Raw genomic sequence first — 142212 nt, 5'->3', positions numbered from 1 at the left:
CCAGCGCTCATCAAGTCAACGCCTGCAGCCCAGCCGGGCGCCCGGCTTTCCCTCTCTCTGCTGGAAACCCGGGGCTGAACCTGCGCTGGCAGTCACTCTCACACACAACACACAGCGGCACACACTCTCATTTAATCATTAATGGCTCCTGGAGTGGAGCGAACCTTATCAGCAGCCACACGGGGGTAAATACGAAGATAAGTTCCTCCAGTCAGTCATCAACACAAATCAATTATCAGTTTAATTAAACGCTGACATCTTAAATAAACAGCTTTATCTGTGCTCTGGAGACATTCTGTCTGATTTATGATCCGTGTGACACTCTTTACACACTTTCACTCGAAACTCTTCATGACTTTCCCGAGATCCAGTATTCCTCAGTTTAGCTGAAGTCCAAAAATTCTGCTGTCTGATCCTCATACTGAGGAATGTGACTCTTTCAGTGGACACCATGAAGTCCACACGACTCATGAGATCCTGAAATCACAGCTGGAGACGTTAAAAACTCCCGACGAGGATCTTCCTGCTCTGCAACACAATTAGTGCTGCAACAAAGCTAAAGCGGGTTTACTGGACAACGATTCTGAGGCCAGTTCAGTCTCCTTTCCTCAATCAACCAGTCAGTGTCCATTTAAAAGGAAATTATCTTAAAAATAAGCTTTTCTGAAATAAAAACTCCAAAACGATGGATTTTCACTTGGAATGTTGAGTAAACAGAACCTGTACGAGTGTGAAGCACTTCTTCAACTGGAAGGACTTTTCCATTGGTCACAGTCTTCTGCTGAAACAACCAAATGTGATGTTGAGTTAAAACCAGCTGTAACTGCAGGGCTCTGTGTGATCCTGCTCCCTAAGAGGATTTGATCCAGAAGAGAATCAGCTGACTTCAGGGACTCTCCGTTCTGGATGAAGTTCCCACAACATTAATTCTTCACTCTGAGCTCCTGACTGGTCGTCCGGCTACACTGGAAGTCCGGAGCGGTACCTCGGAGCGTCGTCCGTCAGTGCTCAGCCGCAGTGAAAGGTTCCCATCGTCTCCCACGCTGCCACCAGATTGCCTCCAGACCTCAGCTGTACGGAGTCGTTTCGGAGTTTAATTATAGTCTGATCAGCTCCCACCCAAAAGCGCCGGACTGAGTTTTGATTATTTTGGTATCAGATGTCTGAGCAGCGACATCATGCTGCTGCGGTGTGGGAGAAACTCTCTCTGCAGCCTATAAAACCTGCTGAGGAACTCGCCTCGCCCTGTTTTGCAATCATAACTGTAGACATTTTTTGCCAGTATGACTTTCAGGGGAGTGTTTAAACGACCTTAATGGTCGGAGCCGTGTTCCGCTGGTGTTTTCACCCAGACAAGAGGAGCCTCCAGTGCGTGCGTGTGTGTGTGTGTGTGTGTTGAAGTGTGTGGTCACTGTTGGCTTTTTTTGCTGAAAGCTAAAGCTCTCCCAAAGCCACAGACAAAGCCCCAGCAGGTGGATGGGTAGCAGGGTGTGGGGAAGGGCGGTGGGGGCGGGGGGGTTTACGGGGGGCTCAATGCCTCTCCTCATCACGGCCCTCGACTCCGAAGAAAAGGCCGATTAATGGGAGCCTAATAGGACGGAGGGGGCCACGCTGAGGCCGGACGGGCCTGCGGGACGCCGACCGGCTGACGGCGCAGACCAGAGACCAGCTCCGCCAGATGTGGGACCAGCTCTCAGTCATTAGTTTCCACCTTCTGGAAGTAGATTACCTCAACAGAGCGGAGATTATCCTCACAGGCTCCCTCACTTCCAGAAAAGTGCGAATGAGGATGGAGGAGGTTTTCATTCATCAGGCCTTCAGTCGACCGGCAGCCGCTTGAGGTGCTGCTTCGAGTCTCAGCTGTTGCTCCAGTTTCATCAGTTTTACAGCATAAACCTTTATTTCTACTGACAATATTTCTGCTTTTATCTTTCTTACATTAATGCTATGAGGCACTTTGTTCTCATATGAGTCTCATGATCTTTACCTGTGAAAGAGGACAAAAAAACACATTTTATTCAGAGTCGTCTCACATTTTTACCAGTCAGTCTGAGAGACGCCTTCTTCTACTGAGATGGAAAAAACAGAAATCAACTTTAAAGCGATACTTCAACATTTTGGCAAATTGGCCCATCTAGGGCAATTCGGTAGTCATTTAGAACAGCATACTTACTTTTTTTGTGAGGGCGAGCTGTTGTTTATTCAGCGGTGCGTCTGAGGAGAGCTTCACGGCGGACATAATGGAAGTGGACGGTACAGTTGCTTCCCCTCGTCAAACTCATCAAATACACAATCCAACAACCCCAAAACACACTTTGGTGGACACGTTATAATCCGCACATTCACTACGCTGTGAAACACCAACAAATAATATTGTAGCGTTACGACATTGAAGCAAATATTGGGAACTACTTTTTCTTTTGAGATCACTACGCCCAGACGCCATGTTTAGTAAGTAGTTCCGTCTTAGCAATCTTCGCAAAAAAAACGCTCAATCTCGTAATTTTGCATTAATATTTCACAGCGTAGTGAATGTGGGGATTATAACGTGTCCACCAAAGTGTGTTTTGGGGTTGTTGGATTGTGTTGGATTGATGAGTTTGACGAGGGAAGCTACTGTACCATCCACTTCCATTATGTCCGCCGTGAAGCTCTCCTCAGACCCACCGCTGAATAAACAACAGCTCGCCCTCACAAAAAAAGTAAGTATGCTGTTCTAAATGACTACCGAATTGCCCTAGATGGGCCAATTTGCCAAAATGTTGAAGTATCGCTTTAAGGATGTTAAAAGAATGAAGCCATCCATTCATCCAACCATCCAACCATCCATCATCCAGTTATCCTTCCATCCATCCCTCCATCCATCCATCCATCCATCCATCCCTCCATCCATCCATCCATCATCCATCCATCCATCCATCCATCCATCCATCCATCCATCCATCCATCCATCCATCTATCAATCCAGTTATCCTTCCATCCATCCATCCATCCATCCGTCCATCCATCCATCCATCCATCCATCCATCCGTCAATCCAGTTATCCATCCATCCATCCTTCCTTTCATCCATCCATCCATCCCTCCATCCATCCATCCATCCATTCATCCTTCCATCCATCCATTCATCCATCCATCCATCCATCAATCCAGTTATCCATCCATCCATCCATCCATCCATCCATCCACCCCTCCATCCATCCATCCATCCTTCCATCCATCAATCCAGTTATCCATCCATCAATCCAGTTATCCATCCATCCATCCATCCATCCATCCATCCATACATCCGTCAATCCAGTTATCCATCCATCCATCCTTCCTTTCATCCATCCATTCATCCCTCCATCCATCCATCCATCTATCCATCCATCCATTCATCCTTCCATCCATCCATTCATCCATCCATCAATCCAGTTATCCATCCATCCATCCATCCATCCATCCATCCACCCCTCCATCCATCCATCCATCCTTCCATCCATCCATCCATCAATCCAGTTATCCATCCATCAATCCAGTTATCCATCCATCCATCCATCCATCCATCCATCCATCCATCCATCCATCCATCATCCCTCCATTCAGTCCTCCAACCATCCATCTATCCATCATCCACCCATCTGTCTATTCAGCCTTCCATCCATCCATCCATCCATCCATCCATCCATCCATCTATCAATCCAGTTATCCTTCCATCCATCCATCCATCCATCCATCCATCCATCCGTCAATCCAGTTATCCATCCATCCATCCTTCCTTCCATCCATCCATTCATCCCTCCATCCATCCATCCATCCATCCATCCATCCATCCATCCATTCATCCTTCCATCCATCCATTCATCCATCCATCCATCCATCAATCCAGTTATCCATCCATCCATCCATCCATCCATCCATCCACCCCTCCATCCATCCATCCATCAATCCAGTTATCCATCCATCCATCCATCCATCCCTCCATCCATCATCCCTCCATTCAGTCCTCCAACCATCCATCTATCCATCATCCACCCATCTGTCTATTCAGCCTTCCATCCATCCATCCATCCATCTGTCTATTCATCCATCCATTCTTCCATCCATCCTTCCATCCATCCATCCATCAATCCAGTTATCCCTCCATCCATCCATCCATCCTTCCATCCATCCATCATCAATCCAGTTATCCATCCATCCCTCCATCCATCCATCCATCCATCCCTCCATCCATCATCCCTCCATTCAGTCCTCCAACATCCATCTATCCATCATCCACCCATCTGTCTATTCAGCCTTCCATCCATCCATCCATCCATCCCTCCATCCATTGAGGACCAGGTAGACCCTGGACAGGTCCTCTGAGCACACCTCGGTCATGTTGACCATAATCCCAGGTTTTCAGGAGCCTGTCCTCTGTCAGCTGGGCTCTTTGTCCTGGTTGGAGACATCCCAGATGAAGGTCCGCCCTCCGGGGTGGACGACGGCGCCCGTCACAGGGCGTGTGGGTGACCTGCTGACTGCCGGGGTCCCGTGACGCCCGCCAGGCTTTGTGCGTGGACGCCTATCAGGTCCTTTCAAGCAGGCTCAGCCTGGCCCCCCTGGACCCGGACCTCTGAGAGCCCGATGCCGACTGCTCATTGTCTGCAGTGTGTGTGTGTGAGTGTGTGTGTGAGTGTGTGTGTGTCCAGAGGGGTCTTTGAGGCCTCCTGGGGGCCGCTGACTCCTCTTTGTCTCTGCTTGGCCTGCTGTCAGAGTGTCTTTGTTATGACAGTTGGGCTGCTTTTATACGGACTAAATCACCACTCTCAGCTGTTCATTTACCGGCCTAACCCCTGACAGGCCCCGTGACACCTAACACACACACACACACACACACACACACACTGCACATCATCCTCTTCGACTTCATTGCATCTCTTTTACCAGAAAAACTCATCAGCCCGTCGAATGAGCAAAGAGGATGAAGCGGAGAGGAGGATGAGGATGAGGACGATGGGTAACAAAGCCAGGGGAGGGAAAGGAGGAGGCAGGCCAAAGGCCACCTGACCTCTGACCTCCGTGTTATGGCTGAGGCCCCGGGGAGGGGTCAGAGGACACAACAAGCCGGGCTAATCAGTAACTACTGGGCAGATACGACGCACGGACAGAAAGAGCAGCGCTAGAAAATCACCGGCCAATTGAAATCTGATTCATCTGCCTGACAGGAAACGAGCCGGCGTTTTCAAAGCTGTAAAACAGCAATTAGATATCTAACAAAGCAATTAAACACAAACCTCACAGTGAAGAGCGGGAATGTGGCGTTTATGAGGAGTCGCTGTGACTTTTAATGTCAGTCTAACACAACTGAGCGCCATGAAAAACAACTGGAGCGTGGAAATGTCGGGAAAATGACTGGTGGCTCATCGCGGGGCTGAAGAAATGAAACTGAGTTAGAAATCTGGAGGTGTCTCCTTTCTGTTGGTTCTGAGGAAACCTCGGTGTGCAGAGTTTAGGAGCATCATTGATTTCTATTGTCAATATTGAACTTTATTGATCCAACCTGCATTTTAACAGTGAAGACAGGAACTCTCTCTCTTTTTGCGAGCTACATTCAAATGACTCCACAAAGGCAACATGTCTAAATAGATTATTGTACACAATACTATTCGTCTATAAATGACTTACCAGCCATATCTGGTATAGTTAACCAGAGTTCAAAATATCACTTTTACTACTTTTGCAGTTTTTTTTTAATCCATGTTTTTAAGTCTAATCAGTGAATCAGTTGTTGTGACAGAGATGGCCAAACACAGGCTCGTCTCCATCAAACGGTTTGATGCTGCTCACATTTCTTGCCATCCTGCTAATTTATAGGCATAGATTCAAGAAAGTCGTCACAACTTTCTGATCAGATTTAAGTGGAATCTGTAAGGTAATATGGATAATTCAGATATGTGGAAGCTTGCATGTTGGGAAAGTTAGGCGTGCTTTCGTTATTTGACTCCTGCCTCTGAAGATCTCCAGTTTCTGACTCTTTTCAAAAACTTCCCATGTTTAATTTAATTTATCTGTTTAAAGACCCAAACGCTTCACCCCAAGCTTAGTTTTAAACTAAACTGATCATACTTTATTGATCCCCCTGGATCAATAAAGCTACATTACAGCGCTCTGGGGAGCTGATGGGGGTCAGGGGTCACGCTCAGGGACCCATGCTGTAGCCTGCAAGCTGTGGGAATTGAACCTGCAAACTTCCAAAGCTAAATTTGCTTCTCTGACAACTACAACCTCTAAAATTAGAATCTGAAATCCAGCATCATGGATGGAAGTGGGAGGAGTTCAGTCCTCGTGTTGGACGTCGGACGATCGAACTCGTCTTCTGACTCACTCAAACCACCTCACGGTCATCAGAACGTTCGCTTCCTGCTCCTTACGTCTCCTGCCGGTGGTCTTAATGTTATGGCTGACCAGTGTCCCGGCAGCAGAGACTGGAATCCAACATCCAGGACTCCGTCTGAGAGGAAGAGACTCGTCACGACCGTCATAACTCTTCCTGAGGTCACACACGCTGTCTGCCAGTCTGGCTGTGTGTGTGTGTGTGTGTGTGTGTGTGTGTGTGTGTGTGTGTGTGTGTGTGTGTGTGTGTGTGTGTGTGTGTGTGTAGCCGCCAGAGAGTAAATGTTAGAGGACCGGGCGGCATTAGTGTTACCGGGGTGATGGCGCAGGAGTGTGAAGCCCCGGTGCAATATAAAACCTGCGCTTTCCCAGAATGCCTTTGTGCCGGGCATGGGTGCCAGCTCCCGTTGCCACGGTGACAAGGGGGAGGTCGCCAGGGCGACGTATCCTGACTCAGACCTTTTTTCTCCCATGACCCCCCGTTCAACAAGGTCTGTGCATCCGTGTGTGTGTGTGTGTGTGTGTGTGTGTGTGTGTGTGTGTGTGTGTGTGTGTGTGTGTGTGTGTGTGGTTTGTGTGTGTGTGCTGCTCTACCTGTAAACCCCGGAGGTGGTCCTTCCATTCAGTGCATGCTGATAAAGACAGGCACACTGTTTGTTGCTCTTCTCCCTCACAAACACAAACAAGCATTTCTGAGCGGCTGCCAGATCAGATGAAGGCCCGATAGCGATGAAGAGGATGGTATTTCCTGCTCACCGCCCCCCTCTGTTGGCCGGTCGGCTGCAGGTGGCGTCGGGAGGAACCACCCGTCCATCGGCCCCCTCAGATCGTACAGGAGACAGCTCCAGTGTGTGTGTGTGTGTGTGTGTGTGTGTGTGTGTGTGTGTGTGTGTGTGTGTGTGTGTGTGTGTGTGTGTGTGTGTGTGTGTGTGTGGTCACCAGGAGCCTCTCGACACACTGTCGGCTGTAGCATCCCATCGCAACACAGTGTATTCTTAGCTCCCTAAAACCCAGCAAGTGAAATGAGATTACACACATACACACACACACACACACACACACACACACACACACACACACACACACACACACACACACACACACACACACAGCTCTGATGTTCCACATTAACACACATGGCCATTGTCCCTGCTGTTTCATAAATGCACTAATGTAGAAATTAATTTCACTTTATTAAACTTCTTTTTAAAGAATTAATTTCATTTCAGTTGAAACTATTTCTCCTCCTATTTTAATTGTCTTTTGTATTTTAAATGCTTGGATTTTCTTAATGACTTTCTTAATTTGTATGAATATAATAATTCTTAGACATGTCTTTGAATACTCTGGACTGCCTTGAGCGGCCTGATCAGGATCTCACACTAATCTCACATCAACTCTTCTGTTTAGAACTGAATAACTTGAATGTACATTATCTGGAATAATGAGGTACAATTGCTTGAAAATTTAAAAAAATCGTATTTTTTCTCACTTTTCTCCAAAGATATTTCCTGAATTTGATATTTGTTTGAGATTTCCTCTCCTCGTCCTTTAAGATGAATTATTTCATCGTCCTGCTGGAAAAATGCCCCCGATATCAGCCACAGATCGAACACTTCTAAAATAATCTGTTATGAAATGAAGACAAAAGGCTGGATATAGGTGAGAATGTGAAGTCAGTTTTCCCAGAATGCCTCATTCAGGTCAATTCTGAGAAGAAATCGTGATGAACGGATGAATGAGTGGAGTTTAAATCCATACTGGCTTTACTAAAGCAACTTCAGGACTGAATATGAAGCACAGAAAGCGGGATTCCAGCCGGTAACGGGTCTGACGGCTGCTGGCTTTAAAGAGGGAAAAATGGCTGTCAGACATGAGACGTGTGTGTTTCAGGCTTCCATGTTCTGCCTGTGCTTGAGTGGCACCGTGAGCTGGATGAAGCCATAAGATAAATCTTTAACGTGGCAGCATCAAAACCTTTAAATACACATTTTTCATAATCAAATCTAAATGTGTCCTTTTGTTTATTTCAGAAAGGTATTAAAATGTTAAGATAAACTCGTTAAAGATTACAACACATTGAAATGCACAAAGAAAATAAGAATTTCAACAATGTTTAACATTTTAACAATATTCATCATTGATTTATCTGAAATTCAATCGTGAATAAATCAGTTTTGTTTGTTTGTTACTGCTGTTGTTTGAAATATTTATTATCACTGTTGTTTGTATTCTTTTGCAAGTTTCAATTTGAAACCATCAGCTTTAGGATTTTCATTTCAGAAACGTTTCACATTTACACTGAAACAGCAGAAACAGTGGAAACAGTGGAAACAGTGGAAACAGTGGAAACAGTGTGGTTCTCATGTTGGTCCAGGAGTTGGCGCTGTGAGTGTTTTTATAATAAGAAACATTTTTTGTTACAGTAACTTTGCACACTGTGAGATAAAAAAAAAGGATTATTTTATCTTATTTTGATTTACTACAACAAGCTAACAACGTCTTCTGGTGTGAAACAGTGAAATGTGACTGAACCAGGTTCTGGATCAGAGATTTTTTGCAGCTTTCTGGAAACTTTTTGAATCAAACGACCCTTCAGGAGAAATCAGATTCAACTTCCACTGATGCTGATCTCTCAAAATGAGACCGCTTCTGGCCCACGGACCATATGTTTCACCACTTCGGTGCATCAGGACTCTTTCAGTCTAGATCAGCACTCTGCTCTTCTCTGTAATTATTCATAAAACCCACGCGCATTCACTGAAGTGCAAACAGAAGTGTTTCATCCTGAAGATGTTGAAAAGCTTCTGAATGAAGTTCTGTCGTGATTCTGTCTCCTCCGCCTCTCCCCTTCGCTCGTGTGAATAAATATAATCCAAACACACCGAGCTGCATGTATGTCTGTGTTTGTGCATCTTTTTATACCGCTGCTCTCATAACTCAGCCTGACACGCGGGGCGCGTCCAGGGGCATTCTGGGAGAGAGGAGAAGAAACACTGAGTCTGGTATGAAGCCCCGGATGGATTTCCATGATTCCACCAGGTGAGGCGGCTTGCGCGCGCGCGCGCGCGCGCCTCCCCCCTGTTGCCCCCCCGCCGCGCGCTCATCCATCAGGCCGCGCGGCTGACATCCGTCATATTATTGGGATTTGCTGCTTTCGAACGCAGACATTTTGCAGCCAAGCTTTAAATAGCCTGTTGACCGCAGAATATTTGGTTGAGTGTGTGACAGCGAGAGCGAGAGGCGCTGCCAAGACGCGCGCGCGCGCGTGTGTGTGTGTGTGTGTGTGTTGGACGGGATTGCGGGGTGGCTGGGGAGGGCATTAGTGAATGGCTGTGCTATTGCATCCTCCCTGGAGACCTCTAAAACACACACACAGTCCTGTCTGTATACACACACACACACACACACACACACACACACACACACACACACACACACACACACACACACACACTGCACACTAAACCCGCCCTCCTTCAATCCCCCGAAAAGAAAAAAAAACTCCCATTTCGGTGCCATACCTCTGTATCCTCGCGCCGCCCCTCAGCTAAAGCGGCGCACACGCGCTGCGCCCCGTCAGACGCGCGGAGCCCCGGCGTGCGGTGCGGTGCGGGAGCGGAGCGGTGCGTGTTGACGCTCCAGAGTTGGAGAGCGTGCGGAGCGCTGACAGGAGCGGAGCGTCCCGGTGCGTCCCGGTGCGTCCCGCCACGCGCTCAACAAGTTTCCCCTGAGAGGAAGAAAAGCCGCTTGTTTCCTCAGTTTTTTTTTCTTTCTTTTTTTTTTGAAACCGTTTGGCTTGTCCCAGAGACGCCCGGCCTCCCGGGAGAGCGTCCCTCCAGCATCCCTCCTGCCGGGGGAGGGACGGGAGCAGCGCGGCTCCCCTCCGGTGGATGAGCCGCTGGATGCGGGACGATGGATTAACATCCTCCGCCGGACCTGACCCGTGACCGGCAGCACCTCTGCACCCCGGGATTACTTCACCTCGCGTCGCCCTCCCCCCGCTCCCCCCTCTCGAGATGAGCGAGGAGTCCGTCCTGCGGTGCGTCCTGATGCTCTGCTGCGCGCTGCTCTCCGCCAACGCGAGTAACTGGCTGTAAGTTCTCTCCATTCACTAATTCCTCTTTTTTCTCTCTCTCTCTCTTCTTGAATTCACCTGCTGCCCCCCCCCCCCCCCCTCCCCCCCAATCCCCCTCCCTCCCTCCCCTCATCCTCACATCTTCATCCTCTGGCCTCTCTCGGGTTAATTGTTAATCTCACACACTCTCTTAATAACTCACCGACACCCCTCTCCCAACACTGGATCGCTGAGAGGCAAGCCTCGACTCGAACACGATGTGAGCACCGGACCGTGCTAAAGGGTCCTGGGCAGCCATGTTGGCGTGCCGGTGGCCCCGGTGGCCCCGGCGGCCCCGGCGCTCCGCGGTGCCCGGTGGTGTGTGTGCCGGCCCTCTGTGGGAGGCGGTCAGGTGGGTTTCTGCATTCCTCGGCGGGCGCCGCTCCACTTTCTGCTGCTGTCATTCCTCTTCTCAGCGTCGCCTTCAGCAAGGCGACCGGCAGCTCACCGTTTCAGTTGGGGGGGGGCTCTGAGCCCTGGGGGGCCTGCAGGAGGGCTTCTGAGGACCTCAGAGCCGGGTCCTCCGGCCGGGCCTGCCGTGTTCGTTCGGGGCTGAAGGCGTGGTGACGGCACGGCGCAGCGGGCATGTACGGGCAGGCCGCCGCGCCGCAGCACGCCGTCTGAGGCCGGCCCGGCCTCTGGCTGTGGACTGTACCCAGGTCAGAGGTCAGACCGCTCGTCAGGACCGCAGACAGGATGTTTTGATGGACTGAGGTGGTCTACCGTGTTCTCCCAGAGGAAGAGCCGTTCCTCGCCAGACTTCTGATCAATCCCATAATAAGCAAGATGTTTAGGTCAATGCTGCGAAGCACAGTGAAATGTTTCATCCTGCGTGTTTGTCCAGTCGTCCCCCTGACGGCTCGGCTCTGAGGCCGGTCTGACAGGAACCAGGCAGCAGGTCTCAGCTCGGTGGTGTTTTGTCCGCTAACTCTTAAGACTCGGTCAGAATCATTGATTTCAGTCAATCTGCTTGCTGGTTCGGAGCCTCCTGCTCCACGGTTTGGCCCCCGGGCCTTATGTTTAGCACTTCTGGGTTTTACCATTAATTTGTGGCGCAGATGTCAGACAGACACCGGCTGTCAGTGGACAGGAAACACCAGTCGATCCTCAGTGAGTCAGAGGACGAGCAGAAAACACTCGGAGTGTAAATAAACAACCAGCCGTCACCGTTCAGCCTCTACAGCTACTGAGCAGCCAGCTGTGACCGAAAAGAAGAAAGAACTGAGCCAAAATCTAATGGAATAGAGAAAACTTGGTGTTTGAATAAAAGGCCGTCTCTTGATTTGTGTTAAAGTCTCATTCTGGACGTAAGTTGTTGAACTTCAGGTGTCAGGCTGCGTTTATGTGAAAATACACACCGTGCTGCAGTGCATAGTTTTTTCTGCTCATGTTCAGTCGATGGACGATAAGAACAGTGTCTTCCTCCAGAATGTCATGACTCGCAGTCCAGATCCTCCTGGTCCTGGTCCTGGTCCTGTTCCTGGTCCTGGTCCTGGTCCTGGTCCTGGTCCTGGTAGTTTTAGAGTTGACAGTGACGTCAATAATCCAGCTTGCTGGTCTGTCCGTGTTCCTCCACTGTTAACGTTTGTAAGTCGTTGTTCTCTGAGTGAGTTGTTTCATTATAGAACCAAACAACAGCACCTACTAGTGGTCAAACATGAGAAATACACTGTTTTCAGTGTTTCTGCTGTTTCCATGAAAACAGACGTCAATTTGTAGAACAAGCACAAAACTTTCCTGAAGCGAAGCGAGGCTTAAATCAATGGTCAGGACTTATTGTGAGGACGCTGTGTGTCGTTTCCACTGTGAGGACTAATGTCTCACTGTAACGCCTCTGGATTTGGACTAGTCACTGATTACTTTTATGGAATTAGAGCATCTTCCTCCGACTAACACAGTCTAATCCATACGACGACGTCTCAAGTGAAAACGCCACATTTCCTCGTGGCCTCGGTTTGGTATCGGTCGAACTCGAAGGATTACTTCCAGCCAGTCAGATTACTCCTGTGCCACAGTCAGTCAGAAGCAGTCTGTCCCCCGGAAGAAAGACAAGTGCAAAAACATCACGATCAGAGCCAGAAATAGCCGACATAGCTGGGAGTTTTGAGATTTTTGATGTGTGTGTGAGGTAAAGCTTGTATAAGCCCGGTCGCTGTCACTCGGAGTGTGTGTGGTAGCCTCGTCGCCGAGGGCAGGTAGGGACGCGTCCGCACCGCCGCTGCGGTTTGGGGAGAGCGTAACGCGGCAGCGGGCGTAATTTCAGCTGTCAAAGCCGCGGAGAAAGGCTGCTCGTCAAGTTCCGTCGATCCGGCGGCGCCCGTTGTTTTCCCCTCTTGTGCAACAGCGCTTCACTCTGTTTATTGGCTGAAATCAAAGCCGAGTGGAAAGGAGTTGCTGTTATGATGGATGTCACCGTTTTGGGATTAAATGTGTCACAACATGCTGTAACGCTGTGAACAAACTGCCGGTTTAAATCACGGCTGCATTAAAACGTCCGGCAGTAAAGCAGCCGCCTTCAGTCCTCGTTACTGGAATTCTCCTCCGTCCTGTAGAGTTTCTTCCAGAAGGCGGTTAGATTGGAAGTGAAAACAAATACGATGCAGAAATTAACCAACATATCTGTCAGTTAAAATCCAAATGCAATCATTTTAAATTTTCTTGTATTGCCACTAATAAATATCTCATGTGAACATTTGTTCCCTTTCCCTGTTCCGTTTTCAGCAGTTTTTATGGCGTCTCAGTGAGACAGGAAGTTAACTCAGGCCTCGTTTACACGCCAGCGTTTCAAGTGAAAACGGGAAATTTCCGTAGTGTTTTGTGGGCCTGTTCATACGACAGCGGTGCTCAGAGATGCTGACGACTTTTGAAAAAGTGGAACGTTCCGACTCCCACTGTGTGAAAACAGGTGAAAACCTAACTTTTATTAAAGGCTGTGTCATGACTCCTAGTCCAGATCCTCATGGTCCTGGTCCTGGTTAAAGTCCAGATCCTCATGGTCCTGGTCCTGGTTAAAGTCCAGATTGTCCTGGTCCTGGTGGTTTTAGAGTTGACGGTCACCATAGTAACGATCCAGCTCGGTGTTCTGTCCATATGAAAGTGTTTCACATTGTTGAGCGTTCATACGGTCTTGTTCTCTGCAAACAGCAGCGTCTAACGTAGTGGCTCAACATTCAAACTTCACTGTTTATACAGACACACTGAAGTGTCTCCGTATAAACTGGCATTCTTTTATAAACTATTTCCATGTAATCGAAAAATTTTTCTGAAGTGAAAATGCAGACACGATGCGTTTTCACTCCAAAACCTCTCGTTGCCCTGTCAGAATTAGCAAATACCGCCTGAATCAGAAAACCTTAAACTCTGCAGCAAATGATGTGTTCGAATTTATAGAAATAAAGCAACATGAAGCTCCACTGACCACATGGATCGATGGTCTTTAAGAGAGTCGGCAGAGGCTGCAGTGGGACAGACTCCACTGAAGACACCGGGGGTCAGTGTAAAGTCAACTGGCTCCCAGGAGAAGGAGCCATGTCTCCTTTCTGATTGGCTCACAGCTGAAACCTGGAGAGCTCAACGTCTCCTCAGGTGTTCCGCTGTAACAAAGCTGTACGTAGAACCGCCGGCCTGAAGGATGAAGCTGTCTCTGTGTCCGGCTCTGTTCCTCTGAACGTCCTCTATGTGTGAGCGTTAAAGGGTTGGACCCGCCCCTCGGCGGCGGCGCTCCTGGCGTCACGCTGAACCGCAGCCTGAACCGCAGTGTTTGTTTACCTCGGCCTGCCGCGTTCAGCCAGGGTGTGATCGGTTCGCCAGATCCCATGATTAATGTTCTGTCGGCGAGCGGGGATTCCAGCCCGACGTCTCCGTGGTGTGTCCATCAGCACCGCCCGCTTCCACACCTTCTGGTCATTTCTTTTTTCTTCTTCAGTGTTGGCGCTGGCACCCTCCCTCCACAGCCGTACAGGAAGTAACCGTTTGCCCCGGCACACTGGCACATGCCCAGCACAGCACAGCTGCCCCATTTACACCTCGGCAGCTGAACCCGAGGAGGTAAACACGCCGACGGGCTCCGCCTGAAGACACCTGGAGCAGGTGTAAACGCCTCGCGGCGACATATCGTGGCGCCATCCCACCTCATTTGCATATGGACGTCCGAGGAAGAGGATGTTTTTGGTTCTCCTGGTGTGAAAACAGCCACACATCAAACGTCAGCTTTAAGGCTTAGAGTCTGAATCTGTGTTGAGGAATTACAAATCGTTGTGGTTGTGAGAAAGAATTTAACCACTTCCTTAGAAAAAACTAATTCTAACGCTCCGTCCTGATGATCAAAACGCTGAACGGGAGAAATCAGAGCGAATGTGAACTGAACTTCTTCCTGCCCACAGGCAGCGCCGTGCAGAGCTGCACACACCAGCCTCTGTAATGTTTTATAGACTTAGAAGAGCTATAAAAACAATAGTGAAAGGCTTTTCCTTGTACTTCTGCTCCACAACGACCCCCGGCGCTCCGAAGTGACTGGAACGCACCGTGAAGGCAGTTTCAGCCAGCGGACTGGAGCGCCCAGCCTCCCGCTAGCTTCCTGCACAGATTAGCAGAGGTGTGCCAAGTTTGGCGAGTGGCGCTAAAAGTCGGGATGTTTTTCAGTGTGTGCTGTTCTTTCTAGAACGGAACAGGTTCTCCCATAAACAGAGGAGCTGCTCAACACGAGAATAGTAGAATTAATACTGACGTACGAACAGAAACACTCGCTATACTCAGGTTTGTTTTCTTTGTGCTAACAGTGGTAGCATGTTTTTAAAACTCCCTCTCTTGAAGAAATGACAGCAGGTGGATTGAAATGCTGCCACCTAGTGGCTTGAATTGGAAAGTCCGTTGATAAAACTATTTTTCTTTGTCTGAGTTGGAGCTTTGGTTGCAGAAATCTGGTTCCAGTTTGCAACGCTTTGGCTCCTCATTTCTAGGGTCACAGCAGCCGGCCGTGACCCACACCCTCAGTGGGATTCGAACCCTGACCCCATGTTCAGGAGCTCTTGCAGCTCCAAACTCCAGACCACCACGAGGCTTCACCCATCGCTCTGCTGTTGAACAACTCTGTGGTTGATATGTTCAACTTCCAGTGAAAAAACTTTCAGAATCAACTCCAGCAGACTGCAGAGGCTTCACCAAACTACAGCACCACGAATAAAAATGAATAAAATCAAGTCAAATTAACAGTCAAAACTAGAGTGTCAGTGATCATGTTTACGGAAGAGACCTGATTGGATGGACTCCAGATTAAAACACGCCGATGCTCTTTGGAGGATGAATCACTTCTGCCTACGTTTTCACTCTGAGTCCATATTTATACGTTCAATCTCTGGACCTGTCCTGGTTTTAGACACAAAACAAGTTCCAGAGGAGAGAAGGGGTTCAGACCAGATATGAGTGGAGATCCGAGATCTGACAGTTTGGTCCAGTAGTTCACACTCTGTCCTACTCAAGACCTGTCTCAAGACTGTCGTCTCAGGACTACATTTCCTCTTGGTCTTGACTCTGTTTTGGCCCCTCAAGGTCTTCAGATGCTCTGACCCTGGTCTTGACTCAGTCCCAACCCCTTAAAAGGTTTGGTCTTGCTTTGGTCTCGACTTGGAATGAGACTCTTGAAGTCTTAGCCTCGTCCCCCTCTTGGTCTTGGTTTGTTCTGATCTTGGTCTCTTGTCTCGTCCCCTTTAAGTCCTGGTCTTGTTTTGACCCGCTCACACAGATTCACCCTTCATTGGGAAAGTGACCATATTTCATATTTCTTCACTGAACTGTGACACACTGACAGAACGTATGAATAGACAAACCTAGAGATTTCTTTCTATTTCTGTAGGATTTCTATAGATGTATATAATATAGAAAAGGACAAAAGCAGCCGTTTCAGCTCAGTTTCCCGTCAGTCAATTCACCATTCAGCATTTACTGATGTTTGATCACATTGCAAACACAGTTCAAGTCACAATAAGGACGAGGAGCTTCTTCAGTAAGACCACATTGTGTTAAAAGACAGAAGATATATATATATATATATATATATATATATATATATATATATATATATATATATATATATATATATATATATATATATATATATGTATGTATAGAATAAAGGATACGGCAGCAAGAGTGAAGAAGCTTTTCTTAGAAAATGCAGCCTATTTAAAGGTAAAATTAATGAAATATCCATGATTTTTGTCAGTTTTCTACACTTTCTGTTTTTCAGAACTCATATAACTTTTCTTAAAAAATTGTGACACTTTTATATTTCTGCTATCTTTAAAAAGTCGCAAAACTGTTTTTACAAACAGGTTTTAATACCATCATTCAGTTTGCATCAAATGGCATTAACTTTAATGAAATATATGAATGTCATTCTTTATTTAATTCCCTTTCCTCTTGATTTGCTCTCAGAAATAAACGGTTACGATGAGAAGTCAGGAATCCGTCCACAGCGCCGAGTCCACCCCCCGCTGGCGTTTTGGCGCCGGCCGGCTCAATCAGTCGCTCCAGATTTCTCAGATAGCTGCCGAACAGCGCTTTGGGTTGGAAGCAGAGAGTCTCCTCTGGGTTTCTGTGTGTGTGTGTGTGTGTGTGTGTGTGTGTGTGTGTGTGTGTGTGTGTGTGTGTGTGTGTGTGTGTGTGTGTGTGTGTGTGTGTGTGTGTGTGTGTGTGTGTGTGCAGTGCTCATGTCCAGGACAGCCATGGTGAGGTGCTAAAGAGATGGCAGCTGATGGGTAATCAGAGAAAGCCGAGACCTTGGCGTCCGGCCCGTCCCACGTGCACGCTCGCACACGAGCGCGGTGAAGCCGCGGCATGTTATTTCCAGCCCTGCTGTCACCACGCTGTGCTCAATTATCGCGCGGCGGTGGCGGCGGCGCTGGGAGCCGCTCGGCAGGCGAGGAACCACGGGGGCCGACAGATGGCCGGGGGACCGGCTCACCGGGGACCGGGGGACGGTTTGAGGAGACTCCACGGTCCCCCGGAGGCCTTTAGACCGAAACGCCCACTGCATGCTCCTCTGCCAGGTGTGTCGGCTGATTCCACAGACCCAGGAACGAGACTTCAACTAAAACACCCAAACATGACAGATTTCTTTAATATTGTCCTAAAATATTGTGTCAGAATTTGAAATGTTATTCATTGTAAGTTCTGTTGAGCATGAGGAAGTTATTTTGGGGTTTTTCAACAAGCAGGGTGGATGTAAGGGTCAGTATAAACCTGCCGTTGCATTTGTTTGGAAAAACGAGTCTCGTTTAGGAACATTTATTTCTCCGAGTCCAGATGTAGCTGTTGATAATCTCGGTCCAGCAGCTGCTGTTCCTGAACCGTCTGTGAGCGTCTTCCCGAGCTCCGGGCGCCCCGCTTTTTATCTTTCGTTGTTTCCTTCATCACAGAAACAGCTTCCCGCTTTTTTCAGCTTCATTTCTGCTGTAGAGCTTCTTCTTTTTGGAGACATATTTCAGTCAAACGATTGATTGGAGGTTTCTCTGTGCTGCTGTAGCAACTTTCTGCTGTCAGTCAGTGACATCTAGTGGTGACACATGGTATGAACTGGTTTATTTTGAAGTTGCATAAACAGTCAAACTGCTCTAATCAACAACAAAGAACAACTTTAAAGGTTATTATGGCTCTATTTGACCAGTTCAGCCCACTCAGGATGACAGTTTGATCCCTCCAGCCTGGGATCTTTCACCAAGTCACCTGAGCTTCCTTCAGCTTCTCCAGACTTTAAATCTTGCAGGCAGTGGCGTTCCACTGAATCAGGTGGCGTTCCACTGAATCAGGTGGCGTTCCACTGAATCAGGTGGCGTTCCACTGAATCAGGTGGCGTTCCACTGAATGTTGGATGTGGCAGCATCAACGACCAACATTTCCTTTTTTTTTTAATCAAAAAAAAATCCTTAATCTGCTAATATGTCCTGAAATTAACCCACTTTTCTCCTTAACTTTCAAAAATCCATCAAGATTTCAAGATTTATTGTTTTATAAAAGAAATCAAATTCCAGTTGATGCAGAAAAAATATCATTATTATTGAAAGAACAAACTTTGAAGCTCATATCTAACCCTGAAACTTAATGATTCATGATTCGGTAGTTGCCTCTCGGGGAGTTTTTCTCAGACCTGCTTCTTTAGAGCTAATGGTATTTGTCTCTGCTGGCTTTTGATGACCTTGAGGCAGACAGTCGTGAGCTGAAATCTGTTTCTGGCTCACAGGGAGCTCTTTATGCGTGCGACACAGAGGTTACACACACGTGTGTGAACTGTGTAAACAGTGAGGAGGAGCGCTAAATGGTGCGTGTCCCAACCTGCCTGCCAGCACATGAACCGGGAGGCTTATCTCCCCGTCGCCAAAATACAAACATCTGGACGTACGAGTCATTCCCAGCCGGCAATATTCTCTTCTTTTACTGGCGAACAAAGCGACGGCGTGGAAGAGAAACAACGTCAAACCACCCTCTGCGCCCTGGTTGGCGTCCATGAGTTGGTTTCAAACTGAAAGAGTTGAAATTCAGCCTCGGCTGCGCTGGAAGAGGAGCGCGGAGGCGGGACAGCCTGAAAATGACGACGTTTTATAAGTTTAAGTGCAGAAAACACCAGTACATCCTGAAATTCTCAATGAGATTATCAGTAATCGTTATCTATAAGTCTGACAGAATCATCAGGATTAGTCCATCAGAGCCCGTTTATCATTCATTACTGAGGTTTCTCTTCTTCACGTCAGCCTCAGTCTCACATTTTGATCACAGTGTGGATTTTACTGTGGATTTAACCTTTTTGTTATTATTATCATAGTTTTTATTTTTAAGTGGATCCAGATCTTCTGGACTTTGGGTACGGCTGGTACCCTGTCTTGACATCTGACCGTGCCTCCTGCAGGGTGACGTGTTTCCTGACATGTCAGCGCGCAGCCGTGTTCGATGCCGCGGTGCTCCGCCTCTGAACCACTGCGCCTCAGGTACACGACAGGAACCGGCCACCGCCAGGTCCTGCTTTTAGACACGATCAGCTGTTCGCAGCTATTGTTTCCCCGAGTGCTGCCAGTCTGAACACACACACACACACACACACACACACACACACACACACACACACACACACACACTAATTGGCTGCTAGCCTGTTGGGCACTAACGGCACGAACACCAGGCAGGAGGTTAATTTCATGGCTTTTACTGCCTCTTTTCCCAAATATGTGTGAAATGTGTGTGTGTGTGTGTGTGTGTGTGTGTGTGTGTGTGTGTGTGTGTGTGTGTGTGTGTGTGTGTGTGTGTGTGTGTGTGTGTGTGTTCAGGTTGTGGTGTTGGCACAGTGTGTTATTTTTAGGGGGAAATGAGCTCTGGTGGAGCCAGAAGCACATAAATACACACACACACACACACACACACACACACACACACACACACACACACACACACACACGGACCGGTGCAGCTGCAGGACGAGCTGCTGCGGCGTTAATTGAACTGGTCGGATTGTTTCAGCGCTCCGACCTCTTATCGCTCCGCCGCCTCCCTCCTGCTCGTCTGACTCCGCCCCCCGGCGGTTCCCTCTCAGCTTGGTTCCATTTTCTCACATCCTCCCTTCGCTCTTATCTTCCATTCTTTCCACAGAAGGTTCCATCTCTACGCTGGGTTTATTTTCGACTCACAAGGCCGCCGTTATGACAGAATACCAGAAGCCAGTCATGATTAGCGCCAGTGTTCGGTCTGAACGCAGCGGCTGCACCTCCGGAGGACTCCCACCTGCCGGAACAGCTGATTCAGGATTTTCATGTCTTTTATGGATTCCACTGAAAAAAAATCCAACGCATGCTATTTAAACAATCCATGCCAAAAGTTTCATGTTTTCCTCATTGAATAAAACAGACTTGGAACGGCCCGAGGTTTCCCAGAAGGCCTCAGACACCTGTTCCCAGGTCAAACAGACCCCAAACATCATGAACGCAACACAGCCGCCTCATGTCGTTGGGTTGTCTTAGACAACTGTACAAACCAGAGAAAACCCATCCATACACAGGATGCTGTCACTGTGTCTCTATGCTCTTTTCTCCCCAGCCGTTCAGTTTTCAGAAACCCCTCAACCCTCATCAGACTCTCTCTCCTTCAATCGGTGCATGCTGCTGCTGTTAGAGCGAAAAAAACACAAAGAAATTTAATCAAAATCCTCAGTAAACACAACATTCAGCAACTTATCCCGCCCCAAACATGCTGAGGGTCTCTGGAAGCCATCGTTCCCCTTGATTCGTGATGAAGCCGGATGTTAGCGGCTTAAAAAGGACACAGACGTGTCTGCGGAGAGCAGCTGGACCGTGCATGCGCTCCACATGTGCCTCAATAAGGTCCAGACGTCTGGAGGAGGTGCGAGGCGTTCAGTGGGAGGACTGGGAGAACAGTGCCCTCTACAGGCCGGGGGCGGGGAGACACGGAGGGTGAGCTCAGGTCACTGCTCTCCTCCAGCTGCTGAAGCTGCATGTTTCCTCCCGGCAGCAGTGAGATGCGATCAGGTCTGGACCCCCGGCCTCCCGCCGGGTCTCTGCAGACCTTCACGCTCGTCCCTGTCCAGCAAAAGACTGCTGTCTCGCCCCTCGGCTCGGTGCGTTTCCCATCCGAGCTATATTTACCTGTCGCTGTGTGCTCAGCGCTGGAAAGGCAAACAGCGGGTATTTTCACATAAATACACATGAGAGAGGACGGAGGTGGGGGGGGGGAGACTGTCACCAGGTCTTCCTGCTGTCGGTGCTCCTCCGCCCAGCCGCCGCTGTCCGACAAACTTATTGAAGCTTTCAGCTCAGACTGAGACGGCTCAAAAACACAAGTAAAGTTGAGCTAAATAGCAAATCACAGGTAATGGGGGGAAAAAACTGAAATGTCTAGAATTCCTAAAAGTAGAAAATTCATTGTGGTATTAAAAAAGCACGTGGAGCTGGTTAAGAAGCGGTAAAATGGTTAAAACAGCTGATGAAAAAGCTTTAAAAGAGGAGCGAAACAGTTGGAATCAGGTACAAAAATAGGTTAAATGTAGAAAAATTCTATTCTGAACTTCAGTTTAAACTTCATAAATGCATCATAAGATATTGTTGTTGTTTATGCATCAAAACTGTAAATAAAAATAAAAATATTTCCGAATTTCTGAAATTCCTGAGCTGTATTAGCCTCATTTTAAAGGGTAAATGTGCTTTACTGCTCCAGAACAACTTGACTTGGTGGAAACAATAATGGCTCTTTGGGCCATGAAGGTTGCAGAAGGTCCTACACACACGGTCGATGCCGTAGTTTACATTAATCACCAAGGCCGTTGGTGAATGGAGCGTAAATTAGACTTCATGGCAGTCAATAGTCCTCCTACGGTTTCACACTCGTCCTTCAGGTCCAGAAGATCTGAACCTACAGAGACGTCTGAGCTTCTCTCTTCACCAAACTGTCTTTTACTAAGAAATTCCCTCATTAGTCCTGAAATGAAGTCAATTCTCTGGAACATATCCAACGTTTGAGTAACATTAGCATTAGCCACATTAGCCTGTAGCTGCAGTGAATTATCAGCGTTCAGTAACCGTCAGCTCTCCGTTCGAAAGAGCTGTGTGTCGTTTTCTTCTATGTCAGCCGTTAAATCTGAGCTTATGTCTGGATTAGAGAAGAAAATGAATTGATCAAGGTGTTTGGAGATGGAGAACCAAACACGTGAGCCGAGCATTTCTGTCTTTTTAATTCTCTCCACTTCGATGTTGACTGAACGCAGAACCGTTCTTACACCTTATCATTGTTCTGATGATCGAATAATCAGTTTCTCCTCAGAAACTATGAGATAAATACTGTAATAATTTCTGGAAATTGATTGGAAAACAAAGATTTGATGAGATCAGTTTTCCACCTTTAATACAGTTTTTTAATGAGATCTGTGCTTTTATGTGCACTTCTCCAGCAGATGTGGACTGATAATGTCTGAAAGTGACCTCTCGGTGAGTTTCCACTGTATCTGTCGTCTCTTGCTGTGTTTTCTCTGTGAGGGGGGCAGGAAATGGGAGGCATGGGGGGGTTCCACCTGGACCGGGATGCGTCTGCAGACTACAGTGTGTTTGTGTTGCATTACACATCCCAGTCTTCACAACACGGCTGGCTCCAGCGGGCTTAGGACCCGCGGATTTAGACACGCTACCACCACAGACCGGGGGGTGTTTTTATTCTCTTGGTGGGGCTGATAACCTGAGAACGCTCAACATTTGTAGGATCAGACCTTCAAAAACACTGGTGAATCATGTTTTTGGATCAGATTGAGGAAAAGTGAGGAAAATAATGGAAGTCAATGTCCAGAACTCAAAGTGTGCCTGTGTGACCTGGTTTCAGTACACGAAGCCACAGCTCGAGCATCGGCCAACCCTCCAGATCACAGATCATTTATCTGGAAATATAAGAAGTTTGAGGATGTATTTCAGTGCACCGTCCCTTTAAGGCTCAATCTCAGCATCAAACATTTCTTCAACTGGCTCCCCATGACTTTTATATGAGCGCTCTATAATAACATTGAGATGGTTTTATATATTATACATTATATATCTTTATAGTTAAATCCAGTCTTTAGTCTTTGAGTCAGATCATCTTCCATATTGATTTTAAGTTATTGATCTTTTCTAAATCCAGATTAATTTATTGAAATGCTCCAATTTTGCTCCACATTTCTATAGGCTTTCATGTACAAGATTGCGAAGTGTAATTCTGACTTAATCCCTCAAAATACATGAAATCCAGAAGTGGAATATTTTTGTGTGACCTTGAAATTTAACACACTTCAAACAACATCTTAGAAAATAAGTGTGAAAGAAAGTAAAAATGTTTCCTACAAGTGATCCAAAACCGGGTGCAGAGGTAGATTTTATGCAATAGTGTGTGTGTGTGTGTGTGTGTGTGTGTGTGTGTGTGTGTGTGTGTGTGTGTGTGTGTGTGTGCATTGTGGGAACAGTGGAGTGCAGGCCTTGAGCGGGTGTGTGGGAGGGCTGCCTCACTTTATCTGCTGTGTGTTCCAGTTCTTGGTGTCTCTGTATCTTTGTGTCTTTCTGTCTCTATATCTTCAAGTCTTTGAGTCTTTGTGTCTCTATATGTCTGTCTCAGTATCTTTGTGTCGCTATATCTTCGTGTATCTGGATCTTTGTATCTTCATGTCTCTGTATCTACATATCTCTGTATCTTTGATTCTCAGTATCTCTGTCTTTTTGTCTCTATGGCTTTGTATCTTTGAGTCTCTGTGTCTCTGTGTCTTTGAGTCCTCCCTGGTCAGCCCTGCCTCGTGGTCGCCGTTCTCCCAGCTGGACGCCACAGCCTGAACAGAACCCGAGGCTCCGCTGGAGAACAAAGGGGGAGTCGGGGATCAAACGCAGCACATGGCTTTGATGAAACGCTGCAGCGCAGAGACCCGGAGCGGGACCTGGACCCGGTCCAAGCCGGACCTGCAGAATCAGAGGAGAGAAATAAGGTCCAGGCCTCTCCTCCAGAGCTTACATCTGCTGCAGAAAACTTCACCAAACATCGCAGAATTGAATCAAGCCCTCGTCTTGCGGGGCTGACTGACGGTTCTGACCACACTGTTTGTTTGTGGAAGCAGTAACGGCTTCAGCTGTTAGAAGGAGAAATAAAAGTGGGATTATGAAGCAATAACAGTTTCCTGCTCCAACCATACTTGGCCAAATCAGTCCGTTGAACATCTCAGGACCTTCTTTTGGGATTCCTGCAGTTTTGTGTAGGAACTCGTGCTCAGTCACTCTAAGAAGCCCAGAGTAGCTAAAAATACCTTCTATCTACAAAACCCTGGAAGTCCAACGATCATCAGAGATAAATATTCAGACTTGCGCCAAAGCGTTAGAGGGAATCAGTTCAAGACTTTACAGCCTCGCATCAGATTTTTAAAGACATTTATTTGATGTGTTTTTAGTTTGTTGGCTTGTGAGTGAAGTGGTTTTAATCCATATGAGGCACATCGAAGCCGGGTCACACTGACGACAGAAAAAGTGCATGATTTTGGTGTTTCACAGTGAAAATGTGTCTTTTTGGAGAAAGAAGGGTCATGTACAGCATGTCCTGCAGTCTGACATCCCATTTACACCACGGCCCTTTTTTCAGAGAAGTTGGGTTGGCAACACAGATTTGATCACGTGTCGGAGAAGAGCCGTAGCGGCGGATAACAGCTTTATCACAGCGATGAGTGTTTAATATTGACACTGTCTGGATGGGAAGAGCTGGAAAGGCCCATCAAAGAGGAACCGGATGAGGAGGAGGAGAAGTTATCTGCCGTGTGGAGAGGTCACCATGAGAGGGTGAGACAGAGGAGGAGCCGTTTGAACCGAACACACCGAGTGGAAGGAGCTGCCGTTCACACGAAATGAGATCAACAGTCAGAGCGCCGCCAGGCTGTTTTCCCCGGTACGGACCGGCAGCTGCTGAGAAACACGGCTAACGCTGTTGGTGTGTGTCTGAAGCCTCCGCCAGCAGCCTGACGGCAGGCCTCTCTGCAGTCTGGTTGTGTGCCACGGCTTGATTGAGATGGGCAAACGGGGCTTTGCGGAGGTATGTGTGGTCTTGGGAACTCATAACCCGAGACTCATAAAACAAGCTTGAGAAACCTTAAGGAAATACATGTCTGCTCGTCCAGAATAAAAGTCTAAAAGTTAATTCTGCTGGAATTTTCCCTTATTAAGGTTTCTTTTTTCAAAAATTTCAACTTTTTCCACAGCATATACACAGAATAAATCTCAGCATAGTAAAACAGGAGAACTAGTTTGAAATTAGGTGAATAAAAATTAAGTACTGCTGTGTATCGCAATAAAAGACAGCTGAGAAGGAGAAACAGTGAAAGCTGTCTGCAATAAAAAGATCCACCAAGTGGATTTATTTCTAGTAAATTGAATGGAAAATCCCTACCCCCCTTCGAGAACCATGGTTTGAATCCCTCCTTGCTCTCCGTCTGTCCTTTAACCCCAAACCGAACAGCAGAAAGTCTCCTCTGAGTCTGGGTCTACAGAACGTCTCCTGAATCAGAGCGTTGGGGACTAGATACATGGACATTGGTATGTCCAGACCACCAGCGTGGATTGTCATTACGGTGACTGTCAACTCAAAAACTACCAAGTCCAGGAGAACCTGGACTGGGACCAGGAGCAGGATCAGGAGAACCTGGACTGGCAGTCATGACACTGGAGGAGAACACCGATGTTCTCGTTCCTCCACTGTTCAGAAGAGTTATTTACTACGGTCATGCTTTGAATGTAAAGTTGCAGCATTTCAGAAAAGTTGTGTTTTGCCTTATTTTCAAAGAGAAGTAGTTTTCAAATCGTTCCAACTCCTCTAGCCTCAAACCTCAGCCAAGGTTTTGCATTTTTAGTTGAAAAAATGTCGTGAATGGGGCCATAATCTGCTTAAAAATGAGAAAAAAAATCTCCGTAAGTAAAATATCAGACTTTCCAAACTCTTTTCAACGTGTTTTCAAGACTTTTTGTGTAAATGTTTAAAAAAACACCTAGGATCTGTTACGCGCCGTCAGCGGGACTTTACTGTCCGTTAGGAATGATCACAGCTTTTGTTTTGGCAAAACTCAAACCTTCAGACTCAACGTCTGTTTCTTCGTGACGTCTGAAGACACTTGGAGTGCAGACAGTACTATTTCTGTGAGGTGCAGCTGGCACTGGAGAGATGACCCTGAGGTGGAAGTGCTTGGGTCTGATGCCAGTTTCTCACACATCCTCGGCTCTCACGGCGTGTGTGTGTGTGTGTGTGTGTGTGTGTGTGTGTGTGTGTGTGTGTGTGTGTGTGTGTGTGTGTGTGTGTGTGTGTGTGTGTGTCTCCCTGACCTGTCTGGCCTGGAGGTGGGACGAGCGATAAGCCACTTCTCCTCTCAACGTCGTCACGAGCAGATGTTCATCCTGAACATTCCCACCTCGTCAGAGGAGGAAGGACGGCGCTGCGTTCGGCTTCTCAGTGACGCTAATCCAAATCCTGTCTGGAGCTTTATGATGTCTGCAAACTCATGAGAGGAAGAAGGTGTATGTTTAAGTCCCAAGACGTTAGTCTGGGAGATAAACGATACTGGAGGCTTGAAGACTCAAAGGGGAATATTTTAGTTTGATGTCAGTATCAGTATAACCTGAAATAATCAGCTGACTGACACAAAGCGGCGGTAATAAAAGAGCAGAAACTTTTCCTCAGCCTGCTTAGTTTTGCTGTTCCAGTTTTTCCCACTAGGTGGTGTTTTGAGTCAGATAATGGCTGAAACATAGCGGTATTTTTAATCTAACTCACCAGCCAGTAAAGCACCTCATGATGTTCGTCACATTCACACACTATGAGGCAGCTGCCATGCAGGTTTAGGGCTCAGAGTCTTGGTCAAGGACACTTTGACATGTGGACAGAAGGGCGATCGAACTTGCCACTTTATGATTGGTGCACAAACTGGTGCAGGTTCAAACCCGATGGAGCAGCATGACTTCATGTTCCCATGTTTCCCATCCAGACTGAAGCGACGCTCACGCCTCGCCGCGCTGTGCTCTCTGCTTGCAGATACCTGGCCAAGCTGTCGTCAGTAGGGAGCATCCGGGATGAGGAGACGTGCGAGAGGTTACGAGGACTCATCCAGCGACAGGTAAGCCACTCTTCCAACCGCCCTATTGTATCACCCTAACCCTCAGCTGTCATGAGTCGGCGTTAGAAAACCAGGCAGACGTTCTTTAAATCGGCCTCCAGTCGTTGAGTCCCGTAGAAATCCACCTCAAGGCCTGTGTTCCCCTCCGCTCCCCGACTGTCCAGGTCCAGATCTGTAAGCGCAGCGTGGAGGTGATGGACGCCGTGCGTCGTGGAGCTCAGCTGGCGATAGACGAGTGTCAGTTCCAGTTTCGCAACCGCCGGTGGAACTGCTCCACGCTGGAGTCCATGCCTGTGTTCGGCAAAGTGGTCACCCAGGGTAAGGACTGAAGAGAGACGCCGAGCAGTACGCTGTGCCGGGACACTTTCAGACAGTTTCCATAGGGAAACATTGTGCACACACACTGGCTTTTCATTTGCACGGCCAAACAATGTGACACTGTACGCCTGTGATTGTGTGTGTCAGGCACTCGCGAGGCGGCCTTTGTGTACGCCATCTCAGCAGCCAGTGTGGCGTTTGCGGTCACGAGGGCCTGCAGCAGCGGAGAGCTGGAAAAATGTGGCTGCGACCACAATGTGCATGGAGTCAGTCCAGAGGGTAGGTCTCACACTGCACGCACACACACACACACACACACACACACACACACACACACACATACACACAACAGGAGAAAATGCAGGGGCCGGCAGACCCAGTTCAGGCAAAAGAAGAAGAATATTGTAAAATCTTGTAACGTCAGACAGTAGAATCGTGTCTCGGCGGTTCTGAAGGTTTACGTGATGTCTCCAAACGTCTGGGTTCAGGGTACCACTGGTCCGGCTGCAGCGACAACATCGCCTACGGAGTGGCCTTCTCCCAGTCCTTTGTGGATGTGCGGGAGAGAAGTAAAGGCCAGTCGTCCAGCCGGGCTCTCATGAACCTGCACAACAACGAGGCGGGTAGAAAGGTAAGGCACCGCTCTCCAGACGCAATCGAGTCGATTCTAGCCGAGGCGACAACAGTGCTGCTAGCATAAACTTTTCAACTTGCCCAGTCTGAACCAGCAAACTTGAATACTGCATCGACTGCAGTTTGCTTCCCCAGGGAGAAGACCAGGCTCTCAATGATGGTTGAGTTGGGAAATCTTTCAGCATATTACCACTAAGTACTGAACACTGAACGGTTGAGCCTTCGAGGAACAAGGAACAGGAAAGTGACCACAAGTGTGGATGACTGAAGACAGACGCAGCTCGAATCCAGTCCAGTCTGAAATCATCCTGGTTAAGTCCATGTTGGGTTTTCTGTTCGAGCTTTGGTAATTAGTGTTTGAACTTCATAGAAGAGTCAAACCTTTAATTATATACGCCAAAGAGGCAAAACAAGACAAGATCTCAGTCGAGATTTAAGACTTGCAGAAACAATTGAAGTGATTTCAAGAAATCCATAACAAGTCAGAACCAAGAGACAAGTGTGAGTCACATCTCATGTCAGTCAAGCCAAGAAACCGTCAACCCACAGTCTACGAGAGGCAGGCCCAAGACGGACTGGAGGACAATTTATTTCAGGATTAGCTGAGGTCAGGTCTAATGAGAGAAAGTAAAGGTCAAATCTGAAAGCATTACATAAGAGTCAAACAGGCGGTTTATAAGAAAAGTCCAAGTCAAACCTTGTTGTTTTAAGTCCAGTCAAGATGGATATCTCTTGGAGGAGGGTCCGTGTTGAATTGAAGTCCAGATGAAGCCTTGAGATGTTCAGGAGAGATTGGGTGAAACAGGGACTGCTTGTGATTTTCTGCCTGCTGATCAGAGTTCGTCCCTGCAGGCCATCCTGTCCCACATGCGCGTGGAGTGTAAATGCCACGGCGTGTCGGGCTCCTGCGAGGTGAAGACCTGCTGGAAGGCCATGCCGCCCTTCCGCAAAGTCGGCAACGTCATCAAGGAGAAGTTCGACGGCGCCACCGAGGTGGAGCAGCGCAAGGTGGGCACCACCAAAATCCTGGTGCCCCGCAACTCCCAGTTCAAGCCCCACACGGATGAAGACCTGGTCTACCTGGACCCCAGTCCGGACTTCTGCGACCACGACCCGCGCACGCCGGGCATGCTGGGCACGGTGGGCCGGCAGTGCAACAGGACCTCGAAGGCCATCGACGGCTGCGAGCTGATGTGCTGCGGCCGCGGCTTCCAGACGCAGGAGGTGGAGGTGGTGGACAGGTGCAGCTGCAAGTTCCACTGGTGCTGCTACGTCAAGTGCAAACAGTGCCGCAAAATGGTGGAGGTCCACACGTGCCGGTGATGGCGGCGGCGGCACGGAGGGCGCCGCTGATGAACGAATCAAACGCCCCACAGTCCTACTCCGTCAGAGGCAGGAGAGAGCGGGGAGGACTCCCGCCGGCGCCCTCTCCTCCTGCTCGGTACCGCCCCGCCCTCCGACAGACTGAGAGGTCAAAGGTCATCCTGTCCGTGTTATGCCAACTCATCAATACATTAGGCATGGGATTTCCTGTGAAGCCACCGTTTGTTTCTTCTCTAGTAGAGAGCGTCTTTCCTGTCTCCCACCCTCGCGCTCATACCGGGTTTGTCATTGATGCTTCTTATTTTTGTAAAGTTTAACTTATTTGCTGAGACTGAGGGGTTTGACGCAGAAGGAGAGGACACTCGAGCAGATGTCACGGGGGGCAGACTGGCTGGCCGGAGGGGTTGGCGGTGGGGTGAGCTGGAGGGTCGTTTGCCTCCGGTTCTTGCTGCTGCTTCGTGGACTCAGAGAGGCGACGGCGAGTCGTCAGAAGGCAAACGGCAGACTGCGGCGAGTCGCGGACGGACTGTTCTGCGATTTGATTGGACATGGCTGCATTGAGCTGACGTTGGAGATCTTCACCCCCCGCCCCCCCCCCCCCCCCACGATGCCTTGATGCTGCTTCACTCACGCTCACCATCACCGATGATGATGATGAAGATGACGATGACGGACAAAGTTGAAAGCCACTGCCAGCTCCTTCCTGTCTGTTCTTTGGGCCCGTGGCTCTGGCAGGTGACGGGCACCAGACCCAGCAAAACACTGCTCCACAGCAGGCGCCCGGACTCAGCCACGGCTGCTGCATGCAACAGGAAACCACACGTCTGAGGTCGAAGGTCAGGGTGGGAATCACTGAAAGCCTCACATCACCATCAAATACACACAATATTGTGATGTATTGTAATTTAAAAGCTTTTCATTCAAGAAAACAACACATTTGTAGGTTTCTGCTGCTTTCAGCTAGAAAACAAAGTTTAGTCCCAATGCGACCAAAAAAAAATATATGGAGCAGTCATAACATCATGACCACTGTCAGATAAAGAGAGCCAAACTGTTCATTTCTCTCTCGTCGCATCTGTTGGTGGTTTTGATAAACCAAACAGTTCGTGGATATTTTGACCTCAAATTTGAGAAAAAAATGAATAGTTTTAGGATTTCTTCATCAAGGGGAAAGATAATTCAAATAGGGCATCTGAAAAGTCCAGTGTAATGTTTCCACAGCGCAGCAATCAGGATCAGACGTTCAACAAAAAGCAAGAGTAGTGAACAGAGAGCAAATCACGACCATTCAAGGATCTTTAATTCACGAGGGAGAAAAAAAGAAGACCTTAGTGATCCAGTCCAACAGACAAGCTGCTGTAGTTTAGTCAAGATGCACCGATACTGATACCAGAGTCCCATACTGCACCGAGTACGGGAGAGTGTCACACGGCTTCATCCTTTCTGCTGGTGTCGGTACATCTGCATCCCGACGACAGATGCTTTCTGGGTTCATAATTCATATGATGATACATAGAAGTAATGTTAAACATGCACAACATTGCAATATTGAGCTGTACTGATGATTCTCCTCGTTCTGCAAACGGCTCCTGATGCTGACGTTGATCTAGACCTTCCTCCTCCTCCTCTTCCTCCCTCTGATGCTGCATGCTGCCATGTGCCAAGTGCTAGCTGGCTTAATGCAAACAAGAGTGTACACACAGCGGCATGCACGCAACGCAAACACACACACACACACACACACACACACACACATAGGGGTCTGCCAGAGGGTTGCTGAGCATGTTCATCATGCATGATGACTGAAGCACTTTCTCTCCAAGCGCACATACAACCCTCGCCCCGCCGACCGATACAGCTTCCCACCCTGCCTTACTCCAACACACACACACACACACACACACACACACACACACACACACACACACACACACACACACACACACAGTTTCCCATGCCACTGTCTGGACTGTGCTGTCATCTTGTACCACCATCAGTAGAGCCGAGCTTCCCTATAATAACGTCTATCATACTAGAGGCATACTGTAGATCTGTAAAGACTTATACACTGAAGAAGACTATACTGCCTATGAATGTATGTTAATACTGAATATATGCTGTGTCAAAAATGGCTGGTGTTGCTTCTTTCGAGTGTGTGTGTGTGTGTGTGTGTGTGTTCGTGTGTGTGTCTGTGTGAAAGAGAGAGAGAGAAACAGAGAAAGAAAGAAGGCCACAAATAAATATACATAAACATGAACACGGGAAGACAGTGAGATGGAAAGTGAAAGAGTGCAGATCCGATTCCACCACCAAATCCTGGGACACACACACACACACACACACACACACACACACACACGCACACACACTCTGCTGACAGGCATACACGGATTTCAATAAAATCATCCATTTCCCGTGTCTTTCAGCTGCGTTATTGTGCGGCCACGGTTTGCATTGTGCAGCTATTTCTTGAGTGCGTGTGTGTGTGTGTGTGTGTGTGTGTGTGTGTGTGTGTGTGTGTGTGTCACCTATAAGCATCATTTTCCTGCGCATGCACGCGGCCGTCGGGCCGTGTGTCGCTGTGGCTGGCAGCTCGGTGGCGTTGGTCAGATCTTGGGAAGAACCCGAGTGGCTGCTCGGGTTTCGGAGACCGCCTGATTGGACTGGAAGGAGCAGCGGAGGCAGGAACACCGGGCTCGAACCGGGGATTACAGCGAAATGCAGACCACATGGCACAAGGTTTTTCCCTCCTTCTGTCTCCATCAATATCATACCCCCCCCCGCCCCAAACCCTCCTGGCTTTCCCCTGCAATATCTTTGACTTACACTGGTTCCACTCAGCTCTTCCACAGACACACACACACACACACACACACACACACACACACACACACACACACACACACACAAGGTTACACTCCTTTCTCTGCTCGGAGTGTAACTCAAGCCACTCTGGGTTTGTGACAGCAGGGATCTGTCCCTCATTAAGCCACTGTGATGGCCCAGATGAGGTGGACGGTGGCAGCCACACTGATTGGGAATGTCTGTGGGCTTGTGTGTGTGTGTGTGTGTGTGTGTGTGTGTGTGTGTGTGTGTGCTACAGTCTGTCAGACAGCCAGATGTACAGGCAGTCGGGGGAACTCTCATGCTGCCTGTGGTCTGCTGCAGTTGTGGCGGAGACAAGAGGCTGACAACGTGGTTTCACCACTAAGTGTGTATGAGTGTGTGTGGGAGTGTGTTGGAGTGAGGAGGCAGCAGCTCAGGCTCTACTGGAGACCAGGAAAATATGTGGGATTTAATCTGAGCATAGCCGATAGCTCAGGATAACGCACAGAATCAATACTGACAACTTAAAGAATAAAAAAAAACTAATTTCTTTGGATGAACTAGTTTGATGGATGGATGGATGGATGGACGGACAGAAATGTCATGGATTCATCAAGGTGCAGAGAACAGCTCATCGTCTCCACGTCAGGACATCGGAATTCAACTCTGTGCTTCAAGTGACGGACCGATTCAATCTCAACGGTCCGAGATGTTCGAGGAAAACAGGTTTTTTTTCTCACTGCATCGATTCACTGTTTTCAATCAAGCATTGTGATGTGGTGAACAATTAACGGCTCCAGCACTCAACAGTACAAAATACTGATCCAGACGAGAGTTTCACGCCAGAATCTACAGCTCGCTGCTGAGGACCCGTCATGGACGACGCGGTGGTTTCCTTCACAGCTGAAGTGTGTTTGTGAGATTGACTGTCCACACTCGAGCGCCGGTCGATGATTGGAGGACAGCTGGCGTTTAACCCCACTGTGGTCAGAGGGTTTACTGGAAAAGGCTGTTTTTTGAGACAGGATAAAGTGGGAGCCTCAACATATCAGCGAGCACCGGGCCGTTCCAGGACCGAGCCTCGCCTGCTAATCAATGAGATCCAATCAATGGGATCTGAATGAGGTTTTCCTGACTCCTGGACCCGAGCCTGGAACTTCTGGATTTGGAGCCGCAGCATTAGCATGATTGTAACGGAGCGTACTGAGGGTCTGGGGTCGTTGCCAGACAGTGTGGGCTCGCCTGCGCACAGACGTTTTGGACGTGTCTTATCTGGACACCCAAATGAGGGAAAACGTGCAGGTTTCAGTGCTCAGCTCGAACAGCTCCGCTACGGCGAAACACATGAATCCCTTCAGGTTTATCAGCCGACGAGATCAAGTCGGCTGATCGTCACGTGTTATTCTCCTCCTGTGATGAATGCATTCTGAAGATTTGAGCGATAATGAGTGTGAAGCGCTGCCGGTTCTCCCCCCGTCCAGTCGGTCCTCCTCCCAGACCGCAGACCGCTGGCGGGACGCCTCCGGTACCTGTCCATGCCTCCGCCTTCAGGTTCTCTGATGCAGCCTCTGCTTCCCCGCGGTGGGTGTGAAGGGTTAACGGTGCAGGTTGGCTGGATGCTAATGCCACTTCGCTCAGGGAACCCGGCAGAAGGCTGGCTTTAGCCCAGGGCCCGGCCCTCCCAGGCCTCTCGCAAACTCCCAGATCTCTTCAGCATACTTCTCATATTAAAAGAAAACAAGTTACACAAATGAGACAGATGGTTCTTGTTTGTGATGACAGTTGCAATTCTTTCTCCCCGTGCCCCCCCCCCCCCCCCCATCTCCCCTCCAGTGTCTCCACTGGTTTCTGAGGCCAGGTTGTGTAACGTTCGGTTCAGGCCGGCGGGCATCGAGGCGCACAAACCCAGGCTTCACACGTCGCCGTCGTCTCAGACGGCGTCCAGACTGGAGGCATCTTCAAGCATCGCATCTCTTGGAACGGGTTCCACCCATTAGCAATCAAAGCTACCTGTAACCACTTCACCACCATGCCAGGAATGTCTCACGACGCAGCCAATCAAGGCGAAGTTTCCCAAGTACTGACCGAAGAACTGGCTGAAATACTTCATCCTTATTTCCAAGAAATGACTAAGTCGTTCAGCTGTCCCTGGTCTAAGCACCACCAAAACTTACCTGTTGGTCCATTAACTAGCTAACAGCTGTTAGCGGCCTGGGCATCTGGCTCTTTAAGAGAGAGAGAATTGTGGGTAGGGTAGTTTCGCTTCTGAAAAAAAGACGTGGATCGTCGGAGTGTTATGAGAGCCGTACTGTTTTGTTTTTGGCCCGAATTGGCCCACTGATTTAACTCGGCGACGGCGTGGTTTTGTGGTAATAAAGCCCCTTTTGAGCAAGACTTCTGCCTCCTTATTTGACAAGGATAACTGGACAGCAAGTTACCTACACGAGCCATTCTGGGTGCAGAGACCCGTTCTACGAGGGGGTACCCAAAAGTTCCCGGACTCTGGTCATAAAATACTAATAATAATGAGTTTCGACTTCTGGATTCAGATGTGCTGCAGGTAAGCCTCGTGTATATCTGTGAAAAAGCTGAGCTTCCAGAGTTACACTGACGCCTGTCAGGCGCTATTTATAGTAACAGAGTGCAGCAGCGGTCTGCGATTTTTTCCAAAATGGCGACATTGACGGGGAAGCCAGAGCAGCGCAAACATTAAATTCTGCTTTTTGCTGGAAAAACAGCAGCAGAAACACTCAGCTTGTTGCAGCAAGCCTACAAGGATGATGCTCTGGGGAAGACTCAGGTCCATGAGTGGTCCGGGGGTTTGAGAAGGGCCAGATGTCGGTGTGACAGGTCCGCTCAGCAGTGAAAACAATGCTGAGCTGCTTCTTGGCTGTCCAGGGTCTCGTCCACAGCGAGTCTGTCCCTCCAGGTCAAACTGCACATCAAGACTACTACAGGAAGTCCTCAGACGCTCCGTGAGGATGTGTGGAGGAAGCAGAGCATAGTGGCGGAGTGGAGCCGGTTGATCCACCACCACAGAGCGCCAGCCACATTTCTGGCTCAATCCAGAGCCGGGGTGTTCTGTCGGATTTTGCTACCCATCAAAAACTGCTACTTTGCGGCTATGCGCATGCGGTCCACGTCATTAAAATCGCGCCCATAATTCTTTGCTCCCTGTCAGACTTTGGCCCGGTGAGAGCGAGCATCGTGAGCACAGGAGAGCTCTCCAACTGGTAAGTACTTTGTGTTGTAAAGTTGTAAAGTACATATAAAACACATATAAAACACATCAAAACTAGCTGGGGTTAATGACACAAGGCTATTACAATGTCAGATTCACACACACACACACCGGCCATGTGATTACAGCTGTGTGTCTGTCATCAGCCGAACTTTCCCTTCACACCTGGACACTGAACACTGTGTGTGTATGCGGGTGAGAGAGGTGAGAGAGTGTGTGTGTTACATGTATCTATTAGCTAACAGCAGCCGGCCGTGTCAAAACAATCCTCACCGTGACCAGCAGGAGCGCCGCTGCGTGTCCGCCGGCCGGCCGGGCTGTCAGACACACACACACACACACACACACACACACACACACACACACACACACACACACGTACACGCGCGCACATTTCGGCTGACGCACCATCGTTTTGAGGTCGAGGGTTTGATTTGTAAGATCCTTCAAGCCCAAGACAACGGTTTCAAGTGAAAACTTAAACAGTGGTCCTGTTTCAGACCTGGCTCAGTAACGGTGCTCAGAGTCACTGAAAACTTTTAAAAAATGGCTGCCAACGTGGAAGTTTTAGAAAACGCAATCGACGCTGAGTAGATTTCCAGCATCATTTGAAATATTGGGAGATTCCAGCGTCGTCTTCATGGCCACACTCTGCAGACTGAAGCCTGAATACAGACCAGCACCATGTGCTTTGCTGAACGCAGCCAGGAAGCATGGCGTCGCTCTACTGACCCCCGAAGAGCCCAGCGCAGTCAGGAGAGAGCCAACCTGAACGGATCTGAGCCAGGTGTGGAGGTCTGCTCGGTGGCTTTGATCAGAAACATCTGCTGGCGTGACGCGTCCGTCCTCCTGCATCCCAGGAGGTGAGAGACGAACGGCGTCGGGTCAGGGTGAAGAGAAAGACGAATCAATCAGAAGAGCTCACCAGGAGAGTCTCGTCTGAGGAGTTCAAAGAAGCAACGGACAGAATCAGAGCTGCTGCGGTGGAAAACTGGAGAACGAAGGTTCCAAACCGAGCAGCAGACCGCCAAACGCCACGAGCTTCCATCAGGATCTGCTCCGCCCACCTGGAGAGAAGGAAGACTGGACCGAACACCTCTTCACTCCGTGTTAGCGTTAGCTTTGTGCAGTGGAACGGCTAACAGCTCCACGCTAGCAGACGGCCCTCGGATCGAACCCAGCTGAGACGTCTGAGCTGCGATTTACCTTCGAGTAAGCTGTTTGTGTGTGTGTGTGTGTGTGTGTGTGTGTGGGTGTGTGTGTGAAGGGTCATTACGTCCAAAGGTCGGCCTGCAAATGGACGACCAGGGAGGACAAAACATTTCCACTCATTTATCAGACATGATGAGGACCAGGAGAGGCCAGGTGGCGTCTCTGCGATCATGTGTGTCTGTGTGTGTCTGTGTGTGTGTGTGTGTGTGTGTGTGTGTGTGTGTGTGGTGTGTATGCCTACCGATATTTCAGCAGACAGGAATGCCCTTCGTTCAGCCCGTGTGATAATTAATGACTGTCAGCGTCTCTTTAGCAGAAGGAGGTGTGGACAGACGGCACTCCACAAACACAGAGGAGGCCTGAACGCCTGGCAGCGCCGCATGAGGGTGGAGGGGTGGAGGGGGGTGGGGGGGGGCGGCTCCGAGGCGCTACACCCCTCCACCCGTCCGGGCCAGATTATCCAGAACATCACCCTCATGTGAGGACATCTGTGGAGGCTGAGAGACGGAGATAGAGATCAAACCTCCGTCACAGCGGAGCGTCCAGAGACCGGGACAGGTGCTGCGCCCGTGGCTCCGCCCACATCTCATCGTAGGCTGACATGAAAGACTCGTGGAAAGGTGTAAAAACCCACCGTTCACATGAAAACACACAAAACACAGCAGTGACTCCGGTCCAGCTGGAACCGAGTCAACAGTCATGTAGCATGTAGCATGTAGCATGTAGCATGGTTCGGGGTAAGGTCCTCCTGGATTAGACTAATGAGCGCCACCCGGCGGACTCTGCTGGTATTGAACCAGCAATCTTTCTCCTCTTCTTCAGATTTAGTCAGAACAGCTCACAGTCAGCTTCATTCTTGTCATTCTGATGAGTTTTAAAGACTCTCCAAACTGCGGACGCTGCTCGCCCTCTGCTGCACCAGCTGCTGGCGTTCCTCACCGACACTGGGAACATGGCGGGTGGAATCAGGACCTGTAAGAATACGCCACGCAGCTCTGGACCCGAGAACTGAAATCCATATATCCCTATCTGACCGTCATTAGCATGGAGCTCGTGACTGATTCATTGATTGATGGGTGAGAGGTAACACTCATTGTGCTTCTAGTAACTAAAACTTTGTCCTGAAATCTTTTAAAGAAGCCAAATGATTTACAATAAAGTAAGTGATTGTCGAACAGTTAAAATATAGTCAGAACTTTAAAGTTTGACTGGTTTAATGTTGAATTCTGAGACTCACAAGCAAAAACAAGCGACCAATCATTAAATCACACTTCCTTTCCTTTCAGTGTGTGTGCTGCAGAGCACCCTGTGATCTGTGATGTTCAGGCGGACAGCGCCCCCTGCTGGCCGCACAGCAGCTTCCAGTCTCGTGCAGAGCATCACCAACACCACTTCCTAAGTATTCTGAGTCAAAGGAAGGTGAAAACAGCAGGACTGATATCTTAGGTTTCATGAAGTGCAGTTCGCTCCATGTTCCAACTTATTTTTCCCAGAAACATTTCTTGATGGCGGTGAGGTTTTAATATTTTTGGTGATATTGATCACCTTCAGTACCAGAGGCAGTAAAGCAGCCCCACTGCATGATGGTACCTCCGCCATGCTCCAGAAGGCAGACTCCGCTTCTCGTCTTCAAACCCGTGTCAAAGGAAATCCCACTTTTCCCTCAGAGTCCCCGTCTGTGAGAATCATGATCACATTTTTCAGCAATTCAAATTCAGGAGAAAAAGATAACTAAAACTTACATTTTCCATTTTTATTGTGAAAAGCTAAAGTTATGAGGCAACATGCTCTGGCTGTGAGGGCCACTCAAGCAGAGCTGAAGGGCCACATATGGTCCCCGCACCTTATGATGCCCACAAGACTCTCTCGGCTCAATAAGGTAAATAAAATCAAATGGCTAAAATCACATGAAAAAGGTAAAAAACAGCCAGAATGTTTGGCTCAAAAGAGAAAAACTATTATTAACAGCTAAAAGCTGCTTTTAAACAGAACAATTTAAACTACGGCAAAAACTCAGCAGCTGAAATCACGTGTGATACACACAGTAACTACAATCTAAGATAGTCTGTAGAAATTCCCTTCAGGAACCAGGAACCTTCTGAACATGGATTACTCTCAAACCGCATCTTTCCAGCCTTCACAATAAAAACCAACCAGACGACCAGGAGTTAAAGGCAATTAAGGTATAAGTTTAATATTTTTGAAAAGAATGCATATACAAAGAAGAAAGACTTTTAGACAAAGCATTTGGTTTTGCACCAAAACAACAACAGGTTATCGTAATTATACCGACTTTGGCGGGACGTCGACCCAACGCCAAGCCGCCAGTCAAAGGAAAACAAGAACCGACCGACCGACCAATCACGTGTCTGCTCTATCAAACAGTCTCTCTGCCACTGGAGCCAACCGGAGGTGTTCTGGGTACGAACTGGCAGGTCAGAGTTCAGATGAGTTCAGACCCCTACATGGAAAAGGAGTGAAAGTAACCTTTTTTTTAATATATTTATATATTTTTATATATATATAAAATAAAAAAACAGCACAAACAGAAATAATGAAGAAAAAAACAGATTTTGGTAAAACACCCGGAGCCTACATCATCAACATGGTGCGCCAGCTTACATTATAATTACATCTGTTAAACCTACGGTTTGAGCGGAGAGCGGGGCGGAGCGCCGGGCGGCGCCGTGTCCACGCCGCGGCCCGCCCCCGCTCGGCCCCGCCTCTTCTGCTAACACTGTTTAAGTTCCCTGCGTCTAAAAAGGCCAGATCCTGCGCTGGACCGGCCGACCCGCCCGCTGCCGGATGCCTTGCCTTCTGGGAGCCGCGCGGCGGCCTCTAGTGGTTCGATGGGACTGAATCTCTGGGGTGTGGCGAGGGTTTGGAGGAAGAGGAGGAGGAGGAGGAGGAGGAGGAGGGCGCAGGGTTGGCAAACGAAAAGACAAACAACGCTACGGTGTTAGCATCTCTCTGTGGTCGTGTCGAGAAAGGCAGAGTGAGAAAAGCAGGGCGGCTGGAGTACAAAGGAAGTTTTCACTGGTTAGAATCGAGAAGCGGATTCCCACTCTGCCCTTCCCGCAGCAGCCAGGTCGGCTTCGGACGAAGCCTCTCGTTATTGCAGAGGAATTATGGGAAACTGCCGGACGCTTTCCTCGCCGGTCGTCCCTTCACGGAGGACCGACGCCGTCAAGCAGCCTCAGCAGAGAGGGGAGGGGGCGTGGCCGGGGACAGGAGGATGTCTTTAGTGTGTGTGTGTGTGCGTGTGTGTGTGAGTGTGTACATGTACGTGTGTGTGTGTGTGTGTGTGTGTGTGTGTTTGTGTGTGTGTGTGCTCCGGAAACGGTGGGAACATCTCATAGCAGCACACATTTGCGTTTCTTCTTGGGCTCTGGCGGCTCCAGCGCGGCCAATATGGCTTCATCAAACACATTCTTTAGGCCTTTCTGTGGAAACAAACACACACAGACACACACCGTGAGGGAGCGAAGGCCACAACAACACACACTTCCAACAAGGAGTGAAATCAAACTGCAGGAAGGCCAATCAGAAAGCAGAGCAGAAGACAGCGGTGCTGCGGACGGTGAGCATCAGATCAACACATCACATGAGAGAGCAGCTGATCTGAGACCAGAGGCTGGGGAGAGGAGGAAGAGGAGGAGGAGGAGGAAGAGGAGCAGAGCCGGCTGCTGGAACAGGGGGGACCAGGACCGGGGACCAGGACCAGGAGAATCCGGACTGGGAGCCATGACACTCTGGAGGAGAGCACTGTTCTTACTGTCCGCCTGCTGAGCAGGACGGTCTATGAGCCGTGTTCATACAGTCACGGAGAAAATCCCATCATCATTACAGTTAATAAAGATGATTTTTTTTTGGTTTCCAAAAGATTGCATGATTTATCTTCTTTTATTTATTTAATAAATGTAAGAGAAGAGAAGTACCTATAGAAACACCGTTAAAAGTTCCAGATCAAAAACGAGTATTATCGAAAAATTCTTAACAATACCCATCCCGTTATGTCTGCGTCGATTTCAATCTGCTCAAATCAACAACAACTGCAGAGGCTCAAACAATGGCCACATCCTGTGGAACAAACTGCAGCACAGCCCTGGAGCTGCAGCAACACAACGCCAGAGGCCAGAGCCTGATCCAGAACCGAGAACCATCCAGAGAGGACAAGTGGAGGAACTTTAGAGAAATCAACAGCTGCAGGAGTCAGAACAGAGCAGAGCTGCTGTCAGCCGGTTAGCCGGTTAGCCGGTGAGCTGGTGAGCTGGTGAGCTGTCAGCTGGGACTGAGAAGTCATCTGAAGCAGAAGGTGTGAAGGAGGAGGAAGGAGAAAAGGAGAGCAGTGGCACAGAAAACTTCCTCTTTTCTGTGGTCTCTGGAGCCTCGAGGGAAACGAGTAAAACCTTCAACCCTCGATACCGAGAGGGGAGAGGAGGAGGAGCAGGACGACGTCTGGAGGCGTTCAGACGATGACGACAGAAGCTGAGCAGTAGGGGGAAGGAAGGAGGAGGAGGAGGAGGAGGAGGAGGAGGAAGGAGGGGAGCCGGCTGCTCCTCAGCTCCATCAACTCTATTGTTCTCTGAGAGAAGCCGAGCCCAGAGGAAAACTGTCCACAGCAGCAGCGGGACAAACTCAGTCACTTCACATGGAGTTCAGCAGCCAGAGGAGAAACATGAGCCTGAGAGTGAATCTACAGAGTGTGTGTGAGCACCTGTGTGAGGGCCGAGCACTCCACGTATTTCACAGCCTTCAGGTCTCGGGCCAGCTTCTCGGCCGTCTCCGGGGTGATGGGCTTCTGCTTGTTCTTGGCCAGCTTCTCTATAGTGGACGGGTCGTCCCGCAGGTCGATCTGCGTCCCCACCAGGAGGAAGGGCGTCTTTGGACAGTGGTGGGTGATCTCTGGAACCCACTGCACGAGCACACACAACAGTCAGCACACACCGCCACAGAAAACACACACGGCGGGCGAACAGCTGGGGGCGCCGGCGTCACCTTTTCTTTGACGTTTTCAAAGGAGGATGGAGACACGACGGAGAAGCAGACGAGGAAGACGTCCGTCTGTGGGTAACTCAAAGGTCTTAACCGGTCGTAGTCTTCCTGACCTGGACAAACACACACGAGGACATTTACCACGGGCCGGCCGGTGGTGGAGACAGCAGCTGGTGGGACTGCAGTGGCCGGAACACGTACCGGCTGTGTCAAAGAGGCCCAGAGTGTACGGCTCACCGCCGATCATTACAGTTACAGCATAGTTATCAAACACCTGCAACACAGAGCAGAAGCAGTTAGCAGCTCTGATCAGCGATTCTCCACCAGACGGCCCGCTTCACTTCAGCATTTCAACATTCTGTTATGACTTGAAAATGGGTGAGTCGGCATTTAATTCATACAGGTCGTGAAGTGTTTCCACTGGAAGTGTGAGCAGCGGGGGGAGAACACTCACCGTGGGCACATATTCAGAGGGAAACTTGTTGGTGGTGTAGGAGATGAGCAGGCAGGTTTTACCCACAGCACCGTCCCCGACTACGACACACTTTATGGTCTGCATAGCTGTCTTTTACAGTCCTCACTATTCATTCAAGATCTGGAAAACACACAGCAAACAAAACAGGAGAATATTTATTAGATGCTTCCAGGACATCATCACAAGCACCGCTAAAACTGAAAGTTGATATTTAAAGGTTATTACGGCTGTCTGACTGGGCCGCTGTACGAGGCCCCTGAACTAAAAGGTTCGTTTGACACCCCCGTTGTGGAGAATATGACTGCGTGTTATCTGTATTTATCAGAGAAACACAAGGTGAACATTTTGTGCTGAGGATCGGCCGGTTTTCTGGAGGAGACCTTGAAAAGCTCCACAGCAGCTGGCGTTTTCATTATCTGGAGAACTGGAGGCTGACCTGAATCAAATCATCAACAGCAGCCAAGCACGGAGGGAAAAAGTCATTATCTACTGGATGTTCGGGGGCTGATAACGCCGTCCTCGCTGATAGGCAATTGGATCATTGATTGAAGCACCAGGGTGGATTAAAAGCCTCCAGAGGAGGGGTTATAATTTGAGAGATTGCACTGACTCCCAGCTGGAAACTCATTTAAGGAAACAAGTGGGAAATTACACGAGCGCATTTTGTAGCTCAATGAGGAAAACGTGAAAAAAAAGAGCATCAGAAACTCATTGAAGGATATCTGTCTGACAACAATTACATGCAACTGTAGTGTGTCCTCATAATAACCAAACACAGGAGTGAGAGTCAGAGTGCTACAGATCTTAAAAACAAGGGGTAACTTCAAGTTACGATCATTAAACACTTGAACAGAAAGACACATATTAGTCAACTTCAAGCCCCCTTTTGTTCACTGTGTAAGCTACTGAGCACCTCGTCTCTGGCAGGTTCTTACACTTAAATAACTTTGTTGATAACTACAAATTTACAAACGCAGTTTGACCTAGTTATTAAGCATGAAAGGTTTTTAAAACAAAGCGTGTCCTTTGTTCCATTCCCACACTGAAACTGGCCACTCAAACCCATTTCTGACACAAGACGCACTGCAGTTTCTCCCTCCAGCTGCTCGACAACATTCAAGGTCAGAACGTACCCGGTTTCTTCCTCCATACCTGTAACACGCCTGTGTACCGCTACCTCGGAGGGACACAAATAATGGAATCATTGCATGTGGTTTAAATCTCTACGGAAAAAAATCACGTGGTGAATAAATGTCTCCCAGATAAGCGCATTAGAGGTTAATTAAAAACAAAAGAAATGCAATCATGGGATTTATTGGAAATGAGTGGTATCATCTCAGCCTGTCAACACACTCAAGTTATAATTCACAGACAAAAGATGCCAAAACATGGACAAATTCGATCCTGTAATCCTAAACAAGGGCAGAGGAAGTTACAGATGTGAGCAGTGGTTGTAACAATGACTCTGTGAGCTGCAGGTGTAACGCCGACATTCTTTAACCGATGCTGAGACAATAAGCTGACATGAGAGACAGCATTCTGTCTGTAACGTCTTGTTTCTCTTCCAGTGTGGGAGAGAGAAGCCACTGCAGAGCTCTGCAGCACTCGGTGGGGGGTGGGAGGAGGGGGGGGGGGGGGGGTTTCACAGAATGGCAGGCACCAAATGTTACCGAGTGGAAACAGTTCAACAGGCAAACAAGCTGCCAGTAACACGTCATGTGTATAAACCACATATATGAGTGGTGGATTTTTGAAAGATAATCACACAGAGACTGAAGCAGGCATAAAGTTACATGAAATGCTGTAAACTGCTTAAAAATAGGAAAGATGTAAAGATATTCCAAACATCTAGAAGGAAAAGAAACTGCCAAAAAGTCTTTGGGTACGTTTTTGAGATTTCAGCACAGCTTCCAGAATGTAATGTTTCGATATGCCTCTGCCTTAATGTATTCTGAAATATGGAACACGTGCACACCAGGACTAGACACATTCAATGGCTTTAGTCAAATCTCAGGTGAATCAATCCACCTGGAGCTGCTCGTCATTCAGCTCCTTCGACAGAATGTTTGTTGTTTACAGAAGCTACAAGACACTACACACAGAAGATCCAACTAGAAAAAAGCTGCTGTATTTAAAAGACCCTGTACAAATATTAAAAATGTTATACATTCCAAAATAGAATGGCGTCACGGCAACATTATATCGAAACGTGGTGGCCACAGCACAGAGGTCAAAAATGAAAGAAACATGGCCAAAAGTAAGTCAGCATGCTCCAATTTAAGGCCCTGCTTGCAGACGTTTCATTTTGCTTTTTTGGGCAACATTTAGAAAATGATGTCCATCTACATGAAAATTGCAGAAACACTGAAAAAGCTGAAGTTAGCATGCCAGGCCACACGTTGGCGCTGTTGGCTGTTTTTATAATGAAATAACACACACGAAGAAACATTAACAATGGCGACTATACGGACGTCTGTATGGACAGACGATGAAGAGGGCTTGTTATTCTGGTGACTCAGCTCTAAAACTACCAAGTCCCTGCAGAATACGGACCGGGAGTCAGGACACTCCGGAGGCCACCAATGTCACTGTCCATCTACTGAGCATGTGCAGAAGAAAGGCCCATTCACACCTGGCATTACCATGCATTTTAAGTGGTCAGATAGTTATCCCCAAAGGCTTCATACAAACAGTTTGCATCAGGGCTTGGCACTTGTGACCTGGTCACCTGAAACACATGTTAATAACAGGTGTGAACAGGCCCGGAATGCTCACCAGGACCGTGGTGCACGAGTGCAGTACAAGTGTTTCAGAAAATATGAATATGAAATTTTTCCTGTTTCCATCAAGATGGATTATTTTCAAAAAGTTCCACTTTCAGAACCATTTAAAAAGTTCTGTTTTCAGTGAGTCCGGGTAAAACTGTCGTGTAAAATAGACAAAAAAAAAAAAGGGCATCATAATTAAGTGCTTGTGCTGATCACATTACTCTGCATGTTCAGATATCCTGCACCCTGAAGCAAACCCAGAGAACATGAACTACATGATTTTCCAGTATGACAGCCAAAGAACAGAGACTTGACTCAAAAATGTCCATAGGGCATGGAGAAAATACTCACACACTGTCTCAGACTTAAAAAAAAAAAAAAACTAACCTAAAAACAGAGTAAGCCGATGGAAACGTGCAGCAGAGGGGTGGCTGCAGCTGCAACACTCCCAGACTTAATCCACACATTTGTGTTTGTAGGCCAGCAGGCTGTGTGGGGGCAGGCCAGCTTAAAGAGCAGCAGTGAAACCAGCCAAGGACAACAATGAAAACTTTCCCCCCTTTATAAGATCAACTTCAAGATAGTGTAACTTGTACAATTGAGTACAATCCCACAGTAACTGGCTGCAGTTTTCTTTAACTGCACAGTAAAATTTGACTAAATGAAGCACTCCAATACATTGCTGCCTATTCTACGAGACATCAAGCCCTTTCAAACTTACGATTCCTACCAACACTGTCACAAGACCCATCAATATCCTCATGATTTAAAGTTTTGTCCCACCATGCATAAAGACGTTGCAATGCGTTCAGAAAACCAACAACAACACACTAAAACATTCAGAGACAGCCACCACTGGAGTGACTGTTAGTCTGGCTACGCTCACTGAGCTGCTGTATCCAGGTGTTACGAACCGAGTGGCGTCCCAGGTAACTGGTGGAAGACTTCCTTCAGCATCCGAAGTTAAAAAAATCTAACAAATATGGAGCTACCCAGATGAAATTCACAATAAAAATTGTTGTGTTGTCCAGTTTGTGAGTCTGTATTACTGATTGGTGAAGCGAGTCAGGCTGTGATCGTGGACACTATCTGACCACAGCCCCACCCCCTTATGTCACATTTACACAGCAACAGTCTGAAAACGATATCCAGTCACATAAAAAAGGCAGAAGTGCTAAAAACAATGTAGTTTTCATGTTGGGCCACTGGTTGATGCTGTTGGTTGTTTCTATTCAACTCAAACACATGCTGCAGAGAACAACACATTATAAAGATCAAAAATTGGAAGACATGGACAGACATCCATGTAACATTGTCATCTCGGTGGACCCAACTGCATGCACTGCAGCAGTGTTTCCACTGTCAGAACGCAGACAGAGACACATAGAAACAATGTCAATGTTCTAAGAGTTCTACGTTGGAACGCTTTTAGAAACTGTCACGTTTTCATGTAAACAGATCTCCAAAAAAAATAAAAAATTTAAAAAAATTGCATTTTCACTTGAAATATTGCTGTGGGCCAAGTTATTCCCGAGGTGTGAGTCCAGGTCTGTCTCCGTTTGCCCTGGAAAGGACTGGAGACCTGTTCAGGTGTACCCTGAATAGTGTGATTAGCTCCTGCACAGGACCAAGTGGTGTAGAAGATGGCTGGAAGGATGGATGGATGGAAGGAAGGAAGGAAGGATGGAAGGATGGATGGTTACCAGCAGCAACAAGGGACGCCAGAGGAAGTCGGTCACCAGTTCACAGGGAAGCCAGTTAATCCGAAGGACCGGCCACATCCTCGGCCTCAATCTGGCCTGATTTCCTCCCGATTGCTCCCATCATAAACCCAAAAGACGTCTATCCTATGCTTCAATCAAACTACTGAATCCACCCTATACAGTTAAAAAAAATATGACAAGAAAAATACTACAGAACGGAATAAGTAGGACCGGATGGCTCGCTACGCCTCATTATCCTACTCGTCTGCGCGAGCCGCTAGCTAGTAAATAGTTAAATCCCCGGCTGCTGTGGGAGCTTTGCTTGACCAAAAGTGCAGCTGGCATTTTGAAAACCCCACCGACAGTTTGTTAAAGGTTTATTTAGCGGGTTTCCTCCCTCGCCGGCTCAGTGTCATCCAGTCCTCTCTCATTAGCTAGTGCGCTAACGGAGAGAGCCAGACACAGCGGATGCTTTTGCGGAATGACACATCTACGCCGGAAAACGCCATCCAGTTTCCACGCGTGTAGATTACGGATAGCATTGCCCATGTTTAAAGTAAAAACATCGGCCCATAGCCCAATAAAAACATAAATATACATTTTTTCGTACCTTTTTTTCTCTGTTTGTGTCTTTACGCCGGGCGTTGGCAGCTCCGCGCTAAGGGGCTTCCCAGTCAACGAAACAGGGACAAGACGCGTTACGTGGTAAGGCACGACGTCATCACGTAAACCAAGTTCCGTCCCCTCGTATCATGGATATATACAAATAGACACAAATGCCAATAAAAGACTTGACATAAATGAATAACAGTAGACACATCAATCTTTATAAGTACACACAAATACATAGACGAGTACATTTATAAAGCCATAAAGACACAAACTTATGAGAGTAGACTCAGTAGATACATAAACTGTATAAAGTAGACACAGAAAGACAGAAGAGTAGATATATGAAGTTATAAAGTAGTCATAGTCATATATATAAAAGCAGCAAAAGGCTACTAAAGAAATGCATGTACTGATGGAGAGGATGATCCACTATAAATCAATCTACTTAAATATTTCTATATGGTAAATCACTACGTCATCACGTTGATCAATTTCCTTACGTTTGGTCTACTTGATTGCTTATTATACATTGTTGATGTAGTTATAATTGCTTCGAAATTGGGATTCAGACACACACTTAAATTCATATTTCATGCAATATTTGGTTGGATGATTAAATTTTTACAATTTGATTTTAGCTTTAATATGATAAAAATGTGTTTTTTTATGTTTCTTTGTGAATGCATTTCGACAGAAACATATATATACAAATACATTTGTTACTGGGATACTAGAAAAAGTACCACAAGGAAGAGGTTCGGTCTGTTATCCTGGTTATTTTTTCCTCACGCTACTACACGGTGGGGGTCGTTTGACCTACATACGCCTGGTGCATTACCTCTGCCTGCCACTAGGGGTCAGTACAGCCCATTGACCCAAAAACACAGAGACCTGCAAACAGGCTGATGGAGGCTTTCTCCAAGAGTGAAACCGTTTATTGAAAAACCAAAATAATACTAATACTAATACTAATACTAATACTAATACTAATACTAATAAAATCACAAGCTAGATAGAAATGGAGTCATATTGATTAATTCCAGATACGATGACTTCATTCCAAACTTTGCAGGTCCATGTTTCAAGAAAGCCCTCTGGAAAACAGAAGATGAAGCAGGGAGACGTCCAAGAGGAGGCAAGTGATGCATGAACCGAGACAAAAAGTGTCTTTCATCTGTGTGAAGTTTCATGTTTCCCTGATGTTTTGGGATGAGAAGGAAGACAAACGGGGGATCTGAGAGTGGGTCATGACTTTAACACATCAACTCTAGGCTGTATAGAGGGTTGGGAGGGTTACTTTGGAAATGTAATCTGTTAAAAATTCAAAAAACCTGCTGAAAGTACTCTAAAAATTAAGTAAAATTACCTGTTTACTTTTGGAATAATTCAGTAGCAAATTACAGTGAAGGAATCTGTCACTTGTATTCCTATGAAGAAAACTTTTAGTTGAACAGATCCTGAAAACTCAAAGTATTTTTAAATCAGGTATTACTATATTGAACCAAAAACGGAAAAACAAACATTAAAACCGATAAACTGGATATAGATCGCACACCACAGGTGAGGCTTTATTGATTTCATTTTGTTGCTTAAAGATTTTTCTTTGTTGGTTGCTTTTATTGCTGGTATGCTGCAGTGACATTCTCCCAGTGTTTAGTGGAAGATGATTTCATCCGGATGTAGATTTCAGTAAAATGAAGAAGAGGTTTGAGCCACTGCAGACACCTCAGCTGATGTGGAACCAGTGCATCTGTTTGTTGTCTTGATGGCTTTAACAATTCATGTATTGCTGACTTGTATTTTTTTTTTTGTGCTTTTTGAATTGTTCTATTCTTGAAACTTCCCCCGTTCATTGATTTCTTAAAGAAAACATAAAATTCTAGTTTTCTTTTCAACCATCAACATAATTAACTCAAGATACTTTGTTCAACATTCTAATCTTAATACAGTCTATGCTTCACTGTGAGCTTGAGTACTGTTGCTGAGTGAAATTCCACTTTGATTTAATTCCACCTGATGTCACTGTATCTGCAGGATGGAGTACATATGAACTGTACAAAGCCAAAGAATCGTCCCTACATATTTCATGTGGTGCACATGCTGTGAAAACACAAACTTTTACTGAAACAAAGACATAAATGAAGCATTTTCAGTATGTTAACTGAACCTCTGAAGTTTTTCTACCAGATTCAATGAAAAATTAACAAAACACTGTTCCATTTTGGAAATGACAGGATTTAAGCTGTTTCTAATCTGGCAGCTTTAACTCCCTGTTTGATCTTTTCCACAGGACTTCATGTAGCTTCTGAATAAACATGCCATGGCCCAACATGCCAACGACATCATTTTCACAGTTTCTGTTTTAGTGTAAAGGCAGATTGTTTTATTTCTTCCAATTGAAACCTCATGTCTAAGAGGATAACATATTCTACAGATTAACACCCGTTAACCAAAAGCTGTTAGATAGGATTGAGAGCAGAAAGTGGCTGCTTTGAAAGATGTAAAGTAGAAAACGTCACAGCTTGTTCACCATATAATTCTACCTGTTCCTTCACTGTTAATCTGACAGGAAACTTTAAAGAAAAAAGGCACGCTTAAGAAAAAAAAAACAATAGGTTTATTGTCAAAATACAAGCAGATGATAAAAAGAAACACTCATATGATCCATGTCATACAAACACAAAGAGACTACTGTGGGAGGAGGACGTCATTCTCTGCAGGAAAGCTGAGGCGCACGCGTGTGTGAGTGTGTGTTTTCAGTTGGAGACACTCTGCAGCAGAGTGATGTTGTCTCCTTTCAGCATGATCCTCCCTGAAACAGAGAAGCCGTGAAGATGAGACAACATGGTCGTCCACATCAACAGTCCAAACAGGCTCCATCCTCTACATCAGGGGTCCAGCAGCATGGGGCTGAACTGAAACATGATGGGCACTCCCCGATCGGAGACTTCACATTTCCACCTAACTCAGTCAGTCACCTAATTGAGTCATCTCACCCAGAGGCTTTCTGTTCTTCGTCTTCATGTGGACTTCCTCGGCGTCGTCTAGAACCAGATTCATGTACTCATCGAAGCCCTGCAACACCATTTCACACACCAGTCAGCTAATAGCAAACTGACCGACATTTTGAGCATATCCAAAACACAGATCAGTCCAACTTACCCCGAACTGCTCCATTTATTTCATATAGTTCATAAGTATGCATTAAAAAATCCAACCACTTCATTTATTCATTCGTGACTGTATTGATCTGAACTAGGAAGCAGTAAGAACCTTCATCAACATTCAGCCACTCAGTGTGTACATGAAGTTCTGAGACACTCACAATGATGCAGCCCTCTATCCGCATGTTCACCTGCTCGTATAGCCACACCTGGATCCGTGAGCGCTGGGAAACAAGAGCAAAGCTTGTTATCCTCACATGTCAGCGCTATAAAAACACAAAATGCATCTCGGCACAAAAAACAGAGGTACTCACGTTTTGAAGATACCGAAAAATGAGGTTCTGGCAGAGAGAGTGAAGGAAACCCAACAATCCAACAGACAGGTTTACAGTAAAACAATGACTGAGAGGCTGGGGACGGGATTGCAAATCTAAATCTGGAGAATGGGTAAATTATTTCTCCTCTGTTCACAAAGGAGGGAATTCACAGTGAGTTACAAGTAAATACATTATATCAACGCGATTAAGAATGACAAATAGCAGATTTAATAGGGCACGGGTAGTAAAATAAGTAAAATCATTTATTTATTGGAAAATCCGAGTAGAAAATATAAGTATCTGCTAGGAATACTTAAAATAGTATAAAGTGTAGCTTGAATTGATAAAAGAAACATTAAGCCACTGGTGTTGCTCCACCTGCTTCAGCTCAAGGTCCCATGTTTCGAATAAATCGGTTTCCCGGTTAACTGGTGCCCAATCTCCTTCAACATTCTTGGCTGCCGCTGGGAGCCTTTAAAACTTCGACCAAAATTGGTATTCAGTTTCGTTTACACTAAGGTTTTGAAGTGTTTTGGGGTTTTGTGAATCGTATTTTAAGATCTGCTGTTACAAGCAACAACAGAAACTGAAGAAAATCACCAGCTAACACGGGAAGCGATGAATCCGAAACACCGGCAAGCCGCAGCTCCGAATAGTCTTGGTTCCTCAGAAGTTTGTGCATTCTTGATTGTGGTCAAACCCCTGGATTATGGTTACACTTCCAAAAACAAATCAATAAAATCATATTTAAACGGAAAGTTAGCCGAACCGCAAAGTAGCTCAGATGTTAGCTTAGCCTAGCCGCTAATTGAAACGCGCGTGAAGTTGCGATTCACAATGAAAGGATACAATGGGCTGCACCATAACCTTCTGCACCTTCTGCCCCTGTCCTCGGTACGCCATTGCTGCAGTATTCCACCAGCGAGAGCGATTCGGAGAGGAATTAGCTCCTTTTTCTCACAATGAGAGAATGAAACGATCACGTTGATGTTGCGCTTCAATGGCGGGCTCACTTCCGGGTGTTAGCACGTTCCGGTTCCGATTGTTTTAACACATTGCCCCCTGCAGGCAGGAGGTCTTCATCGCACTCTTCATCCCAAAGACACCCGAGAACCTGAGTGAAATTCATCATCGTTTCCCCAAATACTGTATAATAGAATGTAAAATACAATAAGATGGCAAATATCTAATGAGACAGACTAAATGTTAAATAAATAAATATCAAATAGACTAAATGACCATCAGGGGAAAACAGTTCTGAATCTGTGCTTTAGATTAATAAAAAGTGTATTTTTAATGTACATTGAACCATTCATTGATCTTTTGATCGAATGAGGAGTAAGATAAACTGAAATGCAAAGAATCAACAGGAGAATACAAAAGGCATATAAGTTTGAACAAAAGTGTTTTTTTATTTAAATGTCAACACAAAAGACAAAAATTTTAGGGTAGTGTTGAAATATAATTTCAAAAACATTTAATACAAAGTCAAAATGTGGAGATAAGTCATAACTGATGGAATGGAAATACAAGAAAAACAAATTTATGAAAGCAGGATTAAAATGTTTGTCAAATGTTGTCCAAAACATTGGAAGATGCATTTTTGAGATATTTGTGTCTTTATTCAAGCAATTTTAACTTTCTTACCAGTACAGAAATGACATCTTCCATCCATTTATCCATCCATTTATCCATCTATTTCAACCGCTCATCTGGGGCTGGGTCACGTGGGCAGCAGTCTAACCAGGGACGACTTCTCTGTCTCCAGACTCTTCCTCCAAGTCTTCCTGGAGGATCCCAAGGCGTTCCCAGGCCAGCCCAGAGACAATGTGGAGGAGCAGCGGCTCTACTCCGAGCTCCTCCCTGGTGACTGAGCTCCTCACCCTATCTCTAAGAGAGCACCCAGCCCATGATAGGTGAGGGTAGGAGTGAGGATTGAACGATACAACGACTGCATCACTGCAGCCGCTGCATCGATCCACCTGTCAATCTCACCTCCATCCGTCCCCCACTCGTGAAGAAGACCCCAAGATACTTTAACTCCTCACTTGGGCCAGAGTCTCTCCACCGACCTGGAGGGGCCAGGCCACCTTCTTCTGGTCGAGGACCATGGCCTCGGATTTGGAGGTGCTGATCCTCATCCCTGTCGCTTCACACTCGGCTGCGAACCGCCCCAGTGCATGATGGCCCAGGTTTGATGAAGCCAATGGGACAGCATCGTCATCATCCTCCTCTACAGTAACCTGGAGGAGACTTTCCCAGGGAGGCTGAGGAGTGTGATCCCCCTGTAGTTGGAGCACACCCTTTGGTCCCCCTTTTTAAAAAGGGGAACCACCGGCCCAGTCTGCAATCCAGTTGTTATGGCAAAATTAATACAATAAATATGTGACAAATGAGAAAAAAAAATCCAAAAGTCAGACTGAATGGAATGAATTGAGAAAAGGCAACATTTTCACATCTCTCTTCACATCTTTTGACAGTAGTGGTGCACTATTCTTTAAAAAGACTGAAAATCCGAAACACTTAAAAAAAAATTGGTTCTGGAAATGTGTTTTAGGAGCAGAACTTTGTCAAGTTCCTCTGAAAACTGCTTTTTGAAACAATACAATTTGAACTATGAACATAATTTTTCCTCTTCAATGAAGCTCTAATTCGTATTCTTTCATTAAAAAAAAAAAAAAAAAAACTTCTACAAGAAAATGAGATTATTTCCTGAAGTTCTCGTTGATGAGAAGTCAATGCCTGATAGAGCCACCAGAGGGCGCCACCAGGTCAGAAATGGTAGCAGCATCTGTAACACAGAAATCCCATTGAATCTGAGAACCAAACATGACTGGAACCACTTGAGTGGCTGCAGAAGTTTCTGGCCAAATCTTAGAAGCAATTCTGTTTATTTTCAAGGATTGAATGAACTCAAAGAAGTGATGAATTATGATATTAATAAGCTGACATTTTGATAAGCTGCTTTCAGGGCTGTTGAGACAAGTTAGGCTTCATATTATCACTGTCAAAAGTTGAAGCATAGTTGATTTGCAAAATATCATAAAAGTATGTTGGGATAAAATCGATCAATGAAATCAACTGAGATGTTTGCTATGTTAGCTGTTTCAGCCATGTTAGCCGTTTTAGCTCCTTTTCTTTAGCCGGTTGTAGGCGCTGTGCCGCTGCACATCCACACCACGGCCGCGGAGAATATCAGTCCCTCTGCACCATAACAGCGTTTGCCTTCAGAGTGTCGTGACTCCGGATCAAACGATGATTTCTCACTTGAAGCGCCGTGTAAACGGGGCCTCGACACACATTCTCAGAGGAATCGGATCGATTTCCCATCACCCCCCGCTCAAGCGTCCTTCCTAAACGAGGAATCGCTGCTCCAGGTTGTTTCCACTCTCAGTTTTAACACATTTTCATGAGCGAATGTAGTAAATTGCAGGAGATTTTCCCGGGCAGGTGTTCAGCAGCCTGTCAGACGACGGAGCCGAGCCTCTCCGCCGGCGAGCCGACCTTCACCTCTGACTCCCGCCACACAATGGGCTAAAAGGTGCCTTTGTCCCGCCGCACAATGAGCCATTTCTCCATCGCAAATGGACTTTTGATTGAAGGCGAGGAGGTTTTTTTGAAGAGCAGAATACACGTTAATCAAGCGATGGCACCGTTAATAACACACATGGGCCGCACCTCTGAACCGCTCTTCTCTCTGTAAGAAGTGCCTCCTTTCACTGGCTGATAACCCGAACGCTCCCCCGGCGGCAAATCATCGGCTCAAAGGCCCGTCAGAACATCTCTATGGTATTAAGCTGAGGTATTTCAGCGGAGATGGAAATGTAAGAAACTGAAACAAAACAGAGTCAAGGTGAAGTAGGAGGGTTGGAGCTGAGATGGAGGAGAGAACCCGTCGACTGTTCAACAGCTAGAATGAGAATATTGTCCTCTTTATGTGGAGGCAATTAAGCCAACGGTTAACTTGTGTTTCTGCTGTCATCAGTGTAAAGTCTACATCTTTCCTATTTTATATCCTCGCAGTGAAAAGCTTGAAGGTATGTTCAGAGTCGATAAGCTAAACTAGCATGAGTGAGATGAAATGACCGAGGAGAGCTAGCTAACCCAGGATATACTAACCTGCTTTCACATAGCGAGGATAGGAAGAGCTGATTTTAAATTGAGCGGCTAACTGAAAGAGTTATTTATCAAAATGTGAGGCTCTCTGTGCCGTCTGTCGTCTGACAGCAGGACTGCAGTTTGCATCTATTCGCAGGTTAGATTTGTGCGAGCATCGTCCAGCCAGCGCCCAACAGTGGATCTGCTAAATTAGCATAAGAAATCTCAGCTAACCTACCCTAACAAAACTTCTTCTCACCTCAGCTAACCTTAACGCAGTGTGACAAAACGACGCCTCACCTGACCTGACATTAGTTAACTTAAATTAGGTTACCAACAAGAAGCCTGACCTCAGAACGGCTGACCAATCACTGCCTCGACCAGTGAGACAGAAACCGCCACTCTTCACATTCCAACAGCGCCATATTTAATGTACTGATGATAAACACACGGTGTTCCTGCATATGAACCTTTGTTTATAATAATGCAGCAGTTTTGGGACTGAATGAGAGTTTATAACCTTTAACAATCAGAAATATATCCCAATTAGACCTACTGTTATTAACAGTATTATGTTATTAACTCACCAAAATCGTTCATATAGGGATTAAGAGTCTATTTATCAATATATGTACGATTTTGGTGAGCTTTACGTATTTTCGTGTGGATAAGGAACAGGCGGTAATGTTGAGATTTTAAAAAGTGTTATACTGAACTTGGCCATTAAAACCAGACATGAAGCTGTGTTACCAGGCTGAACCTCAAGAGGGTGCTGTGCAATATGAAACCATCTGCAGATCTGGTCTTGCAGCTGTTCTGCTGATCTGGACCATCACATACTGTTCACACATGCTGCAGTTTTCACGCCAGACTGTAAATCAGGCTGTTCGCCTAATGCGAGTTCAGAAGCCGCACACGGCCCAGTGTCATCTTCAGTGGTAAACCAGCACCAGAATAACCTTTAAATTCAAACTTTAAAGTTTTTCTTTGTTGTGGCAGAGTCTATGTGATGAAAATGTCAAAATGTTTCGAAATGTGATCGTATTGTACCGTTTGAAGGACACAAAATGCAGTGAAACGTTCCAAAAAGCTTCTCCAGATGTTGCATTATGCCTGTGCTGTGTCCGTTATTCTTAAGGAAAATCTTTTTTTCCCTTTTTGTTTTTCTATGTTGAGCATTTGCTTGGTGATTTGAGGGCCTGGATTGGATCCTGTTGCGCCCTGCTTTGGTCCACAGCCCTCATGTTTGACATCCCTGATGTTGTGGTTTCCGTACTTTATGATTTAATTAGGTTATTACCACAGAAATAGATATATAGGTACACATTTTTTTTAATTATCTAAATTAATAATATTCTGTCATTACATTACAGTCTGTGTCATTCTTTATTATTTTAACCTTTATCCACCCAGTTTGGTCTTGAAGCGAGTTTCCAAATGAGGATTATGGTTCCCTCATGACTGCGAAACAGACTTTGACAAAACAATCCGGCGAATGAAGTTTTCTGATCAAATGAAATGAAGAGCATCATCTCAGTGTTACAAAATTTCAAATTTCTTCATAACATCTGTGGTGAATATTGTGTAATTCTGCATTTTCCAACCAGCACATCATTTCTTGCACATGTTGCTTAAGAGTCGGAGCATTTTCTAAAAATTCTTTCAAAAACCAGCTGCATTTTCAGAGAGTGGGCATTGTCGTCAGGTAAACCGGCGCTCCAGACGCGGCAGGGTTTTCCAGTAGTGGTGTAAACGGGGCCTCAGGAAGTCTTGAGGCAGATGCTCGGTGACAATCAGCCTGCGTCTGACCATAACTGGCGAAGCCGTTCCCCCGATATTTATAGACGGGATTATAAAAAGCAGGATTGGCCATTTCTCTGAGACGCGCAATCTACCTGTAACATGATGAGCTGAGTCAGGGAGGCCAGCCTTGAGTGTGCAGTTAACAATAGTATTAATAACATGCGGCGCAGGCCCGCGGCCCCCCCCCCCCCCCCCCCCCGCCCCCTGTCCTCCCACCACCTCCTCCAGAGGAGGACGTGTGACGGAAATTAGCAGCCGCGGACAGACGAGAGTCCGCAAGTGGAGGGGAAAGGAACGGCGCAAGGAGGCCGGGTGGCGCAGGCGGCGGTGTCCGCTTTCAGGGCGGGGGCCCGTGCGCCCGCGGCGGCCCGGCGGCTCGCGCCGCCCGCCGGGCATGGCTGTCGAGCGCCGCATGCTTGGTGTCTGCGCTGTCCGGGCCGCTCAATGCCACGCGCCTGCTCGCATTCTCAAGGAAGGCCGAGGGAAGAGACTGGCAGGCCGCCACCCGGAGGGCCCCCGAGTCAAAATAACAATGATGGGAGGCCAGCATCGACACGCTCAGGGCAAGGGAGGGGGGCGGGGGGGCGGGGGGGGTCACACCGCCGTCAGGGCCTCTCGCAGTCTCCTCATGTCTGACAGCAGCCAGAAGGATGGACGAGAGGACAACATCCAACACGGACCAGACTAAACATCCAGACCTGAAGCTGAGCCGGTCTGGGGGGGGGGGGGGGGGGGGGGGGGGGGGGGGGGGGGGGGGGGGGGGGGGGGGGGGGGGGGGGGGGGGGGGGGGGGGGGGGGGGGGGGGGGGGGACGGGGCGGGGGGGCACCATGGTTCAGACACGAAGCTCTATTAAAATGATTCATCTTTGTGTTTTTCATATACTTCATCCGCATCAAACTGGAACACTTGCTTGTCGTCGGCTCTTCACCAACACTCCTCTGGTTTAAAACGAATCCACAACGTTTCTGTTATGAAGCAGCGGACATCTTTTATGTCTGTCTCACAGTTCTGAACCTATTCAGACATCAATTATAACATGTGAGAATAACAGACATTCAGTCGGTCATTTTGGTTCCAAGAAGGTTAATTTTTTTTTTTGATACATTGCTCTAAATCATCTGATTGACAGCTCTGGTGGGCGGGGCCAAGTGTGGGGTGGAGTCTATGCTCCATGGAGCTGAAATACTAATAAAGATCAAAACAATCAGACTCAAGAGTATTGCTAAAATTAGCAAGTTGTTTACTGGATTTTCCATCCATGTGAAGTCAGGGTGTTTTCAGAAAGTTGTGTTTCCTCGTGCTCCGTGCAGCTTCGCCTCTGCTCTGCGTTTCACCTGAAAACACGGCGTCTCGACTTTTATGAGATCAAGACGTTTCGTTCATGTGGACCTGATCCAAAGCTAAAGTGACGACGTCTGGGACTCCGTCAGAGAGTAAGTCGGCAGTAAACAGCACACTGTCTGGACTGGAATATTCTAAAAATAGTAGTCTCACACACACACACACACACACACACACACACACTCTTACAGGATGCCCTCCTGCCACTCGCCCTGCGTGTGTTTTGTTTCCAGCCTCACTTCCACGCTCGTCTTTCCGAACTTCCAGAAAGGAATTGGCCCGGTTGGATCCTCCGACATCACTTCCTGTTCCTGCCGGCGCCGATTGTTCTGAGGGGAAGTGCGGATGGCAGACGGGATGAGGCGAGGTGGACGCTGGTGTTTCTTTGTTCCCCGCTCTGCCTCACCTACCTGACCCCCCCCCCCCCCCCCCCCTCCCATCACCTGACAGGCTGACCCCTGCTGGTCCGGTCGAGCCGGCCAGACGACCCTCCGGCCGCCGGCTTCCCGCCCCGCTGGCTGATGGGATACGTCCACGTTGTGCCTGGAACACCGTCAAACCCAGACGCGGCTCTGATTCCAGCTCATCTCACTCATTACATTAGAACCAGGTTCTGCGGATCAGCAGCGTGGTGGCCGTGTGATCTTGGCCTTTCTGTCAGCTCGGCCACATTCGGAGCGACGCCGCTCCACGCCGCTCCACGCCACGCCTGGCCCCGAGCTACAGCATGTGTCACTTCCAGCACTTAGCGGACTTTCAAGTGTCACTCATCCTGACGGCTGTGTGTGTGCAGCTGATCTGTTTCCTTCAGGTTTACCGCGTTTCGTCTTCCCTCCGCCGTGACTGTCCTGAACGCCCGGCTCAGTTCTGCCTCAGCCGGTTTGACGCATCTTCTCACAAACAAAACCTGCTCAGCTAAAGTTACGTCACGTCGACGACGTCCAAACCTTCGGACTTTCTCTTGGCGCCCCCGCAGCAGGTTGAGCTGCGACAGAAGGTCAGTCCTCAATCACTGCGGTCGTATGGACCAAAAGTAATCCGATTACATTTGCACCATGTAAACAGTCCAGTCTGATTAAGTCTGACTGAAGTGATTGAAGTCCACATAGAAATCTCCTGATCCGCTGAGATGGTGCCGAATGAACAGGAAGAGCTGGCAGGTTGGGTTTGAAGCCTTCTGCTGACGATGAGCTGCGACCGACACTGAGCCGCATCGCGTGCAAACAGCAGAACTCAGATGAAGACTCTGTGTTCTTTACACTGTGTTTCTAAGAAAGAAAGACAGAAAGCCCAGTTTAGTCAGCCCTCCGGGCAAATTCCCTCTCGTCCTCTTCACAGTTAACCTGAACTGCACATATTAGGAGCAGCCGGCTGCCGTGCTGCAGGTCCCAGGGCACGGGTGGAGGTCAAGGGTCACGCAACCTGTAAACTGTGGTTATATGAACCCAAATGAATTGTAATAAATTCGCTCTTACACCCGTCCTTTAAAAAAGAGCTGTATTTGCGTGTCTGCTGTGTTTCGTGGCAGCAGCGACTGAAGGCCCATCAGCCAGTGTTTGTTCTGATTTACTGCAAGAATGACGAGAAACGATGGGAAGTGAAACACGGCTGTCCTTCTGTCAAAGATCTGATCCCATTAGTCACTCACAGATCAACACAATCCAAAAACTCAACTATTCCAAGCCGCTGATGTCAAATGACGCAACGCTCTGCAATGAAACGCGGCGCAGACGCCGAAAACACTGGAACAGCTAAAAAAAACCCAAAACGCTCGGGACGAAGTGGCGCTCACTTTGAATGTCTCCCTCCCACCTGGCCGTGCACCCGGGCAGATGTTATCGCAGAGCCGACACGTTTCATTCAGAGCGGACAATGGCAGCGGCGCAGGGTGGAGCGACTTGCTTCGACCTGCATCGCGCAGAGCGCACCAATTATAGCAGCGTGTGTCATCATGTTTTTTTCTTTTCTTTGCCCGAGCTTCACCGAGCGCGGACCCCACCGGCCCGAGCCACGAGGTTCGCTCCGTCTGCTGCGGCACCGCTTCCGTCCATCAGTCGACGCAAACCGGGTTATGGAGTAACCCGGTTTGTGGTGCTGAAGCCACAACATACAAACATATTTGTGAGTACACAATGAAACCACGCGCGTTCAGTTAATAACCAGGTTTCCACATTCTCATGCTGCAGTCAGAAGTCCACGATAAATATAGAAAAGTATCACCAGAAAAATCACAGGTCTGCTGTTAGCAAGAACTGATGCACTGAAACCCGACAGTCATGAGGAAGAACCATATGTTCACTAATGTCATGTACCGTTTGATATGCAAACACCAGCAGGATGGAACACTCTTCTTCTTTCTATTCTATTCTATTCTATTCTATAACTTCGAGTTTCATCAGTAATCAGTTGGTAATTTACAGAAGAACAGCTTTTCTAAGAAAAAGAAAAAGAACAATTTTTAGCCCAATAGTGATGGAGAGTTCTCCCTCAAATTGTTAGTTAAAAAATATTTAATCTGCAATTTTCAGTATTATCTTACATTAAAAGTTATGTTTCATCCATCCATCCAGGAATCATCCATCCATCCAATCCCCTGAATTCCCTGAACCACACCTGGAGTTTGTCAACCAGGTCTTGACATTCTGACCGTTGCTTCTCTAACTTGAATTCCACGTGGACATGTCTCCCTACATCACAGCCAAATGACTGGTACATCTACATTTTACACCAAGTCCCAGGTTCTCTCCAACTGGACACATAAACGGCACAATCTTTGGGCTCAGAATAGAAAGGAACACTTGGCGGGTGTCCAGCCAATAAGCAGCCGTGTTTTCTTTGTTAATTCACACAAAGCCGTCACCTTGGCGTTGGAAGGTGGCTGTACCTGTCAGGAGCTCAGAGCTGAGGTCTATTGTGACCCGCGGTGGAGAAAAGCTCCACAGCTGCCGGGAACAGGACGAAAATGGAGCCTCATGCTTGCTTAAATCACCATAAATACCACGGCGGCCCCGTCTCGCCGTGACGCTCAGCGCTGCTTCAGCACTGCCGATCGCCCGGGGAACGTTCGGGGGAATCCAGACCGCCATGTTTCGTCTCCTGACTGCATTTACGTGCACGTCTGACCTGTGATCAGTGAATGAAAGCTACCTGGGGATTACCGCACTGCTCACGTCAGGCGCAAAAGTACAGCGGCGAGAGAAAGAAGGGGGAAGAAAACAGCCGCCAACTTGTTCACACTTTCTCGATTAAACAATTCACCCAGCAGCCGCTGCCTCGGACCCGCTCGCACGGCCCTTATCTTGTTTTAACAGCAGCGTCGAGATGCACAATACATTTATTTTCCCCTGGAATTAACACGGGGAATAATACGCAGGTCCGATAAGGGCTTTTTGTTTCAAACGGTGTTTGTGAAAGCGGGGAAATGTGGAGGCATTCTTCATTGTGAGTGTGTGTGTGTTTGGCCCTAAAACGGAGGGGATCTGATGAACATGTCAGCCGGCGGCGGGGTCAGTGGGGCGGAGGCGGAGGCGGAGGGCGGAGGGCGGAGGGAGGGAAACCGGAGCGGTCACATCCAGGACACAGGAGCAGCTTTATCTCACAGCTAAACATCACAAAGCACCTGGATATCTCAGAGTCACGCCTGGATTCAAAAAGAAAATAGTGGGCGTGTCTGGATGACGGTCGGCTGGCAGATGAGCTCTGACTGTTTTGGTAGAGCTCGACAGGAAGAACCACTTCCAGTGACATTTAGCTCTATTGTTGATTAATAAAGTTTACACTTACACTGTTTATACACTGGCTCCTGAGGTGCTGCCTCTCTCTGTTGGCTCGTTGTTACGATGTCACTAAACTCCTGTTTACGTCCTCCATTTAGCAACATCAACATCAACAGTAGCTGCTTCTCCCTGTCAATGCTTCAAATGTTTGTTTCTTCTTAAGGAGTGTTGACATGCAGAGTATCGAGCATCGGCTGAGTGTCGGAATGAGATTTGAAAAGCTTCATTTCTGCCTGAAATTCCAGAATGACGTCCATCTTGTTTCAGCAGCGGTTTCAGCTCTTCAACCTGCACACATTAGAGAGTCAAAACGATGGAAAACGATGGGGGATCCAGCCTCGACGTCATGGTTTTTGTTCTGCTGGTGGAGAGACTCGGCCGTGCGGGTCAGGAGGGGTTACGTCCTGATCATGTGCCCGCACCACACAAAAGGTAATCCAGCCGGCGGAGAACTCATCTTACCTGAGTGCAGCTCAACTTTTCTCTGCATTGTATCAACAGCTTTTGTTCCTCCGCTGCTCCCCGGCAACAGAGGGAAGGACTGCTAATGCCGCGGCATTAGTGCTCTGTCAATATTGAAGAGGAACTCTCTAATGTCTGTCTCATTTGTTGTTGACGCTGACTGAAGCTCAGATCACTGACAAAACACCGTTTTCCATCACTGCGGCTGTCGATCGCCCATGTTTACTATTTTCAGCTACCAGTAAACAATTCTACCTTATTCGTTACTATTTGGACGAACATCCATGTTTCCTGGAGTCCTGCAGCATGTGTGAGAGGTTTCATTACAACAGCGCTCACTAGTGGCCCAACATGGAAGCTCCATCGAGTTTCTGCGGAAACGTGAAACTTCTCTAGAATGAAAACACAAAAATGATTTATTTTCACTTTGAACGTCGTGTAAACAGGATGTTAGTCACTGACATATATCTGCTGCAAAACCAAACTAAAACTCACCCAAAAATAAAATAAAAAAAGCAGATGTTAAATCATTAAAAACACCATGTGAGCTGAGAGGAACCGGGATCGGCGTTACCTTGTGTGTGGACCTGAAATCATGTCGGTCGCTTCGGGAGCACCTTCACCCCACCCTGCTGGGCCTCGTTCAGCACACACTCCCCAGTGACATCTGGATCTGAACACACACACACACACACACACACACACACACTGCAGAGAACAACACACTCTCGACATGAACAATGGAGAACACAGACATTCATCTGAAGAGAACACCAAGCTGGATTGTTATTAAGGTGACTGTCAACTCTAAAACTACCAAGTCCAGGAGGATCTGGACTGGAACCAGGACCAGGACCAGAACCAGGACCAGGACCAGGACCAGGAGGATGTGGACTGGAACCAGGACCAGGACCAGGACCAGGAGGATGTGGACTGGAACCAGGACCAGGACCAGGACCAGGAGGATGTGGACTGGGAGTCCTGACACTCTGGAGGAAGCCATGGTTACCGTCCATCTACTGAGCACGTGCAGGAGATCCATCCTCTGAGACCGTGGTGTGAGGGTAACTAGCAGAGTGCTGTCCGTCTACACACAGATGGAGTTTCGTTTTCACACCCGTTTCCATGACAACAGACTCGGAGTGTTTCGAAAACTACTTTGGAGCCACAGACGTCGTGAGGCTTCCTGTTGGAGCTCGGACTGAGGCAGCGTGTCCTCAAGGCTCCAGCAGGCCGGAGGCGCAGGCCGCCCCCCCCCCCGTCAGAGCTCCCGGACCACGTCCACTACAGGGAGAACTACAGGTGAGGGATGACGTCAGGCGGAGTGTGATGGAACACCCCCCCCCCCCCCCCCCCCCCCCCCCCCCCCCCCCCCCCCGTATCTGTGATGCCTGCGAGGGCTTTATTTCATCTCAGAGAGCTATTTTATCTTGCTTCCTGTTTTTATCTCCTCGTGAAACTGACACCTGCTCACACACTCACACACACACACACACACACACAAACACACACACTCCCACACACACACACACACACACACACACACACACACACACACACACACACACACTGGCAGCAGATCCCAATGAAGTGCCTAAATAAGGCAAACAAAAGGTCTGCAGGGGAGTGAAAGGAGAAGCGGAACAAAAAAACAAATAAGTAATGAAATTATAACAATACAGAGAGAGAGAGAGAGAGAGAGAGAGACAGAGAGACAACGAAGGAGAGAGAGAGAGAGAGACAGAGAGACAACGAAGGAGAGAGAGAATGAGGGAGAGAGAGACAGAGAGAGAAAGAGAGACATAAAGAGAGAGAGAGAGAGGGAGCGAGAGGGAGTAGGGTTGCCACAATGGCGAGGAACAATCGCGCCGCGTCAATGGAAAAAAGAGAGGTGGCGGCGGCGGCGGCGGGTGGGTGGTGGGTGAGGCGGGGGGGCGGGGGGGGGGGGGGTGGAGGGCTATCTGGACAATAGAGCCGGTGACAGGAGCACAATGGCTGCAGTGTTTTCAATTAGACATTATCTCATAGACAGAGTGGCAGGTCTCATTGTGCGAGGGGGCTATTTCAGGGCTGCCTTTGTGCGTGTGTGTGAGTGTGTGTGAGTGTGTGTGTGTGTGTGTGTGTGTGCGTGGGGTGGGGGGGGCAGTGCCATACCTCACCTCCCTTCATCCCTCCACCCCCCTCCACCTCTCCTCCATCCTCAACTCCTGCCCCCCCCCCCCCCCCCCCCCCCCCCCCCCCCCCCCCCCCCCCCCCCCCCCCCCCCCCCCCCCCCCCCCCCGCCACCGCAGAGGCCTTGTTATCTTGTGCTGAGTTGGTGGGTTGCCGTGCACGTGCTCATGCTCGTGCACGTGCACGCAGGGCCTTTTCATGGGGCTTGTTATTTGCTCTTCATCAGGCGGAGCGAAGCGTTGCAGACACTGAAGGCCGCAGAGGAGCGGCTCCGTCCAGACGTGCGAAGAACCTGATCCGGTCCGGTCCGGTCCGGTCCAGTCCGGTCCGGTGCAATCTGATCCGGTCCGGTCCGGTCCGGTCCGGTGCAATCTGATCCGATCCGATCCGGTCCGGTGCGGTCCGGTCCGTCCTCCTACCACCACCCACCTGTTTTCTTCTTCGTCTTTTCGACTTCTCAGCAACATTAATCGGCTCAATCGGGTCGCTGCGGTCTTCCGGCGCCGTTGAGCAAAGCGTGCGAGCAGCAGCCTCTGGGGTTCAGCGTGCTTCCGGCGGATGGCGGGCGTCGGAGGTGCGCTTCGATTCTCAGAAATAATGCAAAGTTCGCTTATCGCGATCTGGAACGTGTCGACGTGCAAAAAAACGAACACAACAAAAAAAAGCGGTTGTTCCGACCATTCCCGTTCAGCAGCCTGCGGTTCGACGCCCCGCTCGGTGGAAACGCTCGCATCAGCCCCGCCGCTGCGATATTGTGTCAGCTAAGCAGAATAATCTTATGAGGTTTTCCACTGTTGGTGTTTATCTGGGGGCCCTGCCCTATCTCTGCTGCACCCTCCTCTCTGCGTTCAGGCTGGATTTCAGAGGTCGCAGCGCCGCTGCCTCATCGTGCTGCTGAATAAAAGTAAGCAGATACTCCAAGGTAGAAAAGTTGAGCCCCTGAAGTGTTTTTTAAAACGCTGAACGGCGCCGTGTGGCCTTCCCCCCGCCCCCCCGCCCCCCCCGCCCGCCGCTCAGCGAGAGTTTAACATGTTGTGTAAGAACACTTGACAAAAATTAAGAAGGAATTTCTGCTGCTTTTCAAAGTCAGTGAGTGCAGGTCAATGTCACACACACACACACACACACACACACACACACGCACACAGAGCTGCGAACTCAACCAGCTTCTTCAAACGAGAGCTGAAAAGAGTCCGGGCCGCCCTGAGAGGCTGCTCTTCATTTACTGACATTCTGAGGAAGAAAATAAAAAGTTTTTAAGGATTAAAAATGTTAGAAATGTTCCTTCTTTTCTTAAATTCCTGCTCATGCAGAGAGCTGTGATACAAGCCGACCGTCCCCTTCACGGTGTGTGAAGGCGTTCATGTGCTGCCTGATCAGTCAGACTGGATCTGCCGAACCGCCACAGCGGTGACTGGAAGACGCAACTTTTGGAAAACATGACTTTTGGAAAACGTCCCGTCTCCATCTCCATGAAAAAGCATCGAAAAGTAGTGTTTTCCTCTGATTCTTTAGATATCTGAGACGAGTTACTTGAAGTGACTGAATCTAAACGTGAAGAGAAACTTCAGTTCAGTGATGGATGGAAACACGATTCTGCTTCTAGAAATAACAGAACTACGGTTTACACTGGTTTTCTGTGAGGATGACCCTGTTTACACCAGTTTTCTGTCGTTTATCATGGGTTTAAATGGGTTTTCTGTACTTCTGGAGTGGGTTTAGATTGATTTTGTCAAGTTTCGACTGGGTCTAGTCTGGTTCTATTTCATCCCTACTGACCGCCAGTAGGGATTCATAGAACCGTAGTTACATACGTAACTCTCGTTTTCTGTTATGATGATTCAGTTTACTCTAGTTTTCTGTAGTTAATTGTAGGTTTTAACAGATTTTTCTGCAGTTTTGATTGTTTCAGACTGGTTTTCTGAAGTGTGGACGGGGTTTCGACAGGCTTTCTGTGGCTGTGTAATGGGTTCAGACTGGTTTACTGACGTTAGTGCAGGGTTGACATTTAATTTACAGAGTTAATACTGAGTTTCTGAAGCAATCACTGTGTTGTAAATACTGATTTTTGTTCTTGTTGTTTTGGACACTAAGTTTAGATGTTTTCCTGTGGTTTTGAACGGGATTTAGACTGATTTTCACTTGGTTTTGGAAGAGTTGTTGATCGTTTTGTGTGCCTTTCCATGACAGAGGAGAGGTGAAAACATGACTATCCGATGAACTGGTTTGAATTAACTCCGCCTTCAACTGTCTTGATACGTTTTCATTATTATTGTTACTTTATTGACACCTTTTTTAACTTTTGATGTTACTTTATTGATACTTTTTAACTTATACTGTTACTTGTTTTTTTTACTGTTACTTGATATTTTTACAGTATTGCTCTTCTTGTAACACCTGCATGGCATCCTTTCTCATTTAGACGCTCAAACACACAGAGCGGAGGGGGTTGGAGTCGGCAGCGGACAGCAGACACTTCAGTGTTTCATCTGAAATCTTCCAGTTTCAGACTCGGTTTCGTCGGGGAGCTTTCATTGGGTTTTGATCAGTTGTGTGGCGTTCACACTGAGTTTTTATGTTTTTTTTTTAATGAGTGATTTACAACGATTTCCTTAATGTTGTTTTTCATTTTGTCTTTGACTTTGCTTTAGTTTGTTCTTTCCGTGCGTGTGTGTGTGTGTGTGTGTGTGTGTGTGTGTGTGTGTGTGTATGTGTGTGTGTGTGTGTGTGTGTGTGTGTGTGTGTGAGGACCACAGTGGCAGGTAGCAGCCGTCTACCTAAAGGCAGAGTGCAGATAACGGCAGAGCGACCTGATTCCAGTCTGATGCTTCGGGGTCTGTGGACCAGAGGAGCGTGGAAGTGGGCCACAGGAAGCGGCGTGGCTGCTGGCTGGGCTTGAGGTCGCGGCTGTTATGACACCTCTCCTGTAGATTACGTTTGCCGCCCCAGCAACTGTCACTGCGGCCGGAGCGTGAGAAGAGATTCAGCTTTATTATTTTCTTTTATTTGTGCTGCAGCCACACTTTTGCCCACAGGTTCAAAAACTTGGCCAACTACGATAAAGACGTGCTCAACTTTCTGGAAAGTGATGCTGAAGTTGTTTTTCGAAACGATGAAATCCTGCTTCACAGTAGAATTGTTACTGTTGCTTTGAAAAAACATGTTTTATTCCCATTTAAGATAAAAATGGGACAAATTAAATAAAGATTCATAGTTTGCAAGTGTTGATATACACATTTTGAGATCTAGGATCTTTTTTTGGGAACCTTTTTGCAGAAATCTAGAAGGACACTCTTCCATTTGACGACTGTTTGAAGCAGTTAATGGTGGAACATGAGTCATTTCAGTCAGTTTTATTCATTCTATTTATTCAATCAAATAAATGCCTCAAATTCTGCTTTTTAAAGATTTTTCTTTTCAGTCTAAAAATTTCCAAACCATTGCTCACTGGAACCATCATAAACGGATTTCCAAAAGCCTGTGGACCTGTGACCCTTTCCATTTCAGATTTATCAAAGATTCAGTGAAACCAAGCGTTGTTGTACAAACCAAGACAGAAGAGCAGACTCTGCAGCAGTAGGCTCTACACACTTTCTCTTTACGTTTTCTTTGACATGTTCAAACCTAATTTGGGGAATTTCAGATCAGATGAGATCTCACGATCCCACAGTAGCGTAGGAACCAATAAATCCTGGCAGTTCAATGTTTCCCCTTAGATTTAGAATGAAAAAGAAAACAAGTATATTCAGACAATTTTTACTCTCAAAGCACTTTTTGTTGTTAATATATAATAACATGGTTGTGAAAATAAAAGAGGAAAATAAAATCTTTAACTTCGGGCTAATCTGTGTGTATTTTCGAACACGCTTGTTGCTGCCATCTGATGATCTGATTCTTGTTTCAATGTTACATTACGACCTTCGCTCTAGTGGTCACTTTGGGAACAGCAGCTATATTTATCGGAAAAAAATAATTGAGAGCTCCTCCCTTTGTTGATATTTACATAAAGTCACAATGAAGTGTGGATTCAACCCTCCTGCAGGCCAGCTTCTCCCCATGTGTTTGATACCCAGCTGTAGAACGCAGAACGCAGGGCAGCGTGAGGAAACCCATGCTAACAAAAACAAAAAGTGAAGTCGTCACTGTTGGATCAGAGAGCCGACCGCTGACTGTTACTCATCTTAATCATGAACAGAATTCTGACATTGTGTTTGGATTGTCAGCTTTATGTGGAAAATTAATGAAAAAACAACCAATTTAATCAAGTTAAATTCAAAGAAAAGCCAAATGGCAGAAATGTGGAGATCTTCACTGTACTCAGACACAAACTGAAGATTCATTTTACTGGAGTTTTTCAGGGAATAATGCACAAAATGTCCAGATTATGGATTTTTTTTAGCAACATGTATACTGATTGGCTCAAAGTTGATTGAGTCCTTTTTTTTTTTTTTTTGATCAAATGTTAAACGTGAACGTGTTCGGAGTGAACGTCAAGCAGGTGCCCTGTGACTCATTCTCCTGGCATGTCTGAAACATGCACTTTACACTTTACCGTGACTCCAGTGGAACGAGTGATTCATCTCTCCAGCTCTGCTGACGATTCTAATCTGTCAGCAGAGGGAAAAACCAATACTCTATCGGAACCAAACGTCATTGACGTGCACTGCATGACAGAGACATGGAGGAACATGCAGACGCTGACAGGAAGTTGGTTTACTCTGTGAGAAACACTGTCCAGATACTTGAAAGAAATGACAGAAATTTTATTAATTCAACAAAGAAGGAGGAATGACAATCAAAACACATTCACACAACAACGTTTTCAAGTGAAAACAGAAACTTCTGGTGTGTTTTGGTGGCCGGAGTCACTGAAAACACAACTTTATGAAAACTTTGACTCCAGCTCAGGAAACAGCGAAAAACACAACTTTGCTTTCATGCTACCAACACAAGCATGAGTAGACGGATAATAAGAACTCCCAGTCTAGATTTTCCTGGTCCTGGTCCTGGTCCTGGTCCTGGTCCTGGTCCTGGTCCTTGTCTTGGTTCCAGTCCAGACTCTCCTGGGCGTGATAGTTTTACAGTTGATGGTCACTATAATAACAACCCAACCAGGCCATCTGTCCAGATGGATGTCTGCGTTCTCCAGTGTAAATGTTCAGAGTGTGTTGTTCTCTCTGGTCGTCGGTCCACATGAACGTTCATGACCAATCGATTTTTCCTTTACTGTCACTGAGTTAGCAGTAAGTTTGCGACCTTCCTCCTCCTAACCCTGACCCTTCTGGGGACTGTGACGGGACTCTGTGCTCTCAGAAAACAAACTCAAGCCTGTTCTGGTTCCTGATGAGGTTTTGTTTTTGGATCTTCACAGCTATTTTCTGATAAGCTGATTGTTGATATTAGCTCTTAAGTTGCTCTTCTGGAGGCCGTGTTGTTATTTTGGGAACAACAAAAGCTATTTGACTCTTTTTTCACTGTCAATCAAATCTTGAGACCTGTTATTACATGAAATCAGTCCCTGGCCGGACCTGGAACTTCTGTGTTTTACTGCATCTGTCTGATCGACCGCAACAATCCCGCAGCTCAAGTCTTCATTAACACGTTTCCTCTAAAGCGAGCCATTAGCAGCTCATCTTACAGGTCGCTGTATGTTGAATGCCCCTGTTAGCAGTGCTATTTATACCCTCCCTTTCTCTGCTGCGTCTTATTTGCTGTTGCTACGGCTCAATATCCTCCTGGGAATTATTAAAGTTTCATCCTCTAAACAACCTGGCACCCTACAATGGAAACTTCGCTCTCTTCAAGAGTACAAATAGACGCGGGGGCCGTGCGGCGGCGATGCAGCGACATGCTGGAAGTGAGGGCGGCTGAAGGTGGCGTGGTCCGGACTGCCAGGGCAAACGGAGCCGCCTGGCACCGCTCGGCCGGGCTTGGCCCGCTCCGTCGCCACAGACAAAGGTGCAGCGGGGGGAGGATACAGCCGCGACGCTGTGGAGGCTGGCAGGCCAGCAGGAGCCGGGTGCTTCATGCAGGAGAAACGGCGCCGCAGACGGGGAGCGAGCTGCAAAACGAACATCCTGAATACATGAAGCAAACACAGCAAACAGGGATTCAACTGGAATTCAACCCTTCAAGACCCCACTGCTGCCATACAGGATGAATAAATAAACTGACTTGTAAAAATGTTATTTCCGGCCGATATAATATCAAAAAATCAAGTTTATATTGTTTGTCTACTGTGGTATTTCAAATAAACACTTATTTATTATTGGAAAAAAAATCTGTGGGCAATGAATTTGTATTTAAAACTATAGTCGGAAATTAAAAGCACAACATTATGCGAGGGTTATGAGAAGTTTTAGGAGAACCGTGTCCTAAAAACCCAACCTGAGCTGCACCAATCTCAACGTAAAGCATTACTATCAAACTAGACATCTGATCCCTCTGGGAATAACATTTCTATTCTATTCTATTTTATATACATAATATTCTATATTACTGGTAGAGATCAGCTGATTTCCAAGCATTTGATTTCATGATTTCTCCCAAAACGTAAAGGAGATTTGAGTGTGTGTTCCTCCACCTTGTGTTTCTCTGACAGACTCCCTCAGATTCACGGCTCACTGCTTGTTTCGGTCTGAAACTGGCTCGGTGACATTGCCGACATGCTGTATTTTTTTGCCTCTGTTTCGGTCTCGGCAGACACAACATGGCTTCGCGTCCGTGCTTTTGGTAATTCATGTGTCCAGAGGCTGCTGGCACAGCTGCAGCGCAGCCAGCAGGCAGGATGAACACGCCGTCAGTCCGAGCGAGTCGTGAAATTCCCCGGTGCCCTCTGCGCCGTGGACCACCGCCGTCCACGGCCGAGCCTCCGCCGGGACGCCGCAGAGCAGCACCACCGTTTCATGACGCCTCCAGACCAGCAGTCTGCATGTTTCACTGGTGAGCTCGGACACACCTCCTATTTGGGAGTGATTCAGCCGCAGGACATCATGAGGAGCATGAATGAAAAGCTGTGCAACTCGACCACAGTCTACCAGAGTAGATCAGACTGAAGGTCCAGGCTGTGTAAAGATTGACGAGAGACGGTCCAGACCATATCAGCAGGGTGGAAGAGGTCGGCATCATCAGCATACAGGGAGAGACACATGGGGCACGGGGGAGTCTACAGAAACATCTGCCTCCAGCATGGGCCCGAAAGGACCCAAGTCCCAAATCTAAAAAGGTTGAGGAGTTCCCAGGCTTGAAGGAACAGCTGGGACAGATGTGGGGAGGTTAAAGCTACAGGTGTAGTAGGAACACTCGGGATAGTGACCCCCAAAATCAGGAGCGTCTGCAGCAGATACACAGGGAAAACAACCGAATTCTCTGAGAGTCCGAGGAAGGTCTAAGATCCAGCGCAGAACCATCAACCTTCCAGTCGGTTCATCTCATACACAGTGTTACATTAATCGCTGTAACTCTATTCTTTTTTGTTATTATTCCTTTACTTATCACCACTGTTGTTGACTTTCCTTAATCATTCATTTCTCTTTCAGTTTTCCCTTGAATAGAGCTTTTTTTGTTGTTTGGGTTGCTACAGTTGTATTTTATGTTCTTCTTAGCTACAACTCTATTCTATATTTTTACCAGCGAGACAAATGTCAACGTGACGACTGTCTGTTCTGTTCTCGTCTGTTTTTGGATGGCAAACACCTCCAGTGCTGCAGCCACATAATTATCGAAGGTGACGAGCAGAAACTTCGGAGGGAGAAAGAAAACATTCTGCGATGCACAAATGCTTTACGGAAGTGTAAATAGCCCATCCTCTCTCACCGGTAAAGAGACTACAGAATCCGTTGATTCTTCGCATATCACAGATTTTGAAACAACTCGGCAGGGAGGTTGTTCCACACATCACAGAGAATAAATCTCAGACTTTCAATAGACACAGGCTTGATGAAATCCCTCCATCTCTTCCAGGACCCTCTGTTGGAATATAGAAGTGCTTTACAGCAATGGCTGTGTGTTCGATAAACTTAAATCCAATCACATGCCTTGTTGATCGCATTGTTTGAGGGATAAATTTCAGTTTTACCCAGACGTGCCTGAAGGTTTGACTTATGTCTGACAGAAAAAGTGAAGTTTAAGAGCGCTTGCAATAAATTAAAGCTCCCGTGCACCTGATGCGACTCAGTTCACCTGGCAAAATATGGTGTAATTAGCTTTTAATTTGAAAGAAAACAAAAATCCGATATTGTCTACTGAGCATGTGCAGGAAAAATATTTACATTGGCTTTGAGGTGCAAAAGGTGTTTCACAGCTGTTTTTTCTACAGTTTTCAGCGTCTCCTTCAGCAAAACCCCCCAAAACACAACAGAAGTTCAGCATTTTCACGTGAAAACATTGTCGTGTTACCTGCATTTAGTCCTGCTGGGTTTTATTGTCACTCTTTTCACAAACTCCCCGCAGAGTTTATTGGTCCTGCAGCAGAAACATGAACTCTTTCAACCCGTCTGTCTGATGAGAGCACACTGGAGACACACCAGCGAACTTTGACCCAAAGGCTCCTCTCCACGGCTGACGCATCGACACATCAGACTTCACATCTTTTGTAAAAACACATGAAATTGCACAAATGAATAATCAGTCTTCCTCTGATTGGTCAAAACAGTGGAATCAAAGCTTTTCCATCTTATTTACTTCTCTTACTGAATTCTATAAAGTTTGCTGAAAAACCTGTTCTGATCTCCAGGACTCCGTGTCCTTAAGCTGATGAAGATAAAGATATTTTGTAATCTTGCCGTCACATCCGAACCACAATGTGAATACTGATTGTTTGGAAAGTATTGAAACTGTATTGTGTGTCGTTCCCCTTTATCATTATTGTCTTCTCCAGCAACTAAAGTTTGATTCTAATAAAGGCTGCGGAAACATTTTAATATGAACACAACAGACGTCACAGTGATATTACAAACAAATAAGAAAATCATCATTGAAAAACAAAAGGGGAATACAAATGAAACATTGACAGCTTGAAAATTAGTTTCCACTCCGCAGAAAGTTCTCAAGGAAATTTTAAATAGATTAAAGTCTGTGTAAAATGAATATGAGAGGTTTTCTTTCAATACATTCGACAGGTTGGAAAAAAATTTGACAAAAGACTGAATCCGAAGTGTAAAACGCCCATAGTGGGAGAAAGAGAAAAGACATTTTCTCGAAGCATTTAAAGGTTTTGGACAGTGAGAATTAAGTGCTCATAAAACTATATTGTTCTGGTTTTCACATGATGTTCCTGTCAGAAGCCTCCGTTACAACAATCTGTTGTTTTTTATTCATTCGTGAGCAAATAAAGACTGTTTGAATCAAACTGAGGAGCAAATATCGGTCAGGATTTGCACAAAAGAAAAGTATGGAAAATATTTTGGAAAAAAAAAAAAAAGAGGTGAAACTTGATCAAACTCCAGGACAGTCGTCTCAAGGACGTGACATTTAAAAACCAAGATTCCGATTTATCATCCAGAGAAGGAAAGATTGAGACTGTTATTATTTATGATTGAAAGAGCTTCCAGCTGAAACATGTGAAGCTTTAGCTTTAGCACTGTTAGCTTAGCTGTTAACTCTTAGATATATATGAAACATATGGTTATTGAGCTTTGGAACCGACGTCACCGCGCAATGCATTATGGGACGACAGCGCCATTTTGAAGGGGTAGAGAAATCAAAACAAACTATGACAACACTTGAAAATGCAAAAGAAAAGAGTTGCTACCGCGACAGCTCTGACATCGTGTACGCAAGTTTGACTCAGTGTGGATTTACGGTGTAGTGCAGAAAAAAACCTGGCGGAGCGTGAAAAGCACATCTCAAACACGCTGTAAAGCAGAAGCAGCACATAATCAGTGCAGATTAAAAAGTGAAAGAATAAAAAATAAAATAATGCCCTTACAGAACATCTAATAATATCCCCTCTTGTGGTATTAATGAAGGATTTTTAACTTTCAATAACTTCGCTGAGTCCATCCTGCCACGGAGAGGAGCTGTTTTAACAGAGCGCAAAGACGCACACGCTGCTGCTGCGGAGCAGCTTCAGACCCAGCGGGGGAAACACTGCTGTTTAGCCCCGAAAAGATGGGACTTTATTTTGGCAGTTTTAAACAATATTGTACTCGGTGATAGAGTTACTTTTGATGCTCCTGCGCCACGAGAGGAGCCGACGTGGAAACCAGCAGAGCCTGGACTGGCTGGACCGAGGAGACAGGACCTGAAGAACCGCTACTGAAATGTAAATAAACTCTGAAGTGTAGCAAATTATTAATTTACTCAGTGGTGTGAAGCCAGCAGCCCAGAAAATAACATATCAGCTAAAGGGAGATAAAATACAGACAGAGGACGTTTAGTCAAACATTTTATTAAGACTTCTATTCTTTAATTTAAGCTGCACCGACAGCAGGTGGCACGCGCCGCCCTCGGTGGCCTGAGTCCCGGGTCCACTCGGTCCTGTGTCCTGTTCGGTCCGGGGTCCTGCTCGGCACCGGTCCGGTGCTGGGTGTGTCTCGGTGGGACCGTCCCGCTGTGGGGAGCAGACCTGGCCACAGTGCCGCTGTCTGGCTCTGAGACATAATTAAACGAAACAATAAAACTCTGAGCTGTGTAACGTGAGTCAGCCTCATTATTTGTAACATCAGGGTTAAATTAACGGATCTATAATCTGTTCAGACCTCAGTCGGTCCGTTCGTCCAGATGACGCTGTTCATCGCTGCTGCAAGCTTCCTCCAGACAGCGTTTCCCTTTTCTCCTTTAATTCCCGTTTTAATTCTTCCAAAGAGCTCCTCCTGATTTACCTCCACCTGAGAGGTGATGCTATGATTGTGGAAAAACTCACTAAAATGTCAGTCCGACTGCCAGGATGGGGAGTGGCAGCAGGAGGGCTTTGTTTAGAATAATTAATTAGCCATGTGCTAGTCTTAGCATAGCTTGTTTAACTGACAGAGTAATTTATGACAGAGTAACTTATTCATTACCAATACCAAGAACTTACCAGAATGAAAATGTGTGGAACATATCAAGAGATATCTTGGGATGACATCGAACTTTATGTCCACACGTCTAACAGCAGCAATCCAGGCAAGCCGCTGCCTTTTAGTAACATAATACGGTGCTTCCAAGCGGGGAAAACCAAAAAAAGAGAGTCCATTATCTATTTTTTTGCCCTTCCGGTCATGCCAGTGAGCCTTACAACCAGCAACACAGCAGTTTCGAACCATTTTTGTCATTACTTTTCCAACTTCTAATGGGTTTACACTGCAGCGCATTTGTAGTACCCCTTCAAAATGGCGGATAAACATTAAAAATGGCTCCGCCCCTTTTTTGTGACATCACGCTCCAAAGCTCAATAGGCTACGGCAATTAGCATTAGCCTCCATTGTCGTAAACGGCTGTATTTTCAGCGGATCTGAGTGGATCTGGAGCTCAGCACCAGAGGTTTCCCGTCCCCACCAGATAAACATGCGCTGTGGAGCGCAAGAGGGAACTTTTATTTTGAAGGGCCAGCATCCGGCCGTCCGTTACTTTACTGGTCCGTCGTCTCGTGGAGAAAATAGAGCCGCTGTCGGATCACTGGTGACGCTCTTGCCGCTGCAGGGCGTCAAGCTACAAGTAAAATGCATCCGGTGGAAATGCAGCTGTTTATTTCAGTGGAGCTAATGCTAGTAGACGTATCTGGAGCCCTGAGGCCTCGGTTACGCTACAGCATTTCAAGTGAAAGTGCATTGTCTCAGGAGGGTTTCGTGTTTACACGGCTCTGCTTTGAAAACGACGCTCATTTGGAATTTTAAAAAGTTTTTTTTTCTGTGACTCTGAGCACCGCTGTCATGTAAATGAACAGCCAAAGCATTCTGAATATTTTCCCACTCTTTCCAGTGTCAAGTTTGTGAACTTTCAATCATTGAAGCTGCAGCTTCTCCGTCTGATGCTCAGAGGAGCTGCACACTGTTTTTGTTTGGCGTTTGCAGGTAATTTTCTAATTTGCAGTTTACAAAGACGTGATTGAGGCTAATTTGCGTCGGTGTGTGAGACTGTGCGTCTCTCGGCGGGACTGTCCAGGTTACCCAGCACTCGTATCGTACTCGATATCGGCGAGGAGCTGAAGGTTAGCGTGCACGGCGTGTGAAGGGTCCAGCGTGACGTGGCGCTCGCGCAGTGGCCTGTGCATAAAGGCGTCGAACAACGGGAAAAGTGTGGCTGAATGACAGTAATCACGGCGCGGCGGCGTCTCCGGCAGGATGGAGGTAGTCATCGCCGCTTTGTTCACGTCCGCTGTGGGAAACAAAAAGCTGACACGACCAACCGTCTCACTCTGCAGCCACTCCACATCTCATTGTGTTTCCAAATCCATTGACAAAAAAAACCCCTACACACACAATAGCAAATAAAAAAATACAATACAGCAACAACAAAGAAATCTTCTCTGAAAATGAGAGAAAAAACAAACCTCTCCTCGCCGCTGCGGTTCACACCTGTAATCATCAGCAGTGTCACAAAAACACCGAGCCGGAGTCAAATCAACCCTAAAGACCAACTCCTGGTTTCAAGAAAACACAAATATTTGTGCAGAGACATTTTTTTTTTCTCTTATAAATGATTTTTAATAACCAATAAAGAAATCCTGGTCGTTTTCAGAAAATAATTCAGAATAAATCAGAGTCCACAAAATCCACACTCATCAGCAATCGAGTCATAAAAAGATTCGGTTTTTCAAGACTTAAAAAACTAAAAACTAGAATATCTGATCTTTTATAATGGAACACTTTTTCTTTTTAAATTATTAAATGTTTCCAGACATGTCAAAACAAATAGAAAATACAGACACTTGCTAAAAGATAAGGCTTTACCCATACCAGTTAAAAGTTCCATAGATCTTTTCACTCTTTTTCTAGATCTTTTTCTCGCCACGGCTCACATCGTGAAAGTGTCCAACGTAAACGACGACTGAGTTTTTAAACCAGTCATCCCGGATGATCCGCAGCATCCGAGGCCTGTGTGCTCTCGCTGAGATGCTGGCGCGATCTGAAGGTTTGCCGCCAGCCTTCATGTCCGCCTCGCGGCGGCTGATTGACGGCTGTGACTGACAGCTGCTTCTCTGGCTCCTGAACTCGGCTCGTACCCACATTTACTTGGTTCTCTTCAAAGAATAAACTATTTTTTTTTTCCTTTGCCATTCAGACAAACTTGTATTCTGCCTTCAGTTAAAGGATACTTTCGGTTTATTCATACCGCTATAATTATTATTTCAGCCGTCACACTGAGAGCAAGCACAGAATTGAATGTCTCTCTGGGAAGATGCGAACTGAGCAGATGGATGTGAGTGTGTTTGTGTGTGTGTGTGTGTGTGTGTGTGTGTGTGTGTGTGTGTGTGTGTGTGTGTGTGTGTGTTTTATGGTGAGTTGCTCTGGTGGGAATCAGGTGGGAGATAGGTAATCCTTGACATATCAACATTCTCCAATGTTCAACCAAGTGTTTGCACCGGTTCCACCAACCATTTATAGGTGAATTAAAGACTGTAATCCACTGTGTGGATCAAGTCATTGTTCTGAAGTGATATTTGTGTAAGTTGAAAGGTCATGAAGCCACTGTGAGGAGCGCTGAAGGAACAGCGTTACATCAGTGAGAGCAGGTTGTAGAACCTTCTCTCAGTACTAAAGACTCACCTCGGTGAAGAGGACTGTGGGATCAAGAGAACTTCTGTCCACATTGTTCGGCCACCATCCATCCACTTTTTTCATTTTGTCAACTTCTTCTGAGGCTTCTGTTAAATAAATCATCTCCGTACGAGTCGAACCATGAGCCGCCATCTTGAAACATTGCGTCATCGTGACGGATGAGCATGAGCAGAATGACCGGAATAAAGCCGCTCTCGGAGGAGAATAAACCGGCCGGTCTACTTGGGTTTAAAGTCAACTCCAAATGAAGAATTCAGGTGTTTGTATGGTCGCTTTAGAGTGAAATGAACTTTTATTCAGATTTAAAGAGGAATTAAAAGCCCATATTTAGCTGGGAGTAGCTGAACCACAAAATACTTAGCTGGTACATCACATGACCGGATGGATGGATGGATGGATGGATGGATGGGTGGATAGATGGATGGATGGATGGATGAATGGGTGGATAGATGGATGGATGGATGGATGGGTGGATGATAGATGTATGTATGTATGGATGGATAGTTGTTTGATGGATGAATGGATGATAGATGGTTGGATGATGGATGGCTGGATGATGGACGGATGGCTGCAGTAATCCTCCACTCCTCCTCCAGGATCGTTTGCTAGCAGTCTTCCCTCTTCCTTCCAGTGAATCTTCAGTTTTCCTGTTTCCTCTGACTGAGCAGTGAGCAGCTGCTCGCCATGATGATGCCTCCGCCGTGCTTCACAGCAGGAAGCTGGTCTCACATCCTGCGTACTGTAAACACTTTTTAACAAATGCAAAACTTAAAGAGGACACGAGAAACTCCTGCACCAGAGACGGTCCGTTAAACTCCATTGGCTCATTCAGGTCACATGACTGACAGGTAACAGGAAGTCCAGGAAGTCCCCCTTTGTTTTTTGCTTGAGAGACTAATTGGATTATTAATAATTAAGAGCAGATCACATGTTCTTCGTTGTGTGAAACTGTGTGTTCTCTCTGTCCAGTCCAGGCTGACGAGCAGCAGAGTGACTTCCTCCAGACGGATTTCGCCGGCCGGGCGCCGTTTATCTGTAACGAGAGGTCGACTCGGCGCCTGAATTCCCAGACTGTCAGTCAAGCAGTCAAACGGAGACCACATCAAGTGTGTAACATGTACAGTGGCACACACACACACACACACGAGTGTCAGAGAAACACTGAGACGAGAGGCGAGGAGAACAAAAAGCTCATGGAGGAGTTTGAAAGCAGAAGAAAAGAGGGAGGAAAAGGGAAAGGGTAAAACCAGAAAAGGGGAGATGGAGAGAAAAAAAGAGAAGTGTAGAAAAGGGTTTTGTAATCTCAGTATAGTGGTGTTGTGCCGTCTCCATGGCGACAGGCACAAAGGCCCGTGGTTGGCCATTGATGGCTAATTGTATTCTTCACAGCTCTTTTGTTAATTGTTGTCTGCCCAGCTCCCACTTCCTGCTGGGCCGCGGCACAAAGCCACGAGCAGGAGGATTAGAAATGGCACATCAGCTCCCCAGCTCGCTCTCCCTCTCCCTCTCTCCCTCTCCCTCTCTCTATCGCTCCGTCCCCACAGAGCCGCGCCTCCTTTTATCTCCTCCTCGCCCGGCGCACTCCCATGACCTCGCCGTCTTTCTTTTCTTTCCCTCTTTCTCGATATGAGGTCTTCACTTCTCCGCCGAGCCGATTCACACAGAGAGGCAGGCCCACCGCACCCTCCAGACCCCCAGACCCCTCTAGACCCCTCCAGACCCCCAGACCCCTCTAGACCTCCAGACCCCTCTAGACCCCTCCAGACCCCTCCAGACCCCTCTAGACCTCCAGACCCTCAGACCTCCAGACCCCCAGACCCCTCTAGACCTCCAGACCCCTCTAGACCTCCAGACCCCCAGACCCCTCTAGACCCCTCCAGACCCCCAGACCCCTCTAGACCCCTCCAGACCCTCAGACCCCTCTAGACCTCCAGACCCTCAGACCTCCAGACCCCTCTAGACCTCCAGACCTCCAGACCTCCAGACCCCTCCAGACCTCCAGACCCCTCTAGACCTCCAGACCCCTCCAGACCCCTCTAGACCTCTCTAGACCTCCAGACCCCTCCAGACCTCCAGACCCCTCCAGACCCCTCTAGACCTCCAGACCCCTCCAGACCCCTCCAGACCTCTCCAGACCCCTCTAGACCTCCAGACCCCTCCAGACCTCTCCAGACCCCTCTAGACCTCCAGACCCCTCCAGACCTCCAGACCTCCAGACCCTTCCAGACCTCTCCAGACCTCTCCAGACCCCTCCAGACCCCTCAGGACCTCCAGACCTCCAGACCCCTCCAGACCCCCCCAGATCTCTTCAGACCCCTCCAGACCTCTTCAGACCCCTCCAGACCTCCAGACTGGAGGGGGGTCAGACTACACACAGACCATCTCTGAAGCAGAGTAAATAAAGCCTGAACCTGAACTACTTGTTGATATTCTGCTGGAAGACCTGGAAACACTGTTTCCATTGCAGCAAAGCACCATGGGATTCCTCCGGGGGTTCTGGCTCCCTGGTTCCTCGTTCCAGAGAAGGAAGTGAAGACTAGGGATCCGACAGCCGGTTGAGGAGAAACATTCCTCTCATTCACTTTAACCTGAAGTCAGTCTAGCTTAAACCAGGGATGTCAAACATAAGGCCCGTGGGCCAAAACCGGTCCGCTCTGATCTCGACTGGAGACCACCAAACCGATTCAGCACTGATTTTAAACGGATTCCTTCAGACTGTTGGAGCCAGCAGGACACTGAGACCCGAGCCGAGACAACAGAGACGCTGTCATGAGAGCTAGCCAGCTAGCATTAGCCTCAGAGCTGTCAGGGGGGGGGGGGTTCAGAAACACCCAGAATGCAACAGTTTTTGTGTAAATATCAACATTATTTTGAGGTATAATCTGGAACACAAAAAAGAAGAAGTTAGCAGCTTAAACCTGATCAATATGATTGGTACACCATGAAAAATCAGAAGAAAACAGAAGAAACCAAATAGTTTCATACAATTTATATAAAAACGAGTGAAAAGTGTTTCATATCAATGCAGTTCTATAACTGACCCTAAAAAAACCTCTTTCATCAAAATATCTATTTAGTTAAGAAAAAGAAGCCGAACCACGTTAGAATGTTTCTGCATCAATACAGCAGCCAGCTGACAGCAAATAAACAGACCAGCTGTGAAGAATTCAACTGATAATAAAAATGTAAAACAATAACAGAAAATATTTAATCAGACACTGACTGAATTATTTCCACATCTTTGAATCCTAAAAGTTTCTAATATAAATATGTTCCTTTAAATAAATAAATACATTTGTAATTTGTCAAATTAAGAACAGAAGTAAAAAACAATGACATGTTAATTTATTAAAACCGACCGCCACTGACTCTTTACGCCAGAAACACATGAAATTATCTTTAGAATACAAAGAAATGTGAAAACAGTTGCTTTTCCCATCTGAAGTCATTTATTTCGTCCAGAAAAACACAGATGCAACTCAAAACAGAATGTTCTATAAGTACAAAACACCTTTTAACAGTTTTCTTTAAAAATACAGAAAAACTTCAACGTGAACGTTTAATAAACATTTTCTTTTAGATTTCAAAAAAATGTAGAAAAAGTTTGTTTCTATTGTTTTACCTAAATAGTTTTTGTTTATGATGAGAATCATATGTTTACATTTTTTTAAAAAAGTTTTCTAAAAAGCTATTTCTATTATTAATTTAAGAAAATCTCTGGATTCGACAAACATGCAGAACAAGTTTATTTCAAATGTTTTACATTCATTCAGGAAAAACGAAAAACTGCACTGAATGAATGAATGAATGAATGAATGAATGAATGAATGACTTATTCCATAGAACATGCAAACACCAATAAATTCTCTTTACCTGGAGCAAGAGAAGGATTATTCAGTGGATTATTTAATCTGATTTTATAAATTCTGTCAATAACCTGAACCAGAGGTCTTTTTATTTTCTGCCACATGGAGTTCAGCTGGAGCTGAAACACGTTTAACCTTTAACCTGAGGCCAACAGAGCGTCTGAGGTTTCATATGTACCGCAGTAGATTTCAAACACGTGGAAAACTGTATCTGAAGTTACATTTATTTGAATTAGGAAGAATATTATATTTATTACATTCACAGCTTTTTTTGGGAACTGATTTTATCCTTCTTTTCCTGCAGTTTTCAGACAATTTCCACATTTTAGACTAGAATAGAACACAGTAATGTGTTTTTTTCTCCCTGCTTCAAGCCCCTGGCTTCAGGCCTCGGTGGTGAAATGTTCTGGAACCTGCTCAGGTGGTGGAAGAACATCGATTAAATCCATTAAAATCTTTGCTCAGATAGAATTTTCTGAAAGTTTCATGGAGCCAAGCAACACGTGTGGGTCCAGAGCCACAGGTTGAACCCCCCTGACCTTGTCAAACGCTAACATGTGTGTTTTGTGTGTTTTCTTCCACGTGCGGGACCTGGAACCGGAAGAGGACTGATGAGGACGGAGCATCAGTTTGTAAGTATGAGGCTGGAGGCGGACGATCCCTCTTTGTTTTGGTGTTTTGGTGTGTGTGTGTGTGTGTGTGTGTGTGTGTGTGTGTGTGTGTGTGTGTGTGTGTGTGTGTGTGTGTGTGTGTGTGTCTCCACCTGGAAATCCGTCTCTCTCCCTTTAAGTGGGAGGTGAGCAGCAGGACGCAGTGCGCGCTGGAAGCCCGGAGCGGCGCGCGCACGCACGCACACACACGTACACACACGCACGCACGGACGCACGCACACGCTCAGTCTCCGGGAGCGAGGGAGTGCGCTCCTCGTCTCCACAAACACTTTACGCGCCGCCTGCGTCGCTCCTCGCGCGCCGCCCGCTCACGATCCACACCTCCAGCGGCGGGATCCGGACCGGGTCTCCTCCCCAGCGCTCCAGAGGACCGGGACCGGGATCAGGGATCAGGGATCAGGGATCGGGGATCGGAAGCGCACGCGCGCGCACACACGCACGCCGATCAGCCTCCCCTGTCCCGCAGCAGCGCACTTTGCATGCGGTGAGCAATTAAAAGCGGGAGAGGAGGAAGAGGAGGAGGAGGAGGAGGAAGGAACTTTCTATCTCTGGTGAGTGGACACACATACTCACACACACTCACTCACACACACTCACTCACACACACTCTGTTTGGCATGTTTCTCTCCGGATCGCGCGCCTCACCGTTCACATCCAGCTGATGTGTGAACTTGTGCAAACTTTTACGCAGCCGACACCTCTCCTCCGTCTGCTCTGGCGGTGTGTGTGAGTGTGTGTGTGTGTGTGTCGGATGAGGGCTGATGGTGTCAGTCCTGTTAGCACAGATCAGCAGCCTCTCCCGGAATAGGAGCAGGTGTGACAGTTCGGAGGAGCTCCTGCTCCAGCTGGACTCCAGGGTCTGGTGGGTGGAGGCGGGAGGCGCAGGGGACAGGCGGAGAGGTGGAGGTCTGCTGCCTCCACCTGGATGACCTTCCTCCTCCTCCTCCTCCTCCTCCTCCTCCTCCTCCTCCTCCTCACTGTCCTGCTGTTTGTTTTCTCTTGGATTGGACAGAAAAAGACAGAAAGTTTGATGTTTTTTATGGAAACTACAGAGTTTTCATGTCGGTACTGTTTGTTTTTGTAATGAAGCCACACACACACACACACACACACACACACACACACACACACACACACACACACACACACACACTCACACTGCAGAGAGCAATGCACTGGAGACATTAACAATGGAGAACACAGAGAACAATACACTGTAAACTAACAATGGAGAGCAGACATTCATCTGGACAGATGACAGTTCGACTGTCACAGTAAAACCAGCAAGTCCATTAGAACCAGGACCAGGCCCAGGACCAGGACCAGGACCAGGACCAGGAGTCATGACACTCTACTGAGCATTTCTCAGAAGGACTAGTTGCTGTTGCAGGAAAACTTGCGTTTTCCCCGTTTCCACGGAGACAAAGTCTGAGTGTTTTCGAAAAGTTGCGTTCATGAGCAGAACGGCTGTTTCCTGGCCCGTCGACTCAGAGGCGGAGCTCGAGTGTTTCTGGAAAAAGCTGCGTTTTTGGCCGTTTGCTGTTTGTCAACAAGTTGCTCTCGGGATGCAGTTTCCCTGCAGCGGCTCGGCGCCGCGTTGTGGTGTGAACGGCCCGGACTGGGACCCGAGCAGAGGGAAGACGGAGCGTCGCACCGTGAGGCGCTGAGGCCGATCGGGAGGAGTGGCTTGGCGTTTCACCCCCCCCCCCGCCCCTCCCCCCTCCGCTCTGTTTGGGAGCTTTGTCTGCACAGGTGAGCGGGTTCATGTCAGGGGGAAAGGTGACCCGGCGCTCTCTCTTTCCCATCGCCATGGCGGCGGCAGCCTCTCGGTCAGGTGTCCCGTCAGCAGCGGCGGCGGGTTCAAATCCCGGTTAGCCAGCAGCTCAGACGAGGCCGAGCCAACTCCGTCAGACGACACGACCACAAACTCAGCCGTGATTTCAGGGGTTTGAGGGGTGATGAACTCCAGCGGCGTCTCGGCGGCGGCGGCGGCGTTGGTGAAGGAAGCGTGGAGTTGGTCGGCTCGTTTCGGCCTCGAATCGCTGGAGAAGTGGCGCCGTTGAGTTTCTGGTGACTCGCTGACATGAGATCAAACCGCTGCTTGTTGTTTGAGTGATTCACGGCTGAGAAAAAGAAAATAATGGCGGATTAGTGAGGAATCGGTGGGATTTGAAGGCGTGTCGCCGCTGCGGAGCGCCGGCCGAGCTGCAGAGATCCCCGCTGGGCTCCCCCTCGTCACACACTCCGTTCCAGTCTTCCGGAGGTTCTGACCCAAACTTTCTATTCCAGACCCTTCATCCTGGAGCTGTGCTATTTTTAGAAAGCGCCTGACCTTTTCTGCCCACCGGGGGGCAGCGATGCTCACCTGGCACCTGCTCACTCCTGGTTTCGGGGGTGTTTGGATCAGGGGCTGCAAAATAAGTTTTAGTTCAGAATGTAAAGCGTCTCAGCCTGCCTGCAGGCGTCATGCTCGCAGCAGGTTCTGAGCGGCGCTGTGGTTTCAATAACCTGCTGGTGCACGCGCGTGTGTGTGTGTGTGTGTGTGTGTGTGTGTTTCCTACACACTGGACGTCTCCATACGGGCACCAGAGCAGACAAAGGTGTTTTTCCTGCCTCCCCTCCTGACCCCCTGTATCCTCTGGACATTGTTCTCTGAGTCCTATTGAAGCCGGAGTCCACAGAGAAGCGCCACAATGGAGGATAATGGTGTGTGTGCGTGCGTGTAACTGTGTGTGAGTGTGTGTGTGTGTGTGTCCTTTAGCGCAGTGTGAGGCCAAGCCAATCACACAGAACAATGTGGGGTTCGGGGAAGCCGTGTGATCTCTTTAAAGAAAGCCCTCCGGCTGCATTGTCTCCCTGGAGGAGGAGCGCGAGCGCTGAAGGCGGCGGCGGCGGCGGCGGCGGCGGCCTTCAGCCGCTCGTCGCCACCGTGTGTGAGCTCCTGGTTCTGTGGGTAGTGTCTCCAGTGTGATCGCAGTCTGCTTCATTAAGTAGTAAACAGAAGACGCCAGTCTGTCCTGACAGCTTCACTCCGACTGTCACAAAACAAGAATGTAGAAAATGTCACCTTCAGCTGCGGCGCACATTTTTTCCCTCCTGTGACAGTTTCGAGACGGAACGATGAAGAAACCTTCTCACCCTTCCAGAAATATCTCTGCAGGCTCCATTTAGAGCTGCAGACGTTCATTTGCTCCTCTCTAGATCCCAGTTTTCTGATGTTGCTGAGTGTTTACACGGAAACGAGGCAGAGCCGGGTCTCGCGCCTCCGACCAGGCTCCGCTCCGGCCGAACTTTCAGAACCTCTCTCCACCTGTTGCTTCACTAGATGGAGGAAGAGAGAGAGAGAAAAAAACTGCACTGACTTCAGAGGAAACACACACACACACACACACACACACACACACTCTCATGCTGGGCGGGTGATAAAGTAGAAGTGTTGTACCGGTGATGGGCCACTTTCAAAGCAGAGCAAGGACTCACACACACACACTCTTCACACACACACTCGCAGGAGGCTGTAAACATCTCCGTCAAGGTAAGATTCCTGCAAACACTTCTTCAACAAACCCTGCAGGCGAGGCCGAACCTCTCCACCGCTCCTCACCGCTTTTAAAGGAGCTTCTGGAAGATTAACGCTGCTTTCAGAGTCGCTTTCCCCCCCCGGGGGCATCTCCTTCCCCCACCCTACCCCACCCTACCCCACCCTACCCCACCTTACCCCACCTTACCCCACCTTACCCCTGTAACGCGTCTCTAACCTCTCCTGAGCTGAACCCAGGTGACAGAATTTACCGTCCTTTACTTTCTCCCATGCTCTCCTAAAAGTCTGAACTCCAGCCGGTCACAGCCGAGCCGTCACAACCCCGGCCGAAGAGAGCGGGTTTGATTCCCCGCCGGTCGTAAAGCAGGAGATGATGGTCCGGCCGGAGCGGACCGCTTTGAAACGCTTCAAACAGGTTTCAACGTGAATCCTGAGCAGCAGAGATTCTCTGACATGAACTGTAATTTCAAACGTTCAGAATCAGAAAGTTCTGCAAACTTCCAATTAATATAAAGTTCTGCTTAAATCTGATCATCTGCTCAAAGAAATCTCTTTAAAAATTAACAGTGTTCTTTCTCTTGGTCCCAATATTTACTAATTATGCCCACTGTTTATTTGTTTTTTTTTGTGTTGTTTTTTTCTTTTTACATTTAAAATGTGAAATCCCGTCCCGTTGACGCCGCGGCGTGCGGAAACCTCACGTCTTCGTGTTCGGCCTCTGCTGCTCCATCTGAAGGGGAAACGGGCCTAAAGCGCCGCTGTGCGTCCTGCCTGCAGTAGAAATGCTTCTTCTAACTGTGTGAAACCAGCAGGATCAGATTAAACCCGGCTCTGCACTGTCTGAATTTATTCAGCATTTTTCCCTCAAATTTCCTTAAAATCAAACCTGAAAACGCTCATAGCAGTGAGAAGGTTTGAAACCATTTTAACAGTTTTAATGGCTTTTTTTAACCTTCTTAAATAGATCCTAATATTGATCTGATTTTCACATGTTTTCAAACGAAGCTGTGACCCGGTGGACGGCCTGTCTCTCACATTTGCATTGTCGCCGTTATGTCGGCTTCACGGAGGCGTTGTTGTTCGTCCCGTTTGTTTATTTCTGCGGTCTGAAGACACAAATAAGCGGCGCTGCCGTTTCCTCCTTCATTTACATGACTTTCGCTATTTTTTTTCTTTTATTTAAAACACAAAACCTCCGCTCACCTGTTTCTCCTGCGCGTCATTTGCAAGTGATGAGGGAGCGTTTTGTTTGCAGCTGCCGCTACGGCGCCTTTCGCGTGTGGCTCCGGTGTCGGCGTGAAGCTCCAGACGCCGCTATCCAGCAGTTTAGAGGCTTTTCTTTGTTGTGGTGCGGAGCGCATGTGAAGAAAATGTCTGCATCTTCACAGAAATCAAACAAGTGCCACTGGAAATGGCTCTAATTTCAACATAAAGTCATAGAAGTGATTACAGATGTGTTCACAAACCTGTGGCCTGGAGTTGGTCCACGGGCCTTATGTTTGACCCTCCTTATGTTAATAGTTTTTCGTGTGACTCCAGTGAAGGAACGTCTTTATCAGCAGCTGTTGGTTAAACACTCCACTGTCTTTAAAACTTCATTTAGCCCCCGATAGCCGACGCTGAGTCTCGGAATGATGATTTCCGACTTGTTTAAAACTCTCAAGCAGATGATGCTAACATATCCTGTTGGATTAGCAGACCCTGAATGCAACATCCTGGAAATTCTCACAGTTTTTCTGAATAACTGCGATGAATCGGACTTTTTCCCTCACGGTGGAAATGTGGTCATTTTGACGAATGAACCGGGCAGAGAGAGATCTTTAACTGTGGTTCAGTTAGACATGGATCTATTGTGAGACATGGATCCATTCGACGCTGAATCAGTCGTTCAGAACATCTGATTCGATGGCTGCGATGTGTCTGAAACGTCGAGAGGGTTTGATACTGAAGATCTTTACTGTCAGGAGCAGGGCTCAACGGATTGTCTTTCTTCACTGAAAGCAGATTTTAAATGGTGATCTGAAGCATTTTCACCATGCAGGATGCACACACACACACACACACACACGCGCGCACACACACACTGTCAGTCTAACAAGGACAGAGCTGTACAGTATATCACACACGCGTCACCGCTGCAGCATCGACACGTGCAAAACAAAGATCACAACAGTCTGACTGCACGGTGCGTTCAGGGTCTGCTAATTCAACAGGAGAGCTGATTCCACAGGACAGAAACGTGGGATTAATTCATAAAAAACAAGTAAAAAATTATGTGATTGCAAAAAAAAAAAATTAAAAAAAAAATTGGAAAGGTTTTTCAAAAGATAAATCTAAGGACTAATACCTTTTTGTTTTATACCTCGTCTTGTTTCATCCAACTAATCTGATGGAGTGAAATGCGAAAGTGACTTTTCCCCTTAATATAAGTCTGAAATACAGATTTATCAGTTAATGTCTCCTTTTAATTTTTGCTTTGTGTTAAGATCTTATTTGTTTCTCTGTGTTTCCAGAAGGTTTGTCAAATCAGTTTATTTAGAAAGTTTGGAGAATTTACTCATTCCAACAGTTAAACTGAGGCTGATGAGAAACGATGGAAACGTTTGGGGAGAGTTTGCACTCATCTCTGTTGAGATTAATTGAGATTAATTAACTGCAACCCCTGCAAATGGATTTGATATTTTTTTTAATCAAGTCCCGCAAATAAAATGTATCTTGACTCCCTCATTTAGGAAAAGCTTCGGGTGGGGCAGGTGAACGCGCCTCCATCTCTTCACTTTTCGTCTCTGAGACATACTCGGAGGATTCTCTCCTCGCTCCGCCACGCTGTAGTGTTGCTCCCGTCGTGCAGGTGCATTGTGGGTCGGGGCCCGGGCGGCTCGCTCATTACGGGGTTGAAGCCGGCGCCTTCTTCGGACATGATCTCCGGCTTATTGGAGCTGGTTAAGACCTTTTGGCACCGGGCTGCGGCGGTGGAGCACACGCACACACACACACTCACACACACACACTCAAGCACTCACACACACACAGGGTAAGGACCTCCTGCGGGCCCGCGGTGCCGAGGCGAACGGGCCCCGGGCAGAATCACCTGTTGTGCTCCTCCTGCTCAAAGCCGTTTCCATGGTAACGCCTCAGAGCGCTGGCCCCTTGGTCTATAAGACCCTCAGCAAATATAGACCCCCCACTCCGCCCATCCAGCACCACCACCATTACACACACACACACACACACACACACACACACACACACACACGTGTTATGCACATGTGGGTGCTCTTGTGGAGCAGCAGCAGTAAATGGAGTGAGGATATAAAGTGTGCCGCTGGAGCAGGAGAGCACATTGTGAGACCGGGGGCCTCCTTTGTCTGGCCGGCCTGAAGGAGCCGGGGGGGGGGGGGCTTTGTGAAGGAGAGAGAGGGGGGAAAAAGTGGCCTTCATACACATCCTTTCTTCCCTTTCTCTTGTTCTATCTCTTTATTGGGTGTGTGTTTTGTGTGTCCCCCCCCCCCCCTCCACCCCCCTCCTTCACTCTGATAAATGCCACAGTAGCCTTTCGCTCGGTCCGCCACAATGGACGACCTGTTTCGGAGAGCGCCTGAGTGAGGGTGGGAGGGGGAGGCGGCGAGGCGGGGGGGGGGGGGGGGGGCATGAAAGGGAAAAATGGCTGCCTTTTAACCTGTGCTTGTGAAAAGCGGAAGAATAAAAAGGGGGCTGTGACTAAAGCCGCGGTCCTGTTCTCCTTTCTCTCCACTCGCCGTCTTTGTGAAGGACGCAGTTGTGTCATCAGCCTATTTATACGTCTTATTTAGAAAGCTTTGGAGGAAGAGAGCGGTGGTGGCGGGGGGGGAGCGGGGTGGTGGTGGGGGGGGGGGGGGTTAGCAGCTTGAGCAGAAGACACGCCATGTTTCCCTCACGTGAAGGCTGATGGCGGCGGAGAGCCGTCATGTTTAGAGCGTTTCTTGTTCAGACAGCGAAGTTTTGGAAGGTGGGCGTGTCTTTGGCGAGCCACTAGGTGGCGTCTGGAGGCTTTTCTTCAACTGTAACGCCGAGGCCTGCGACTCGTCTGTCCACCGATGTCAACCCGCCTGAATTGAATCCATAGTTTAAGCAGTGTTGAAAGGACGTGCAGAGAAAAGTTAGTGTCTGGTCACATCTTGTTCCCGTTTCCACGACGACGGTGATCGGAACCCCGTGAGAACTGGAGAACGTTTGGAGAACCTTCCTGAGATTTCTGTTGTTACCGAAATGGCGTCGGTTGGAAACAAAAAGCTTTCTTTAGCTGTTGTTGTTGGAGGAAAAAAAAACTAAGTGTCAAAGGTTTTTCTCCTTCATGTTGTTTGAGTAGAAAAACGCTATATCCAACACACACACACACACACACACACGCACGCACGCACGCACGCACGCACGCACGCACGCACGCACGCACGCACGCACGCGCGCGCGCGCGCGCGCGCGCGCGCGGCCAGGCTTTGAAGGGGCACAGCGGCGAGCGTCTGAAGAGGCTGGAGCTTCACACTGAGCTCTTACCTTCGCTCTCAGACCTGTTGATTCTCTTTAACACTCGCTCTTGTTTTTGTTGCATCATATTTCTGAGCTCTAAAACCTTCGCTCACGTCAGGAAATAAAAAAAAAAAAAAGCACAGATGGCAATCGAAATAGCAGCATTTCAAATCGGTTATCGGGATGTTTGGGCTTCGCACGCAGGGCTCCACGTGACCCAGAGGCTCCTCGGCGCTCCGTCCTTAAAGCGCCGAAGAGTCCGAGTCACACGCCAAGCGATGGGATTCCTGTTGTCCAGAGCCTCCTCCCCGCAGGAGGATCTTCTGGAGAACGTTAACCGTTTACGCTCTTCATGAATGGAGAGCTGCGTCCAGTTTTTCACGTCCCGTCAGCATCCGTTGGTATTTTAACGGCAGTTTGTGTTGTGATCTCTCTACTGGTGTGGCCCCGACTGATGGAATGAGTCTGCACGAGCCCCCTGCACGTGTGTGTGTGTGTGTGTGTGTGTGTGTGTGTGTGCGCGTGTGTGTGAACCGTTTCTTCTGCTCTGTAGAAACTCAACCACACTGCAAACAGACAAAGCATAGAAACCACAGCCTTCCACTGTCAGTCAGAGCTCAGCGCTCAGGGGTAGACTCAGGCCGGTTTGGGTGGAACCGGAGTGGCTCGGACCCCTCCGGCCCCCCCGAGCCCCCCCCAGCCTGCTGGTTTCATCCTGAGGCTGCGCCGGCCGGGCCGCCGGACGCTGCCCCGGCCGCAGGCCCTGCAGACGTCTGAGGGGATCCGAGCCCGGAGGTCGCCCCCCCCGCCCCCCGATCCCCTGACTGCAGACTGGAGCTGTGGTGGTTTCTCGCTGGAGGAAGTCGGCGTGTCGCTGTGGTCTGAAGACGCTCGTTTTCAGCGCCGGCTCGGCGGAGCCTCAGCAGACAGAGCAGTGGAGAAGGAGAGGGGCTGATCGCACCGAACGCTGCCGGGTTCAGGATGAGGAGCAGCCCGGAGACGCCTCGGGTAGGTGCCGCTCGGTCCGGGACGGCCGAGGAGCTTCTGCTGAGGGACCCATAAACCAGGGTACAGGATCACCGGAAGGCTTGTCTTATAATCTGAGGGAATTCAAACTCTCGCACTTCAGCTAACCGCATCGTTTACAGCATTTCTTCCGTCGTTTTCTTGCTCTGACAGGAACGTGGAAAACGCCGTCGCTTCTTGACCTCAGACTGTGACTCGTTCAGACTCATCCGGAAGGTCAAAGCCTTTTCTTCCACTTTTACCTCCATCCAGCCACAAGTTCTAGAGAACACCTTTTCACTATTTAGCATGTTGGGCGTCTCGGAAGGAGAGGGTTGCAGGTTGGATTCCCCACCTGCCCCCCTGTCCACATTGCTCTTGAGCAGAACACTGAAGCTCGAGCTGCGCCCAGTGGACGGGCGGAGCGCTTGTTCACCGGTTTGAATCCCACACCTGAAGGGTCTCTGAGCGTGACCCTTGACCCCCCATCAGCTGCACATCCACATCTTAGAAACAGGATCAGTCCATGTGGAAAAAAACAATCACAGTTAGTTAATCTCTGGATGGATGTTTTCTTTTCTGCATATATTTCATCTAAATCAGCCCTGGCCGATGACGAAGGTCACGTTGACCTTGAAAAGGATGTTAGAGTATCATTCAAAATGGAAACCTGCAATGTTTTCTTACCAATGCTCGATTTTCCAACCAATAAAATTTAGAAAACTGCGAATTCTCTGAGAATGAAGAAAAACACCTTTAAAAAATATCTGGACAAAATTTTAGGTTGTTCATAAAGTGTCACTGGTACAAATGTAGCTAATGTCACTTTTTTTTCTCATTATTATTTCAGCTGTTTTAGCTTATTTTTTTTCGCAGTTGCAGCTGTTCTTGCTGTTTAACTTTATTTAGGTTTTTTCAGCCTGTAAATTAACAAAGTGAAAATCAGTGTCAGATGCAAATAAAATAAAAAGTTATCAAAATGCTAATTGATCTGAAAGTTTCATGGAGTCGGTGCAGAGGAGCTGAGGAGCCACATCTGGCTGCTTACTGCCGATTGAGTCGTGTTATTAACTCATGGTCAGTTTGAATGTATGATAAGAACCTGGCTCATTATGATAATTTGTGGTTTTGGTGACTTTTCTCATACAGTTCGACCCTTTGAAGGGTATTTTAGTCTATGAGGCAGTATATATGGCAGTAAAGTTCAGCACAAGCACATTTTGAGAATTCCGTTTAACCTGCCGAAACTAGTGAAATGCATGACGTGGCGTTTTCTTTAAAAAGCTATTGGCTCATAGGACAGCGGTGGATTTTCTGGCTCCTGACATTCAGAAGCGTATTTTCTACATGTGTTCGGTCCATCAGTGAGTTCTCTCACGTGTGAACATTCGACAGTAGCAGGATGTGTCTTTAAAGACACGTTTGAAAATGAACCCTTTTGAATAGTTATCCCAGCTCCCACTAGAGGAAAAACACATTTTCATCGAAACTCTGACTCTGCCGTTCAATTTTACTGACAGAACTTCAGGGAGACAAACATTGCTCCAATTATTTATTTATTAATTTATTTTTGTCCTTTAGGTGGGAAATGACTTTATTTGAGGGCAAAAACAATTGAAAATAATGAGAAAAGAAAAAAATTTAAGTAAATGGCAAAAAAAAAAAAAAAAACCCTTTAAAAATTGCGAATAAAATTAAAACAAACCGGACACACAAATAGTAAATAGTTCCAACAGCTAAAATTGTCAAAAATGCCTGGGGAAAAAATAAAAAAATCTGTTAAAAAAATTCACTGCAGAAGCTAGAAATGAAGTATTTCTAAATTAATTTAAAGTTTTCTTTTTATCATTTTAGATAATAAACACCCTTTGAAGCTCCAGAAAATGTATTGAGTGGAAAATCGTGAAAATATTTTTGTTTACAGACCACTGCTCTAAAATATTGGAATATTATTTTTTGTGATGCACTGTAAAAAATGTCAGAACCTTAGTATGAGCTCATATTTCACTACAATCAATTTAATACAGAACCAAAAAAAACAACAAAAAAAAAACTTTATTTTTAACTTTACCTATTTGAGCTGTGAAAACAAGATAACTCAGAATATCAATCATCTCAAAATAAAAATCAATGAATTTCAATAGAAACAATAAACTCCCAGAGTGGAGACTGATTAGTTTAATGAGAGAATTTCAAAATTCAGTATCTAAGAGGGAAAATTAAATTTATATGGGTAAGAATGCAGCTGATGTCTCGGGTGATCTTGTTGATCAGCCTGATTTGGACTAGTTTTATAAATAATCTAGGAAATAACAGCTGAAACCTTTTTAACTGAAAGTCACAAATCAGTTTCACTTTACACGACTGACTGAAACAGGTTTTTATTTTCAGTGTCAGGTCAGCCATTAGTTGGTGCTGTGTGCGTGTGACAACCGCGGGAACATCAGTGATATAAAAGTGACGCTCCCTTCATCACCTTCTCCCTGTACGCAGATGATGGTCTAGTAAACGTTAGTCTACATTCAGTGAGCTGCACAGATGATCTCAAGTCAGAAAAACTAGCAGTGTCTACTTTGTTTTGCTGAAAAGTTGTTACATGCTTTTAAAAAAACATTGGATAAAAAGTGTTTTCTTAACGTAAACGAAGAGACGAAACCAGGCGAGCTTTACTGAATTGACTGAAACCGGTTTGTTTCCAGGAGTCCGGCAGCGTGTGGAACAGTGTCGTACCTTCACTTTGTGCACCAGGGTATTGCTTGAATCTGTGTGTGTGTGTGTTCAGAGTGGGTGGAGCCCCCCCCCCCCCCTCCAGGGTGGGACTGGGGAGGGATCCTCCAAAGTCCGACAGGAAGACGGGAGTAAAAATGTCGTCTTTGTGATGTCTCTATCAGTCCATCGCTGTGCTGGAGTTCCCAACACTGCTCTTTGTGTGATGAACTGACCGCAGAACAACAGCACCTTATCAGGGCCGGGAACTCTCACACACACACACGGAAAGAAAGGGGGTAAAAACTGCATGTGTATTCTTGATGAGCTTATTCTCCGGACTGTGCACGGCGGTTCAGTCCCCTTGACATCAAAAGGCCACGAGAACAGAGGAAGAGAGGAAGGAAAGGAGAAGAGAGCGAGGCTTTTGTGTCTCCGGTCCTGAGAGCTCATTCTCTAATGAGGCCCAGTCAGGACTGCAAGGGAGCTTTGTTCAAGAGCTCCGTGTGTGTGTGTGTTTGTGTGTGTGAGTGTGTATCTCACCATCCTCTCCAATATTGAGAAGAAAAGCAGTGACAACAAATATATTTATATATATACATATATATATATATATAAAAAGTGCGAGACCAAAAAAACCCACACTGGCACTTCTCAGACCTCATCTGTTAGTGTGATCTTAAGTGTTTGCTGCAAGTGTTCAGTGGAAAGATCCTTGAGATGTATTTAGAAAGAAAAGAAGAAGAAGCTGCTTTTGAACTTTTCTTCAAGTCGGTGAGTTAGAATAAAAGTAGAAGCAGACAGACGCTGCAGGATGAAACTCGGTGAACAAACCTTTGGTGTAAATCAGGATCAGGGGAGAGAAAAATGTTTTAGTTCAGGGGCCATATTCAGCCCCATCTCATCTCCAGTGGGCTGGACCAGCAAAATATCACCATCATAACCTCGAAAATCTAACTTTAAAATGGAGCAAAATGTCAACATCCATAATTATACAGAAGCTCCAGAAAATGAGTGCAATGTCAACTTTAAGACAATTCTAATGGAAGCATCTAGTGCAAAGTGTAAAGTGAAATAAAGCAGTAGCATTTTGAATGGTTCAGTTATTAAACGGCATGTTTTTGAGGATAATGCTAGTAAGCTGACATGCATGGCAGCGTCACTGATATCTCAACTCAGCTCTGTGTTGTGTCAGCTATGCTTAAGAAATTTGTTAAGAAAAATCAATGTTTGGTCTGAAATATTTTCAATTTTTGCTGTATTTCTAACATTAAAATGCAGGTTTATTGCATTGCCCTCCTTGTTAATTTGCTTTGAATTAATTTTTTCGTTCATTGCGCCATCTGGGCGCACTGGAACCTTCAAGGTTGTTGGGGGTAACACAGCGTTGAGGCTGGTTTGAGGCAGTTCAAGCCAACGTATAGCTTCCATGGAGCATTTGGATATGGAGGACTTGTAGGAGTGAAGGAGGAGTATTAGGGGAATTATTGGAGTGACGTTTGCATGCTCTGTCATGAATTATGAGGAAATTATGAAGAAAACAAGGGCTTGGGCAGTTTAGAGGAAAACAACCTTGGAAGACAATGCAGTCATTATTATCCACACCTCTGCAAAAACTGGACATCTTATCAGAAGATTTCCCAGGCCTGGATCTCAAAACAATGAGTCTTGTGAGTTATTAAAAAAAAAAGTACCATGAAGCTAACTGTTAGAACAAAAGGAACATTCAGTCATATGGTTTAACTGTTAGCAGAAAGAACAGAAACATTATATTATTTCATTTTACCAGAGCACCCTCTCACCTGTCTGACGTCGGATCTTCTGAGTCACCTGCTCGTCATGCAAACGAACGGCGGGTTTTTTGAAGGGGCTCGTTGTGAGAGCAGAGGAGGAGGGAGGAGTGGTTTATTTACGCGGTGGGTCGTCGGCAGGGACGGGAGCTCGAGCACTGCGCCCTGAGTCGGGTTGTGCGGAAAGCATCAGGATTTCTTTCTTATTATATTTATCATACCATCATCTGCATACGTGAGCGCACGGCGATCACCGAAGACACGAAAAATAAAGCTTTTCTAACCTGTGCAGGGAAGTTTGACTCCTGCTTTAAAGTTTTCATATATTCTATTTTTGAAATTTTAGCTTTGAAAATCTCCTCTTGAGATCTGAAGAATTCTGACGGCATTTAATGTCAGTGAAACACAACAGACACAAGTGAAATGGTAACACAGCATCCACTGACTAAACTGTGATTTCCCCTTCAAACGGTGAATGCCACCGTTTGACCAGTCAGAAGTGCCGCTGACAGCAGGTCGTATTTCACTTCGTGATTTCAACTTCACATCAAACCTGCTGCCTAATCTAACATTATGCAGCCTTAATTCAAATATAATCCAAAGGTCCTGAACAAAAAGAAACCCCTCAAACAATAATGATACTATGATAATGCTGCTCTACAGCAAACTGTTGTAAATGTGATTATTCATTGTGAGCAGTGGCGGACCGTGCATTTCACACTAAGGCCTTCAGAACAGATTCGCCTGAACCAATCCACCTCTCAATAACTATTTTATGTCTATAAAAAAATATCTTATTAAACAGACATGCATATAAAGAGTTGCTGCACAGCAGATAGATACCTGTGCAGCCAGAATAAATGCCTTTGCTGAAGAGCACAAGTCTCCTACTACATCTGTGCACATACAATGAGCATCAACTTAATAAAACAGCAATATTATTTAGGAAAAGAGGAACATTTTACTCACCAAAATCCCGATTATTTGTAAACAAAATCCATCCTCCTTTCCTTCCTCAAAAAGAGTTCATTTACTCTGTCACATAGATTATCCGTGAGTTTCAGTTCAATCAGCTGATCCTTCTCCATTGCCATCAAAGCCAGGGCTGAAAGTCCAGCTGCCCTTTGGTATTTCTAGCGTAAGTTTTAATTCTCTTCAGGTCTTCTTCTGCTTCTGCTTCTTCTTCTTTGGAATAATTGCGGTAGGTGACCAACAACTTAGGTGCATACCGCCACCTGCTGTATCTCTTGGTGAATGTAAATCAGAAGGCCTGGATCTGCTGTTAGTGTAGCTAGCTAGAAGGCGCTGAGTCGCCAACTCAAAATCTGATTGGTTGAAGCAACTGTCTGCTTGACGCTTCACTTTACTTTACTGGGCTATCAGAACGGATAGCGAAGGCCTCGGGCAGATTTCTTTTACCCTAGCAACAGATGATGCCTGAAAACTGATTGGTTAAATGATTTAATATGAAAAAAAACATGTCTGGAAGCAGCGCAACCACGGGAAAACTATGAAAGGAACTGGAACATACCGTTTGGAATCATTTAATAAGTATTCATGGACAAAATATAATTTACATCAGTCTGTAATTCAGATACCTTTTAGGCCAGCAGAGAAGGCTTTGCAGGCCCTGACGGCCCACCACTGATTGTGAGCCGTATTGCGATCAAGATAAAATATTGTCTGTCAGCACTAAACAACTCGGTTGCTGTTCAGTTTTCCAGTTTTCCAACAGAATTTACAACAAATGAATAGAAATTAGCCACGGTAATTTGTGACTGTTTGGTCTTGGGTACAGTTTTGCTCTCATGAAGTGTTGAAGGTCTTTTATTCTGAAAGGTTTCTTTCCATCTGGTGGAACTTTAATCTCTGGTTTGGTTTCAGAGGAAGGTAAATCAGATGAGTCACAGGTGGATTTCTATCTTCTTGAGTTTTTGAGATGTTTTCACTCACATTTACACATCTTCAACTGGAAACATAAAGCTTTCATTTGGCTTTTCTCTGTTGTGGTGACGGCGTGCGGAGACACTGAGAACTCCTTCGAAGCGCTTCATCTCTGTGTGAAAGCTGCGAGTTGATCAACACTATAGGATTGAGTCTCTGTTGAAAAAATGTTGATAAAGTGAAAAAAGAGAACAGTGCAGTTTCCATTCACCACAGTATCATCTGCATACGTGGTGATTTTGTTTCTCATGAGCGTCAGTTTCTGAGCAGATCGACGCCACAGACGATTTAAAGGAGCTGGAAAGTTTCCAGCGAGCTGCTCCCATCGCGGCTCGCTGGATTAAAGTGTCGCAGCGCCAACTAGTGGCCGGACATGTGAACCGCAGTGTTTGTGGTTCAGTTTTGTGTGGATGCTCGTGGCGTGAAGCTGGGTCCCGTGACGAGCCGCCAGCCCGGCCCTGCGGACGCGGCGGCCGTACACCGGATCGTTTTATCATCCCCGAGCAAACATGGCCGACTGCGAGCCGTTCCCCCAAACGTTTGTTTACACATCGATTCACACTTGTCTTAACACGACCGCACAGCAGGTTGGAAACTTGCTGCGAGAGCCCCGCCGCCAGACGCCGCCGCCGCCGCCGCCGCCACTCGGAACAATGCGAGAGTGAAAATTCCCCGGCGGAGTGCGAAACATGCAAGGATGTGTGTGAGCGATGCTGTTTTGATAGATGGCGGCGCTGCGGCCGGCCGCCGGAGCCTCGTCTGTGGGCTCTGCGTCTTTTTAGTTGCGTTCCTGCGGGGAACCTTCTGCCATTACAGCTGTCAGTCTCAGGGCCGACAGTGAGAACGTCTTTATTTGTTTACCACGGAGCAGCGATCCTCTTTAGATGTCTAACACTCTCCACGGCTGCGCCGGGCGCCTGGCAGCCTCTCTGTCTGTCTATTGTGCTCTCGCTGCTACTCCGCCTCGGGCGCGAGTTGGAAAGCGACAAGGACGATATAAACCCAACAAGCTGCTCCTGTCGGGAGGGGAGGAGGGGGGGGCCGGGTGGAAAAAATAAAACGACTCTGAAGAAGCAGTTGGTGAAAGAATGAAGGAACAAAGGAAGAAGAGAGAACAACAGGAGGGATTAGCGTTGCCAATCCTCCGGAGGGGAAATGTTAGGTTTTACGTGTTACAACTTGTTGGGTAACTGAAGGTTTTGTGTGAAGTGATTCTTGTGTCGTGGGAAGTGTACGGTTTCAGTGTTGACGCTGCTCAAAGGAGAGGGTTGAACTCTCATCTGAGGGCAGAGACCGCCGCCGTCCTTCAACCACAGCAGCAGAACTCTCACCTTTCCAGAAGAAAACCCGAAATACATCCCATCAAATACTCCAATAAGAATCTTCCTTTGATTTTTATTGGCGATCCATCAATGCACTTTACCAGATGATGTTCACGTCTTTGACTTTTCACCCATCATTACCCCCGACCTGAATCAGGGTTTGAATCCGTCCACAGGATCGGTCTCCTGCTTCACCACATTGATCCTTCTGCTTGTTCATGTTGAATTATTGAGTTTTTCTCTGTGTTGTGTTTGTCATGAGAAATAAAATTGAATTAACATTAAAACTAAAGAAAACCCTCAACATAAATCCAGTTTGAGTGTATTTCTCCTCTCTCCTCTGCAGGCAGTAATTTGCCTGGTTGTGTACTTGGTAAAGCGAACGTGATGGGCTCTAATGGAGGATCTGGGCGGCTTGGCGGTGCTTTGTTTGGCTCAGCAGCTGCTCTGAGGTGGTTTTCTTAATGCCATGCTTTTCGCAGCATGTGGCGAGCGCCCGTAAAGCCGAGCGGCCCCGCGGGCGGGCTGCAGACGGGCCTCCGCCGGGCTCCCCGGGGCCTCCGCGTGGAGGCGGTGGGCCGCGGGGCGGCGCGGCGTTTGCGGGAAGCGTCGGCCTTGACGGCTTCCTTATTGTCTTGGCCGAGACGCAGAAGGCATTGTTTGCAAAAGAACAAAGAGCGCACCTTGACGTGCATTCCTCTGTAGGTCGCTGAGATTCTGAGCATACCTCTGCACAGGGCAGCACACTGTGTGTGTGTGTGTGTGTGTGTGTGTGTGTGTGTGTGTGTGTGTGGAGGCGTGTGAAAGCCACCTGTGGCAGCTCTGTGGTTCTCAGTGGAGCGAGGGGGGAGGAGGGGGGAGGACCCAGGAATAACTTCCAGCGTGGGACCGAGGTCGGCATGTCGCACAATCAACCCCTCGCCGGCTCGGTCGGCCACCGCTGTGCTGCTGGCTCAACACCTCCTCCTCCTCCTCCTCCTCCTCCCCCACCTTCATCCCTCCATCCTCATTCCTCCCTGCAGCTGACTAAACAAACATCGACCTGAAGGTAGCGGTCGGACCTGATCGAGTCCCGACGCAGATTTTTGTGGCTTTCCACAGTTGACACGTGTGTTTGTAATCATGCAAAACAGCAGATCTGTTTCTTTTACCCACGATCCTCACGGAGAGCGGCGGAGCAGGTGGCATCAGATGAGTCTGAGTGCTTCCAGCCGGGTGTGCCGCGCTCCGGGCCTTTTCCCCTCCATCAGCTCCGTAAGTCAGGTCTGTTTTATGATTTTTATGATTCCAACACACACAGGTCTAAAATACGCTCTCATTCACGCGGGCAGCTGGCGTTGTATTCGGCGTTCTTCGGGGTGTATTTCTGTCCATGGTGTCTGCTTGTGTCATTCGTACGCTCATGAATTACCTGGAGTCGCTGTAAAAGCATCTCCAGCAGCCTCGGGCTCTCCGGTGTCTACAGGCCACACAGCAGAGTGTCTCCTCTGTCTGGTCCCCGTTACTGACTCCATCTTACTTTAGTCATCCTCATTGTTAAATAATCTCCAGCAGCCCCCGTCATCCCCCGTCGCCTCTCGGCTGACGTTCCTGACGTCATGGAAAACTCTCCAGGTTGTGTCAGAGAGCTTTGACCGATATCAACTTGAAGTCACAAAAGGAACCTTCAGAATATTATACTGAAAACTGAAAAAGGAAAACTAACTAAATCACATTCTGATGATGCTTCATTGTCATTCCATTTCACTTTCAGACTGACATCTTCAAGCCATCAGTTTGAAGGTTTGAGTGATTGGCTGATGTCTCATCAGGAAATGACATGACTTGATGTGATCAGATGAGTTTTAAGAGTTAGATAAAGTAACGCGATGCTGCTTTTATGAACCCAGCCGACCGGTTTCAGCCGTTTCTTTGTATCCACATCGCTGCACCGCCTCGATTTCTGGCTGCAGACACAAGCCCTCATAGCTCCGGTGTTTTCAACAAAGGCCTTTGTTTATTTGTCTTAATAGCACATTGCATTGATGGAGATTGTGATTTGGCTGCTGAGAATGGAGGCGGCGGACACCCAGCATGCTCATATAGGTCGTATTGATGGGCGAGTCACTCCCATCATTAGGAATTTGACATTGTGTTGCTCATTCATGAGACATCTGCTCTGATTTCTTCTGAATCTCACACTGAACATGCGAATGTAATTAATAAAGTACCGTATTGGTGCCGACGGTCCAGAGACGATCAGTAACGTCTGCAGGAGCATCGCAGCTTCAATACAACCGGTTTGTGTTGTCACACGGAGCGGCTGAGACGTGTTGCAGCAGCTGTCCTCCTCCCTCTTATTAAAGACGTGGCTCGTCCTCCCCGCTCTGCCGACGTCCAGCCATGCTCTCCAGCAGTACCGACTCGGTATCGGTGCGTCTCTCGCACCCTCTGCTCTAACTTCATCAGGTTGTCAGAACAATTCGCTGAAACGGTTTGGATTTACTTTACTTCCTGATCTGAATCACACGGCTTGATGTGAAGCTTCTGCAGCCGAGAATGTAAACAGAGCAGGACTCGAATGCAGAAAGGTTGAGTTAGATGCACCGAAATGTAATCTAAAAGTGATTTAAGTGTAAAAAGTCAGCAGGAGAGAACAATCGGGGGATTGTTTGGAGCCAACAATGGAGCGGAGTGTGTTAACTTGAGTGACCTGCCAGCCGTTGAGTCACTCTTTGTTTCGGCGGCTCATTGTGTGGAGTTTTGCTCCGTCACTTCTTGTTGTGCACCACGTTTCAGACTGTAAACACAAAACGCATGCGGATCCATGAGGCGGCTTTTAGCCTCGGACCCTGGCAGACAGGTGGCTGTGTGAGCTGGGAGAGCAGGGTGAAGTGGAGGGAGAGTCGGGGGGGGGGTTCTAATCATTATTATGCTTTCCGCAGAACGGTGGCGCTTTTCTTTTCTTTTTTTTCTCTTCTTGCCGTGTTCCCGAGTTGGTCGGCACATTCCGCTGGCATTGTTATCCGGCCTGTTTCCTGCGGCCGGCGGCTTTTGTCAGCCACCCCCCCCCCCCCCCCCCCCCCTCCATTGTCCCGGCTTCCTTTGTTCCCCGCCTCCAACAATGGCTTTTTTTCTCTGCCTCTTTATATATATGTGCACTTTTTGCCCTTGTGTGTTCTGTTTGTTTTGTTCGGCTGTCTGCCGTGTTTTTCTTTCCTCCTGCTCTCAGAGCTGGGAAATAACACACATGCATGGCTACACACACACACACACACACACACACACACACACACACACACACACACACACACACACACGTGCACGTGCACGTGCACACGCAAGCCCGAGTTGATTTGTTCAAGTTCACTGTGGTTCAAGCGTCTCTCACTCAACCTGTCCTCACTTCCTCTGCTCCCCCCGCTCCCCCTCCCCTCTGCCCCCACATTATCTGCTGCCACACACACACACACACACACACACACACACACGCATGCTCTGTGACTTTACCACACCCATCGTCTGATCTTTGACCTGGCCTCCGGGAGGATTTTAGTCGTTGCAGTGAAGCAGAGCCTTGAAGACACTCGTCACACACACACACACACACACACACACACACACACACACCGTTGTCATCAAGTGGAAACGCATCATTTTTCCATTCTTTCAAAAACTTGAATTGTCAGTGGCTCCCAGCATCGCTGACGTGCGAACTGACGCCCCAGCTGTGGGGATTTAGTGGAAATAGTTTCATATTTTTGTATTTCATCACTGATCTGTTCCAGGATTTGTAAAGTTGTGAAGCAGTTTTCCTCTACATTAACTTTCCGTCTTTACAAGGGTCTTGATACATTTATCTTTGGTCACTTTTTAAACGCCAGACCTGACGTACAGCACTGGGGCTTGATCGTAGTGAGACGTTAGCTCAGTAGCTTAGCAACACTCAAAAAACAGCTACAATGTCGTTAATTATGATGATAATAATAATGATAATCATGTCTAAAGGAGTCTAATGGGGCGTAATTGATTGTAAAGACTTGAGCTGTAAAGCCAGCCTATCACAGGACAGCTTGTTCCTGTAACCACAGTGTGTCACCAGACCTTTGTTCGGACCCGGCTTTTAATTGTTGGAACATGTTTGATGAAATACTTCTAATGGTCGGTCTTTGTTTGGGCCCAGATTTAAACTGTTTTTAGACAATCCCTTAAACTGTGCGTCTTTAATTGCCTCAGAGCTTCCATTGTGGGCGCTGTTTCTCCCGGCTTCGTGTCTCCATCCGGACTTCTGGACGCTTTAATGTGAAGCTTCACCGGTTTCACCGGATCAGCCTCAATGACTTTGGTTTTTTCTCTGTGACGTTTTCTGTCTTTGTGGAAATGTAGAGAATGTTTTCTGAGGGTGTGGCAACTTTTTCGAGTGAAACGCAAAACTTCAGTTGCATTTTTTAGAATGGCCTCCAAGGTGAAACTTTTTGAAAATGCTCCGAATCTGCTGACAGAAACAGAACTTCCTGACAGAGCTCCGGCTGAGATGCTGTCACTGCAACACGGAAAAACCACACCTGTCTACTGCTTGAGCTCAGTCCATCCACTGGGAGCAGCTCGGGGTTCAGTGTCTTGCTCAAGGACACTTCAGCACATAGGGAATCGAACCAACGATCGTGAGACGACCACTCTACCAACCAAGCCACACCTGGGGCCCAGTCCGAGTCCATCCCCTCCTGGTCCCGGTCCCAGTCCTGATTCTCCAGCTCTTGGTAGTTTTCCCCTGGTGGTCTGTCTCTGCGACTGCCCAGTGTGTTGCTCTCTGCACACCTTCATGTGGTTTCATCACATTAAGAACCACAAACGGCACCAACTAGTGGCCCAACGTGAAAGCTGCATCGTTTTCAGTGTGTCAGGAAACTTTGTTTTCAAAACATGAGGAAATGTAAAAGCGAAGGGTAACACTTCACTTGAAGCATACCTGAGTAACGCGTGGTAAGTACATTTATAAAGCATTATAATGCCATTATAGCACCGTGTAACTATATAAACACTCATAAATGATCACAATGCTTTAGAACATCAATTAGGGCCAGACCTGGTGTCTAACCCTAACCCTATGCTATAGTGGGTTATGATTATTGTTACAAAGCATTGTGATCATTTATGAGTGTTTATATAGTTACACAGTGCTGTAATGCCATTATAATGCTATATAAATGTACTAATAATGCGTTATAGAGGTGGGCTTCAAGTAAAGTGTCACCGCATTTGATGATCTTGAAACTTGATTGGATTTGTGATCTGTGAAGTTGTGACATTAGCAAACAATGGCGGAATTGGCATGTGGCGGTGGCAGGCTTCCAGAGCGCCCCGCCCTGATGACACCTGCCATTGTGTGGTGTTTGTCTTGCAGCAGGATGGTTGAGCCCAGCCCTCCAGCTCTGCAGCTCCTCTCCACCGCCGATGTCGGCATGCTGGGCGTCAAGGTGGAGCGGGAGGAGCCCGGCGGAGGGGGCGGAGCCGGCGCCTACGCCGAGCCTCCCAAGACGTCTCCGTCCCGCGATTGGCCGGGGATTCAGGAGGCCCGTCAGCTGACGCCCCCGCTGTCCCGCTCGCCCTCGGTAGGTTGTGGAGGTGTGACGAGACGTCTCAGTGTGGGATGTGTCACTGATCGGTATGTGGAGACGGAGCAGGTGCTTTCTGCCGGCTCCCCGCCTCGCTCCAGCTCACCTGCTTCTTTCCTCTTCTGCGTCCTGACAGGAAGGATCGCCGGGTAAAGAGCCGCCTCACAGGCAAAGCCCCATGGGACTGAAGGAGGTCAGGATGCACGGCCGATCCGAAGGACAGTCCAACTTCAAGGAAGGTTCGTCCCGGTTCTCCATCCCCGGTCTTTGCTGCCTTGTGTTCTGCAGTCAGACGGAACGCGTCGTCCTCGTGTGTCGATGTGCACAAAGCGTCACCTGGAGTTTGACTGGTGTCGATCAGTATTTTGACATTTTATCTCAAGTTTCTTGAGCTAATTTTAGATATTGTCAATTAGTGGAAGAAGCCTTGATGAAAATCTTTGATTGACGTCAGTAAACGTCTTCTGCGTTCTCTTGAAACAGTTTGACAACTTCTCGCAGTTCAGCCTTTACACTCATCTCAATGACTTCAGGACAGATTACATGCTTGCATGGTCTGAATTCTGGATTAATTCTGGATTAGGCCTGCAGATTGTCACCCTGTTGTCTGACTGCCTTTTCTTAACGGTCGCAGTTGAAGGTGGGGTCAACAGTGTGGACGGTGTTGTCAGTTGTGCAAGAGCTATAAAAGAGACTAATGCCTGTTTTTGTGCGTCGGGTGTTGGAGGCGAGTTCTCCTTGTGTCCCACCTGTGCTCCGTTTGTGTCACAGAGTGTTGGAGGTTTGACTCAGAACCTCAGAGTTCCTTCAGACCGGCCGGTTCTGTACAGCAGGACTCGACACAGGTCACTGACTTTTTCACGTTTTCCACTGGCGTTCGACCCGGTGACGCTGTTCAGACCAGAAACTGGAGTTACTCCTCCCTGGACCTGACAATCTGGGAAAATAGAACAGAAACTCTTTATTAACCCCAGAGGGAGGGTCTTCAAACCGTTGGATGTAGCTGCATCACCAACCAGACCATCGTTTGATTGGTCCGTGCAGTGGCCTGATGGAGTCAGTGTGTCGAAGTGCTGTTTTCTCTCCACCAGTTCGATTCAGGGAACTCATTCATCTCTGGAAAAGTGAAAGTAAAATACTAAGTAACTAACTAAATAAGTAAAATAGACACAATTGTCTCGGAGCCAGATTGGAGCCTCTTGCAGGCCGGTTTTGAGCCGCGGGCCTTATGTTTGACACTCCTTTTTGGTCAATCATAGAGATCATTTGATGTAGCTGATACAATCCAAAACATTGACTGAGGTGGTTTTGAACCTTGCTTGCTTGCTATATATATATATATATATATATATATATATATATATATATATATATATATATATATATATGTGTGTGTATGTATATGTATATATATATATATGTGTGTGTGTGTGTATGTATGTGTATATATATATATATATATATATATATATATATATATATATATATATATGACTAATATTCAATTCTGTTGAATTCAGAAATTAATAAATACAAATCACTTTTTAAACTCAGATGTATGAAAACTAAAAATTCTGTTAGCCTGGTTTCAAAAATAAAAAGTTTCTAAACTATTTTCATCATCTTTCCTGAATAATGATCTAATAAGGTGTGATCCAGGGCTTTCATGTCGTTGCCTCTCGTGACCAACAGCTTAGCGCTAATCTCTCATTCTTCTCTGCTGTGTGTCATCAGCAGCCACTCCTACTCAAACTGTCCTAATGATTCAATAACTGAAACTAAAGAACTATTACAGAAAAGTTGCATTTCCTCCGCTTCTTGGCAGAAAGTTGTTTTCCCAAAATGCTGCAGATTTTTTTGCGTTTTCACGTGAAAGCTTGTGAACGAGAGTCTTGATCTGATCTGTAGCTTTTGCCTCCGAAGTGCTTCCATTTTGGTCATTTTCACCTTGACCCCTTGACCAGGTGTTTCTGTGAGGAGTTGATTCCTCGTCTTTATTTCCATCTGTGGGAGTATTTCTGCGTTACTCACACACACGGCGGTCCATACAGCGCTCACGCTGACGACTCCCTGTCTTATGTGTTTAAGTGCACCGCGTTCCGCCGCCATTCAGCGGTAAACAATGCAGGCGGCCGCGGATCGATGCCGAGAAGTGACGGCTCGTCGGGGAAAGTGCGGGTGCTGTTTTTGTTCCTGGATGAGTTCAGAGGGGGAGATGGCTGGCTGTTCTTCTTCTTCTTCTGTGTTTTTTTTTGTCTGATGTGGTTCAATCCCTCGCACGCCGAGTGAAAGGCTTCTCTCCCAGCCGCTCAGAAGACTCTCCGTGCCCTCCAGTCTTTCACCGGCCGCGCTACTCGCCTTCAATTCCTCTTAAATTCGCTCCGCCGTCCGACCTCGGATTGTTCTGCGTCCAAATATTGATCCACTCAAACACTCCAAACTTCTCCCTGATGCACAAAACAACCTCTGGCCTCCGACCCCGCCGACGTCTCCTTCAATCAATGCCATTAGAAAGGCAGAAGAGAAAGCCGTTTGGCGTGCGATGTGGGTTTTCTCTCTTTATTTTTATTTTTTTTCTGAGCGAATACATTTTTCCTGTTGTCTGTTCGCAGTGATGCCGACCATTGAGAAGCTGCTGAATGCGGACTGGAAGGAGAAACTTCTGGATAAAAGCACAGTGGGGGCAGGACAACTCAAAGGTCAGCTCTCAGACACCAGCAGCACATTTCTTCCATCCAAGTCCGGCTCATATAGCGGCGCTCCGCACAAATGTCAGTCTAGCTTCACCGTCTGGTTCACCGACCGGCGGGTGTTATATAAGGTTAGCTTATTTCTGAAGCGCCACATTGGATCCGGTGCCGGTTTTAATCTCCCGTGTCGGTTTAGCTAACGTGCGATCGGGCTAGCTTCATGTTTCTCACAGAAGACCGTTGTGCCGGACGCCCCCTGCAGGAACCCCCGAGTCCCTGGCGGAGAAGGAGCTGCAGCTGCTGATGATGATCAACCAGCTGAGCGGCCTGCGGGAGCAGCTGCTGGGAGCGCACTCGGAGCAGAGGAACATGGCCGCCCTGCTGCTGGAGAAGCAGCAGCAGCAGATGGAGCTGGCTCGACAGCAGCAGGAGCAGGTACCGGCCGTCACACTGCAGAGAACATGCAAACACCTCCGCCTCTCCGACGCCTCGCTGGGTTTATACTTTAACTCTATGTGAAGGTTAGGCAAAGCAGTCAGAGGAACTTTCAAACAGACCTTTGTTCCAGGGATTTCATGCCCGGATGGTTCTATGGAAATTCCCTCTGACCTGTGGAAGTCTGATGTTTGTTTCCAGTCTGGCCCATGAGCCGAACCCGAAACTGTGTCCTTAACCACAGTGTCCTGTCTTCCCAGATTGCCAAACAGCAGCAGCAGCTGATCCAGCAGCAGCACAAGATCAACCTGCTGCAGCAGCAGATCCAGGTCAGCGCCGCACCGCCTCCCGCCGCCGCCGCCGCCACCGCCCGGCGCCGTAATGGACGCCGTGCTCCCTCTGCTCTGTCCCAGCAGGTGAACATGCCCTACGTGATGATTCCGGCGTTCCACCCCAACACCCAGCCTCTCCCGGTGACCTCCGACCCCCCGATGACCCTGCCGCTGCAGCCCATCCCCTGCAAGCCCAGTGAGTCGCCGAGCACAGAGGAACCGCCCTCTATCAATCCCTTCAGGTGGTCGCAGTGTGGCGTTCTGGGGAGTTGGTGGGGTCAAAGGTCATGCTCAGGGAACCACTGTGTGTTTTTGGACTGTCTGAAAGCACGTTGGCACCCGGAGGAAACCTCCACATACCCACAGAAGGAGAACATGCAAACTCCGGACAGAAATTCCCCGGCTGGGGTTCGAACCCGGCGCTTTAGTTCCAGAAGGCGGGTTAGGGCCCGTTGACACGGCAACCACTTCAAAGTGAAAACGCAGAGCCGTCGTTGAGTTTTGGGAGTCCATTGCGTTTACATGGAAAACTGCTTCCGCGGTTTTTAAAGTGGATCAGAGACGTTAAAGAACGTTGGGGAAGCTGCCATAGCAACAGTAAGTCCAGCGTTCTGGACACTGAAGTCTCGTCGCCGGTTCCTGGCGGACCTCTGCAGAGTCCGCTGATGTTCTGGATGCGGTTCGGTCCGTCTCCGGTTAACGCTGTGATCTTTTAATAACCCTGCCCGGCCTCTCTCCGCCCGGCCTGTGCAGCTCTGAGGGTTCTGTCAGCTCTTTCAAAGCCTATTCTTGCGCTCCCTGTTGTGAGGGAAGAATGAACACTCGGCTTGTCAGACAATGACTGCGGAGTTTTGAAGGCCAGAAACTTGGTGCTGAAAAGATATCTCCGTCGGCACGGATACCCGAGCCGTCACTGGTGTGTGTGTTTGAAGGGAAACTCGAGCATGTTTATGCTCCGCTCTTATTTTACAGAGAGTGGAAAGACATTTGCGATACTTGAGCGGAACAATATGGCTGATTGTACCTTTCACTCAGGTATGCTTGTACAGTTAGCAGGCTATAGAGGGCACGTCTTAGAAAGCCACGGCTTTATGTGGTCCTGCTTTCACGCGTCTTAAAAGCAGCGCTCGTGGGTGACCTTGTCTTCCTCGTCTTTTCAAACTCAAAAGGCACAAGGCCAGCCTTTAAAACAGTGTGGGCGAAATTTAAGGATGGCCATTCATTTGCTTTCCTTTATTTCAAGAAATGCGTTGGTAATGTGTGTGAGTGCCTCTGAATGTTCACGCTGATGAATGTGGAAAATGTTGAAGGACTGCGGAGTGTGAGGGAGGTCATCCGCACCCGGGAAGCTGTTTGAAGATGCTCACCGGCAGGGAAGCTTTCGCTTCTGCTGCACGGTCTTCTCAATTTGTTTGCGCATTTGCATGGGAGCTCGCCATCAAGCGGACGTTGTCTTTTGGGGAATTTCCCTGGAGGACCAGAGTGAGCTCCGAATCGTGGTTTTTCCCACACTGTGTTCATTTTCTGTTCTGGACTGATCCTCTCCATACTGGCAGCAAAAACAAACAGTGTCTCCTATTCTTGCTCAGGTGGGATTATAGGATTTTTTCCACAGTAAAAGTATCTAGAATGCTGAATTTGGCGCTTATAGAAAAACGAAGTTCATGTTAACTGAGAATCTGCCACAACCTCTGTTATGTTCTCTCAAGAAGAAAATTGCTCCTCCACTCAGGTGTCAAATACAACTCGATCACCATTTTATACAAGTCAACATTAAGAACAACAGCACATCTCTACCTGCAGTGAAAGTACCGGGCCAATCAGGAGGCGCCGTGTCACCGCAGGTTCATGCGGTGTCCCCGGCGCCACTCCTCCTTTCGTCCCAGCAGCCAAGCAGCAGCACCGCCGCTGCAGGACGGCTGCGTTGAGTCATCCGCCGTGGTTTTGTCTCCAGCACCTGGGAACTCGTGTGTCAGCTTTGTCAACAGATCTGTTAACTGTCGGAACATGAAACGCAGCGAGGCGGAGTCTCTGTGTTTGACACAGATGTGCAGCAGGTGAAAGTCTTCTCCCTCTCGCCCCCTCCAGCTGTGGACTACCCCATGCAGCTGCTAAGCGCTCACCCCACCCCCGTCAAGAGGAGCGGTGGTTCCTTCCGACAGGTACGTGTCGCCTTATTTGCTCAGCTTATTTTTCCAGGTAATGGTGAAGTGTGCGCATGCATTGGTTTGGATGTGCAGCTATTATCATGTTGGGAAAGTGAATCCCTTTTGAATTAAACAAACAGCATCCCTCCTCGGCTGAAAAGCTTCAGGAAGACGCCGCGCCCTCAGTTCAATGGAATACCTGCGAGTGTGTGTGCCAAGTGTGTTTGCAGCGCAGGTTCTCAAGCCTGGACGGCTCAGCGCAGTTTAATTAAACAAAAGGGAAGAAAGGTCGACGATAAATCCTCAACAAAAGCGCTCCAGTATAAATGGTGCAGAGGTGCGACAGATGTGCTCCGACACGCCGAGCGCTGCCGTGTCTTATGGGAAATCCTACGCCCGCACGCCCTCGCCCTTCGGTGGTTAGGCATGAATGTTTGCGAGAGGCCGCGCCCCGCTCTCATCACGCGCTGCATGTCTTCCAGGAGTCGTCCAGTCAGCCCCTGAACCTGACCTCCAAGCACAAGGGGCTGGAGCTGGGGAAGACGCCCAGCCCCGGGAGCCTGGAGCTGGGCTCGCTGGCCCTGCAGGGCGCCTACCGAGCCCGGGACCTCCACAGAGAGATGCCCCACAGCCCGCAGAGGCCCGCCCTCAGTGAGTCCCGCACACAGCTGGAGGCCTCCCACAGACAGCGGCACACAATATCCAACTGTGGAAGAAACTCCGGCGCACAGTGTATTCAGGCCGCTTTATTTAGAAACCGCGACGCCGCTTTCATCCCGGGAGACAATTGTATGAAGGATATTATGGATGTGACGGCATGCTCGCATTTAATATGAATTTAGTCTATATTTGAGTCAATGCTTGACTCACATTAACATGTTTTTGTTGTACAAAAATCATCCAAATTTTTCATTAAAACATTTTTATTAGGAACGCTGGTAAAATGTGAGAACTTCAAAAACTTTTGAAAAAATCCACTGATAATTTAAGCCGATTAAAATATTTTTCTAGAGCTGTATGTTGAGAAATAATTCATTTTTAACACATTTTATTTATTTTTAGAAACATTTATTTGCGTTATCTTGTACTTTCAATAAAAATTAGAAAATAGAAAAAATTTTGAATAAGTTAAATAGTTAAACAGGAGTCACTGTTAAACTTTTTGATTGTCTTTTTTAATTATTAGAATTAATAATGATTTAATAATATTGTAACCGACAGAGCCCCATTTAATGTGTGTAAAGTCGGCCAATTTAATTTGAAGTCTCCGTTCTGATCACTGTGATGCTGGTATTTTTCGTCGGTGCGGATGCTGGCTCCACTTCAGGATCTTCTGTTTCACTACTGGGTGTGCCGATGTCAAACATGTTCAGGTTTAGGGCCGACCGAGTTACGCACACACTCATCTCTTTGTTTCTCTTCTGAGTGGCTTTTCTTATTTTATCTTTGCATTGTTTGGAAGATTTCTTCAGACATATTTAACTTACTGACAGTCCCTGACGATAATCCATTAAGAGGATGAGCCATGTGGAACAGGAATTAAAATGGGCTGCACTATATGCCACTAATTTACTCTCAAAACGTCACAAACTTCTCAGAGTTTCGCTGCAAAGGAAGAATTTAACTTGCAAGAGAAGTTAATACACTGGACAGGGATGCTAAAGGCTAAATGCTAACCTGCGAAGTACCGCTCAGAGCGAATAACTTCGAGCTTCTGCCACTTTAAGTAACTATTTGACCTAAAGTGTTGATATGGCTGTTTTCGTGACCTTCTTTGCGCGGTACCATTAATTAGAGGTGTGTCCCACATCGGTGCCAAGAAGCTGATGAACTGCCAGCCGGTCGCCTGCAGTGTTTTTCTTCAGAAGACCTTTGTGCTGTCACACAAAAGCCTCGGAGGCCGTGTACGTTTCATTCTCGTGACAATATCATATCAGCTAATTGTTTTTGTCATTTAGAGAATGTACTTTAAAATCAGGTCACTCCTTCTGGTGACTGTAACGTCGTCTTCTTGTTGATTCCTGAGCTCCCTTCGCTCCTCTTCAGGTTTCCTCGGGGAGGGAGACGTGGTCACTCAGGCCATCCACGACGCCCAGCAGCTCCTCCGGAGTCACGGCGGCGGCCGAGACAGAGAGCGAGACGCCGCCAGCAAGATGGTGAGCGGACGTTCAAACTGTGCTAGCGGCTAGCTGAGCTAGCGCCTGCCATTCCAGTTCAGAGAATGGAAATCACCCAGACTGTATTTAGAAATAAGTAGATGCTATTTAGCAGAATGCTGACTAACTTTTACGTCTACAAATTTTTTTATTTACTCAAAACACATTTTGATAAGTTGACCTAGTAGTTTTCCGTTTTCACTTGAAAATGTTGCAATCTGGACCCGAGTGAATGTGAACGAGATGTCTGAAGCTGCTAAACCGACGGACGCTGGACAGTACAGCAGGTATGGAGCTGACAGAAATGGACATTGAATCAGCAGACGGGTCAAACTGATGACAGTTGTGTTGGGACGACGCCGTCTGTCCAATCCGGGGACGCCTCCCCCGTCAGTCTGCGTCTCCCACCGATGTGTCGAGGTGTAAAGGAGCCCGGTGTAGAGTTACCGGCTGCCGTGCTCCTCCTGAGGGTTTGACTGATGGACGAATGGCCCAGCTGGCTCTGCTCACACACACAAACACTCTTTTCACCAAACTGCAGACGTGTGCTGCACCGGAAAACAAAACACAACAAACGCTCAAATTATCCGTTATTAAATGTCCAAAAAATTGTTCCGATTGTTATGGAAAACAAATAAAAGCACCACCTGGGAGGCGCTTTTTTGTTTTGGTTCCTGTAAAAATAATTCTTCTATTCTTGGTGGCGGGTTTTCATTCTTGAAGGTGGCAGCAGCGTCGGTCCCAGGCTGGTCCTGAGCAACAGCTGCCGCAGCCTCACAATACCACAAAGGGCCGAGCGTGGCATTGACGGAGCCACCTGCCCTCCCTCTTTGTCCACACTCGCACTCCGACTCTCCCGCCGCACCTCGGCGGTTTCGCCAATACGCTCACATTCTGGAATGACACATAAATAACCCTTAACAGCCGGGAGCGGCTGTGGAGCGACGCGCCGACGACGGTCCAGTCAATCCCGAGTCCCGCTCGTCTCCTTCACCTTTCCTCCCCTCGCACAATAAACACCATTCTTCCTCCTCGCTGCTGTTGTGGTTTCCCGTCTTTGCCTTTACGGCCCGGCGGTGGAGCGGCAGCTGATGCGAGGCGGCGTGCCGCGTCTCCGGCCTGAAATAGAAACTGTGAGCCACACATGGAGGGTCCACATTCAGCCCGTCTGCATGTGGCGGAGTGCGAATACGGGAGCAGACTCATTTCCACGGCAACGTTTCAAATGCAAACACATCCTTCCGTTTACACGGAAACATTCCGTAAATGAAGCAATAATGTTTTCCTGAAAAAGACCTCAGGCACAGAGACGTTAACCTCATCGGCGTACATGTTTTTGTCCGGAGTCAGGCTTGTGTTTGCAAAGCGGCGTTCACGCTTCACACTGTTGGTCCTCCTGTGTTTTTTTCCCCTCAGGAGTACAAAGAGTCGCCTCGCAGCGAGAGGCTTTCCCGGGACGAGCGAGGCGAGGACCGCCACGGCCTGCCGTCCACGGAGGAGCACCTCAGCAGCGACTCGGAGGGTAGGCGTCCCTCCGTCTGCGCCGCAGCTCCCACAACGCCTTTACATTCCGTTTGTGGCGAGCGCTTCTCGATCAAACACCTGGGTGGGGAGGAGTGAATCACAAATGCGTGTGAATCGAATGTTTTCAGCTGAGAACAAAATGTTAATTGAGTGACTAAAACATTAATAAGCAGTCTGAGAGATATTCACCAATTTAAGGGTAGTTATGGGTAAATTGGGGGCCACTCCTTTGAAAACACACACGAACACACACAAACACACACACACACGCTGAGTGAGTAATGTGCTCCATAGAAACCCGGCCTCTGACTGTTTCCGTGCAGGTGCTCTGCCCGCCTTGGCCCAGGCCGGCTACGCTGAGGCCCGCCCCCCGCCGTCCTCGGGCCACATCAAGAGGCCCATGAACGCCTTCATGGTCTGGGCCAAGGACGAGCGCAGGAGGATCCTGCAGGCCTTCCCCGACATGCACAACTCCTCCATCAGCAAGATCCTCGGTGAGTCCTCAGCCGGGTCTCCCTCAACCTGCTCAGGAGATCAGCCTCCGATCTGCTGTCTGAACCTTCAAATCAAGAGACGATCCTCCTTAAACCTGTGATGTGCAGCCTCTGCTCAACCCTGGTACGCTGCAGAACTCTGTATTTATGTGTTCGTAAGATAAACCTCCCAGTATTTGGTTCCTACAACTCGTCTGGACCAGGGGTGACCGCTTGTGCAGCATTTCCAGAACTAGTATAAAGATTTCTGCTTTACACTTCACACAGTAACAGAAACAGCTTTTCCCGAGTCTGACTGGAGAGCAGAGGCGATGATTCAACACAGAGACTCTGAGTTCAACAGCAGACCAGCAGTGAGAGCGCCCAGCCGCCTCTATCATAGCAAAATACACACATATATGTGTATATATATATATATATATATATATATATATACATATTTGTGAAAATCGGCAAAAGGTCTGTTTTTTTCACTCCAGAAATATTTGAATGTGTGATAAATGGTAGCATTTATGGGATGTACTCATTTCTCCCCCCTGCAGCTTACAAATCTGTGAAGTTGTTGGTATTTAAAGAACATAATTCCAACATTTCACCGGTCCGACCCAAATATGATGAAATCAGGCTTTTTGTGAAACTGAATGATTTGACTCCTCTGTCTTTAATCCCAGCACGTCACATTTCAGATGTTTTTTTTTATTTTTTTTGTATTTTTGTCCCTACAAAGCAGGACGAATCCCAAACACTGTGCATGCTCTCTGGTGAAAGGACCACAAAATAATAGTCATACAAACACACTCACACACACTCTTACGCACAAGTTTGTACAGCATCACGTGAGAGGCCCCCGTACCCCAGTGGGTCTTAAAGTGTGGGGCGGGACCCCTCTGGGGGATGCAGGGGGGCTTTGAGGGGGGTACAGAATACCTTTAGAAGACTTTAGAAAACTCTGATAATCGTGGGTCACACTCTGGCCTGTGTCTCCTTCGCTCACGTTGCTGTGTGTTGTCTGGAGCTGTGTTCACACGGACACACACACCCATGAAAATTGGGCTCAATTCACACAGCTCAGCCCAGCTGGATTGTTACTGATGGGTGTTTGGCGTCACGTTGGGTAGCGGACGATCCCCCACCTGTCTGGGAGGAGCAGCGTCCGCCAATTAGGCAATTACAAAGTTCCATTGTGGCCGCCGACAATGGTCACCTCCTAAAACTTTCCACTGCACCTGACATGCTCATTGTTCCGCAGTGACCGCTTGACTCACGTCAAAGTGAGCACACGCCCAGCAATCTTTTCTCAACACACCCTCCGCTCGCTCATCCTTCACCGAAACAGTGAATTCAAAAAGACAAAAAACCAGCAGAAAGCAGAGAGTAGCAGAGCAGCTTCAGAGCGGCGGGTTTGACGGTGTTGTCGGTGTGTGTGCAGGCTCCAAGTGGAAGGCCATGTCCAACCAGGAGAAGCAGCCGTACTACGAGGAGCAGGCGCGGCTGAGCCGGCAGCACCTGGAGCGATACCCCGACTACAAGTACAAGCCCCGCCCCAAACGCACCTGCATCGTGGAGGGCCGGCGGCTCCGGGTGGGCGAGTACAAGGCCATGATGAAGAGCCGCAAGCAGGAGCAGCGAGCCACCTACACACACAGGTAGGAAGAACGCTCTGCGTTGCACAGCTGCTGTCTCTCCGTCACTGAGCTGCCAGCTTCAGTGCTGCTTTGAAAACAGCAAAGAGGTGGAATGATTCCAGTATGGTGAACATGCTACAGCAACATCCAGATCATGGAGCATCTTCCCCACTCTGTTTTCCCTGCTTTGTCCACCAGGTGGAGCTGTGGTCTTCACATGAGTGTGTGTTGTGTGTTTGCAGCCAGTCGGACCCCCAGCAGATCCATTACCCCCACGGCGACAGTCAGTACCCGGGGAGTGGCGGGGGAGGAGGAGGAGGAGGAGGAGGAGGAGGAGGGAATGGCGGCGGCGGCGGCGGGGGTTCGGTCTCTGTAGCGGCCATGTCCTTCCACCCCGCGCTGCTGGAGCATTACCTGCCCCAGGTCCCAACTGCCCCACGCCGGGCAGCAGACGGCCAGGACACCCCCAGCTCTCTGCCCCGGGAGAGGGAGCGGGAGCGGGAGAGAGCCCAGTGCAGCGAGGGGGAGGAGAGTGACGGAGGGGACCGGAGCGAGGGGGAACTGGTGCTGCTGACGGACTGAAGGCAGGACGGCGCGGCGGCGAGGGGGGGCAACATGCTGGGGTAGAGAGAGGGAGGAAGGGGGATGAAACAAGGAAACGGGGAACAATTACATCAAGTAGTCCCTTGTAAATTAGCTTAGTTACACACACACACACACACACACACACACACACACACAAACAGCTCTGCTCCACCTGTTACAGCAGCAACAGGCTCTTTCACATCAGTTTGTGTGCAGCGCCCCCTGCTGGACTCGAGCAGTCAGTGCTCTGAGGTGTTCCTGACACGCTTCGAATGAGAGAAATGAATTAGTCACATTTTCAGTCAAATGTCCAACATTTCCCATGATGCCCTTTTGTTTTTTTTTTTGTTTTTTTAACTCCAGAAGAAGAAACCCCCAAATGCATCGGCAGGCTTCCAGGAAGCTTTTCTAATTCATGTTTCAGGAGGAAATGTGAGATTATTTTATGGGATGGTTCAGGCTGACATGTTAGCTTAGCATCAGCGTCTGCTATTTCAGTTATTTTTCTTATTTTGTGGAACAAGAAACATGACTGGTGTGAGTTTCAATTCACAGAAATATTTATATATTTCCATCAAATATTTCAAAACTTGTTTAATTTCCTAAATTGACAGAATGAAAGTTTATCAATTGGCATTTGTCACATCTGATTGGTGGAGGGAGAAAACATATTTCTTAATGTGAAACGCTGCTGCAGACGTCCATGCTAAGCTAACTAGAAGCTAAACTGCAGCCATGAAGGCAACATTATCAGAATTTAGCATAAGAAAGAGATAAAACTGCTTTTTAACTCACATGCGGTTTGAGGCAGAATTTCAGCCTTTGACAGCTGTAAAAATGTAGTAAATTTATTCTTTGATTGCAAAATGAATTGGTTTTTCCTGAAATGTTCCAGAAAACAGTTTAATGTTAGTAGAATCAGGGTCAGTTTTAGTACATAGAGGCTGTTCTGGGTCAGCTGTGACCTGTTGAGACAAATGAAGGGAAATGTTTGTTCAGATTCGACAATCAGCTGTTGTGTTTTCATGTTTTGTGTAAAACGCTGCATCAATGTGTTAAAATAGATATTTTCTTGTAGAAAAAATGGTCATAAAACTTTTGAAAAGGACCACCAAACCTCTAAGATTACTTAATCATCTTTTAAATAGATGAAATGGTTCTGAATAGATCGGGCAGTAATTTAAGGATGTTTTGGGCTTCAGTATGAACAGTGTCTACAGGATTGCTCAGTTTTTAGCCTCTTGTTAGAAAAGATATTCCAGACAAACATTTTTTAATGTTTTACAGGAAATTGGAAAAGTTAGGTTTTTATATTTGATTGAAACTTCCACAGCGGTTTAGTGGAGCTGACGGAAGAGTGAGCGCCACCTAGTGGTCATAGATCAACTTTCACACCTAAAACTTTTTAAAGATCTGTAAATTTTCCACATTTAGCTTCAGCTACCCGCATTTGAGGGCAGTTTAATTCTTCGTGTTAAATTAGAACTGCAATTTGACTATGTAGGCTGGTTCTCTAAATTTCATACAATACGCTGATGACAACCACATTTATCACCAAAGAGCCAGATTGAAAATGTGATGGATGGAAAAGTCAAATTGGTCTAATAGTTCCCCCTGTTCCTCTCTACCATTCACACTGTGTTAAAAGCAGCTGAGTTTGTCTCTCTGATTGTTCATTGGTTTATCTTTGTCGTCCTGTTTGCTGTTTTTTTCTCTCTCAGCTGCTAACGCGACATATCCACATCAAAAACACTTCTGTCCAAATATTGTTCTTAACATTACTGTATTATCTGGACTATAAGTTGCACCTTTAATGTTCCTGGTTTGGCTGCTCACATGAAGTGACTTATCCAGGTACATACCATCTGGAACCACAAGATGTCACTGTATGACTTCTTCATTTTTCCAAATTTAACTCGACTTATAGTCCAGAAAATATGGTCTGTGAAACTTGTCACACATGTAATGAATGAAAAAACAGATTTACTAAAATCTCATATAGGCATTGATAGAGAAACTCCACCTGTTGGTTTTATCGTCTGATGTGAACCAACCAAATCACCAATGAGAACACAGACACCAAAATCCTCTTCATGCTCCTGGGTGCTGTCAGCATGACTGGAATGTCCCCAGTTCCCACTGTGAACTGGGAGTGCTTCACAGTCGACATATGTTGAAAATCAGGACTTTTGAAATATATGTTGAGTAGATTTATCCTTATCAACCCCATTTATGGTCCATCAGTTTCTTAAAGGGCTCCTTTGTCATTCGATTGGGATGAAGTACTTGTAATTTGACACCAGTCTCACTGCTGCGATGACAGATGAGCACATCAGAATTGTTTTAAAAGCTGTAAGAAACTCCTTCAAGGAACATTCTCAAACAAAATAATCTTGTCGACTTGATGGGGTTTTATCTATAGGAATCAAGTGTGTAATTTGACACCTGCCTCACCCTTGTGACGCTGCAGTTACAGTAAAATAAGATGAGGACTTTGTTATGAGCAGCTCTGAGCTTGTACAAATGTTTTTTGAAAGGGGTTGTTTCAAAAACGAAAAGGTTGTTGACCTCTTGGGCCTCTTGGGTATATCCATCAACTTCAACTGTTAGTGATGAGGCTGGTGTCAAATTACAGAGACTGATGCAATTAAGCGGAGCAGACAGAAGCTATTATAAATGTTGTGTGAGCTGATTTCAGCTCGTTAAAAGCTTTAAAAAAGAAAATTTAGGTTTTAATATCCGTGCCGCTGTTATTTGTAATTTGACATCAGCCTCATGGTTGAGATGGCTGCAAATAGGGTAGGAGCAACTAAACATATCACAGTTAGCTGATGTCAGTTTGAGGAAACGTTGAGGGGCTTTGACAACAAAAGGCAATTATTCTGGGAGTTTAATCTCCCCTTTTGTAATTTGACACCAGCCTCACTATTCAGGTGGCTGCAGTTATTCTTGGAAAAGATAACCACGAAGAACTTCTTTAGGAGTCGATGTCTTTTTTGTAAACGAAAATTTTGAAAGAGTTCAGTTTTGGGATTTTTATCTTTTCTCACATCCAGCGCTTGTAATTTGCCACCAGCCTCCCCAGAGCAGATAAAGGTCATGTTTTTGAGCCAACCATTCACAGGAAGCTTCAGCTTGAGTTTTCCATTTCATGAGCTCAAGCTTTTTTAATATTATTGTTATACACACACACACACACACACACACACACACACACACACACACACACTTTAATACTGAACATTCTAAAGTCATGAAAGTGTCAGAAAATAAAAAGCACAAGAAGTTTCCTTCAAAAGCAGGTCAGATCATTAAAGCAGAGATGAAGGACGCTCAGCCTCCTCATATGCAACCTTACTGTGTTTTTGATTTGACTTTGAAATGTTCTATTGAGACAAATCCAAGCTAACGATGCTAACGCGTCAGCGGACACTGTACAAAATGACTGGAGGTCTTTAAAGTGACTGAATGTTTTTGTTCATTTCTTTAAAATCTAATGCTGAAAAATCATTTTTAAGAAGCTCTATTTGTATATTTATGTAAAATAAGTCTATAGATTAAAAGATGCTAGCTAGCTGTTGAGCTAAGCTAGAAATGGGCAAAGTGTGTGTATAGCAGTCCCTCCTCGTGGGATGAATACACGCCGGATTTTAACGTGTTTTGTTCTTTTTTGCTGTGTTTAGCTCTTAGCATGTTAGCATTTAGGCCCCGTTTTCACCTGCGTGTTTCAAACGGGGCTTTGGACTGGCAGGCTAACACTTCTGGACACGAGATCCATCTTTTGGTGTCTTTGTTCTCATGAGGCGGCGGGCCCCCGCGGACTGACCGCCGCCGCCGGCTAACAAATCAAAACGTGGGGAAGGAGCGGCGGCTGCAGAGCTCAGGGCCGGGACTCGTCCTCAGCACGCCGTGTACAGAGATGGTTATCAGAGGAAGCGGTTTAATCTGACGGCGGTGGAGTGCCGCCGTTACCCCTGCTGATGTAAATATAGAAAGAGACTTTATTTTGTTTAAAAGAGCTTGTGTAATTTAAAGGTGTACATTTCTATGTTTCCAGAGTTTCTGTGGTTTTGTTTTTGCAAAGACAATAAATTGGTTGTGTTAATTGTGTTTGGTGGGTTTTTTCTTCTTTAAATCATCATGTCCCTCTGGAGGCTGCGCTCGGTTGGATAATTGCTTGGCTGCAGGACTCGGGCGTCCCGCGGGGACGTCCTCGCCAGCTCCACTTAGCGCCAGGGGGCTTTCCACCGAGGTGAAGGCACAGCAAAGAAACACCATTCAAAGACAAGCAGTAGACACACAGACAGCTTTTAAACTTTTAATAGGAATATTTACCCACAACTGTTAAACACTTCTTGCTGTCACGCCTACAGAGTTGTCAAGCATCCCTGTTCAGTCAGCTTTTCACAGTATTTACATCCCCGTCTGCACGCCTCCTTCACTCTACCATTCAAGTCGAAGCCGTTACAAAAAGTCCACGTCGGCATACAAAGAAAAACGCAAACAAACGTAGTTCCGGTACAGTGTTTCGCAGAATGGTTAGTACAGTCGCACACCAGGAGAGTCGCTGTGGAAGAACTGCAAACGCCGTGACGCCGACCGCGTTGGAGTGCTTCTACAAGATTCACCAATAAATAAACTGCTTTGAAATACGATTAAAGGCCCGACGTGAGAGGAGTCGATCAGAGCAGTCAGCACACACACACACACACACACACACACACACACAAATAAATGCACATTAAATGCATGTGCTGGGAATATTTGACGTAATCCCTGGTCAGGGTCCTTCATGCTCTCCACGCCACTCTGGCTGTACATGCACACCGCATACCGTCATGAGCTCCGCGTGCACGGCAGCGGTCCTGAAGCACGGAGGCATGAAGGAGCCTCGACCCAGCACGCATCCAGGAATGTTAATGATTAAAAACAAGGACAACCTCCAGGTTCAGCAACAGTGCAAAAGCTTCACATAAATATGTCATTTAATAACTGATTCATTTAACAGCAGTTCCACTCATCGTTCAGTCCAAGACGGCTGGATTTCACTAAAATCCTCCATTTACTGTATTTCATGTCTGTTGATGTGTTTCCGATCTGACCCTGGGACAGGAGACGTCACAGGAAAAACCTCCATTAACACTGCAAGACAGCATGTTAGGATTTCAAATTAAGAGCTCTTGTTTCAAGTTTAAACTCGGCAAAGGCAGAGGGATTATCCAGAAAAGGTTCATGTTTAAGACCGTTGTTGGAGAGAACAGGGCTGATGATCTGCAGTGAAAGCTGAACAGAGACATGATTTCAGAGCGTGATGAACCGAAGCTAACGCTAACGTTTCTAACTTCACATTTCGGAGTAAACGGAGTGAACAACACCGTGGATTAAGGTGGTGACTGGTCCAAAGTTGTCAGGAGGAATGTGTCTGAGATTCTCTAAATAAAGCTCCACGTCGCTCCGTTTCCTCCCGCGGCGGCAGAATTGTGCGTTCAAGCAGCAACTTCACTAATTTAGCCCCCCCCCCCCTCCCTTTCTGCACATCTACAAAGCAGACTTTGCTGGCATCAGCTTGCAAAGCTAATCACCTTGAATCAATAACTACTGAGCCTTGGAAACGCTGGTTACTGCCAGACGTGTCGTCAGAGCAGTAAATCCTCGCTTCTCTCTGGGAGATCAGAGCCGGCAGCGTGACGTTCCCACCGCGTCCGTCTGAAAACACGTGGCGTCCGAAGCCGCTCGGCCGGTCAATTATTAAACCCGCTGGTGACACGACACCGGCGGCCCGGGACAAAGGTTTGAACCGTGAGTGAGTGAGTGTGTGTGTGTGTGTGTGTGTGTGTGTGTGTGTGTGTGGAGGGGGTTATGACAACTGTGGAGGTTTGATTACTTCATCATTGCACAACAGATGATAACTTCTAAGTGTTTGACAATGAATTCATAAGTTCGGGGAGCGTTCAGATCAGTGGCTGTGGGGGATTGTTTCTTTCATGATGGCTGAACCAGAGTGAAAATGTGCTTTGAGGGGACAAACAGTTCTTCACCATCACAGACGAGCCTGAATTCAACTTCAGCAGGTCGGATCCGTCACCTGACGGAGGACATGAAGGAGAACGGGCTGGAGGAGGAGGAGGAGGAGGAGGAGGAGGAGGAGGAGGGCGAGCCAGGTCGGGATTTTCCAACATGCCTGGAAAGTTTAAATGGAAAGTTTAACCAAGCGACTCAATGTAGCCATAAAAGTCAAGACGGCGGAAAAACCGGCTCATGGGCAGATCTGCACCATCACCCTCCTCCTCCTCCTCCCCCTCCTCCTCCTCCCCCTCCTCCTGCGACAGTACTGCTACTGGAAGCCAAGCACAGCAACCCCAGCTGAGGAGCTGTGAACCTGAGATGTGAAGGAATCCACAGTGTCCTCACGCGAATAAATAAAGTCCATGAAGCTGCGCTCCGTCACTGACTGCTACAACACAACAGTGATCCGGACCGAGCCAGAGGAGACCGGGAGAGGGAGGCAGAGGTTCCACACCTCCAGGCGGCGGTGGCGGCGGCAGCAGGGCATTCTGGGAGGAACCGACAGAAGGCGTCTTGCTGCTGAAGCGCAGCAGCAGAGAGGAGGAGCAGGAAGCGTTACACCACCTGCAGCCTCCGCCCGGCCACGCCCACAGGGCCGGGCTCAAACCCGACGCCCGCAAGTGAACAAAGACACGCAGGGACACCTGCGCACACACACACTGTCACTCACACACACACACACATTCATACAAGATTTGCAATTCTCAGGCGAGCCGAGTCGAGCTACAGTTTGGAGGAAAGAGAAGAGTCATCGCGCTTGAAGCAGGAGGGGAAGAGTTAGAGCAAAGGCCAGGTGGGAGTGAGCGGCATCTCCATCACCCCCCCCCCCACCCCCTCCCCCCCCCCCCCCCCCACCCCCCCACAACCCCTCCACCCCCCCCACAGGACGTCCCAGCGGCTCGTCTTCTCCTCTCTTCCTCCGGCGCCGCCTCACTCTGGGACCTGCAGGGACATCACCTCCGGCTTGGTCTTGAAGTACTGGTTGAACCGCAGAACGGCATAGCTGCAGGAGACAAGAGTGAGACGAGAGGAGAGAGTGAGACCAGAGTGAGACAATATGGGAGAGTGAGGTGGGGACAGACGAGAGGGACACAGAGGAGTGAGACAGGAGTGAGGCAACTGAGATGAGGGAGAGACGAGAGTGTGAGACGAGGGAGAGATGACAGAGTGAGACAAGGGTGACATGAGGGAGACATGAGTGAGATGGGGGACAGACGAAAGTGAGACAAAAGCAAGACGGGGAGTGAGACCGCAGCGAGACGAGAGAGTGAGAAAAGAGGGTAGGACAAGAGAGATGGGGGTGAGACAAGAGAGTGAGATAAGAGAGACGAGGGTGAGACAACGGAGAGATGAGGCAGAGACGAGAGGGTGGGACCAGGGAGCGAGAAGAGTGAGACAAGGGAGAGACGAGGGAGTAAGACCAGGGTGACACGATAGTGAGACGAAGGACACATGAGAGTGAGATGAGGGTGAGACCATGAGAGATGGGAGTGAGATGAGGGACCGACAGGAGTGAGACGACAGAGAAGAGAGTGAGACGAGAGAGATGAGAAACAAGACAGGGGAGAGATACAAAGAGGAAAGTGAGACAACAGAGACACATGATAGAGAGAAAGAAGACAGACAGTATAAAAAGACAGGAGTGTGAGAGTGTTGGTTAGCACCCACTAGTGGCCAAACATGAACGCGACGTGGCTGTCAGCGTTTTTACTGGTGAAGTTTAACGAACAACGTTCGTTGCTTTGAAATAAAAATGCAAAAGTGAAACGTGAAGAAGCTCTAAGCTCCCTACTGAGGACGGGTTCGGGGTTCGGACCACTTTTTAGAGACTGAATGAAAACTGAGGGTCATGTGAGAGAAAGCTGCGATAGAGACCAGCGTCAGTGTGAGGAGGGGTGTGTGTTACACATGAGGCTCAGGGAACAGAGAGGGCGATCGCTTTCCCTTCACAATGCCCCGCTTCCCCTCAGCTGACACTCTCCACGGGCACGGGGGGGGGGCAGCACACAGCGGGGGGGGGGGGGGGGGGGGGGGGGGGGGGACACTTTCCCACAGAAACTCACCCCAGGAAGTCGAAGTCGATGGAGGAGTATCTGGCCTGGATGAGCGCCCAGAAGCCCCAGAAGAAGTGTGACGCCTTGACAAGAGGAATGAAAGACACGGGATCAGCTGGAGCTCCTCACACCTACAGCGCGGGTGTGTGTGTGTGTGCGTGTGTGTGTGTGTCTCTCACCAGAGCGAACTTGTTGACCTGTACGTAGAGCCTCTCCAGCTCGGCCGGGCTGACCTCCTCGGTCTTCTTGGTGAAGAGTTTGTAGGCCTGCAGGTAAACTCTGAGCCAGTCCATCTGCAGCTCCCTGCTGGGGTACAGCTCGTAGTCCAGCTCGCTCATGCCTCCTCACACACACAAACGCAAACACACACACACAGTTACTGACGTCCCGATCGGGTTTGTTTGCCAACGAGTCCGAGTCCGAGTCCCAATCCGATTCTTTTCTAATGTAGTAAAATATGTACATTATCTATAAAAAAAAAAACTAAAAAAAAATCTTCTGAAAAGTTCTCTTTTTATTTTCTTAACGTCAATTCAAAACAACACTTACAACAGTGCATTTCTGTGACTAAAATAACAATCAGAAAATAAATTAATTTTCTCTTTAATTACATCTTTCTGTTGCGCGGAAAACCTAAAAACATCTCATTTAACCCATTGAAGCCGGGCACGCATTCCCGCTGAAGCATGCTTCAGTGTGCAGCAGTGGCCAGAAACGTTCAATACAGAGTTAGGAGGCAGTGCAGCAACACTGGACCCGGAAACAGGATCAGCGATGCATATGCGCGAGTTTGATGCATTTCATTGCCCAAGAAACAGCTGATTAGTGCAAAGAAGAAGAAGAAAAGACCCAGCGCCAATGGTAGAACTGCGCTACAGCGCTTCCGGGTTTAATGATAGAATTGCGCAACAACGCCACTACTGTAACTGTGTCCCGGCTTCAACGGGTTAAAAAGGAAATTAAAGAAAAAATAAACATATGTATCCAACCGAGTCCAAATCGGGAGGAAACTTCCGATCCCGAGCGAGTCCATAATCACGTGATCGGGGCTGATTTCCGATCACGTGATCGGATCGGGACATCCCTACACACAGTTACCCCCCCACCCCTAATGTCCACAGTGACCGGACCAACCTGCGAACTCGATGAAGTGGTTTCCGATGTCGAAGGCCTGGTAGTTGTAGCTGGAATATTCGTAGTCGATGAAGCGAACGTGACCTGGAGAGAGACGAGCGATCGTCCCCATTTTACCAACTGTTGCTTTTTTGCCATTCGTCATGATCCAGAGAGAAGGATATGAAACCCTCTGGAGTTAAACCTGACGGTGCGATGCGGGAGGTGAAGCTTGCAGCGGCGCCCTACCCTCCTTGCTGTTGTAGATGATGTTCTTGCAGAGCAGGTCGTTGTGGCAGAGCACCACCGGCGAGCCCAGCGCCGACAGATGCTCCTTCATCCACACCATCTCCTGCTCCAGCACCGCCTTGCTGGGGACCTCCTGCTGGATTCTGGACGGAGGACAGGAAACAGAAGGAAGGTCGGCGTTTTCTCACAGTCCTGCCGGCTCCACTGTACGGGACGCCCCCCTTCCTCCTCCTCCTCCTCCTCACCAAGACAAATAACCTGAGGGTGGCGTGCGGCGTGGAAACCGGAGGAGGCTCCGGGGAGCGGCGAGGCGAGGCGAGGCGAGGCGAGGCCTCGGTGGGATGGGGTCAGGCCGTTTGTGCTTGTTCTCACTAGCGTGCAGGAGTGAGGCCTGCTGGGAAACAGCGAGCCAGAGTGCAGGTGCTGAGACCCTCAGTGCTCGGTAATGGGCTTAAGGGGCTTAACCCCGAGCAGGAGAGGAGAGGAAGAGCCACGCCGCCGCCGTGAAGCGCTCCGGCGCCTGCTGGGCCGAAGCTGCTCTGGACGGTGGACTGATTCCTCGCTTCGCTCCCCGCGTCCTGAGTAACGCCAGCAGACGTTTTTACTGCCGGGCAGATAAACGGACTTTCCCTGGGAGGCCCGAGGAGCCGCCTGCGTTGCCAGGGAGGAGGGCGAAGCGACCCGACGCACCGAGCCGAGCGAACATCTGCAGGCGGCGCCGCATGCCTCGGGCGCCATAATCCAGTTAGGGTTATATAAGCCACGGGCCGGACTTAATCTAACGGCCATCGGGACGGAGGTATGAGCGGCGAGCGGGCGGCCGGCCAGATTATGAAACACTCTGCTCTGGCTCCACGGGTTGAGGAACAACCCGGAGGAGAGTCCATCTCCACTCCCAGCAGCGCGGCGAGGAAACCGAGCCAACCGAAACATGAAGAACCGGTCAGAACAGGAGCGCCAGCGTGCCTGGAAACACCTGTCATCGCAGAGAATGCGAGGAACTGAACATGTCAGCTGTTCTTCTGAAGCCCGAGCAAAGCGCAGTCTTCGCCCTTCACCTGCTTTTCCGTCCCTCTTTTGGCGACTCCGTCGTTCCCCATTTTAGATCCGGCCCTGCGGCCGCCGACCCGTCAAGACCTCCTCGTTTCCTCAAACACAGAAGGACTGAGACCGACTTCACCGGACGGGCGGAGTACATGTGAGAGACGGGCTCAACTGTTGTCCGTCGGTCGCTCTCGGGTCCTCTCATGTTCAGGAGAAACCGAACGGACCCCCCCAAAGAGCGGCGGGCCGACGGGGCGGGGGCTCACCTGGCGTTGGAGGCCTGCTCGGTGAACTCCGTGGCCACGAGGGAGAAGTACTTCTGCATGGTGATAAACAGGTCCGGCTTGGGGATGCAGCCGTTGTGCGCGTGGATGGCGTGAATACGAGCCATTTCTCTGGCGATCAGTCTGACGGGACAGAGCAGCACCACGGTCAGAGTCCCCACTCCGAGACGGAGCGACGTGAGGAAAGACGGCGCCGAGCGTCCGGAGACCCGGGCCGGTTCCTGACCTGAGCAGAGCGGGGTCCCTGACGTCCTGCGGCCCCAGAGCCTCGCCCTGTATGAACTCGTAGCAGATGCCGTTCTGGAAGGAGCAGTAGAGCCGCGGAGCGCAGCCGTTGGCGTGCAGCACCTGGAGCGCGTCACACACACACACACACACACACACACACACACACACACACACACATCAGGACACAGCGTTCACAGGGACCTGCTGACGAAGCTCTGCAGCTCTACCTGGAAGCTGCGCAGCTCGTTGTCTCTGTCCACGATCAGCTCCGTCTTGTTGCCGTACACTCGGACCAGGACCACGTCCTCCGGGCGCTCGTCCACGTAGAAGCCCACCAGCTTGTTGGTGGTTCCATCGGTGAAGAGCTGCCAGAGGAACAGCAGCGATCAGAGCCTCCACACCAAAACCAGCCTTCCTCAGCATTTTGTAAAGGAATGACTTCAAATGTCTTTGGATGAATTTTAAAACAAATCTCACATAAAATAAAGTCTGAAGAAAACCTTTTCACCAGTGTTTGCAGGTTGTTTCGATCTTGTTCGTTGTTCAAGCTATTTCAATTTTCCAACCTGGAAAAGCCACCGTGACACTGGAGAGTGTTGAGGAGTGTTATTTCAGGAAGAGAAGCGCTCAAAACTCCGACACTGCCCTCTGCTGTTTGCTTTACGATGCACTTTTTAATCTGTCATCGGTTTGTGTGTGTTTGTCGCCGTGTCGCGCTGCATCAACACCGGGCTTCCAGTAAAAAGACCACTGCGGCGTCTGAGACCTCAGACATGTGAACGACAGCGACACGTCCGGTGAAAGCCATTGGTTGGGTCCGCCCGCCCCCCCCCCCCCGACCCCCAGCCCCCTCCCCTCAGAGTACACAATAACAACATACATCTGGCCGCGACGCTCCTCGGCCCAGACGCTCACTCACGCATATCTGGCATTCCTCACGCGGCTCGCCACAAAGACGGGCGAGCAGGAATCCCTGTTATGACCGTTCATAAACAGGCATACGACGCCACTGATCCCGTCTGCCCGCCGCACAAAGCGCCGCTAACACCGGCGATCAATACGTCGACCAGACAGCGACGGGCTGGCACCCGGGCGGAGGTAAACATTGGACCATATGGGGTGGGCCCGGCACCGCGACGAACCCCCGAGGCGGGCTGGAGGGGTGCGGCACAGCCGGCCCGCCGCTCCTCCTCGGGGCCTCGGTTCTTCCCGCCCTATCAAAATAAGAGTCCCCTCATGTGTAACACCTCAGTGAAGCTCACCTGGCTCAGCTGCTCTGGCCTGATACACACCGACAGAGTGTAAACACACAGATACAGTACTAACTGGCCTGCCGCGGCGCTGACCGTCACTTCCTCCAGCAGCTCCGACCCGACTGTGACACTCAGACACTCGATCCGTTTACCTGCTATCAATAATGCATCCTCCTTTCCCCGAGGACTCGGGCCGATAACACACTCGCTGGACACACTGGCTGCTGCCATCAGGAGCAGAGCGGGAACCCTGTGAGATCTGACTCCAACCACACTTCTCTTCACCGTTTCACGTGGACAAACACTTCCTGATGCGATTTCATATCTTTTTGTAAAGGACAGTTTGTCATCTCTCCAAGGGTTTATACTTGATGGCGTTTAATTCAAAGCCCTCGCCAGTAGCTGACGGTTGCGGTCGTCCCTCCAAATGGGACTCGAAGGAGTACGAAGCGACCCGGCACCCTGCGTTCAACGCCACACCGTGACGCCGTTCGAAAAACTAAAGTCAACACGTGAAGAACGGACCTGGAAAGAGCGACCTGTGTTGGACGGAGGTCCTTTGGGGACCAGACCGTCTGAACAGCCTGCTGAGAGTCTTTTACTGCCATGGGAGCTCTAAACGGTGTTCACCCCCAACAAGAATCTCTGGCTCAGTTCAGCAGGACGGGCAGCAGCCCCGCTCCCCGGACGACCTTCGGAGGGACCGTTCCTCGACAACGAGCACAGACTGCGCCTTTTAATGATCTTCCTCTCCTCTTTATCTGGCCTCATCACTCAGGATTCATTCATTAGAAAAACGCTCCGATCGGGTTACAGAGCTTTCAGAGACACTTTCACTTCTGCATGATGAAGAAGACGCAAAACTGTGAAACCACTGAACTCAGAACTCTTTCCAGAAGGTTTGGTGCATTTGTTCCAGATGTATTTCAGGGTTTAAACCCTTTGAAAGAACCAGATGACTTCTACTTAAATAATGTAATACTCTGATGAAGTGATAATGAGGGAGAAACAGAGACATGGACGTGAATCTTGTTCAGAAAGTGTGACACTCAAGAGTCTTCGTGGCTCAATGATGTTTCTCCAACTGCAGTAATCTGCAAATGTAACCAGATCACATTTCATGATCAATCAATAGAGCAAATATTACCCACCGTTCACACACTTTAGTCAGGTACACGAACGCCTCTTTAACGTCAATATTAAACACGGGCACGTACGCCGTTGAGTGGTGAAGACTGGTAATGGTAAGTCTTAGAAGTTTGCAGGGTCTGCACATTTTGGACTATTGATGAAATGAAACTTGGAAAAACCACCGCAGAGCGCCACAGGGCTGCGCCGTTAGCAGAACTGTGGTGAATCCCCGTTTGCCAGCTCCTCTCAGTGCTGACAACGCTGTGGCAGAGTCGTGATAGAGACACTCGAAAAGGAGAAGCGAGCTTCAGACGGTTTGATGCTAATTTCAAAGACCAGAACTGAAACATTTACTGCTATTTCCACACTGAAATCCCCATCTGGGATTCAGAAAGTATCACACTGAAGCAGTGCGAGTTTCACAAAATAGCTTTCCTCCAAACAGTTGTGTCTACACCAGGTGTAATGTTGAAATAACACTAAATTCTGATAAATGATCGTTGTTTTTTAAATGAATAACTGTGTGAAAGCTTCATTCCACCGCGGAGCGGCTGAAGAGCCACAGGTGGCCTCGGAGCTCGACCCCTTGTTTTCTGAGGAAATTCTTTGAGAAGTCTTTGTGACCCACCAGGATCGTTCTCCAGATCCAAACTCCTCCCCCAGAGAAAACAAAAGTCCTTCATCGGAGGCTAATCCTTCTGTTATCAGCCACAGAAACATTTGATATGAGAGCAGAGAGACGTGATAAAGAAGCAAACTGACTCATTCAGCAGAGACAGGGAAAGCAGATCACATGTCCTGTTTCTAATGCAGACAACAGATCACAACACCAAGAAGTGATGAAGCTAATCCAGCTTTACCATTAAAGTTGATTCAATTTAAAAGGTGCATTAAGGAGTTTTTCAACTTTAAAAATGCTTTTTTTCCACCATAAATATGTTACACATTTCTAATGATGTGTACAACGTGCCCTGACATATTCATTAGAAGTACCGCTAACAGCACTAAATTGTCACTTGAAAGCTGCAGTGCCGGTCCGGCACCAGAATTTTTTTGGGGAGAATTTGAAAAGAATGATGTAATGCGCGCTCCGGCTGGCCTGATTTAGTTAGGTTTCGTTTTGTCCGCCATTACTCCGCCAGATGCTTAGTGAGCAACAACTGACCAGGATCTTCCAGAAAGTAAGAACAGACTGGCTTCTAGCACTGCCACAGCTCCACACAGACTCCACCAGGTAGAAGAAACTTACATTTTACCCGAGCTTTTTACTAAAAGAGCGAGGAAGGAGTTCCCCTCTTCCGTGCACGCAAGCCACAGGCACGAGTTTTTCACTAAGCTACATTACGCCCAAGGCCTGCAGGGGGCGCTGTTTCACATAAAACGTGCAAACTCCTTAAAGGGATACTTCAACATTTTGGCAAATTGGTCCATTTAGCGCAATTCCTTAGTCATTTCGAACAGCATACTTACTTTTATTGTGAGGACGAGCTGTTGTTTATCCAGAGGTGAGTCTGGGAAGGTTTTCGGGACGGACACAATGGAAGTGGATGGTATTTTTGGTTCCCCTCGTCAAACTCATCAAATACACAATCCAACAACCCCAAAACACTTTGGTGGACATGTTATAATCCGCTCATTCACTACGCTGTGGAACACCAACAAATCATATTGTAGCGTTACGACACTGAAGCAAATACTGGGAACTAGGACTGCACGATTTTGACAAAAAAAACCTAATTACGATTTTTCTGACCAATACTGCAATTGTGATTCAATTTGCGATTTTCACATTTTATTCTTTCAAATGCAGAAAACAGCTAAAATTATGGTCAAAAAAATTCTTGTTACTTTTACATGGTCTTGCTCAAGTTGACAAATAAAATAACCGAATGTAAACTAAACTGACAAAGCTTCAGGCAGCGGCAGCGAGACGCCACCGTGCTGTCTGCATCACGTTTGGAAAAAAAAAAAAAAGAGCGCGTCGTTTTAATGAAATAACAAAATAATTAAAATCCAACGCTGTCGAAACTGTAATTCAATACTGGTCGTTCTTGCATGGTTCACAGAAAATTACTTAGACGACAGTTTTCAACGTGAAATAAACGGAAATTAAAAACCAGAACCGCAAATAGGCACCACTGTGAAACCAACTTCAACTCACCAAAAAAAAAAAAAAAAAAAAAAAAAACTCGCCAGCCTCTAAAGATAAAGGGTAAAAAAAAATGAATCCTTATTGCTTTAATATTCTTAGATCACAATCAGTTTAGCAATCCTGCTCTGGGTCGTCTTCCCTCACATTCTTGGGCTGCGCTTCATGTTTTCATGGAGAAAGACGAGCGCAACCACACGCTGGATGAAGGCTGGAGCTGTGGGGCGATCGGGGGAGAGAGAGAATAACCTACGACTTGTCCACGTCTCTGTAATGTGTAGCGGTGAGTCTTCAGGTGTTGGTACAAATTAGACGTGTTTCCTCTGGATCTGCCTGCTGGACGGCGACACAACCGACATTTGGCTCCACGTCTTTCTTTTCAAACCCAAAGTCAGTCCAAACAACTGAACTAAGATTCTTTTAAAATACCAACTGCTCCACACCCTCTTCTTTTGTCATCTCAGCCATTTTCACACCGTGAATGAGTCACACTGAAAACTTTTTGCTCCTCCAGAGCAGAAGTCCAGACGGTTTGGACCTAATATGCATCTTCGATAGAAAAACTAAAAAAAAAAACAAAAGCAAACAGGCACAGCTGGTGTAAACTGAGCCGAGAGAATGAGCACTGAATTGGAAAAACACATCATGAACATTATTTGGGGGTCTACGGTCATGTTTCACTGCTGTAACTGATGTGTGATATTCCAGAAACCTGTTCTTTATAAACACCTCACTGATCCTGCAGGCCGGAAGTGAAAACTCACCTCAACTGTAATTTCACTATTTAGTTAAAACAGTTTGTGAAAAAACTTTATTTTATAATGAAGTTAAACTAACAATGACCAGAGTGGCTGCAGGCACCGACACAGAGAAAATCTACCAACATGTAGTGAAAGGTTAAAGGTCATGAAGCTGGTTTTACTGACTTTGTGAGCTTCAGTGAGGGTCGGGAGGGGTCAGGGTGGGATGGCAGGGAGGAGTTGGGAGGGATGCTGAGGCTGGGCGTGATCCATCCTTTAGTTTTAACAGGTGAGTTTATTTAGAACTTATTCTCTTGGGGGGGGGGGTCTACTGGGGTCTGAGGGTCTGGTTACTTATAATAGAGTCTGTGGAGCGTAACCTGATAACCCACAGGAAGCTCAGAAAGGCAGGAAGTGACAGAGCTAGTGTGAGGGGGGGTAGTGCTGGTTAAAGAGGGTTAGTAATGGTTACAGTGGGGGTTAAGGAGGATGGAGTCTGCCCGATGCTCACTTCCTGCTAAAGCTCCGACCACACAGGAAACACCACAGAACTCTGTCTTCAGCAGCCTCCAGAGAACATGAATGTTCTGATGAAACCCAAGAGCTGAATGAATGAATCAGCTGGTGGATCACCTCCCCGCCCTCCCTCCTCCAGCCGGGTGGTGGATCACCTCCCCGGCCCTCCCTCCCTCCAGCCGGGTGGTGGATCACCTCCCCGCCCTCCCTCCTCCAGCCGGGTGGTGGATCACCTCCCCGGCTCCCCCTCCCTCCAGCCGGGTGGTGGATCACCTCTCCCCTCCCTCCAGCCGGGTGGTGGATCACCTCCCCGGCTCTCCCTCCTCCAGCCGGGTGGTGGATCACCTCTCCAGGTGTTCTGCCGGAAAGTGACTGCCCCCGACGGGAACGCACATCGACGTGTTTCTGTATTCCTCCACTGCTCGCATACGATGTGCGGATGTTTCATAAAGTATTCTTTATTGAGTATTTCTAAGAGTATGTTTTTAGAAACTACACACAGAAACCATTATATCAACACACATCACTCAGTTACAGGGCACAGTCACTTCTAAGCAAGCGCCTGTCTGTGGACATCATGGTTTGTGTGTGTAATTTGTAAAAACATACTCTTAGAAATATTCATAAAGAGTACTTTATGAAACATCCGCACATCGTATGCGAGCAATGGAGAAATACAGAAACACGCCGATGCGTGTTCCCGTCGGGGGCAGTCATTTTTCGGCAGGCAGTCACTTTTCGGCAGGCACCGGCCCTCCCTCCTCCAGCCGGCCGGTGATGCTGCGGAGCTGTCAGTTCTAGCCGAGCCCCCCACCGGCCCTCTGCCCCCCCCCGGCCGGCCTCACCTTGGTGTGGACCCGGCTCGGGTCCCACGCCGGTCTCAGCTCCTTCAGGAGCTTCATGGCTCCCTCCGTCACGTTGTGCTCGTCCACGAAGACGGGGATTTTCCTGATGGCCGGCGAGCCCACGGGCACATGGATCTGCGTCTCCATCCTGCCGCAGCGCTAATCTCCCAGCCCGTCGCGGTGTCTCCGAACAGCCCGCAGCAGACACGGTGAGCCCGGAGCGGTCTGAAAAGCAAACACTTTATTCGGAGGCTCTCGGGGGGCGGTGGAGGGGCGGCGTGCCGTCTCTCCGGTCCGGGTCCTGTGCGCCGGTTCTTCTCCAGAGTCGTCTGCCAACTGGGGTCGTTTCCTCCTTCTTGGCCCCGCCCACCCCGGGATCATCCTCCTCTTTGACCCCGCCCACCGAGGATCATCCGATTGTACCACCCAATGACGTCATTGGTTCAGGCCTTCAGACGCAGCGCGAGTAGACCACGCCCACTTTCCCGAGCGTGTCCGAGGAGAGCCGAGAGAAGCCGAACGTCGCCTCTCGTCTTCCTGCAGCGCAGGGGCAGAAACCACAGGGTGGAGGTATTTAACCTCTTCATTCTCACACACACCTTTGATTTTCACAATTAGTTTTATTCAAGTCAAGAGATTCTCTCAAACGGGTAATTAATTAAAATTAATTTATTACTCTTATTATGGAATATGAAAAAAATGAGGATCGAATCCCTGGAGGGATGGAGAAATAATGAACTGATATATCTTAACAGTCTCAACATGTATACAATTAATAATTCAAAGTACTAATTACAAGAGCAGCACACTATATTTATCTGTAGCTAAACTAAGGCCCATGGGCCAAAACTGGTCCGCTGGAGGCTGGCTACATTAGATGGTTATTATGGAACCATTTCACATGTCCGGTCCACTCAAGATGGAACTGGATGTGGCTCCTGAACTGAAATGTGTTTGATGCCACTGATACAAAGTTTTACCACAAAGACGTTCTCACAGTCACAGCATAGTAATAACCATAAGAGGGCCAGTGCATTTCCCTCCCTCCATCACTCCACTGCTTCCACCAGGACTGCTGGGAAATGAGTGAATCGGTAAAGACTCAGTTTACGATCAGCTCACACACACTGACACCGTGTGATTTATTTTAACCGGATCATTACAACTAGTGAAATTAAACTGACTCAAATCCTCGATAATCCCACTGTGAGATGAGAGAGCGACCCTCTGCACCACAGTCAGCTTCTACTGAAGTTCAGTTTATTTCAGAGTGAGGGTTCAGAGTGCAAATGAAACATGGATGAAAGTATCAGAGAAGTGATTCTTTTTCATGTCTTCTGTCCTCTTCGCCAGATCGACACTGTTTGTTTGGAAGCAGGTGGAAGAAAGATGTAAGCTATGTCTGAATAAAGGTGAAAAACAACAGGCAGCAAAACAGAGGAATACACCGGGGAGCGTTAACGAGATGCTGGTGCAGCAGCTATAATCACCCCCCAGGAGGGAGGCGCCATCAGCACCGCTTCAGCTAGACTCATGGAACAACCAGAACAACAAGTCCTCAGAGAAAAACCTCTGCAGGCCCACAGGCGGAGGATGATCTGCTGGAGAAGATCCAGGCGAGGAGGCCGGATCGCTCACACAACACCAAACAGAGAAATACACAAACACAGAGCAGCACACAGACAGGCGGGCTGGCCTCTGGAACCAGGATCTCTTCAAATCACCATAAGTTAGTTAAAAATAACTTATTCTGGATTCGGGACTGATGCACACACAGGTATGAACCTTCACCCTGCTGTACCGGCTCTCAGCCACAAGGCGGCGGTATAGGGACAAAAACCAGTCACAGGAGAGTCCCTGGAATAAATGTTTCTCACTGCAGGTTTCTCAGCTCGCTGCTTTCATGTTTTACTCAGTTTTCAGCTTTAATGTTTATAATCTTTAGAGATTATCTCGTTTCTTCCTCATATATTTCACCTAAGCTCTTTGTAAGGTCCTGTATGAATATACAGATAGAGAGAGAGAGAGAGAGAGAGAGAGAGAGAGAGAGAGAGAGAGAGAGAGAGAGAGAGAGAGAGAGAGAGAGAGAGACCTTCAGCCTGCAGCGGAGGGATTCTGAGCGGGGGACCTTATGCAGGTTTCCAGACATGTTAAAGATCTCTGATCGCACTCTGGATCAGGAGTCTGAGTCATCCACACGCAGAGACATCAGTGTCTTCAATCTGAATGGTGGACATAAAGTAGAGTCACGGCTCCTGGACGACTTTCACAGACTGTAACACTCCAAGAAAAAAACACTCCTTTATTCCGTCTTCTTTACAGTCATGCTGCGGTTTGACTGCTGGAGTTATTATAAACTTGATGTCATTATTTTTACTGTATCTGCTGTTTGTGAACATAGTTTATTTTCAAAAATTTTGCTGTTTAAATGCAAAACTTTCCTGAAATGAAAATACAAAAACAATGTGTGTTCAGTGGAAACAGACCTGTCTGTGTGGAGTCTGCATGTTCTCCCTCTGCATTGGTGGATCTGAAAACATGCATGTGAAGCAATTATAACACAAAGAGCTTTATTTAAAACTGAACACGGACATTTCAAACATTGCTTTTTGAAGCTTTTTGAAGAAATTTCAGGAGAATTAGTTTTTTGTTTTTCTTTGAAGGGTAAGTTTTTAATTAATTTTCAATTGATTTCAGTTGTGGGTTTTTTTGTTATGACTGTCACTAAGAATGTCAATGATGCTTTATGATGGCAACACTGTAAGAGTACAGGCACAGTATCAGAGGCTGTCGAAGGTTTCCAGGTCAGCCGTGGACCCGGGGCGGCCTGCTGATTTATTCTGGAGTAATATAATATCAGGAAGTTTAGCAACAACGTGCAAACAGAAAGGGACACATGTAGCCCGAGAAGTTCTGAGCAAACTGAATCAACGCCTCACAAAAGACCCAGAGCTACTTTTAGCAGCTGTGGACACAGCGGGACAAGTTCCAGCCTCACACCCAGGAAGTGTGTGAGTGTCAGCTCTACCTGTACACACACGCCTCCACTGCTCCGCGCTCAGGAATGTGTGTGTGTGTGTGTGTGTGTGTGTGTGTGTGTGTGTGTGTGTGTGTGTGTGTGTGTGTGTGTGTGTGTGTGTGTGAGCGTGTGTGTGTGTGTGTGTGTGATCAGGTGGTTAAATGACCTTGCACACAGGCGGGACCGCTCAAAGGTGGAGCTGGATATCTGAAGAATGAGGAAATGTTTACATGGTCGCACACGGATTTGCTGTTTATCCACACACACACACACACACACACACACACACACACACACACACACACACACACACACTCCACGTCCAGGTGATGTTGACACACTCCTCATCAGTCACAGGCTACAATGATTCGGTCCAGTTTGTGGGATTGGACCTGTTCCATGTGTTTACTCACACACACACACACACACACACACACACACACACACAGAGTTCCATAACGCTCAGGAGGTGAGCTGCCTTCTCAGATGACAGATGTCTTCTGAACGGCTGAACAATGAGGAGAGTTTATGATCTCGGGGGTGAAAGGTCGCTCAGGAGGCGCGACCATCTGGAGGCATCCACCTCTGTACGACGGTTTCCTCTGTTGCCCGTTTCCATGACAACGGTTCAAATCAACATTACTATCCACCACCCTGCATTTCTGCCGCCTACACAGAGAGCTCCAGTGTTTTCAGAAAGTTTCGTTTTCAGAGTCTCTGGACACCGTTGTCATGGAAACAGATCCCGAAACATGATGAAATGGACTCTGAGGCTCTGATGCTGAAGTTGATCTGTTTGTGGAGCTGAACTAAAATGTGTTTGATATAAACCTGAATATTGTAAAGCATGCATCACGTTCCTGAACAGACTGTCAATCCCTCCTGCTTGTCTTTCTCACCTCCCCTCAGCCTCCCTGTCAGAGATGTCGGTCAGTGATTGTCCGATTTGAGATGACTCAGACAGAAACACCTGAACACAACGTCAAAACATTCACACACTCCAGTGCTGCTCTTTACAGGATTTTAAGATGCATGTTCATTTATTTATTATAAAACTGAATATATGATTACTGAAATAAATGGACACTTGACAGAATAAATTACAAACAGGAAACACCGCATTAATATGAATTATTCAAATGTTGCTCTGCGATATGAGACAAGACACCAATCACCTTTTGTAACTCATTTCTACATTAGTAAAAGAACAATAAAACACAACAGGTGTGTGTTGAAGAATGATTTTCCTGACGCCATTTATTTCCACACGTTACTCTCATCACTGGTCTTGACTATGAAGCTCAATTTGACCGAGTTATGAAAATGATCAGCTATGCAAATTAGATGATGATGTCATTTAGAACATTCCTGACAGAGCAGTTGCAACAATGTATCAGTTTTAAATTATGTCATCATCTCATCACCAGAGAGAGAGAGAGAGAGAGACAGAGACAGAGAGAGAGAGAGAGAGAGAGCGCACTGTTGGGCAAGTTACTTTAAAAACATAATAGTTACTAGTTACTTCTTCAAACTTCATCTACAGGTTATAAGGCATTATTTTCAAATTGCACTTTATTAAAAATGTATGTATTTTTTTTATATTTGAAACTTTTACTCTTTTTCAATATATTTTTTACCTCTGAATTTTATTAATCAGAATTTCTCCCCAGTGTTTTGAGAATGGAAACCAAAACATTTTGAACTTTCAGATGTTTTTTTGTATTGACTTGAATCATATTTGTTCTTGTAACCTGATTTGTTGTTATCGCTGTCCTGTGTAGTGCTGTTAGATGTCAACCCTGCATGTTTCAGTTCTCTACCTGCTTCAGGCTGATGTGGCGTTGTCATCAAGCTTGTATGAAATACCAGTAATGAGCCCTCAACGCAGTCAGATATGTGATATGTGTGCAGGTTTAAATACCTCATATAAAATAATGTTATTGGTGCCATTTTCTATTCAATAATTTAAGTTCATTTTTACTTGTCATTATTTGGACGTGTTTAGTATTTGCATGCTGCAGAATATCTGAGATAATATCATAGCTGCATTACTGTTATAATTTGTAGTTTTTATAATTTGCATTGAGTTTAATGTTAGACCTACCAGGGTAAATAGCCAATCAGAACTGATGCTGAGCGATGACGTTTTGGAGCTCGCATTTTTATCGAATGTAAACAGGCTGTGTGTTTTTTTGTTTTTTTTGTGAGAGATTCAATAAATACGGGGCGAACACACTGTTTTTTATCATCGCTCAAACTTTAACACAAGTAGACTCGTTCTTTCCGTCTGACTGAGTGGTTATTTGCATGAATCTCAAGAAAGAAATGATCGAGAATTTAAGAACAGACATTTAGCCGCTACAAATGTCTTTGAGATGACCACAGTTTATCGTACTAATTTTACAAGGTTCTAGCTTGTTAGACTGTCAGTGGACTGGATTAAGTTGCTGAATACAAATCAAACCAGGACTGGGATCAGTTGAATTGTGGGTGTTGATATTTAAATGGGCCCCGGGTCACTTTGTACAGCGAAAACCGGACCTGAGGTCAAAAGGTTGAAAACCCCTGGACTAATAAACAAAAGATCAGTTTGTTCTGAGTTCATCTGATGTGCACATGGATTATGGGCTGTTTGGATGTTTTTGCTCTTTCCTTCCAGGCTCAGCAGAGCTTCGCACTCAGCTGTTCTGAAAAGCAGTTGGCCTCACGGCGTGCTCCTCAGAGGGAACCAATCACAGCCACCGCTCACACCAGGACGGATCTGGAAATACATCCTCACTCTAGATCCCCCGCCTCCAAACAGCAATGGAGGCATCAGGAGAAGGTCGATCTGAGAGAAGAGACTGACCGAGTTTCAAGCTTGTGTGTGTGTGTGTGTGTGTGTGTGTGTGTGTGTGTGTGTGTGTGTGTGTGTGTGTGTGTGTGTGTGTGTGTGTGTTCTTGTATTTCTATCCTTGTCGGGGCCAAATGTCCCCACAAGGATAGCAAAACGTGGAACGACGTGCCTTGTGGGGACCTTTTTCCGGTCCTAAGTAGGAGAAACAGTGTTTTCTTGACCATGTTGTTGTTACTGAAAAAAGTAAAAGGTCAAAAACATTTCTTTAGGGTTAGGCTGTGTGGTGGTGTGGGTTAGGGTTAGGGTAAGGGTCAGGGTTAGGGGCTAGACATGAATGGGAGTCAATGGAAGGTCCCCACAAGGATAGAAATACAAGACTGCGCGTGTGTGTGTGTGTGTGTGTGTGTGTGTGTGTGTGTGTGTGTGTGCTGAGTGTTTGCAGAGACAGGTGAGCTGAGCTTTGAAGCAGAACTGTTTCCTGTCAGCACAGAGAGACAGCGTTTTCAAAAAGTTGTGTTTTAATGTTTCCTGAGTCCCGTTGTCGTGGAAACGGAGCAAAACGAACATTTTAATACAGAAACTACTGAGGAAACGTCTCACGACAGTCTTTCACGTGTCAATAAAGGAGCGGCTGGAGGGACAAAAGCTCCCAATGAGCTCTCACACACACACACACACACACACACACACACACACACTCCGGTTTAGAGACCTGCACTCCGCCGCAGGGAGAGCCTTCTGGTGGGCCGCATCGCTCAGTGTCAGCTCTTCAAAGAGGTGTGTGTGTGTGTGTGTGTGTGTGTGTGTGTGTGTGTGTTTGTTGACCTCCAGAGGAACATATGGCAACACACACAAAGCCTTCACCAACTCCTATCAATACTGATAGCACTCCTCCTCCTCCTGCTCTCAGAGGTGAACAGCAGGACACTCTGACGTGCACAAGCGCGCACATGCACACACACACACACACACACACACACACACACACACACACACACACACACACACACACACACACACACACCGGTCCGGGCCTCCAGCCCCCCCGGTGCTTTACAGCTCCATCTCCATCCTGTCAGTCAGGTCCTTTCACCCGGAGCAGGACCAGCTGCAGGACTTTCTCCTGAGGGGCGGCGGGACGAGGCCGGGGGCTGCTGAGCCACACATCAGCACCTAATCACACACACACACACACACACACACACATGCACTGTACGCAGTATTTACCAGTGAAACAGCCATTATGAGGTTTCTGTGAGCCGGGACAGCTCTCTAGATAAACAGGAGCTGCTGTAGCGTCGGTCACACACTACAGCTGTGTATCGGCTGACACACACACACACAGGCCAGGTGCTGTTTGGTGGGTGTGTGGCTGCAGGTTCCACTGATTCCTGCTGAAGGCCTGTCACAGCCTCGCCGTGTGTGGTCACTGGCTGCCAGTTCGCACAATGCAACACATGAACTTTTTTTACATTTTCAATGCGTTCGGACAAATTTTAACAACAGTGTGAGGGCAACGCTGAGTTTATGTGGAGGGATTTATTGGAATTTCCATCGTTTTAACTGAGATTTGGTACATACCAGTGCTGAACAGGTGAAAACATGCTTTATAAGTGAAGTTATTTGCATTTATTTAACACTGTAAAGGAAGTATGGCTGGAAACATCCATATTCTGCGGTACTGGAGAATCCCCTGC

The 142212-nt window shown here is 47.6% G+C and overlaps 5 protein-coding genes across 11 annotated transcripts; 2 read left to right on the top strand and 3 right to left on the bottom strand.

Moving 5' to 3' along the window:
• The first annotated feature begins 10184 nt into the window (after nucleotides 1-10184).
• On the top strand, nucleotides 10185-31518 carry wnt4 (wingless-type MMTV integration site family, member 4). Of its 2 annotated transcripts, none has more exons than XM_030092352.1 (6): nucleotides 10185-10452; nucleotides 27034-27115; nucleotides 27280-27433; nucleotides 27581-27712; nucleotides 27922-28064; nucleotides 28919-31518. In XM_030092352.1, the coding sequence occupies exons 1-6, from the start codon at nucleotides 10376-10378 to the stop codon at nucleotides 29387-29389; spliced, it is 1059 nt and encodes a 352-aa protein (XP_029948212.1). In that variant the 5' UTR covers nucleotides 10185-10375; the 3' UTR covers nucleotides 29390-31518. The 2 variants fall into 2 exon arrangements, with proteins under 2 accessions (XP_029948212.1, XP_029948211.1); XM_030092351.1 differs by lacking the exon at nucleotides 10185-10452 and adding an exon at nucleotides 10719-10825.
• Nucleotides 31519-38836: 7318 nt separating this feature from the next.
• On the bottom strand, nucleotides 38837-47308 carry cdc42 (cell division cycle 42). Of its 2 annotated transcripts, none has more exons than XM_030091863.1 (6): nucleotides 47217-47308; nucleotides 42118-42255; nucleotides 41865-41937; nucleotides 41667-41776; nucleotides 41386-41583; nucleotides 38837-40111 (listed from the first exon to the last, which is right to left on the bottom strand). In XM_030091863.1, the coding sequence occupies exons 2-6, from the start codon at nucleotides 42220-42222 to the stop codon at nucleotides 40022-40024; spliced, it is 576 nt and encodes a 191-aa protein (XP_029947723.1). In that variant the 5' UTR covers nucleotides 42223-42255; nucleotides 47217-47308; the 3' UTR covers nucleotides 38837-40021. The 2 variants fall into 2 exon arrangements, with proteins under 2 accessions (XP_029947723.1, XP_029947722.1); XM_030091862.1 differs by having other exon boundaries at nucleotides 42118-42258; nucleotides 47220-47288.
• Nucleotides 47309-49815: 2507 nt separating this feature from the next.
• Nucleotides 49816-51789, bottom strand: snrpe (small nuclear ribonucleoprotein polypeptide E). Its single transcript, XM_030092000.1, has 5 exons — nucleotides 51552-51789; nucleotides 50700-50726; nucleotides 50547-50609; nucleotides 50218-50296; nucleotides 49816-50033 (listed from the first exon to the last, which is right to left on the bottom strand). The coding sequence occupies exons 1-5, from the start codon at nucleotides 51603-51605 to the stop codon at nucleotides 49978-49980; spliced, it is 279 nt and encodes a 92-aa protein (XP_029947860.1). The 5' UTR covers nucleotides 51606-51789; the 3' UTR covers nucleotides 49816-49977.
• A 19391-nt stretch (nucleotides 51790-71180) lies between these two features.
• Nucleotides 71181-116990, top strand: sox13 (SRY-box transcription factor 13). Of its 4 annotated transcripts, XM_030091925.1 has the most exons (16): nucleotides 71181-71297; nucleotides 79025-79161; nucleotides 82526-82553; nucleotides 104790-104997; nucleotides 105137-105239; nucleotides 107613-107699; nucleotides 107953-108125; nucleotides 108386-108454; nucleotides 108539-108653; nucleotides 110546-110619; nucleotides 111087-111255; nucleotides 112651-112760; nucleotides 114177-114282; nucleotides 114608-114778; nucleotides 116208-116424; nucleotides 116646-116990. In XM_030091925.1, exons 4-16 carry the CDS (start codon nucleotides 104794-104796, stop codon nucleotides 116983-116985), a joined length of 1938 nt encoding a protein of 645 aa, XP_029947785.1. In that variant the 5' UTR covers nucleotides 71181-71297; nucleotides 79025-79161; nucleotides 82526-82553; nucleotides 104790-104793; the 3' UTR covers nucleotides 116986-116990. The 4 variants fall into 4 exon arrangements, with proteins under 4 accessions (XP_029947785.1, XP_029947786.1, XP_029947783.1 ...); XM_030091926.1 differs by lacking the exons at nucleotides 71181-71297; nucleotides 79025-79161; nucleotides 82526-82553 and adding an exon at nucleotides 82836-83143 and having other exon boundaries at nucleotides 108542-108653; XM_030091923.1 differs by lacking the exons at nucleotides 71181-71297; nucleotides 79025-79161; nucleotides 82526-82553 and adding an exon at nucleotides 82836-83143.
• A 4302-nt stretch (nucleotides 116991-121292) lies between these two features.
• On the bottom strand, nucleotides 121293-134995 carry etnk2 (ethanolamine kinase 2). 2 transcript variants are annotated; one of them, XM_030091927.1, is made up of 9 exons: nucleotides 134661-134995; nucleotides 128254-128391; nucleotides 128025-128146; nucleotides 127781-127921; nucleotides 126471-126613; nucleotides 126243-126326; nucleotides 125288-125451; nucleotides 125118-125191; nucleotides 121293-124057 (listed from the first exon to the last, which is right to left on the bottom strand). In XM_030091927.1, the coding sequence occupies exons 1-9, from the start codon at nucleotides 134805-134807 to the stop codon at nucleotides 123985-123987; spliced, it is 1086 nt and encodes a 361-aa protein (XP_029947787.1). In that variant the 5' UTR covers nucleotides 134808-134995; the 3' UTR covers nucleotides 121293-123984. The 2 variants fall into 2 exon arrangements, with proteins under 2 accessions (XP_029947787.1, XP_029947789.1); XM_030091929.1 differs by having other exon boundaries at nucleotides 125288-125448.
• Nucleotides 134996-142212: the final 7217 nt, after the last annotated feature.

Source organism: Salarias fasciatus, chromosome 5, assembly GCF_902148845.1.
Source record: "Salarias fasciatus chromosome 5, fSalaFa1.1, whole genome shotgun sequence".
NCBI lineage: Eukaryota > Metazoa > Chordata > Actinopteri > Blenniiformes > Blenniidae > Salarias > Salarias fasciatus.
Note: the sequence above shows the minus strand (reverse complement) of the source record. Positions and strands in the feature narration are given on the sequence as shown.

Coding starts and splice junctions, on each gene's coding strand:
- wnt4 (XM_030092351.1), top strand. CDS start 10,731: ATGTTGGCGTGCCGGTGGCCCCGGTGGCCCCGGCGGCCCCGGCGCTCC. Junction 10,826..27,033: donor CCTCTGTGGGAGGCGGTCAG/GTGGGTTTCTGC, acceptor CTCTGCTTGCAG/ATACCTGGCCAAGCTGTCGT. Junction 27,116..27,279: donor GAGGACTCATCCAGCGACAG/GTAAGCCACTCT, acceptor CCGACTGTCCAG/GTCCAGATCTGTAAGCGCAG.
- cdc42 (XM_030091863.1), bottom strand. CDS start 42,222: ATGCAGACCATAAAGTGTGTCGTAGTCGGGGACGGTGCTGTGGGTAAA. Junction 41,777..41,864: donor GGGCCTCTTTGACACAGCCG/GTACGTGTTCCG, acceptor GTGTTTGTCCAG/GTCAGGAAGACTACGACCGG. Junction 40,112..41,385: donor AGTGCTCGGCCCTCACACAG/GTGCTCACACAC, acceptor TTGTTTCCACAG/AAAGGCCTAAAGAATGTGTT.
- snrpe (XM_030092000.1), bottom strand. CDS start 51,605: ATGGCGTACCGAGGACAGGGGCAGAAGGTGCAGAAGGTTATGGTGCAG. Junction 50,297..50,546: donor GGATAGAGGGCTGCATCATT/GTGAGTGTCTCA, acceptor ATGGTGTTGCAG/GGCTTCGATGAGTACATGAA. Junction 50,034..50,217: donor GAAGAACAGAAAGCCTCTGG/GTGAGATGACTC, acceptor TCTCTGTTTCAG/GGAGGATCATGCTGAAAGGA.
- sox13 (XM_030091925.1), top strand. CDS start 104,794: ATGGTTGAGCCCAGCCCTCCAGCTCTGCAGCTCCTCTCCACCGCCGAT. Junction 105,240..107,612: donor ACAGTCCAACTTCAAGGAAG/GTTCGTCCCGGT, acceptor GTCTGTTCGCAG/TGATGCCGACCATTGAGAAG. Junction 108,455..108,538: donor TGCTGCAGCAGCAGATCCAG/GTCAGCGCCGCA, acceptor GCTCTGTCCCAG/CAGGTGAACATGCCCTACGT.
- etnk2 (XM_030091927.1), bottom strand. CDS start 134,807: ATGGAGACGCAGATCCATGTGCCCGTGGGCTCGCCGGCCATCAGGAAA. Junction 126,614..127,780: donor GAGCAGGCCTCCAACGCCAG/GTGAGCCCCCGC, acceptor TCCTCCGTCCAG/AATCCAGCAGGAGGTCCCCA. Junction 125,452..126,242: donor CCACTTCATCGAGTTCGCAG/GTTGGTCCGGTC, acceptor TGTGTGTGTGAG/GAGGCATGAGCGAGCTGGAC.